Below are 143715 nucleotides of genomic sequence, written 5' to 3'. Positions count from 1 at the left end.
GGGGACCCGGCCTGGCCGCGGGCACCGGCAGCTCGGCGGCGGCGGCGGCGGCGGCGGCGGCGGGGGCGGCTCCCCCCGGGGGCTCCCCGCATCCTGCGGCCGGCGGCAGCGCGGCGGGGCCGCCCCCCCCGGGGGCGCTGCACGGAGCCGCCGCCGCCGCCGCCGCCGGCCCGGGGCTCTTCGGGCTGCCGGTGCCGTCGCTGCTGGGCTCGGTGGCCGGCCGGCTGGCCTCGGCGCCCCTGGCCGTGGCCGGTTCCCTGGCGGGCAACTTGCAGGAACTGTCGGCCCGCTACCTGAGCTCGTCCGCCTTCGAGCCCTACTCCCGGACCAGCAATAAAGAGAGCGCGGAGAAAAAAGCGCTGGACTGACTCCGAGCGACTCGGCCCGTATTTATATTTAGAGTATCTATTTGTGGCGATATTTATGGGACAGGCGGCGGCCCCCTCCCGCCCGACCTTCCTCCCTCCCCTCTTCCCCTTCCTCCCTCGCCACCGCCTTCCAGCCCCGCGGCTCGGCTCGGCTCGGCACGGCTCGGCACGGCACGGCTCGGCACGGCACAGCTTGGCACGGCTCGGCACGGCTCAGTGTGGCACGGCTCGGCAAGGCACGGCTCGGCACGGCACGGCACGGCTCGGCTCAGCTCGGCACGGCTCGGCACGGCTCGGCACGGTTCCCTCCGCGGGCCGGGGCACAGCGAGGGGCGACCCCCCCCCACTCCCCCCCCCCCACCCCGCCTCCCCCGGCTCTCCCTGCCCCGCCGGGCCCGGGGCGCGTCTGTCGGCCCGGGGAGGGGGGTCAGTCTGTCTGTCCGTCTGTCTGTCTGTCTGTCTGTCTGTTCGGCTGCTCTGACACCGGGAGGAAAGGCAGAGCGGACGGGGCGAGCTTTGGCCGGGCTGTCGGGGACCGGCTCCGGCCAATGCCAAGCGAGGGAGAAGGATTTCGGGGAGAGGAAGATGGAGCTGCCAGGTGACGCCCGGTTATTTTTATTTTCCTTTTTTTTTTTTTTCCTTTTTTTTTTTCCTTTTTTTTTTTTCATTTTTCCCAGACTTCAGTGACTCTTAAGCACAAAGGTCGGGGGGCTCCACCTGGGGCCCCGTCCCATACACGCTCGCTGCACTCCGCACCGACATCCTCGCTGCTTGCCCTTCGCACCAGCCAGGAAAACCTCCAGCAACTTTTTTTCTTTTTTTTTTTCGTGACAAATCTTGAATGTGGGAAGGGCCGGAACGGACTGCCTCGAAAATACACGCACGGAGCGGGGAGACAGAAATCAGTGGCTGTAGAGATTTGGGATCAAACTCTCTCCCTTCGAGAAATCACAGCGTCCCTTTTTGTATTCCCACGGGTCAGTCCTGCCGACCTGGTCTGCAAAAGCAAAGCTGCAGATAAATAGTGGAAGTCGCGACTCGATTTGCTTCCACATCTGTTGCGATGGTAATTTTTTTTTCCTATTTGATTTTTTTTTTCCCAAATAATTTCAATGCGCATCTAAATCAAAAAAATCGTTAGCCTTTCTTCCTCCTTAAAAAAACCCTCTCGTATATCGCTCACACTTCAATTAAAACGAACGTAAAATATACGAAGCATATCTTTTCTTGTTATTTTTGTACTTTAAAATACACCTATGTAACAATTTTTTTTCTTCTTCTTCATGATCCTTACTGCTGTCTTCTCCACAGACAAATGTATTTCATCTTATAGTATTCCGGATTATTTCTTGTTCAATTTCAGTACTTGAATTTGCCAGAAAAGGGATGCTGTACTTAGCTAGTTACTCGGGAAAATTATTTCTTTGCTTTGGTTTTAAGTTTCTTTCCTTTCTTTAAACTTTAACACATGGCGTTTACAAACTGTACAAATACGTGCCACCAAACTGTAACCAAAAAAAAAATTACAAAAAGTGGAATGGTTGCTGTAGTATATAGAATTAATTATAGACCAGAACTGGACAGAAAGAGCTGGACAGAAAGAAAATAGTAATTTTATTGTAAATTATTTACGTCTGAAGTTTCTAGGCAACTAGTCGGAAAAATAATGAATGAATCGAGCGCTGAGCCCTTGCTACTAACTTTTGTTCTGAATGTTTTGGATATTTGGATGTTTTGTATTTATGTGGTGAGAGTGAAATATATTATATCTATATGACGACGGAATTAGGTGTATTTTCGTCTTATATTTGGAGCACCCAACTTACCTTCACCTAATACTTGCGCTGCCAAAAAAAAAAAATCCTATTCCTCCATAATAGTCCTAATTTTAATTTTTTATTTAAATTTATTCATTTTTTTGTTGTTGTTAAATTTTTATGTTTTGTAGTGGGTGGCTGTGAGGTCTGTCTCACGGGGCGGGAGCTCCTCTCCTTGCCCTGAGCAGCCGGGGTGGTTCGGGGCACCACGCTCCCCCGAGCCCTGGCATCCCCGGCTCCCACCCAGTGCCCGGGGTGCCCCCAGCCCCATCCCCGGACCCCATCCCCTCTCGGGGAGCTGAGGGGGTGCCTGGCGGGGCAGGGGCTGGGCCTGGTGCGGACCAAGGACCCCGCAGTGTGCGTGTGCCGGCGTGTGGGGATCCCCACGCGTACGTGCACATCTCTGGGTGGGCAGAAAGGGGTTGTATGGGGTTTATCGCAGCCATTGCTCCCAGCCCCCTTGGCAGCCCTGCCCCGAGACTCCCATGCAGGGCAGCCGGAATGGGGCAGAAACCACGTTTTTCAGAGCCCCCCCCCCACAGGCCCTGGCTCTTGCAGGGCCACTGTGAGGCGTCAAACTGCGGCCACCCCGCACCAGTACCACCCCACAGCACCCCATACCATCAGCCCTGCCTGGTCCTGGGCTCTGCTGGGCACCCAGCCCACACTGGGCGCATGTACTGCTCAGGGAGAAGAGGGAATGGTGTGTGGTGATGGTGATTTTTTTGTTATTACTTACTTTTTGTTTTTTGAAATGTGTTGAAATGATTTGGGGACGGAAAGGCAATGTGGGCGAAGGAGGGTTTCACAGGTGACATTTGAAGAGGTGACATAGAAACTGATGGTCAAGGCTGAAAAAGTTTGGGGAGGGGAAGCAGTGTTAAAAAGAGCTGAGTGTGACAGCACGGACCTGCCCGGGGGAGATGATAGTTTTTGGTCTCTGCTTTGCCTGCATGGGCTGCGTGGCCCCAGACAAAGAGAGGAGCCCTGGCTCAGGCTGTCCGTGCCAAGGAGGTGATCCCCGACCTTCCCGGGCTCCTCTGCCATGAATTTACCTCGCCTCGCAGGGACCTCTCTGCTGCTGAGACAGGGCCACTTTGTCACCCAAATCTGGGGTCACACCACATCACAGAGCTGCCTTGTGTGCCTCCACCCAAAAAGAGAATTTCTCTGCTATTTTATTTTTTTAGCTGGAGGCAGTGGGGTGTTTCATGTCTCCTCACGTATGTACTGTGAGGCCCTTTCTCCTGGCCTGAGGTCCCTGGGCTGGAACCACGTTCAGTGAAAGCCCTTTGCTCCTCACCTAAAGCAATTTAAGCCAGTGTCCAGCTAAATTGTCCACACAAACAGTAAAGCAGCAATTTTACTTATTTTACAGCTCTGCAGTAAACACATGAAGAGTAAATATTTATATGATTACCACTATTATTAATTATTTCTAAATATTTCTGAATAAATGCATGCCTCTAGGTGCAATGGGGACTTGTCTAAGCATCCAAGTAAAGGAACAGTTGAAGACTTTTTTTTTCCCTTGTCCTTTTTTTTTTTTTTTTTTTTTCTGTCTCCTTCAAGTCTCACCTCTCCCAGCTTCCTCCTGGAGGCTGCCTTCAGCTGGAAGCAGAGCAAATGCCTCTCCACCCCATCAGGGAGGGAAGCAATTTGAAGCTTCCCGCACCTCCCTGGGCTTCCTGGGTGCCCGAATACCCTCTGTGCAGCAGGAAAAACTGAAACACGTTGGTCTGATTTCTGTAAAACGAGGGTGGGAATGCCACCTGTGGCTGCTGTTGCACAGAACGAATTAAAAACCATGCACACACACATCCCCGCGTGCAGGACGTCTGCATCAAAAGCCTGCTGACAAGCGGTAGTCCCATTTCTTTTTTTGCCAGCCGCACCAAAGCTGTCCCGAACCTGGGTGCTTGTGGTTATTGATATGTTGAATTTCGTGCTTCTGGAGCAACAAACACAAGCCACCTTCCTGAAACTACCTGCTGCTGAAGGGCTGTGTTGCGTCTCGTGCAGTACCTCTATTTGTGCCCATCACCGCAGCGTCTGAGCTCAAACTGGGGGATACTGGGCTCGTGCAGAGGGAGCACAAGTGCGCGTGAGTTGTGGGGGGGTATATTTAGCAGGAAAGCAAGTAAACAAAATATAAACCTATCCCCAGTGTGATTTTTTTAAAGGAAATCATAAAAAGTACTTCTGCGGCCGGCAGACTTCATCAAACTTTCCTTTAACAGCAGCCGCACTTGGGACTTAGGGTGGTGAAGCAGTAACAAAGACAAAGGACTATTTCAATTCATTCAGCTGCACCCGAGGAATATTTTCACAGGTACCTGGACACCAGGCCTGGTCCTGTGGCTCTCAGGAAGGCAAAACTCCCAGGATCAGCTCCGGAGCACCCACGGAGAACACAAAACAATGTTAGCCAAGTCCATGTAGGGAAAAGAGGAATTAGTCTATTTAGAGGATTTTTTCAAAAGCATTTGCCCACCCACTTAACATAGGCCCTGCTTTATTTGCTGCTCCTCCGTATCCCTCATGCCAGGGATTAGTGCAGCCTCTGGCCACTTTGTCTCCATTTGCAACCCTGTCGTCAGCCCGAGATACATGACCTTGTGACATGTAAAAAAGCACACAAGGTCCCTGATTAACTTCAGAGTATTTTATTTCTTTAGAGAAAAGAAAAACACTTCAAAAGAATAACTCTTGAACAGAATCAAGTCACAGTCACTGGCAAGTGTTTAACAAAATTACCGGGGAAGCTGAAGTGAAATCTATCGATGTAATGCTGTCGATGCAGCAGCCATACTACGAACCGTGACCCTGCATCGTAGCCGTGGTCCAGAGGGCTGCCAACAAGAACCATTTCTGATGCATATGTAAGAACTCTGTAATAAGTACTTTATTCCCCACATTATTTTTTTTTGTAATAATTACTCAGAAACTTAAGCACAGTGTTTATTACCCTTCTATACGTTGCTCTTAGTATCAATGTTTTTCTTCCTATCAGTATGAATGACTCATTCTAATTCGAATGTTAACTCTTAACAATTTCTAGTGGCAGTGAGTTGCACAGTCAATCATAAAGAGAACAAAATATATTACATTTTGCATATCCATCTTCTATTTTTTATCACCATGACTAGCTCCATGTTCTGTCATTAAAAGCAGGCGAAACAGATGTTCACAAGCTACCTTCTGAAACCACTTCCTTTTTAATTCTCTTTTAATGTTACCTCTTCTTAGTCTCCTTTCTACATGAACAATCAGAATCCTTTCAACTTCTTTTCATACACAGTTCTTGCAAACTGCACTTAATATAACTGTTTGCCGAGAGGGGCTGCCTTTTCTTTCTTATTCTCCCCGTGGAAAAAAAAAAAAAAAAAGTGATAAATTCCCAGAGCCTTTTTCTCCAACTATCTGCAGCCCATTCTTCTGTTTGATCCCCCTGCTGTGAGCAAAGATGAAAACATCACACCAGTAAGGACTCACCCAGAACACAAACCTGGGCCTGGCACATGGTGTTATGGCCAACAGAAGAGGACCGGATCGCAGGCCTCATCTTCAGTGTTGCCAGAGCCTGGGTGAATCAAATGGGATTTCTATCTTTCTCCTGAAGCAGCTACTCGAGGAACCAAGTGTAGCAGAGGAGGAATAACGCAGCCCAGCCTAAACAATGTGGAGCCATAGGGTTTGTTGCGAAACAGGGTACGTTTATCCCATAGCAATGTCTTGCTGAAACGCATCATGGAAAATGCATGAAAAACAGACCGTGAGATTGTCTGAAAACCAATGTGAAACTGATTTTAAATTTATCCCACCCACTCCCCCTCCCCCCGAAAAGAAAAGAAAAGAAAAGAAAAGAAAAGAAAAGAAAAGAAAAGAAAAGAAAAGAAAAGAAAAGAAAAGAAAAGAAAAGAAAAGAAAAGAAAAGAAAAGAAAAGAAAAGAAAAGAAAAGAAAAGAAAAGAAAAGAAAAGAAAATGAATGCTAACACAAATTTGAATATTTTCTAAGGTGGGTATTCCTTACATATTCAGTAATTCTCTTTCAGTTTCTATTGGCCTGTTTGCACATGGTGACCCCTGTGAATCTGTAGAACGTTTTGCAAGGAAAACCTCATGGTGTTCCTGTTTTGTTTTGTTTGTTCGTTTTAATCTTTCTTTTTTTTGTTGTTGTTGTTTGTTTTTGTTTTGTTCCCCCCCCCGTAAATTCCTCTCCTTAGTTGTTTTGTTTGTTTGTTTGTTTGTTTTGTCTTAATTTAGAGCACAGAAAAAGCAGAAATATAGAAAGAAACTCATGCATGTCAGGGGTTGGAGCTTCAGGGATTCAGACTGGACATTGGGAAGGAAGCCAGCTAGAACAGACAAAGCTGAGGAAGGTTAATGAGATCACATCCAGGAAAAGGTTGAAGATAGCCATACAGCAAGTCAAATGAAAGAAGCCCTCAGCCTGCAAACAAAAATGCTGTCAGAGAGAGAAGGGGAAGGACAAAATTGCTTGTGTACAGAAGAATAGAAGGATGTCCTCGTGGCTTAGACCCTAGCCTGAAATTAAGGACAGGAGACCAGCCCTTGTTTCTATCAGATTTTCTGTCTAACCCTAAGGTCATTGTCAGCTATTGGTCAGCTACTTTCTTGCTGTCTTTCCTGTGGAACAGGAATACCGATACTCATTTAAACATATGTAGAAGGTAGTATCAATGTGCATTACTTCAATGAAGGTGAGGCACTGTGACCAAAAATTTAACAGCCACCATAGTCAGTTCCTATTCATTGCTTGCCATCATTCCCTGACACTAGCCCTGATCTTTCTTCCTTCTTCTTTTCCAGCTCAGTCTCCATAATTTAAAGCCTCCAAAGTGTGCCTACTACTAGATGGTCATAATCTCCTTGAGGCCTTTAAAGAATTTCATGAACCTAATCCTAAATGGAAATCAGAAGTAAGTAGGAGAAGAAATTGTGTCTTTCCATAAAGAGCTAAGGAGGGATAAACAGGCAATCCTAGGCATTCTGAGTGCACACTCCGAGATAATCTCTATACTTCTCTGGACACAGCATTGTGAACATCTTCAAGATCAGCTGATTACTGAGATGAATTAGTAAATAAGAACCCATTTCATCAGGTGTTGAGGAGGACTTTAATTGTGCTCAAGCTCCAAATGTGAAACTTCATACCATGGCCACAGCTGTTAAAACAACAGAGTCTTATGGAAACAGTCTTGGATTACTGGCCCCATGGAGTGAAACATTTTTAATGAAAAGGGATTATGCTTATTATTTCTTAGTGCCTTGTGTCTTCTTAGACATTCTGATTGTATTATTTTTATTTACTGAGAGAACTGATATTCACTCCCACTTAAATGTGGTTTTGTGCATATATAATACTTTCTTCCTTGGCATAGTTCTGATATTGTCTTACAGAAAATAGTGTGAGATAAATGAATTAGTTGTTCTTTATTAAGTCGAAGATCCCAAGAAACTCGAGGTGTTTATTTCCCTCCCACTTGCCAATTCTGCTATTGATTTACTCGATGAAAGCAGATCCCTTGTCACATAGAATTTAAATAGTGTTTTGTGAGCAGATGATCTCCACAAATAATATGGATACTTCAGTCTTAGTACAGGCCCTTTATGTTCTGGATAACTTTTCTTTTTCAAGTGCATCAAGAGAGCCAATAGGGGAAAAATCCAGGGAAATTATTTAAACTTTTAAGCATGAAATTTATCTCTTGCTAAGAGAAAGCACCAGACATAAACTATATTTTCAGCTCATACCTTAGGCTGTATTACATTTCTAATATGAGATCCTGAAGTTTTTATCCAGAATCATGGTAGCCAGATTTACCAGCAAAAGTTCTCCAGGGAAACTTCTTGTACTGTTTACATGGATCTTCACAGAAACAAAGTCTAAGATCTATACATAAAAGAAGAAATATCTATATGGCTACCTCATCAGGCAATGGAAACTTTCCTATGGCACATCTCTTAAATGTCTAAGAAGCATGTACATCACTAACAACAAACATGTCAAAGCTATTTGAGCAGGCCAGATTAATGGGAAAAAGATGAAACTAAACGAATATAGTATTTGCTATAAATCTACTTCAAAAAACAAGTAAAGAAGAAATATTTTCATTCTAATGGAAGATGCCGAAATTCTGTTCTTCAGAATACGTCCCCAGAAATTTCTGTGAACAGGAGTTCTGACTATGCAGTTACCTTTTGTGAGCTCTGGGGGACAGTGAACACTGCCTCTGTGATAGGATGGTGTTACTGTCTCAAAACTTTTTCATGCTGAGCCAAACCTTGCATCCATGTGGACATAATTAGTATGAAACCTAAGGTTTGAGCTTTATCTCTGTCTTGTCATCTGTTGGACAGCCTGTCCCATGAATCTAAGTGGGGAAAACGTAATGCAGTCCTTCAGAGCGCCAGCTCAGCCAATGAGCACAGAAGGCATGATGCTTTCAGATGAAGGCTATTGTCTTTTTCTACAAGAGTGCCCTGAGCATCGGTGATGCTACAAAAATAAATAAATAGCAATATCAGTAATATTCCCAGGATGCCTTTGTGTATGCTCGGAGAGAAACCTGCTCCCATGCAGTGTAGCAAGCCCAGTCATGCCTGGGAAGCTGCTGAGGGTCCTCACGTTGTCTTTCTCCATAAGGAGCCCAACGAAGGCACAGACTTAGCCGCGGCTGAGTGCATGCCCACAACCTGCCATCTCCACCGAGCACCATTGCAAGAAGTGTGCCAATGAAGCACACCCTCCTGTTTCCATGCAGGGAGACAGCAGAGCCCCATGCCCTGCATCTCCAGTAGCTCCCATGTTCCCTGCATCCCCAGCAGCCCCACATCTCCCGCATCTCCGCATCCTGGAGCTCAGCACCGCGGACAGCGGCGGCCCCAATGCCCGGCTCTGGCTGAGCCCGGCAGGCACTGGGCACAGTCCTGGCCCCCGGCCACCGGCCAGAGCAGGCTCATGCCCTCGGCATCGCTCACAACAGGCCTCTGAGAGCTCTGGGCATGCGAGGTCTTTAATTAGAAGTGTTCGTAGCCCTTTCCAAATCTACAGTTGTTGCACGTCTGGGAATCTTCCACTGGGAGGTTATCACGTGTTGGTGGAGCCCGCGGGACCAGGACATGCAGGTCTTGACTGGCGTTCACCGAGCCCCAGTTCCAACACTGTGCCCATTTGCATTCCCTGTACACTCTGCTCCCACACTTGTTTAGTTTATGCTGTAAGATTTGCAGGTATAAACTCTCTCCTGCTATGCATTTGCATAATTAGGCCAGTCAGTAAGCAGTGCTTTAATATGAATAGCAATAATGCACAGCTTTTCAACACCTGAACATATAGTAAATACCGAAAACTCTACAGCCAGAAGTTCAAGCCCTTCAATGAACTGTAATGCTAGTTTATATTAAAACCAAGATAAATGATAATTTTCTACCTGTTTGTTTGGTCTCACGGCCTAGAGAGCAGATACAACCCTTAACAGATGCTTATGCATACAGCACCACTATAAAATACCACTGTATTAACAACAACAAAAAAAAGGTTTACAGAATTCATCTCTTTGAGAGCTTCGTTTACTCTCTGGCTGTATTTATATGCTTTATGCTTTTGCTAAGAAGAATCCTTGAAACAGCCCAAACTTCATAGGTAATTGGTATGCTTCTGCAGGTAACACAGAAGGCAAGATGGAAAATTGCATTGACAAATTAGCTTTTCAATGTGCATTTGTGCCAGCCAAAACAGTGACAATCCCAAGAGCAGAACAAATCCAGGGCAGACAGTTAACAGTAAAGGAACAAATGCACAAAGCGAGTTATCTCCTGAAAGCTGCATCAGCATGGAGGGGTCCCTGAGGAAATATTTCTGCCTATTTACATAACTTCCAAAAGTATATAGATGGGAAATACTGGCTTTTTCAGATCAGGATCTTGAGATGGCTCTAGTGCAGTAAACTTTCGTGGAAAGCAGAGTATTTTTTACCTTGGGTACTCTAAACTTTATTGCTTAAGATTTAACAGCAAAGTCAACAAAACCTTTAGCTAGGATTTTCTTGACATTTCATAAAGAATTATTACATGTTCCATTGTAAAGGATGTGGAAGGGTCTGTAGCATTAGAGGCAATATGTCACAGATACCAAAAGAAAGAGAAAACATAACTCAGCTTATGCAAAATAAAATTCTTATATGTGATCTGCTTCCTGTTTATCAGATTCAGATTAACAAAGTGAGGGACTCCGTACTTGCAGGGTTTGATTGGGCAGGCAGTGGTGGTCAGCACAGCATGGGATTACCCAATAGTGTGTGGGTTAATATCAAATCTTCTAGCTACAGGCAACCTTTTCTTGAATACCAACCAAATGAGAATGCTGCCTTTTAATACATCTTGCAATAGGCTAGCAAGTAATAATTTTAGTCTTGATTAATGTAAGAGTTTATCTGCTGGAGAATACCTAAAGCAATTTTCTAGAACCACTGCACTGCAAAACAGTGTAGGACTTTAATTCATCTTTTTCTGTAGGTAGAACTGTTTATTAATTATGGACTAATTTCTCTCTGCATTCAGGATTATTTCTGGTCCAGAATTCAATGGGATTCAGAAGGTATGCATTGCTGTGCTTTAATCCAAATAATAATTTTGAGAGAGAGAGACGAAACTTCGTTTCTGGAGCAAAGTATTCTATAACTTACTAATTGTAGGTCAACTGAAACACTGGACACTGTCTAAAATAGGATGCTCACTAGATGATCAGTAGTTACTATAGCTTGGTCTATGCTATGTAACAAATACACAGCTCCACGTGCATCTGCACACAGTGTGCTTTGAGGGAAAGAGACAACAGCACAGTCAGCACCATTTTTTTCATGGGTCATGTTGGGACAAAGTAAAAAAGAGTCATCGGTGAAATTTTCCAAAATGTTGTAGAAAAAAGAAATATTCTTACTGGCAGAATATAACTCATCAGCCTTATATGGCTAGCCATTTTTTACAGGAGAGTAAAATTTTAAAAAGAGAAGTTTGGAAATCTCTCAGTGGAGAACTTTTAGCTTGTATTGTAGAGATGCATTAGAGAAAGCCGAAGGGAAAGCAAACAATTTCAAAGCCTTGGAGTACAAATTACCATTTAGCTGGTACTTAATACTGGAGCATGATCCTGTAGCCCCATTTACCACGAATTCTTGCTGACTGTATTTGGCAGCATAAGGCCTTGGGGGTCAAGGTGCTCAGTTTCCAGTTTTGCCCTTTCGGTCTCAGAAGTAAGGAAGTATTTCAAACCTTGTGCTTCAAAAAGAATTTAAGAAATGCACAAGAGAGCCAACTTTTAAATGAACTGGAAAGATTTTATGAGGACAGAAGATCAACAAGTGACCAGGACTCCAACTGTGAAAGAAAATGTGAGAAACAGGCACCTCTTCTAGTGTGAAATTGGTCTAATTCTTGGGGCCTTTAGAGTGGCAGTATCAAACAACTGGCCAATATCGTGTACACTTTCCACCATCCACATGGCATCAACTCCATTACCACATTCTGTGAAGCAGTCAAATTTGCCACAGGTTTGTTTAACCCCTCATTTGAAAGTGGGATGGAAATTTCTTCCCTCACTGAGGACTGAATGTGCTTTTCCTAACATACCTGGGAAGCCAGTCTTAACACACAGCTCTGTCTTACACAAAAACAACTCTCCAGAAGCAAAATAAAACAAACAACAACAAAAAGCAACCCGCAACCTTATATATCCAGGAGCCATATGAAGCAAGGATACAGGTGTACCTGATCCCTGGGCTGTGGGTGAAACTGATTTTAGGGGGCTGCAGGACGGGCATGTGGTGTGTAAGCCTCCTGAGTACAGCAGTGTCTTGAAAGAAGAAGCACCAGCCTAGACAAAGGTCCAAGGTAATTATAAGTTGCTGATCATTGATACAGGGCTAGCAAAAAGGGGGAAGACTGGCACAGTGCCTTTTATATTTAGACACAAGGTGTATTCATTTACAAGAACTGATAATGCCTTCCGATAATTTGGGAGTCTTCTAGGTGTAATTAATGAAACTGACTAGAACTTTGATAAACCCAGATGTGATCTATGGTTCACAGGTCTACTGCGTGCTTTTGTCCTGTGTTTTTCTCTGCACCGTCACCTGGAGGAATAGGTGTCACTGGGTCTGGTTGCTGGCTCTGTCATCATTTTCATTCTGTGCTTGCACTGTTAGAACTCCAAATCCACCACCATGACTCTATGGTAGCAAAAAATGCAGCATGCATTTCCTCATCCCCTGAGAGGCAACCCTTGTTAGCCCCACCGCCTTCACTGTTTTATTGACAGCATGCAGAAGTAGCCTTGCAGTGTGAGTATGCATGTGTGCCTGTGTGAGTGATTATGTCTCTCTCTGGTGGGCAAGCCAGGTAAAACTGCTTTATAGTAAACGTGCAAACAGAGAGACAGAACTGTGAGATTCCTTAAACCACCGACCTGATCCCCTTAACAACACAAATTCATATCAGATCCTGGCTCACAAAGCAGTATTGATCATCCTTCTAAAGGCAGGAATCTCCGCAACGATATTATTGAAGGAAGGAGGAACATTTTGTTGAGAAGCTGTATTTCAAGCAAAATAACCCTCCAAAGCGCATTCACTTTCAAATCAGTAACATGCAAGTACAGCTAACTCACAAAACAGCAGCCAGTTATGTACGCAGATTTCAATGAGGCTTTTACAAGAAACAATGGCTCTGTTTTTAAGGGTGGTTGCCCTGTTGAAGTGCATTTCTCTGAATGGATACAATGCTGTAGTGCTGAATGGATTCAATGGTGCTGTCTCAAACATGTCCAGGAGTGTCTAGAAGTGGGTGGAGGTAGAAAGAGCTGGTGGGACCCTTCTTGGGGTTGACTCAGGCAGTCTCCTCCAATCCTTTCTTTGCTCTGGCAGGGGCCGAGGTTTTCTTTCCCTTTCCCTCCACAACAAGCTTCCTTCTCTGCGTGCATATTCCCCGTCTGGAAATAATAGAATGAAATTTAAAAAATGTGGGCTTAAAAAATTCAGGCATAACTCCGCACAAATGAGGTGTCTGGGTAGCAGAAGAATCTCCAAAGAGAAGTGAGTAATATCTTGGCACCTTGGCTATTCGAAACTGGTAAGGAAAAAATACATACACAGATAGAATATAATGTAGGAATCAATCCTGCCTTGGCCTCTGTAAGGAAAACAAGTGACCTTAATGATCTATTCTCTCTCTAGAGCACTCACACAGAAAGCCGTGCTCGTTCCAATTCAGCTGTGTGCCCAGCACACAGCACAATGGACCTCACTCCTCGGGAAGCTCTAAGTGCCACTGCAATACAAATAAACAAGTTCTGCACAAGATGGTGAGGGCACCAGCAGCCTACAAAAAGCAGCTCTTGGGGCCACACGAAGACTGGGAGTGGGGGGTTGTGCAGCAGCGGCGCTACTCAAGGAAATTCACTTCCCTCACTGAAGAATACACTTCAGTTCAAAATGCATGCCTCCTTTTTGCCTTTATCAAATTTCACATGCACATTCCTATGTGTGTCAAAATCACAACATAATGGCTGCAAGCTTATAGGTGACGCCACCGAACAATGCCATAAAATATAAGAGATGAGGCAGAAATATATAAATAGCTGCAGGCCATGATCTGCTCTCACTGTTTGTGTGCAGCTATTAATACTAATAGGAGTTAAGTGTGCAGAATAAAGTGACTGCTATCGTCCCTTAGCTCTGCCAGCAGTTCTTAAGTACTGCAGCGGTCCAGCATAGCTTCTCCGTGCTATGCAGAGCTGTGTCAGCCAGAATGCACAAGCTACAGCTGGACCCCAGGAAATAATACACTCCTTCTGGTCTTGCCTTATGTAGGGTGTTTTTGAGGTTCCTGCCTCCAGTCTGACCAGGATCAACTGTAACTTCTAACCAGTAAGAATAATAATAGTATCTTGGGGTGCTTAAGCCTTTTCCAGGCTAGTGATTCTTTGGCGTAACTTGTAAATGAGATTGTAAATGGTGTTAGAATTGCAATTGGGTATCCTGCAAAACGGCCTTGCAATTTTCCAGCTAAGAAAGCCACAGTCAATGTATGTGGCAGACCTGGCAGGCCTATGTACCACCCATCCCATGGCTGTTTTTTTCTGTGTTCAACATCGTCCATTATCCTCCAGGTTCTGAGGAGGGACGTACAGACCCTGCAGCAACAGACCTAGTCTGCTCCCGAGGCAGCACAGGAGATTACTTGTGACCTACCAAACATCCTGTGAAATAAGCAGCACAGACAGCTGGAGGAGCCACCTTCCTTCTCATTGTCTTTTCACCAACATCTCGTCTTCTCCGGATGTAGGGGAAAGTGGTGGCTGGAGCTGCTGGTGGGAGGCCTGCCCCTGGCTGCTCTGCTCCAGCAGGGCCGTGCGGTGCAGGGCTGCGTGCTGAAGGCGAGGCTCTCCTTGCTGCAGGTGCTGGGCAGCCTCTGCTAGGCTGGGACGAGGCTGCTGGACACTTGCAGTGCTGGCGGGACACGGCAGGCAGCTTGTGCAGCAGCACAGCACGAGCTTCCCAAAGGAACTCCTGGTCTGTGTTTGGGATGACATTTGAGGGCTGAGGTGTGAGGGGTCCTGAGTGCTTCAAAAGATGGGCAAGTCACTCGATGCTGGGGAGGATGGTGAACAAAAAATGTATAAAATAGGGAAATAGGGTGGTGTATTTGCTGATGCTGTTGGGTATGTTTGTTTATTTGGTTTTGGTAGCATGTATTTAAAGAAAGCTGCTGGATAGCTCTCAGGGTGTATCACTCTCCTCTTTGCTATCTTTTAAAATTCGGGCAGCCTGGTGGCACAGGGAAGCTGGTCAGCCAACCTCCCCTTCTCGCTACTTCTTTGTTCTTAGTCCACATTTTCCAAACCATGTTCTGATGTGTTTTCAAATTCACTTTTAACTACAGCACACCTAACCTCCTGCCCCGCTCCCACTGTTAGCAGGGGAAGGTTTCTATTAACTTCAACATGCATTGAACCAGGCCTTCGAGGGGAAGTTACCGTGTGAGCTGCTCAAAGCTTTTTTTTCTTCTGGAAGGGTTAAACGCATACACACGTGCCCACACACACCCCAAAAAAGCCTCCTTCTCTCTGCATACTCCCCCTTAGGAGACACCACCCTTGGGCGCCGCCTCCAGCACCGCAGGCACACAGCTTGGGCACAGGGTGAGGCTGCCCTGCTCCCCCTTGCCAGCACCACGCCGTACTGCTCAGCCCCACACAGCCACAGCCCTCACGCCCTTACAGACCCCAGACGCAAAAGCAGACACTGTTGGGGGCCTGGGACACAATTCACGTATCATCCTTGGGGGATTTCAGCACCCATGCAGGAGGGGCACGCTAAGGCGAGGCAGTTGCTGCAAAATGAAAACTACAGTCAGAGCTGTGAGGTAAATTTGCTTCTAATCCACGATTTAAAGGGAGTGGTTTCTCCCCCTTGCCCCTACCGCGATGCCCACTACGCAGGCTGGGTACTTAGACTTGGCTCTAGGAGCAGGAGCTGAAGCTTACTGTGCCTTTTGAAAGAAAATATTGGAGGGCCTGTTATATCTCTTTATTAATAGGTTTTGACTAATCCTCTATTCATTGATGTCCATTATGAGATTATACGGCTAAAATTAAGTTAGTACATACAGTATGTCTACAATGAATTCAATAATTGTGTGTTTCTAAAGGAAAAAATGGTTCAATAATTATGGTTGAGACCAGCAACTGGCATCACAGTCTTTGTTGACGGAGGAATATTGCTAAAGTGGGGCAGCTTTTCTTTGCCTTTACACGTTAAACCCCAAAACTGAGGTGGTTCTGCTCACTTGGAAGAAATGTTAAAAAGTGTTAATAGTGTGCACAGGGCACAAACATGCATTTTGAGGAGGAATCAAAAGCCCCAAGCTGGCATCAGCGAGAAATCTGGTGGCAGGAGCTATTCTCCGAGGAGAAGAGATTTATTAGCAGTTACATTTGTGGTTTATTTCTGTCAATAGGATTTGTATTATGGGAAAATATGTCACATGGTCTAAATCCTTTTTGAAATGACTGTATAAGTGAAAAACTAAATAGCTAAATAGCTTTCCCCCCCCCGCCCCAACGCAACTAATTATATGTATTTTTAAGAGGTCTTTTAAGTGCACATATTTGCTTTAGACTCTGGCTATATCTCATAGCTTCATAGGCTGGCTTCTGCAGAACTTAGCTCCAAGATGAGCCAACCCCGTGACATAATTAAACAGAGAGGGAGGATGTCGTTAATTACTCAGTCCCCAAACCTCAGCAAGCCAGACTTTGAAGCACCAGAGGCGCTGCTGGGATCTTGGCACCTCACTTCTGTTTTAGGGTATTGTATCCATGGAAAGTGCCATGGAGAGCAGCTCCATAGGTCCCCATCTTCCTCATGTCTTGTCTGTTTACATGGGACCTCTTTGAGACAAGGGTTTTGTTATTTGAGAATTGTCTGCTGCAGTTGTGCCCGAATGTTGTACCTGTTGTCACCAACAAAACCAACCTGCGTGACTTGTTTCCAGGAGGTTTCCTGAATCTGACACCCTCTGAAAGGATTATATCATCCACGATCTGTGGTCCAAATTGTGAATATCAAGTTTTATATGTTTATGTGATGCCGAACTAGCTAAGGCACTGCTTTGTATTAACCACAGTTTATTTTAAATCTGGTGCTTATTATGACCAGGCTTGGATGATACAGACGGCTTCTATGCTTAAAACATGAGAAGACAAAAATAGCATACCTAGAGAGCTCTTCCTGCCTGACTACTACGTACATGGACACAGTCAGGTTACAGGTGCCCACATGAGGAGCTTCCAAGAGATGCAGAAGCTCAGCGTAAAAATAAAAAATAAAAAACAGCCAAGTACAGAAGGTAAGTCATGCTTCCAAGAAAAGTCAATGCTTTACGTTTCAAATGGCTACATACCGTGCTGAGCAGATGAATTTGAAGAACTTTGCAGGACACTTGCTTCTAACTGAAACTGTTTTTATTTCTCCTGAAATTTCTCCCTTGTTTTTGGCAGTTTCACGGTGTTACAGCTGCTCTTGCCCTGCTGGCTGTCCCTGCTCGCCCAACTTTGCTGCTTGCAGGCTGCATTACCCCTGGGGAGGCTGGTGGACCAGATCTCAGGCATGGTCACGTCTGCAGTCCTTAGCTCCTATTGACTCAGCCAGACCTCTACTGAGCTAAGGGCTGCAGAACCTGGCCTACCCGCACAGGTAATACCTGTGTTTCAAAGGGGAATCATCGGAGGAGCAGCTCCAAGGAGCAGAACAAAGCAACAGTGAGAACCCCCATCCCTGCACCCTCTGTCTTGATAGTGAGTGAAACCCTGCCCTCAGCAAAGTCTGAGAGATTATTGCCTCTGACTTACAGAAGCAGGCATTTCACATTTTAAATGGATTTGATATGATCTTTGCAGACTCCTGAAAGAGCTACAATGCTATCACAAATGATTTCCCTCTCTGAATATGATATATTGAGCTGACTCATGCCACTCACATTAGCTGTATTGCTTTTTAAATCCAGGCTTTCCATCTACTCTGGTCCCTAGCATGTGCACCAGGCCTAGACGGATCTTGATTTTATTTTCTGTTGCTCCTCTTTTTGTCCTCGCATTTACTAGTAGAAACTGGTAACCTCTGGAGCAATGGATGACCACTACAGTGCTCCCAGACTTCAAGCTGGTGGCTCTGAGGAAGCACCACCTACATTTTTCTCATTTAAGTTCCCCCATGTACCCTTTTGCTTTAATTTTTGGTTTTGTGGTGGCAATAGATAAGAGGCAGAGCACCCCAGGCTGGCTAAAGAAACCCTTACAGAGAGAAAGCCTCCCTGGAAAAGCAGGTGAAGCCCTTCACTCCCAAACCCCCGCAGCATCTGAGCAGCCAGCGAGCTCCCTGCCAGCCACGGAACAGCAAGGGGGGAAGGAGAGGAGTGCAGTGGGGCAGGCAGCCAGCTGGGTCTTACAGCCATAAAGTTTCAGACAGTGATTTTTTTTGGCGGAATTGCTTTAAATATTTTTTATTCTTGTCCTGCCGGTCCAAAATCTGGAGCAATGCCAAGCCTCGTGGGTAGCTGGTGCCCTCAGTTCTCTTCTTTCGTACACTGGCACTTGCCCGATGAGAGTTTGCACTGTGTAACTGTAAGAGTGAACACTAAATCCCTTGCTATTTGCAGTCTACGGATTGACATTCACGCAAGACATTCACCTAACCATTCTGAATAGCAAACCAATTTGAAAAAAAAAAAAGGAAGAAAATTCTTTCTCTCATATACCCATGAAAAGAAAAAGAGATAAAGTCCTTGAATACATTACTGGCTATAAATCAGCCCAGCCTTCATAATCATGCACAGAGACAGAGCAGAGGAGAACAAACACAAATGATGTGTGTCTGTTTGCAGAAAACTAACCTGGTGGAGTAACAGAAAAACAACTAGGAAAAAATCCATTATGAAAATATTTTTCATTCTGTCAGCTTTTGCCTTTGTCAGACAAGAAGTAAAAAGGCAGGAGAGCATGATATTAAGATGCCACTACCTAATAATTTCTTGATAATTGCCCTTCAAGAGCAAATGACAATGAAATGAGTAAGGTAGAGCTTTCACCCACTCTATCCTGATTTAGGCAGTCTGCTTTGGTACACACTTCCTTTGAGTAAACAGTACCTATAGTTATACAGGATCTATTCTCCCATTGATGTACCAGGGATTTATGTAGGTGAGTCCCATTAATGCTAATGGAAGTTATGTGTGTAATTCCCCTTTTTCAGCAATGAGAGAATAGACCTTTATGTTTCTAAAGTAATTACAGCCTTAGCTCTGGCCAGGCTGTTCTCCCCACCCTCCCCCCTTTGATAACTTCTTTGCTTCCCTCCCCAGCATTGACTCTGGGAGAAAAAAAAAGGGATAAATTCCTCCATTCAGAAAGGAAAATTGGAGAAATAGCTGAAAGGTGAAACAAATGTAACTAGATCCACTCATTGTGTGGAGGAAATGCAAATACAGGAAGCCAAGCTACATCCCCTAGGTTTGCTGTGCTTTTGGGGACAGAAGTAGATTCAATTTCCTTAAATTGTGCATTCACTGCATATTCACTATTTTCTGGGCATTAAAGTTATTTAGAGAGAATAAGCTGGTTTTCTTGGGGGTGAGATGGGGACTTGGGCACTTTATTCTTGATCTGTTTTAGAAAAACGTCACCTCTTGATATTTTTGCAGAAAAAAAAAAAGTAAAGAGTAAACTGAATGGAGATTTTTGAGAACGAATTAGTTGTTTCACAGAAACCACTGTCATTATCTGAGTCTGAGATGGGGGACAGCACACCCCATCTGAGAGCTTAAACAGTCTGGAGTTTCATGACACCTCCTTTACTGGGGGGTTTGATGCCAGCAGGTTTCACTGTACATACAGTCAGACTCCTAAGTTTTAAATATGATGTTTTTCCATTCCTGATTTCATGACAGATTATCTCTGAAAGTCGTGTGCTAGTCCTTTTATTAAATCTCTCTATCTTTAAAGCGCAGGTACTAATATTTTCCCTTCAGAGTAGATAGATGGGAAGTCAATCTCATTGATATATAGGGGGTGTGCAGAGAACAGCTATATTATTTATCTGTTTAGTCACTCTAGACACATCTGTCAAGAAAACCACAGGAGTTACACTTTGCATCCTTTTGGACAGACCAGGTTGGCTCTGCAGCTCCAGCACTGGCTGTTTTGTTATTGCAGCGCTGTCTCGAGGAACCTCACAAGAAAAAGGGAGCATCCCAGGTCCTGGCATGCCTGACAAAGGAGGTGGCAAGGCTGGCAGAAGACCCTTGAAGATCTGAGCTTGCTGCTCCTGGGCTCTTGGTGGCAGGGAGGGACATGGGAAGGGCACCTCTGTGCCTTTCTTCCCTCTGCCGTAGCAGATCGCACCACATGCACCACGAGCCCTCCTCCCCAGCCACAGCACAGCCACCTAGATTTTGGGTCGCTGACATGTACAAGAAGGGACGAGGACATTTCAGCACCCTGGCAATGTGCTGCCCTCCTCTGCTCTGGTCTGCCCGTGCCTCGCTGCCACAGCTGCATGCAGAGCCAGCAGCACTTGGGAGCTGCTTTGGGCAGGTGTGAGTGTGGCTGATGTTTTCACTTACCTGCCAGAAAAGCCAAAAAATGTAAGTTCAAAGGCAGAAACATATCTTTAGAAATTCATGGAGGCTACATATCACACAACACAAAGTGTAGTGGTACAGCCACAGGGGCAAGGAATGGCACACACTGCCTCCGCTGCTTTATTTCATTTAAATTCTTCATCATTTTTGTAGCTGCAACAGAAATCAACAGGCACAGACAGGACCCAGCAGGATTGTGCCCCCATTTAGGAATCCTATTTTACTAATCTGCCATAAAAAGGAGCTGTATACTCCTGCGGGTCTTTGCCACCTGGCAGGGCTAACAGCAAATACCCAACAGCTTCCTACAGGCTAACCCCGAGTTTAATACCCCTCCTGCCACATCAAGAGAAGAAAGGAAGAGTGGGTGGAAACTTTTTTTAAGTATCAAATCAGTCAGAATGCTGATTTATTTTCTTAAAAGCTCGCTGGAGATTAACCCCTGTGACATTTACAACACACATAGATTAACTGGATTGAAATACCACTGGAGCTGTGACTGTGAGGGGGAGCAGAGGGAAATGACTGGAATGGGGAGAAAAAACAAGTTCAACATATGCACTCACCTCCCCGAGTGGTGTTCAGAGGCCACTTCTCTCCCTGTTATTTTTTAGTGCAGTAGCAGTGAGGGGAAATCACGGCTTCACATATCTCAGGCTGGTACCAGTCCACAAGCCTCGTCTGAAAGCTCATCCCTTAAGCAGCCTGAGGAAAAACAAGAACTGGTGCTCTGGAGCAGTTATTTTTCACTTGTGTTGAAAAGAAAAACTACTAATACGACTTTGTTTTTCCTTTTCCTATTTATCCAGCCTGTTTCTCAGGGAAAGCCCTCGCTTTGCAGTAAACTTCTCCTGCTCTGGATCCTGTGCAACTCAAGAACCCCGCAAGGTCCATGGGAGGCACAGGTGGGGTCACAGCAACGTTTCTTGCTTTGTCCATTCACTCTCTTCTGCTGAAACATGGTGTGACTTCAGGCCTGGTTTGTAACAAGAACTTTTTATGTTGGAATGCCTCAAATATGCCACCCTTTCCAAGGGCAGACCCCCACTTGTAGACAGCTCCCTGCGCACACCTCAGGGCAGGCACGTGGAAGCACACTGCCGCCTGCCAAAATCCTGCTCCCAGAGCCACTCTGAATTCCTTCTTCTTGCCTTTGTTTGTACAGCTAAAAAGTAAATTAAAATAGAAATAAACCCACAAAGCATTCAATGTCATTACAATATACTGTGGTCCTGCGCTGTTCCTAGTATATATATATCTTACCTCAACATTTTTAAGCTGCTGGCACAGAAGGTGCCAAGCCAAAGACAGAGCCACTTGTCTTATGACAGCAGTGGATCAGTTGTTCATTTTGAAAATGATAACCACACAAGACCACACAAGATAACCACATTTGCTATAGTTTCTTTATTTGGGGTTAAAAAACACTCATTTTTCAAAATACAAGCATGGAAAATGCTGGCAATTCTAGCTGCAGACCTTCCAACAGCAAAGATGTTTTAGGAGATGAACGAGATAAAGCATCAAATTTTGCTGTTTTGTCCAAATGGGTACGTGGCATTTCTCCAGCATGTTGCATTCTTAGGGCTGGTTTGTTTCGTAGACAGTAATCATGCGACTGTTGTGTCTTTTACCTTCCTACAAGTCCTTTTCCTCTGAGCAGCCAGTCTCTGCTGGTTAAGGGATCTGTCATTTTATATGCCTCGGGTTTTTTTCTTGCATTGCAAACACTCATGAAAAAGTACATCTGAGTAGTTGTTCTTTGGTGAAAGAATTGCTACTGTAGTTTCTTTTCTGTGTACATTGATGTTCTGTGGAAGCTTTTATTACCGGGTTTTTACATTTAACACCTTGAAACACTTCCATGAAAAGAGTCTCCTAAGTGTTTTGCCCTTGCCTAGAGCAGTGTCCAATGAAAAAAATTCATTACGAACAGATGCAGAGATGAAAATATACCAAATGTATTCTGTCTAAAATCTTGCATTCAGCGCGATTATAATAATACACACACTTTATATCTTTCTACTTTATCAGCCTGTGGGAGGCAAACTCCTTTGACCTATGAAGTTGATCTGTGAACTGTGTCAAAAAATTCAAAACCTCACGGTTGAGGTTTGTGCATTCTATTAGCATAATTTACCACCCAAGCTGTAAATGTACACTTTGTACAATGGCATGCTGAACAGATAGCATTTTACAACGTCCTAAGGGGGAGTGTTTATATCTAACATTTCTTGTGCGCGTTTGATTATAAGTTTACCATAATAGCTGCCTTTTTCCCCCCCCCTTTTTCATTCCTCCCCCCACCCCCCACCCCAGCTGCTCTGGAAGTGCCTAATAGAAATGTCCTCTCTACTTCATGCCCTGGCTGCTTATTTGTGCCACGGAAAGGGCGAGCAGAACACGCCGGGAAGTGTGCTTCGGCCTGGCCTTATCCTGCTCCTGCGGGTGGTGGGGGCAGCAGTGTCGGGCCCTTGGGTTGCATTTGGGTCTCTCCCCCAATGTTCTCGGCCTTACAGGACACAGTCCGTGCTTCCCAGGCCCTACAGGACACAGTCCGTGCATCCCCGGCCCTACAGGCCCTACAGGACGCAGCCCATGCATCGCCGGCCCTACAGGACGCAGTCTGTTAGCAACCACAACGTGGAAGAGGAATCCGAACCTGGGCCTGACGCAGGCCGCAGCTTTTTGTGTGGAAGGGGCGTTTGCAGAGCTTGCTTCACCACTACCACAGCTTTGTACGGCCGGCTCTGAACCGGGAGGATGATGTGTGCCGTCCCCCCTCTGCCACAACCCTCCGGCTACACCCTCCCTTTTTTTAATTCCTGAAATTAAAATGTGTTGGAATGCTCAGTGCCGCTTTTCACTCTCTTTTGAATGGGCCCTTTAGTTTTTCACACCAAGGTGTCCTTTGGGGTGCCAGGTCAGGCTACCAAAACAGCTTCTAGGAGGGGATTAGGACCAATTAACATCTTTGTACACAAAAGCCACTGGCAGCTGAACAGGCGGCCTGGTGGCCTGCTCGGGAGCTGCATTTTAAACAGGGGCCTTCTGTACTTGAGCTCAAGTGGGAAGAGGCGGAGAAAGTTTTTATTTATAATTGAAAATGCTGCTCCTGGATAAAGTCTAATGAAAGGCAGAGTGGTGTTCAAAAGTATCTAACAAATACCATTTGAATATTGGCCTTTATTGTATAATTTCCATCAAGGATAGCGTAACAATATAGTCATTTCTCCTACATATTGAGATGGAGTGATTTTTCTCATAGAGGAAAACAGCTTCATCCGCACGTTGCATCGGCCCTTCTGGTTTTCATTTCTTGTTTTAAATTCAGCTATACATTAAAGGATGGCTGTTCAGGAGTCATACACATCCATAAATTTTGGTGCTTTCTGGAGGGAATTCTGCCACTCATACACCTGATCCACCAAAGCTCAAGCCTACAGGAAAAAAAGCGTGAATTTAAGTACGTGCATTGGGATGGAGGGGGAGGGAGACCTACAAGGGAATCGCTGTGTTTTACACAAGTAAATTTGCATTTACACTCCTCGGGTTCATGCAAAGGGGGAAAAAAAATAAAGGGCTCCACGTCCAAACTGTTGAATTAAGCCAAGCCAGATCCTCAGTAGAGGTAATGGACTTTGCAGTTTGGCCCCGGGTTTTTGCACCTGACTTAATATCTGTACTCGTGCCCCGCTTTGTTTTCAGTGCCTATCACTTCTAAATCATCACTCTTGCAATCTGATCAGGCATTAAAGCAAGGGAAAGGGAAAGAAATATATGGTGTGTGAATTACTATTGTACGAAACCCAGTAATTTACAAAGGCTTGTAAGTGGGAGTTTTGTGAATTCTAAGCGATACTATGTTATAAAGATTGTAATGAGACTGATTTCTGTATTTTGAGGATGAGTCTTTTTCGAATACAATATTTGTAATCACCACATAAACATCTCTCCTCCCCCTTTCATAATAGTAATAACAGTGCAGTTTCGCATATTTTTATCTCTTGGAATGAAAAGTCATTTCTAGAAGTTTTTTTAACCATGTGTTTGGTAGGAAAAAGACTCGTGATAGGAAATAATAGCATGAATGTAGCAAGTCCTCCAGGCAATCTGGTACCAATATCCTGACTGATATGATTCCTCTGGAAGGATGGTGCACATAAGTTTCTGTGAAACTAAATGAAAGCAAATAAGACAGCGACTAAGAGCCCAGTCTGTATTGGCTTAGCTGAACTGATGTATGTGAAGGATGGGGTCTGTCAGTAGAGCACTGGACGTCATTTGTTACAGTGTTTATTCACTCATTTTTGGTACGTAGCTAAAATATGGATTTCTCTCTTGGTTGACGTGAATAGAAAAACCCTAATCACGATCATTTTCAACCTCCCAGTTCATACAAATAATGAGAGATTCCACTTAGTGTGGCGTTCTGCAGCAAACATTAATACACTCTATGTGTGGCTTTGCCCCGTCCTACCCCCTCTTTAGTTTCAGATACTGTATTGTATTTCTTCCGACATGTTGATTCTACCTAATGTTAAATGGTAATTGGCAGTAGTATAGGTGGGGAGAGAAACATTGTTATATTTTGTTCATTTTTCACACTTCAGCAGTTATCCCTTTCTCTCCCTGGCTGTACGCTTATTAGTGTATGAAATGCAGGTGTGTGGGAAATGGCAAGCACACATTGACAGGTTATTTTGTTGGCCACTGCCTAATTAGTAGCATAGTGGATGCACCCTGCTAAGCTTTAGTGTGGTGCAGTAGAGCTGGTCTGTTCTAATTTCCTCACAGCTTTGATATTCAGCAAGAGATTGACGGTTAGCACAAAGAGCCAAAGCGCGACGGAGGCCTGCAGAAACAATGGCCCTTCTTGCTTGTAGACACCACAGATGTGAGAGAAAGCTGACTAAAAACAATTGGCCGACACTGTCTAATTGTCTCCAATGTCAGCATCATTAATGTTTTCCCATGTAAAAAGTAAAAGGCCAAGGTTGTATCCTCCCTTTATTTTGAGTCACATGATTATGTAACTTACTGAGATTCAGATTAAGTGTTAATTGTATTTGTGCAATAAAGAAACTGAAGCTACCTTGAATTTAATGAATATGTACTTAATTAATTTTGACAGCCTTTATCTTTATTACCTATTGAATAATCACAATCAGAATTAATAACATTTATAGGCAATTAAAATTACAGCCTATTTAATGATAATATATGTTTACATCTTTTGCTGAGATACAAATTATGAATACTTATTAGCAAAGAAGTTGTTTCCCTGCCAGGAGGGTTTCTTGTCTGTGTTAACAGCAACAAACAACAATAATCAGTTCAATGTGTAATAGTGCCTTTCACATCAGACAATCTCCCAAAGCGCTACACAAGGGCACATGAGAAAAGGCTTCGCAGATAAAGGTAATCACTAAATGGCAAAAATTGTAGTGTGCCTGGAACAAATGCTTCAAAATTACACACAATAAGACAAGTCCGACAATATTTTAGCAGTTTTAAAGCTTTATTTCCTCACAGGAAAAAAAAAAAAAAAAAAAGAGTAAAAAATATGAAAGGTCCATCAAGGGTGCAACATCAAATTCCTTGCTGACCCAGTAACACCTGATCAGAGTTTCAGCAGCCAGAATGGCTCTGCCGTTATCACCGTGCCTTCCTAGGCTGGCAGTAACTAGCAAGTTTTTTGGCCCCAGAATTTTATGTAGAAAGCCTAGTTCGCCGGTACGGTGGAGTGAGAACGAACACACCAATGGTTTCACCAGTGCCTGCAGGAGTAGAGAGTATGATGGGAAAAACAGTAACACACACAAATAAGGGTGCTTCGGAACTGTGAATTCTCTCTGCCACCAGCAAAGGACAGTAGGATCTCTGCAAATTAAAAGAAAAAGGATATGGAAAGGATCAGGCCTGGGTTTTGAAGGGTATAACTAAAACCATCCAGTGCATCAGAGACAACCACGTGGTGCATAAGCCCACGCTGCATACAGCCGCACACACTTACTGTGTTAGCCTGCATGAGTCTCTTCACTCTTTGAATGTTTATTTGCGTCTCTCCCATTCAGAAAACGGCAAGTTGCACTATAACCACACAGCCACTGTCCTCAGAGACACGCACAACATGCCAGACTCCATTATGTGTGTGTTCGTCCCAGTCAGTAGGAGGCCAAGGTGTCTAACAGCTCAGGACGGCCACCGCTGATGAAAGAGGTGATGGTGGCCTTCCAGGTGAACTCACTGCTGCTGCTGCATGGCCTTGGCCAGCCTCACAAGGTTACCAGCAACAGAAGGAATACGGAGAGCTCCCAGAAGGCAGCATGTTTGGTGACACCATGCAGTTGGCTCCTCGGGCATCATCCCAGCAGTCTTCGCACTCCCAAACAGTCCCACAGGCCCCCACCCCTCAGCACTGTAGCACAACTCATCATCCTGGTTAATGCTAATTAAAAAATAATAATTGTCTAGTGAGCTGCAACACAGCCCGCATGTTATTTCAGATATTTAAAAAGTTGTAAAGGAACTCTGAAATTACAATTTCCATCTAAGGCCACAGCATGCCTAGGAGATGCCCAGAGCCACCTCCAGTGAGGTGCAAATTTGGCCTATCAAGAGGGAATGGGCCCTAAGCAGCAAGTCTGAGTCCCTTGTCCTCAGGGATGCTGATATCCCCCTGGACCTCTTTTAGCAGTATAGATACAGCCTCTGTAACAAATTCTCAAGGGGCAATCATTAGAAGCCATCAACAACTACCTAACCTGTCTTAGAAAAGCGCGTAACTGTATACCTCCAAAACACTGCCCTGTTCAGTTTGTGAAGAGAATGAAACAAAAAATCTGAAAAGGGGAAAAAAAAATAAAAAGGAGCAAGTAGTGTGAAGTAGAGAGTTCAAAGGAAAAGGCAGATAGGCTGCTCTAGAAGTGGGTCTCTGAAAGCTGTCAGGGCCACGCTGATCTCAGGTGGTTGCCTGCCTGGGCTGATGAGCATCGGGCTCCTGGGCTGGGACCCGAGCTGTTCCAGCAGAGGCCACCTGGCAATTAGCGGGGAAGCAAGATCTTTCCCTGGCTCCTAGCTACACCTGTGGTTACTCTGCTGAGTGCCATGACTGTATTTAAAGCAGCCCCACAGAGGGGCCTATTTTCATTTGGTTTGTCTTAGCTTGGTTTGAGTGTCTCCCTGCTTGGTGTCCTGTGGTTTTAGCTGGTTTCTCCCTCCCTTTGTGTCACTGGTGGGTGCATCTTGGTCTCAGATTTTATCTTAACTATTGGGATGGCTTATGGCACCGGAGTCTTTTCTATGTTGCAGTTTATCTCAAATAAGTGACTTTGTATAAAAAATACTAGCTTTCTGCTACTGACTGCTGTGAATCCTTGCAGAAGTAAACTGCAGGGCATCTGGAGAGCGAGCTCTAGAAAGGATTATAGTGAGCCCCTGGGTGTGGGGAATGGGAAGGCCTCTTTCCTCTGAGCAGAGGTCCTAAGCAGGCAGTGCCTTTCTGGAAACTAAGCATGAAGGTAAAAGAGAGGGCCTGTACTTCATGCCATGGTGATCCTAATAGCACACAGATGTTTACACCCAAGTATTTGAGTCAAGCTTAGAGCACCTCCTGCCAGGCACTTGCCAGTCATGGTGCCTATGAGGAGTGAATGGAAGGAGGTGTACTTGAGCTGTGTTTTCCTGCTAAGGAAGGAACAGATTGTGTGCTGGGAAGGAGGAGGGGAGTGTGACAAGTGAGCAAAGGGCTAGAAGATGCTTGGTGAACAGGGAGCCTACGATTCAGAGAGACTAAAAGCTTTGCTTGCTCATCCTATCAAAATGAGAATGGAAAAGGAGGAATTATTGCTCTTCACAAGTATGCATGGAAAAGAGCCTCAAGGGAAAAAAGCTGCTTAAACTATAAGGTGAGGCTGGTGTGATGAATAGCTTGTTAGATGCCTTCTAACCACTGGCTTAGTATCTGTGTAGCCTTGCAATCAGGGTAAGAATAAGCAGTATCTACCTGGTCCTTAAAAGGAAGCTTGAGAAGTGTATGAAAGGCATGGTGTGAGATGATGCATAGGGCTGAACAGGGCATCCTGGATGTCGTCTTTTAGCTCAGCCTCCCTGTGCAGCAGGTGATCAGGCCAGAGGGGCTGTGTACAAAGAGCTTTGGTGGGAGAAAAAGGAGTTTTCTGCCTGTCCTGACTTGAGAAGCTGAGCTGTTAAAGTGGAGTGGTAAATGGTGAAGTAAACTTGGAATGGCAAAAATTAACTGAACTAATTCAGATCTCTGAAGAAATACACGCTAATGTTCACGAGGTTTATGTAGATCACTTAAGGGCTTTTTACCAACCATTTAAAAATGAGTTGTATGCCTGACTCCCAGGTAAGATTTCTGTTAATTTGCCTCCTGTGCGGAAAGAGGTCAATATATGACCAGTTACTGCTGGGCATTGACAGAAAACAAAGCAAACAGTGCATTGCTTTATAATAGCTATGGCGTATGAAATCATTATGCTAACTTATAAAATCAATTGGTGCCTATATATTGTTTTGCTGTTTGTTAAGCTCTGAAGTGTATACACAGTAGTTACACAGCATTGAATGCCTGCTGCAATCTCTTGTATTCATGTGAGAGATCCCATCCTTTAATGCTGTAATTCATCAACTTTGTTACACTTGAGACTTTGGCTTTTCTTTTTGATCAAGAATAAGGAGGAGAATTACTCATCCTTTCTGCAGTGGTGTGCTCTTGCATTGGCTTCTCTCACCTCAGAAATGCATACTTAGTTGTATCTAAGATAATTGGGAGCTCAAAAACATTACTTCAATTTGGGCTGAATATTTACCTTTTCTGCACTGTAAACAGGTGCAAGGAGACTGAACTACTTGCATGCCTACTCAGAAAGTGCAAAATAGGAACAGATGCCGCTTGTATCAGAAAGCGACCTGGGAGGCCAGAGGTATGTCAGACTTCTGATGGAATGACAGCCAAAGGTAAGACCTTGCAGGCTCTTCTAGAGCTGATTATTTCCAGGGATTTTATTTGCTGTTGTAAATGTCCTGGGGCTCAGGTTTAACCATGTCATTAATTTTTGGTTGCTGGTTGTATGACTGCTTTTCTAACTTGCCCAGTGGTGCAATATACTGCAGACTGAGCATACCTGCAAGCGGTCCAGAGGAACTGAGAAAGTGCCCTTGCATCAGTAAATAAATGATAATACAAGACTCAAATACAATACAAATCTGGAAGCAATGATGCAGGCTTTTAAAAATGTGGGTCCCTCCTTTCTCAGATACCACTTCCTCTGAAGCCATTCTTCCTGTAATTGTGGTTTGCATTAACAAATGAGTCTTCAGGTGTCTTTTCCTCACTTAGTTTACCCTTTGCATGAAATTAAAGGTCTCTGAAACTTCTAGGGAATTTTCTTTTCCTTATCGTGGCAGAGTAAACAATGTGCTACTGAATGAGTTGTTCAAAGTGAAGCTCTGTCATTATAAACTGCCCTTTGCATGCCTCGGAGCTCTAGTGGTTGCACAACACGCCCCAATATAGCTATACTTGACAACAAAATGATGGAATGTGAGCACTTGTCCAAAAAAAAAAAAGGCAGCCATACCAAAAATCACAGGTTTTGTCTGAATTGTACATCACTGGGAAAAAGCTTCCTCTTGCTGCAAGATTTGAAGAAGTCTTTAAGTGGCAGTGCCTTCACCACCTAAACTTCTGATGTTGCTATAGGATACAGGATTCCTTTGCCCCAACGGGAGCTTCTGCACCTAGTAAGTCCCAACTTGCTCTTGCAAAATGGTTAGGGTTTTGCCTCTAGAAATTACACTGCATTTCCTGCCAAAAGTGCAGACTATCTAGGTTTCAAAAGCCAATCCTCTGCAAGTACTCTCCTTACCTTTTTTCAGTGCCTATTTTATGTTTTCTTAGTGTTCTGAGTATTCACCTGAATGCATTTTGTTTATATTAATAAAAGGCAGCTTAAATGGTCGTGTTTCATCCATTGCTATGGTACCCATCAGAGATCAATAAATGAAGCAAATCTTACTAGAAATAAGGAGGCCAAGGAAAGAAGTGTAGGTGAGTTTTATGGTATCATTCACTCAGATAATGTTAGTCTGCAGTAATGTAGGCAAGAACAACAGTATTGACTTGTAATCCATTATGAACCAAGGTGTTAGCTTTGTTACAAGGTCTTGTTTTCATTTTTAAGACTTCCCAGTGGCTTTTAGTACTTTACATCTTCATTAAGGATTTTAAAAGCAAAGATCTTTGCTTACATTTAAAATACTTTCCTAGTGCTGTGATGAAGCACAGTCACTTGCTAATGGATTTCTGAATGCCATTTTCATTATAATATTTTTATAAGACCCCTCTCTTCTTCTATTATTACATTTGCTTTTGTAAAATGGTTGAGACTGCTCATCATGTACTTTAGGTCCTTTAAATATGGTCCTTTAAATATTGTTCCTGTTTACCATTATGGGAGAGAGTTGGTGTTTTATTTATATAAGAATAAAACCATAATCCAGTTTGTATTTGGCAGCTAAGTGTGTTTATGCAGCACCTACATTTATTCCCAGGGCAGATAATAGGCTGTCCTCCTTCAGTATGAATCAGTCATGCAGTTAACTTTGAACTCTATACACAGAATATTGGCTGAAGCATTAGTCAATGCAGTCTTCATACTTGTAAGTGTCCGGGGATTCCATAATGACATAAAAGTAAACTTGGCTGCATAGGATAAGTGGTGTTATTTAGGGGAGATGAAGCATCGACAGCTTGACCATCTCAAGCTTGACTGTAGTGTTTGAGTGAAGGTGAATGAAATGCTGCAGTCTTGGCTGTGTATGAGCACCTGCTGATGGCAGAGGAGGCACACAACAATCTTAGACAAGGTAATCTGGGGTCTCTCCCTGTTCCTAGGAGGGCAGTCTGGGGGCTTTTGTACAGAAACTGCCCTTTATTAATACCCCTTAGATTACCCCTTAAATCACTTAAATTCTCTCCTGAACTGTATCATAACAAAGTGGAAAGGCAATTGTTCTCATTATAATACTAGCATTTCAATAGCACTGTCACTATCATCTACTACAGTTATCTTGGTTATTTTCATTTAGTGGGAGGTAGAGCTGATTTTTGTTCCCTGGCTATAGTTCTCCAAGTTAACAGCCATAGAGATGCACTTGTATCTTGAATAAGAATAATCTAAAATGTATGTGGTTCCTGGCTCCCCAGGATACTGAGCAACTCTATGAAACAATGATGAAGAATGACTGTTGTAAATATCAGTGATCTTGAGTTAAGATAGAGAATTTTATTGCAGAGCTTTTATGATGTATTTTTACTAGTGTTTTTCAGTTACTCCTGCCCCGGTATGTCAATAAGCTGACTTAGTGTCTCTGGATTTGCTCCAATGGGTAGAAGTCAAGGAAAAAAAAGAAATTCTTGGGCTAGATGAGAGTTATACTCTGCCTTAATGCATCTTTTAACTGATCTGTCAGAAACATTTCAGACCTATTAATCCTGAGAAATCTTCTTTCAGTGCATCCCTGTGATTCATGCTGATAGCTCTCCTCTCTTGGAGCAATGATAACAATGGTTTATAGAATTCCTGCATAGTTAAAAGCAGATGCTACCCTGAGGAGGGTGATGAATCCCACATGTTGAATGTGCCAAAGCAAGGACAAAAGGCCCAGAGCCTTGAGCCCAAGGGCTGCTGATAGGCAACAGGAGACAGAAAAACAGCATCAGAGGCTGTCTAATGACAGTACTGGTAGCGCTTCCTTTCTACCGGTTTCTATTTGCATTATCTATTGAAGCTGACTCTTTTGGAGGTGGATGAGGGTGGAGAGGTTTAATTGGTATCTACCATCTCCAGACATTTTTGTGGCAGCTAGGATGATGAGAGCAGGGTTTAGCTAGAGCTGGATAGGTGCCACTGTAACACCAGTGACTGGTTACTGAACGCAGCCCCGAGCGATTCCACGTGGGGAATCCCTGTCCCAGCTCCAAAGGGTGGGCATCATGACCAGAGTAACCCTGGAGCATGAAGGTGGCTGGAAGATACTGCACCAGTCATGGCTTTGATCTGCTGAGCAGCTGAAAGAAGTGAAGAGGGCAGAAAGGCAGGGGGAGACAAAGTACACACTCTAAGGCTGATTCTTAATCTGCTGTTTAATATTGCCCGGCTTGTTGAACTCATTCCTACTGTGACCTGATCAGACCTTCTGTTTGTTAGATTTTCCCCCCCCATCAGATCCATTTCTGTCCAACTCGTACTGCTTGAACATTTGTAGGTATCTCCACCTTGATGCGGTCCCACTGAGGCAGGTGACTCTGTGCTAGACATCAGAGCCAGAGAGCGCTGGATACTTTGAAGATATTTTTCTCCTGTACTCTTGATGAGAGGGTGATTTTCTGATGTTTGGCAAAAGCCAGTTGGTTCTGAACCTGGAATTAAGGCTAAACATGTTTTGAGAGCATACCTAGATATTAACTGTACAGACTAGACACGAAGGCCATGAAGTATTAGAAGCAGGAGAACAAGGAAATTTATATTTATTGAAAGTGTGGCTGGCTTTTAGTAACTTAGGGTGTATGGGAATGTGTTTTGGTGTGATGGCATGAGATGAACATTCAAATACCAAAGTGTTCATCTTTACATTGCCAGCCCAGACTGGGTCCAGGTTTATTTGCTAGTGTAAATAGCAAAATTCTAGAAAGGCTGAAAGGCATCAGCATCTGTCCGTGCTGCGGACTTGTATATACGAGTTGAGGGTGGAATAGAATTTGTAGTGTTTTTTGAGTACAGTCCATGTTTAGCAGAAAAAGTAAGGATAGGGACTGGCTCACCATCAGTGTGTGTCAAGGACTTTATCAGGTCCGGCTGGGCTTCAGACTTCTTACTGACAGAGCCTGCAGGGAGGGGAGCTCTGAGAGCAGCGGCGGCAGCCCTCCAGGACAGGCAGTGCCTCTCACCTCAGCACGCTGCCTTTGTTCCCAGCCTCTTCCTGCCAGCAGGCTTGACTGGAGGATCTGCCCTTACTTCCACAAAATACAGCTAGTTCCTCTCTGTGAGTCGAGTGCTGCTTTGATGGGGCAGAACACGCTGTTCGCACCAGCTAGTCAAGCTGGACTGTGTCCCGCACAGTACACAAACGCCTGTTTTTTACCAACCACACCAGAATGCCTTCTGTACCGGTTTAACAAATGCATGCTAGTTAGACATCATTCCTGATGGAAGTAAAACATAAAAGTATTCTTTTTGCCAAGTGTTTGTTCCAAAGAAATCTGCTGTTCGCTAAAGACTGCCTGTCCTTGGCTGTTCTGCCTCCAGACAGGCGCGTGCGGGGGTGCGCTCATGTTTGCTGGGAGCAGCAGCAGCAGGGTTTTTTGTAAAAGCTGTTGTGGCTGTAGGTCAGTTCATCTGGTGTTGGACCCCAGGATGTGTCAGTGATATTCTCACGGAAGGGAAATGCTAGGCCTGTTCCACCAGCTCGCTTGCAGAGCTCCTGGAGCTGGACCAGGATGGTGGTGCGCAGCCCGTGCGGACGGATGCTCTGCGGCCTGACTGCAGTGACAGCAGGGAGGGAAGCAGCTCTGCATCTCCCCCGCTCAAACTTGCAGCTGTAACCCTGCCACAAGGCAGGAATGCGTGTTGCACCAGCCCAGGCTAACAGAGGGGTTAATGCCCAATTGGCTGTGCTCCCCCTTCGCTTCCTTTTTCCTGCACCTGCCACTGCAAATTCCTGCTCCCCCGAGGAACTGCCAAGATTAGATCCTTTGTTAAGGGCTGCTCAGACCCAAATCTTTCATTTGCAATGCGGAGCACCTAACTTGGGCTCCTTGAAAGGGCAGCAATTTTGTGTTTGTCTTAGAATACCACCTAGAGGCCTTAGCTGACTTCGGGTGGATAAATGCTCAGTTTTTTCCAGAAATTGCCATCTTTAGGGTTTTTCTCTAACTGGATGCTCCAGAAATGAAAGCTGTGGGAAAGCTCATCACACAGGATTTTTGTTTCCTCCTGGCAGGGACCAGAAGAGCTTTGCCAGTGTTACTGAGCTGTGCAAACCCCTCACAGCAGGGACTGCTGTTTTGCAGGGACAACTTTGCAGATGTGCATTATTACATCAAACATAAGAGGGAATGTGGCCATTACCCCATGCTCTGGTTGCCTTTCCTGGATGGTTTGGAGTTGAAGGGAATGCAAGCTACTTGACTACTGAGTCTGAGGGTGTCTCATAGAAATATCTAAAAGTCCAAATGGAAAATGAAAACGTGCTGAAGCTGTGGATCAGCATGTGCAGAAGAGCATGGAGCACCATTCCTGAGAGTAGTCCTACAGGGTAGCCAGCAGTGAGAAATGGGTCTCTTTCCTACTGTAAGCAGCGTCCTACTGCTTAGCTGATGCTGTGGTCTTGGTGCTCAGAGGTAGCTCTGTAACATCAGGGCCCTGTGGCACCATGCTCGGGCTCAAGTGGCTCTTGTAGGATTGAGATCCCCTTGGTATTTCTTCCCGATGTGTTAGGAAGCTGGATGGGTTTTCTGTAAGTAGCCAGGTGGTGCTTTCTTATTCTAGCTGGGATTGCTTAGCTGGCATGCTTTGTTCTGAAAAGTGCAAAAAATAAATTGTAACACCTGATGTACTCAGTCTTCTTTTTAATTCACATGTGCAACTGCTTGCTGCTATGAGGATGGATGTTTTTAACTTGTACCATAAACCCATGCTTAAAGTTAGACTTTACCTCCCTGTATTCCTGAAAAAATGTACATTCAGTGTAGAAAATGGAACTATATTGTCAGCGAACAATATAAAGGGTCTTAGATAATGCAAACAGTAACCTTATTTAAAAAATAAATAAAATAATTGTCTTTAATAGCATGTTTCCTTAACTACCTCTTATGAGCTTCGGTATTTAACTGTATCTTCCATTTCCTGCAACAAGATGGGCAGGGTTGCTATTAATCATGGCAGAGGAAGGAATAAGGCATGTCCCACAGGGAAAATTGTGGTCATGTAACAAAGGCTGTGTCCTCAAGTGTACAGATAAGGTAAGACAAGCCAGGCTTGCTGTGACAACAAACTTGCAAGCACTTCAGAGTTGGGTAATGCTTGAGGTTATATTTCTGGATGTTATTTCTAAAGTTTTTAGCATGTTAAAACCTAGAGGAAGGACAGGGAGACAGGAATAGTAAAGCCAAACTGCGGCCAAGGCATCTCCTGGACACCACAGGCATCCCTGACTAGTGTTTAAGAGCAAGGGTGAGATGCTAGAGCTTCTCAACCAGGGGATGATTTCTTTTTCTTAAGGTATCCAAAATACGTGGCAATATAAACACTGAAATAATCCCAAAATATGGCTTCAAGCAGAAACTTGTCACTAAAATCTTGAGTCTTAATCATTGTATTTTTGGCAATGCTATAAGCAAAGACGTACTAGCCCTTACAATGACATGTACCTGGCGTTAGGAGACCTGCTTTTCATTTAGTCTGAAAGCATTTACAGCATGTACAGAAAAATGTATGGGAAACAAAACCTTTATGTAAACATGGTGCTGTGTCTTTACAGGGAGAGTATACATATATATTAATTTTTCTAAGGCCCTGTTAATTGGCAGTCCCTGAGGTTAGCCTTCTGTAAAGGTTTGCTGGTATACACCGCCCACTAACCAAACCTTTTTCAGTGTCTATAGCCCTTGGCATTACCTATGAGATCATTCACTGAATGGTTTAAAGATTGTTTTTTGTCAGTGTTCAGAGACACTTAGCACAGCACATCGGTGTCACCACCTTTGGATCTAGGCCTTAAAAGAAAACAGCCATGGAAAGAAATGCTGTCTCTTCAGCTTCTTTATTTGAAGAATAACATTTTTAAGATCAAAGCTAAGCTATCTTGTGTGAGCTCCTCTACAGAATTTCAGCTCAGGAATGCAAAACCAGTGTGATTATTATTTAGCATCTCAGCTGGACTTCTGCACGTCGTCTTTAAGTGGCTTTTACTGCAGAATAGGCTGATCTCCTGCACTGGCTGCCTTTCTCTAACGTTTCGTTGAACACTTCTGTACGAAGCCAGCGATGATTCAGAGTTTAACACTTGGCCCTTTGCCTACGGATGTGCAGCGGCAGCACGAGCGATGGGGAGGATGGCGATGGAAACAGCAGCCTGAAGGAGCCACCGTGGGAATCGCGCGCGGGGCAGCGCAGCGCATCCTGCGGCACGCTGCCTGCCATCGCCTGCCTGCCAGCGGGAGCGCGATGCCAAGTGCACGGGGACACGCACAGGGGGCACTGCTCGGATTTCTGATCCCACCAGCATGTTCACTCTTTTTTTTCCCCAGATTTGGACTATGGGCTTGGAAATACTGCTTGGGTTGTGCTTTGTGTGTGCATTTTCTCTAAGTGTTTTCATCTTATCAGGAATTGCTTTGCATAGACAATGTAATTTACATATCCGTCTTCCTTCAGGAACAGAAGGAGAAAATAATAGAATAAGGGATGGGGCAGTTGTTTTGGCTCCTAGTGCCAAGTGTAAGTGCCTACCATAGCAATGGGAAGTAAGTTTTATTATTTCCTCTTTAGTACATAATCAACAAGGGCAAGTGTTGCAGTTTTGCATACAAGACAGCGTGGGGAGCTGGTGCAAGTAGGAGGTGGAGACAGGTGATGGTGTTGGAAAGTTCTGCTGCAAGTATTGAGCTAGGAGCTCAAAGTAGCTCAAGCCCTACTTTATAACAGTTTTCCCATCCCTGCAGATCAGGGATGTGGATCAGAGGCCACAGCTGCAGGTCAGAATGAGACAGTCGAGTCAGAAGTATCCAGCACAAATCAGATCACGAGCATCCCATTCTGAATTTCTCAGCTGAACGCTTTGGGGGAATGATGCAAGATGGCTACGCTGAAAGCGGCAGTAGCACTGCAAGCTGTTCCTCTGAACAAAACAGCAGAATTTCTCTGTTCCTTTCTACCTTTCATCCTTGGGAATAGTGTTGTCAGTGAAACCTTTGGTTTATTAATGCTCATCTTTAAATTGCTTTTTGTCTTTCAGTTATCTTCCAGTTATTGCCACCTCACATTGTAGGCGGTGTTCACGGGAACTTTTTTCAGGGAGAGGAAAATGGTTAACTACTTGTTTGCCTTTCAATTGTCTCTTGATTTTAATAAGACATGAAAGGCAAAAATCTGAGACATCTGTTGTTTCTTTCAGACATTTCCACAGAGACATTAGATAGCATTTCAAGCACTCAGCTGACAAAATTCACCTTGAGAGAACACTGATTTATCAGATTGCTGCATTCCACTTCTGTATGATGTAGTGTTTTTTCTGAGGCTTCCTTCATTTTTGCACTAGAACAATGTTTTCATGCAACTTGATAGTATTTTATTATATACGATGAAACATATACTTTATATGCAGTACATGAAGGAAGTTAGTTAAAAAGTGCAATTAATCCCCCAAATCTTCTGATCAGCTCTAGAGATGTGGCTGTAGCATGATTTGCCATCGGCTTTACTAAGCTGTAGTGTAGGATCAGTGTACAAAGTGAATGCACTGGTGGAGTGAGATCATGCTACACACTGCTTCTGGTGAAAGAAATAGCATGTGGTGTCATCCAAGCAATATGGCAACTTCACTTCCTTAAGATGGGGTAAATAAAGTCATTTTAAAGTCAATATTGTAGTCAATATTTCAGTAAAAAATGAACATTTTTTTCCTCTCTCCTGACCAGCCCTTTACAAACTTCTTGGAATTTCTAATGCAAGCGAATGGGTTTGATTCATTGCACAATTTCTCTGTTCACTGTATTGCCAGTAACAGTGCTTGAGGATACTGGGGGAGCTGCCCTGTGGTATGGCACATCCGCAAAGTAAAAACTTGCAAAGGATGCTGGATTTTGTATGTGATAATGAACAGCTGGGTAAGTGGCAGAATTTGTCTGTTACCTTATGGAAGTAAACTTCTTTATTCCTTGGTCCCCTTACTTCTGCTTTGTTGAAGGACTTCCAGAAATGATAGTTAACCTCGTGAGAACCCTTGTGTCAACTTTGAGCATTGTCTCTGGCCCTAAATTCTTACAAAGTACCTAAATTTTTGCTGTCATGAGTTAACAGAGCTCTACAGCATACATTAATGCCATGGTGATTTTTATCAGCAAAATACCTGGCATAATTATCTTAGCAGAGCGAGTGTGGTCAAGTGGTGTAATGTAATCCAACACTACCTAAAGAATGCATGTGACAGCTTTGTTTTGCAAGAAGGGAGGAGAAGGGCTTGTTGGAAGGAGAGCTCAAATGCTCTTTAATTCAAGGAACTAGCATCTGACCCTAATTATGTAGTGAAAACAGAGGTAGTGCAAGCACCAGAAAGTGGACAAGTCTGCAACAGGAACAAAAGCATCAACTGCTGTTGAGGTCTTTGCAAAGATCCTCTGAGAGGGGGAGAGAGGGAGACAAAGTGGCTCCAGTTGCACATAAATACTTGATGGAAAGTGTGCTGAGGAACAGGGCATTGGGTTATTTCTCATAAGATGTAAAATTGCTTAATATAAGTGAAATGAATTGCCCTTCATGCAGAAATTAATTATGAAGGTAACTTTACAGAGTAGGGTAATAAGGGTGTAAGCAAAATAACGCTGGCATTGAATTTAAAAGCTGTGCATAATGAGTGGTTTATTAACATGTCTATGATCATCAGTACCAGGAGACCTTGACTGTTGTACAGTAACATACTTAAGTTTCTAACTAATTTTATTTCGTTTGACCCGATGCTAGTTGTTTTTTCAAAGAACAAGATAGCACTATCATCTTCAGGAGTAACTTACTCCTTGTAACTTTTTATTCATTGACACTTGGTTAGATTTCAGTGGGTTCCTTCCCTAGGATTTCTCCCATGGAAAACACTTGTGCACACTGAAATCTAAGTCTATTCTTGTTCCATAATTAAATGATGAGCACAGAGATACTTGGCTAAGATTACATGGCTAAGATTTTATTTTTTTTCCACCCAAGCTGTTAGATTATTCCTTCTTCCTAGGGGAAAAAAAAAGGTAGCTTCTTTACTATTGTCATTTATCATGATCACACAGCCTGTCAGGTAACATACTGTAACTGTTTAGGAGGATCAGAGTAGGGACTATTGGGAGTAAATGCTGTTAAACTATGTGCAGGTGAGCTATATGCAGCCCAGATACTTGTTAACAGGCAATTATTTCCAGACAGCTGCTAAGACTGTGTGGTGTAACTTCTTTTGTACCAGGGAACATCAGATTCTCCTTCAAGCCAGTATGTTCACATGAAGCCTCACCTTCTCATGTCTCCTCTTTGCAAAGCACCATGGAAGAGACAGCACTGCTATGTTCCTGATGCAGCCCAGGAAACCATTAACCTCCTTTGTGGCAAGGGCACTTTGCTCGCTTCGGTTTACCTTGGTGTCCACCGTGATCCCCAGGTCCTTCTCTGCAGAGCTGCTTTCCAGCTGGGTGCCCCCAGCATGTGCTGGGGCCTGGGGTTGTTCCTCCCCAGTGGCAGGGCCTCGCGCTTCCTCTTGCTGAACTTTGTGAGGTTCCTGTCATCTCCCCAGCCTGTCCATGTCCCTCTGGAAGGTCACACGCCTCTCTGCTGTATCAGCCACTCTCCTCGGTCCTGTGTCATCTGCAGACCTGCTGAGGGTGCACTCTGCCCCACCATCCAGGCCATTAATGAAGATATTAATCAGGACAGGGGCCAGTACTGGCCCCTGGCTACATGGTTGGTTACTGGCCTCCGACTAGACTTTGTGTCACTGATCACCACCCTCCAGGCATGGCCATTCAGCTGCTTTTCCATCCACCTCGTGCATGCCCACCCAGCCCGTACTTGAGAACTGTGAGAACCTCATACTTCTCTGTGAGGACCAAGAGAGTGTTTAGAAACTCTCATCAGCATCCTTAACACAGAGTTGTCAGGCCGGTTTGAATAAAACCGGGGACATTTTATATTAAAGGGATTGTTAAAATTAGATTTACAATGGTAGGAGAGCTAACACATTGCAGAGTCTTTTATATGTCAAAAAGAAAGTTTAACATTTATCAATCAATATTGAGTGTGAAATGTTTCATATGAAGCCACGTGAAACAGATTTGGGAACTGTCAGAGGGGCGACCAGCTTGGACTACAGAGCTGTTACTGGCAGAGCTGTCAGAGGTTTTTGTTTCTGTTTTCAGTGACTCTGGTCACTGGTGTAACATCCATGGCAAAAAGACATCTTGCAGCTGCTTTAGAGAAGTGACATGTTGCCGAAGCCAGGGACCCATTCCTTCCCCTAAACTGGATTACACAGCCTGGAGCAACCACAGTAACTTAGTTTCTAAGACGACTGCACCACTACAGGACAAAATGTTTCTTGCCACCACATTCCTGTACAAACCCTCTTAATCTCTGTTCTAGTGGCCCATTTTATTCAGAGCTACAGAATAAACCAGGAAAACTCCAAAGGAACAAAAATGAGTCCCTGCAATAAATAACTATTGGAGGTTAGCACAGCCTCCACAGTGTGATACTGGTGAAACTGGTTCCCACATCTCAGGACCCAGCTTCATTTTTCTGGCTTTCCAAGAGCGTGGTATTTGTTCCTGCCAGACTGGAAGCAAATGAGCTCTCTTGTTTTGCTGGTAGGAACACAGTGAATCACTTCTGAGCTATTTGCTGTCTCTAAATGTGTCCTCGCATGTGTTGGCAGGTGTTCAGCACTCAGTGGGAGAACCTTGCCACCTGTCTGTCCTCGTAGATAAAGGGAGCACCTATTTCAACCAAATTATACGAGGTGAGCATCCGTAAAGTAGGGTGTACTGCTCTGAAGGGTGGGTTGCTATAATTCACCTCGTTAGATTTTATAGTTGTAAATTTAATATGTGGGGTTGTTAATTACAGCATAATTAAAGCATTTTAAAATGCCATGCTAAAAATTTAATCTTCTTCTGATTTATCCTCCAATCACTTAATGCCTTTTTGTGCAGATAGATGTATTTGCCATCCTAGAAGGGAGTAACTAGGAAAGATCATGCCAGTGTCTCTAATCAAATGGTTAAGTTTTTCAAATGAATCCATATTATGTGTGTTCTTTTTTTAATCATACTTATACTCTGGTTTGAATGTGTGTTGATTAGTCAGTTGTCATCTTAGGGAAACAAGAAGTGCTTATATTTACCCAGATATATTATGTTAGTCATTATTCAACACTGATTGGTTTGATGGAAAAATATACATTACTTCAGCAGATAATCTGCTTAGTCTTATTCATAGTGTCAATTATATACTCAAATAGCTATTGCAATTTCAATTTTTATGGAGTTTATTAACAGTTGTTTATCCGTGCAGTGATTACGTAGTTCATATTTCCTTCCTCCCCCTCCCCTCCAAATTATGTCTGCTCTGAAAGTGCTAAACATGTGGCTGTAGTCGTGCCCTGAGGGTAAGTGCAGCCTGTAGCTGCAACCCTTTCCACAAGGCAGCTCTCCTCAATAGTAGGATGACAAATCCTCAAGAATTCCTTAAGGCTTTGCAGGGATGGATGGATGTCACTGCTTCAGAAGAGAATGCCCTTCTCTCTCAGCCACGGCAGGTCCGCTGCTCCATTCTTTGCCATTCGTTGTTGAAGATGCTAGGGATATGTGGGTAAGATCGTCTTCATGTCCATTAAACTTGTTGTCCAGATGAGGAACAGGAATAACCACATTCTAGCATGGATAATAAGGACAGTAAATTTGATGGTAGTACCTATTTGGTAAGGTACCACACTCTGTTCCTGCATGTGCAGTTATGTACAGTGTTCTGATAAACAGCTAATTCAGGAGAAAAAAAATCTGTAAGGATGAATAGATAGGGTTCATAATCTGCACTCTCTGGATGATTCCAGATCAAAACCACTCATTCACAAGGCAGGTGTTTCCAATGCCCTTCACTCAAAATTCTATGAATTGAGGAGATTTTATGTCAATAAGTGAATAATCACTAGCATTTGCTTCAGTTTGTCATTCTGTGAAATTTTCAACTTGCAAAGTCTGGCTGTGTGAACACTCATGAAAGTCCCATCCAAGGACTTTGGACTTGCACAAAACGTGTTTTTAATCATAAAAAAAATCAAAAACATTAACCAAGCCAATTATTAGTAAGATTCCGCACAGGTACAACAGTCTGAGGTACACATTCGTGTTGGGAGCTGTTTGTTTTTCTGAGCTCCAAGCATTAGTGAAAACTATAGAAGGTGCCCAACATCTCACTAAGATCTATCCCAAAGAAAGACAAAAACTTAAGCCTTTCAGTACTTTTCTTTACCTTCCAGTGTCTATATTTTTATCCTATTTATACAGTTGCTGACTATTGAGGATAACATGCAGATTCTTACCCATTGCAGCTTTGTGATCTTTGTTACTTGATTTTTCTCTTACTTTTTGATACGGCTCCAACTGTGTGATTCCCTTCATGCTGCTTGCTTTGAATAGCTTTTCTTACTCACCTCAGCATCTGTTCTTGTAGGTATTGCAAAGGAAGGCCTCGGAGCAGTGCGTAGAGGGGAAGCAATGATTCCTTTGGGTTTTGTCTGTTTTAGCAGCTTCTTAAAACAGTGAACATCATTCGTGTTCCATCCTGTGCACTGGTTATTTCACTGCTGGTAGGTTTTAATGCATATGGATGTTATTTTATAAAAATCTCTTGCAAGAACTGAAGCCACCCTAATAGTGAGTATTGTTTACTGGCAAATCCTGAAAATTTTCTTTTTGTTCCTCTTAGCATTTGTTCATATTTAGAGTGTTTGTTTGTGGTGATACTGGAAGCCTCTGGTAACAGAAGTGCAGGAAAGCAGTATAAGTTGTAACAAGTAAACAAACACTTGTATTGTTTGCACACAACTTAAACAGATGGGGAGCAGCCCTGATGAAAGGATATGCACGTGTATAGCATATTAAATATCATCGATAGGAGCAAGTCAGTAAAAAGCTGCAGTTAGCAATGTGAACCTCTGGAAAAATTCCAAAAGTTGATGAGCAAATACCTCCTGAAATATCAAAACCTGGTAGAAGCAGGAAGAAATGAAGGAGCAATGGAAGTCCCAAACTGCCTTGTGATCAGGAGAGTGAGGGGAAAAAAAGAAACTGGGAATAACATTAAAAGTTTCAAATGTACCTAGCTCTTTGGCACTGTCCCTCCTGGTCTCGTAGGTCTGAACATAAGACCCGCTCTGTTCTCTTGTCAACAGGCACAGGGACAGGCTTGTGGCCAGTCTGTTATGGAAGGGGCTGAGCCTGAGAAGGAAGCCAGGCAGCAGTGGTGGGCTGGGTGGTGGGCAGGGGAAGGGCAGTGGCCAAGCTCTGCTGCTTCTCACTACAAGAAGGACATTGAGGCCCTGGAGCACGTCCTGGGCTCGAAGGGCCTGGAACACAATTCCTGTGGGGAGCGGCTGAGGGAACTGGGGTTGTTTAGTCAGGAGAAGAGGAGGCTCAGGGCAGACCTCATTGCTCTCTACAGGTACATGAAAGGAAGGTGTGGGGAGCTGGGAATTGGCCTCTTCTCACAGGTAACTAGTGATAGGACTAGAGAGAATGGCCTCAGGTTGCACCAGGGGAGGTTCAGGTTGGAATTGAGGAGACATTTCTTCTCAGAACGAGCAGTCAGGCATTGGGACAGGTTGCCCAGGGAGGTGGTGGCGTCACCGTCCCTGGGGGCGTTTAAGGAAAGGTTGGACGTGGTGCTTGGGGACATGGTTTAGTGGGTGACATTGGTAGTAGGGTGATGGTTGGACCAGATGATCTTGGAGGCCAACCTTTATGATTCTATGCCAAGAAGGTAATGCCTGGAGCTGCTGCCCCCACTGCTCTTGCTTAGGGATGCTGCCCCAGAAGACGCACCTAGGTTGGGACTGTGTTTGTCGGTGCCTCTCTGTGACAGGAGCTGAGCCATGGCTGTACCCAATCCCAAGTTGGGGAGCCCACATAGACCTGGGCATGGCCCAGGGAGCAGCAGGTGCAAGGAATAAAGCTGTCCTGCTGCAAGGGGAACAGCAACAAAGGGCTTTGAACAAATGTCAGTCTTATTTCCAATAAAGCTTATAAACATCATCTGTGAATAACAGGGGGTGGGAGCAGAGATCTGTGAAGACTGAATCATCCCCTCAGAACACAGACTTTGCAAACCCTTCTGAATATATGGCTTGGATTACCATGTTGAAAGATTCAGCAGGTATTGTCATTGAGCTCTAGTTTTCTCTCCCATCCCTCTTGTAGCTTAGTCAAAGTCCCTCACCAGTTCCTGTGTATACGTGAACCTGCCTTGAAATATGGGATTGCTTATAAAGCACTGGAAGGACTGCAGGGGAGGTCTTTTATGAGGTTAGCCTTGGTGTGGATGATGGGAGCTGGAGGCAGAGCAGTGACATTTGCTCTCAGTCCCATCACCCACAGAGGCAGTCAGAACGACAAAGCCCCACGGGCCTTATAAACCTGTTAGAAGCTTCTGAAGATTTCACCTTCTCCCTCACTTGTAGCCTATTCCAGTGCTTTCACTAACAGAACCTTTTTTAATACCCAGCCCCTCTTGTCTCCACTCTTACAATTTAAACCTTGCACTAATTATCAGTTCTCCAATCCAATGGTTATTGAGGACAGTTTATTAACAACTTTATGATAGTCTTTAACTATTATTATATATTATTATTCTTTCCCTCAATTTTCTCTACAGCAAATAATCTCCCCAAATACACCCTTTTTTCTTGCAGACACTCCCCAGCTGGCCTGTGTTTCAATTAGAAGTGTGTTGTTAGAAGCTAGCATGCTTTCTCTCTGATGTCCCACCAGACCTAAGCACAATAGGAAGAAACCACGGTGTCTTAAGTATGTATTCGTCCAGTATTTCTCTTTTATTTACAGACACATATTGACTTAATTTACTCTTAACTTCCCCAAACAATGCACTCATTTTTACTCATCCCTGTATAGAAAAGTATATGTATAGAACAGTGTAGAATTGTGTAGAATAGTATAGAGTTGTGTAAAATGATACCCAGCTAAAATCATTGCTCCACTTGGACAAGATCTGAGTGTTAATCCCACTTCCTGAAGTGCTTCTAAACTTCACTGTTTTTTTAAAAAATTTCCTACCAAGTAGCACATGTGATTCTCAAAACTTTGCACAGTCTGTGACAAAACTACAAAAATAATATAAAAATATGGTGACTCCATCTGAATTTTCATCTCCAAAAGGATGTGGATATACTTGATGTCATCCATTGACTTGGATTTTCCAGCAGAAAGTGACTCAGTCCTCAATTTTTCCCCCAGTACTGGTGCTGCCTGTGAACTGGACAAGTTTTCAAACACATTTAGACTTAGCTTTCCAGTTTAACAATGCAGAAATAATATTCTTGAAATGCTGTGACTGAAAACTGGCTATTTATGTTCAAAGTACAATGTTGCTTCTCTTTCTCTGCTACAGGAAGCAATAATTACCTAATCCCTATTTAAACATTGTGAAATCCCATGTTGGATGCTTGAAGTGCCTGCGCAAACTTTTATGATCTTAATGGTTTACAGCATCAGCTATCAGATCACAATGTAGGCATTATTACACAGAACAGTATAGGCATTACAGACTCTTATTTAAAGTAACTTGGAAACAATGAACTGAATTCATAATCGGGGGAAATGCTACTGGAGGTGTTAAGTCCTTGTAGAGCACAAGGTCCATTAGCAAGTACAACAAGTACATTAGCAAATTTAGTATGAGTTCATTTCTCTGCTGTCTGCTAACCTGAAAAAGTTAGCTTGAGAAGCAAGCCTATTTGACAATGCTTGATGAATTATTAGTTAATACCTTTGAGGAACAATGTTAGAGTGGCATCCCTCCTACTATTGCAACCAAAAGGGTCTGCAACAAGGACACACTTGCTTTAAATGCTTACTGTAACTTGATGTAGGTCCAAATGAATAACAGCAATAAGAACAATGCTCAAGCTGCAATATTGAAGTTATGGGTGGGAAGTCTTTTGACCCATAATACTTTAACTTGAATAAATAAATAAAATAATGGAAGAATTGGCTTACTGTCTCTGTGAATATCAAAGAGATTTTATGCCTTTCTGGCAGCTCACAACAGACAGAACATTGTTGCAAGATGAAGATGTCCGGTGTCTTGGCACAGTAAGCAACCCTACAATGATTATTTTGCAAATCCTGCTACGGCGCTGTATAAAAGAAATTGGTCTGGGAATGGAGGGGATGATATCAGCAAAGGGAAGGGGAGTTGGAATGAAACCTGTGGCTGAAGGGAAGCCAACAGCCGGCGCAAGAAAGGATGCTAAACATGAAAACACTGGCAAAACTGCTCTGACTTAAAGTGGGGGCTATTCAAAACCGAGGTCAGCCCAGAACTCCGAAGACTTGAATAGGACCTCTGTGTTCTTCAAAATGGAGGCATTTACTGATGTGTGACTTTACTTGTAGTTTTTATGTTCAGCTTCTGGTCGCAGACACAGAATGTAGTTGAGTCTTTTCCACTAGGCTGAAAAGCCCTCAAGTACCAATGATTTTTTCCTCTGAAATTAACATAATCAAATAATTTGTTTCATTTTTGCTCAATTAAAAAGACCAGGAGTTTGCAGTCTCTCGTTGCAAAGCCCTCTCCTCAAACCTTGGATTGCTTTTTTCTTTTGCTTTCTCTGTAAATGACTCTACCACCTTTTGAAGAACTGGATACAGTATCATTATTTTGGTCTTGTCAATGTCACAGAACAATTTTTTTTCTGGTTGAAAGCGAACATCCAGTTCTGCTGCTGCAGCACCTTACCGGCAGCATGTATGTAATTACTTGCAAGCTTTGCCTCCCACGACCTCTGCAGAGCCTTTGTTTTCCAAGGTAATTTCCCATTCTTTGCGTATGACTCTCTTTAGGAGCATGGATTTATAATTTCACTTTTGTGTAGTTAAACGTGTTTTGTGCTGACTAGTTCAAAACAAGCTGACTAGCTTCTGAACTTTCCACATGCCTTACCTGAGCATAGCACCCTTTGAGACACTGGTACAGCTCACATGGCTCTCTGTGCTCCTTTCCGGGATGTTACACATGCTATTAACCAGCCTAGGACAGATAACGCTGTAAAACATCAATACAAAGTCTCTTCATGTTTTAAAGGTTTATTAGGTCACGAAGACTAGAGTATACTGTCAGGGAAGGAGGAGGCAGGAGGACTGAGCAACAATTTGTAGTGAGGTCTTCTTCCCTTCCTTCACAGATGTTTCTAACTAATGCTGCCATGTCTGTGATGTGCAGATTTCTGACAGCCATGGTGATCTATGGGTTTTGCCAAGGGAGATGGATGAGCTGTGCCTTTCCCATGCTTAAAGAGTAAATACGCAGAATGTTGTTCAGTTCACCACTACTGTGGGCCACAACTTCGGTGTGACTGGCAGAGTTCTTGGAGACTGAGATCTACTTCAAATTCACTCTAGCGTTGTGCACTGTAAATGGGGTGTAGCACAGCATTTGGCTAGTTAACATCAAAAGCAGTAACTTTATTTCAAACTTGTGGCTTTTGAGTTTCTGAAGTTCAACAGAAAATGGGCAGAACCAAATTCTGCAGTGTAGCTACGGTGTGTTTTTGATATCAGCCTTCAGATGGGCTGGGTAGGGTGACTCTTTCAATGCAGAGCTCATTGCTGGATCTTTTCTTTTTTGAACTGGAGAACAGCAGGCAGAACTTCAGATGAATGAGGCAAAGGTGGTTTCTGTCAAAGCCCTCTGCCCTCATGTTGTCCAAAAGTTTTGGTCATGTTGGCCTGCAGTTGCTTCCCTAAACCCCTTGGAAACAGTAATGTAACAGTGTGTTGGTTGGTTGGTTTTTTATCTTGTTCATTTTCAATGTACCAATGCTAAGCTCAAAGAGTAGTTTTACACTCCCACCACTCCTTTGGGTGGCACGTCAATCCAAGTAGAAGGCTGTTCTACACAAACTTTACTGAAAGGGTTGATAGGCATTGGAATAGGCTGCCCAGGGTAGTGGTTGAGTCACCATCCCTGGAGGTCTTTAAAAGACAGTTAGATGTAGAGCTTAGCGATATGGTTTAGTGGAGGACTTCTTAGTGTTAGGTCAGAGGTTGGACTGGGTGATCTTGGAGGTCTCTTCCAACCTAGATGACTCTGTGATCCTTTGAAAGTGTGCAAAAGCGCTCATCAAAAGCCCCACAGCTGGGCTGTAGGATGGCACACAGCTGCTTCCCTTCTGGCTGGCCGTGGTCACCCTTCCAGTCAGGACAAGGCCAACGCGACCAGCAGGTCCATCTCCTCTGCCCCGTGCCGTGTGGGGGGGGTTCCCTCCTACCCCTCCATACCATCCAGACCCCACTGCCTGTCCTGCCTTCCCAAGGCTCCCACCGTCCCCTCAAAACCCCTGTTACCCCCCCCCTCAGCGCCGCCAACCCCTCGGGGACCCCCGGCGCCCGCGTGTCCGGGCCGGGGGGAGCCGTGGGGCGGCGGGGAGCCGGCCGGGCGGTGCCGGGCGGTGCCGGGCGGTGCCGGGGCCCGGCAGCGATCGGTGCCGCCGCCGCCCCCCGCACATGCTCACTGGGGCGCCGCGGGAGTCTGGGCATGTGCAGAGCCGGCCGGGCCGGGCCGCTCGCCGAGCCCGCCCCGGGGCTGCGGCCGCCGCCCGGGGAAGGCGCCAGGTGCGAGCGGCGCTAGGTGCGGCGGAGCGGAGCCGGGCGGGATGAACAGCTCGGACGAGGAGAAGCAGCTGGAGCTGCTGGCCAGCCTCAAGGAGCGAGGTAAGGGCCGGGCCGGGCCGGGCTCTGGGCCGGGGAGCTCGCCCCCGGCTGGCGCTGAGGGCAGCGGCTGCGCCCCCCGGTACCGCCCCGGGCTGAGGGCGGCCGGCGGGGGACGGGGCGCGGCCTGGGGGCGGCTCCCGCCAGGGCTCCGCTCGTTTCTAGGCCCTTGCAGGGGAAAAAAACAAAAAGCCTGAATAACGCGAGAGAGCTGGGGATGGAACGAGGGAGCTGGGGGTTAAATGAGGGAGCTGACACGCTGTGGGTGACCCCCCCCCGGAGGTGCCTCGCCTGCCCGCACCTGCGCTGCTTTCCACCTGCTCAGGGTGGGCACCGAAGCGATGGGGGCGTAGGGTGAGGGGCTCCCTGCATGGGCCAGGGCTGCTGTTAACCCGGGTTTTAACACCTCATGGCCTGCCTGGCTGTCAGGCTGGTAACCCCTGGGTGACACCGATGAGCCCAGGTGTCTGCACCCTCACACGCAGCTCCCTGGGAGACCACCTCAGCAGCAGGGCTGGCCGGCTTCGAGAGGTGAAAGTCCAGCTGCACCGAGGGCTTCCTCTGGAGGGTTACCTTCATGGGAAGCTCCTTGCTGTGTCTGAACTTTGTGTCCATCTGCGCCTGTTGTGTGTCAGGGCCTGTCACACCAACCCATCAAGCACCTCCCGTTCCAGTCCTCATCGCTGTGCAAACTTCCCGGTGGTAGCTCAGGGCCAGCCCTGGTACGCCGCGAGTTTCTGCAGAGCCCTTGTAGCTCCAGTGTAAATGAACGAACGCGTTTGTCTTGGGCTGGTCGGTTCCCCGTGTGAGTCACTATCCGGCAGAGAAGTCCAGTGCTTCGGCCTTATGGATGGTCGGCTCCACGAGTGTGGTGTTTGGTTAGAAAACTAAAACATTGTAATATTTTGTATTCTGTAAGAAAGGGTGTGGAAAAGAGCTTGGATACTCAGAAGGTAGCCCATTTTTCTACCTCCCCTGGTCAGTCTATGTCCAAACCAAGCTGGTCTGGAACAGTTTCTACCTTGTCTGATTAAACAGGAGCTTCTCTTGACCAAACTTCAGGTGGATATCTGTGATCACTGGCCTTGGCATTTGGTTTTTTTTGCTTGTTCCCGTACACTCAGTATTGGAAACTCACAATTATTGGCTTCCCCAGATAGATTCTGCCTTTCAAGGATTACAGGTGGTTTAAAACTCATGGTCGTATTTATACCGTGAGACCAAAAAATAAGGCTAAAAAGCTGTTTTTTTCCTGACAGACTGCATCCTTCCAGTACTGTTGGTTCCAGAAGAGCTGTCTGTGCCAAAACGACAGTTGTTAAAATGACAATAATCAGTTGCTAACAAGGCAGGTTTGGGTTACTCTTCAGAGAAATCCTAGCTTCTTGAAATTGGTTAGAATCTTCTTGTTGACTTAGTGGGACTGGGGTTTCGGTTTTGAAATCTGAAAGTCTTCTGCTCTGGTAGACTGAGTCACCACTGATGTGTAAAGAAAGTTTATGAGACTCCAAGAGTAAGTTCAAAGGAAAGATGCTGTAACTCGAGCACTGGCTGTCCTAGATCCTCTTAAGCTATTGAAACAGAAACTAACAGGCAGATCCTGACCTGTAAGGCTCTGTTCTTGATGGATGTTCCCCAAAATTAGGAGTGTTAGTAATTTGTTGTGAGACTAGCAAGTGTTTTTGTAATTGTATGGCTGCCTAGAATTTTCCCTCTGTTCCACTTTCAGGTATAGATAATATTACTCTGAAAGTAAGTGCAAATGATGGAAGGATCTGCAGTCCCTGAACGCCTGGGGTGCTGGGTGTACATTTTGTTCAGGAGTCCTGTATTTATAGCATTTAAAGTGTTGCATGGCTTCAGCTTACTGTAACATTCTGGCCTGTTGTCAGGTTTCTGGATAACGCCTGTTGATTTGAAGGAGTTTGAAGACATTCATTCCATTGCCCTTGTTCAGGTTCTCTTTCAGGATGTGTTTTCCTAGTCTTGAGAAACAACCTGGCACGTAACGCCGGGTAACCGAACGGGCTGGGAGGCGATGCGAAAGGCAGAGGAGAAGGCAGCAGCCCGTACGTGGCTGATGGCTGTAACGTTTCTACTGCTGCTTATCCTTTTCTCAAGCAAGGTCAGCAGATCGCACCTGAGGCAGGTGTTTCACGGCAGCCACGCAATTGTCAGTGGCAGCTGTGACACTGACTGGTGTCTGGGCAAATCCACTTGGCTGCTGGGCAGGGCTCTGAGCAGCGGCAAGGACGCCGAGGCTGTCTGTGAGCGTGATGTGCTTGTCTTTCACCCACGCCGAATTTTCCAAGTCCTGCATATTAGAGTTGGATATCTGACACTGCTCCTTCTTCAGCTTGCTCTGTTACCGAGTCTGAGGTGAGCATCGTGGAGAAACATGATCTCTGTGTTGATAGTTCGGACTTACAGAACTAAAACTCAAACAATACTTTAAATAGCTTTGAGATGGCTTGATTAGATAAAGCAGATCTGCTGTAAACATTAGTGTTACCTAAAGGTACTCTCAGTGATATCTCCAGCAGGGCACGTTTCCATTTAACTGGCCCGTATAATCCCTATGGGTGAGACTCAAATTGAAAACCAAATGCTTCTGGAAACAAAATGAGGTGGGCAAAACCTTGCCTTACCAATGGATCGGTGTAGGACCCAGCAAACCAGCCTAGCAGCTGCCCCAACCGTGATCGATTTGCAGCATGGAAGATTGCCTTGTTTGTCTGTGGTTTGATTGGCACTGCCGGAACTTTGCTCTTAAAGAAATGCCTTCAGCTGCGGTCACATCTTCGTTTGGATGAAAACAGCAGCCAGCAACCACAACATCTGGAGTTACACTCTACATAAAACTACACCTGCCACTATCACAGTCAAATTTCTGGCGACTTTGCTAGATTACTGTAGTTAACTGGTGTTAACTAGTTACTACTGTTAACTACACAGATACTAAACATGATTTTCTACACCTATTTTAAAGGTCTTATCGTACTTTGTGTTTGTTGACTTTTTTGATGAAGTGTGATGATTTCCTGTCTCTAACCCCACACGTTGTACCTATGGTTTTTTGGTTTTTAGATCTGCTCATTCTCTTTAAAAAACAAAAAAGTGCCAGAAACTTTGAATATGCCTTCTAAAGGACAGACCACCAGTCTGGCACAAACATCGCAGGGTATCACTTTTACAGCATGTGATATTGACAAGCTCTTAATGCAATTTGACAAACTTGTTCTTTGCGGCAGAGGAGTAACTTTTATGGCCAGGGGAATTTCTTTATTCAGGGTAGGATATCCTGTTGGCTGCTCTGTTCTCTTCTGTAGTCACCTGCTCTGCAGATTTTATTCCACATACCTGTGTGTGCCTTTGTACACAGTAGCCGTCATTCCCCACCAAAACCCTTCCTGCTTGAACGCTTTCTTCATCTGTTAAGAGTGTACAAGCGTTTCCCACTTCAGTTGCTTGTGTGTAACCCTGCCTGGTTTTCAGAAACTTGTGAAGGCAAATCTTTCCATATGAGCTGATTAGGCTTTATCAGCCTGTAGTATGTTTAATTTCCCTTTCTGGCATACAGGGAGCCGTAGGACTGCAGGATACAAATTTGGAGTCTCAGTAAAAAAAAAACAAAAACCTTTGTACATAGTTGTACAGATTTGAGTAAAATTAAAGCATGTGGGAACATGGATGCAGTATCTGACTTAGTCTTCATTTGTAATGCTTGCCTTTGTATACTTACATGTGATTTTTCTTTTAAGGAACTGCTTGGTATCTGAACATTACAGCTTGCACGTGGCTAGTGCCACCAATGCCACGCTGCATCCTGCTGGGTTTACCTGGGTTTAGCAGAAGGGATCTTTGCAGAAGATCTTTGTGCATAAAATGGGGAACAATGGAAAAATCCAGTGCTTTTGACCTTTATTTTCACTCCTGGCAGCAGTTCCCAGGCCTTGCGCACGCTTTGCTCGTCAGCAGGTCGTTGCTTTTTGAGAGAGGGTTTGTGCAGCAGGTTTGGCCCCACTCCCTGTTTTCCAAGTGCCAAGTTTTGGGAGTGCGGCAGGAGCCACACCGACGAAGCTTCTGGTGTCGTCCTGCTACAGGGGTCCTTCTCTCTTTAGGGACCCGTCCGAAGCTGCCAAAGGCCAGGTGTGAATTCCCTTCTCCCAGCGAAGTGACTCCATTAGGATAGCTCAGCTCACCCAGGGCACTGCAGGCTTTGGCTCCTGCCTGTGCCCGCACAGACATGCCTGCCTGCAGTCCAGGGAGCAGCGAGGGAATGCCCTGCTTTTTTGGACAGCTATGCTTGCTTGTTGATCAAGTGAGGCTGAGATGCTGAATCTGAGGTTGGATTATGTGCTGATTTGACACGGAAGGGACCTCAATCTGCTTGAAGACTGCCCTGGTTTACAATATAAAAGCTAAAGTATAGGAATGCAGCATTGCTAAGGTTTTTCTTCTTCCTGTTTTTTAATATGCAGCTTTAGAAGGGAGGTTGATTAACTTTTTTATTATAAAAAGAGTGGGAAGTCTGACCATCTTGCTCTGTATACATGAAGTTGTCTTTTCTGGTTGTTTGTTAGGAGTTATAGTCATTACATACTTCTCCCCTTGTGACCTTGTTCTAGTAATAAGTGCTTTTTAGCATAGTAAGTATCCAATATAAAAACATCTAATTGAGATAATACCTATCATCTGTTGGCAAGTCCAGGTTCGGGAGACAGGCTGACAACTAAAAATCGGAAGACTAAGATATAATTAAAGGAGCCGTGGTACACAGAGCTACCTGCTTAATTGAGTACCGACGAAGTCTGCTGATGGGTGCTTCCAGGACAGCCCGTCCTGGCCAGGGAGCAGTTGGTGAGCGAGCAAGGACGTGTTAAGGAGGAGCAGGCTGTGTTTGCCCATGCTTTGGCTAGTTTAAAATAAGAACAAGGTTGGCTGCGAGTATGTTTTGGGTGGGTTAAGAGCTGTAGCCCAAAATATTCTGTTCTCCTCTTCCCAAATATTTTGTTTCCTTAGTCTTGAAATCAACTCGTAGCGTTGCCCTCCGCCTGCATGAAGATAGTCTGAAGCAAAGAAGTGTCATTGGGACCCTGCTGAATTATTTCCGTAAGACCGCTGTGTATCAGGAATAATTCTGTTCAGGATAAACTGAAGTCAGTGTCAGAGAATGGCAGTATCTCAAGGTATCTGATGCATATTTGGTATGCTTCTTCAGGGTTCACTGGAGACTAGTGGCTACAAAATAGGATTTTTACTGTCAGTATGTGTTACAGTGAAGATTTTTCAAGAAAATGATGCATAGTTGTTCTGGAATTTTAGTAGCACCTTTGGTAAAGCATCTTCACTTGTTTGTTTCACTCACCACTAATCTTTATTCTAGGGTAATTTAAGTATAGCATAATCTGAATGAGTCAAGAGGAGATGTAAGAAGTTTTCAGATGCCATTATCAGGTGTGCTGTGTGAAAGCCTCCACAGATTAGGGAGAAATTCCTGGCTCTCAGAGGAGGGTTAGGCAAGTCCTTGCACAACAGGGTATGTGGTTTGTCAGTCTGTCAAAATGGGGATACCACCTCTGGTCTGCCAAAGAGGTTTTCAAGGCTAAATGATCTATTTGAAATTGGCAACGTATAAAGTGATGCCTGGTTGCTGCTGGTGTTGGCTTTAGAGTGAAGAGATCGTTACCACCTTTGTGCAGGTTAGTGCTTCACTGAACCTTACCCAGGCTCTTGACTTTTATTTGAGGTGGTCTCAAAACTTCATTGTACATAAAACACTGGAAAAGCTTTCTATAAAACCACTATAAAAAAACAACAACAACAACAACAAAAAAAACACCTCTAATATTTAAAAAATAAGCATAACAAATCCACCAGCTTTTCATTTGCCCTTCATAATTTCAAAGTTCTCTTCTGCCTTTGTGGAGAAGCTGATATACAGCAGAAAAAGTGTGTGGTCATGTTTAAATTATTAGCTCAGTTTCCAGGCCTGGTAAAAACAGCAGTTTCTTCACTAGTGTTTAATAAACCAATCCTGAAAATCCCAAAGGTGGGATCTGTATGGAAGCATCATCCAGAAGTTGCTTCCCATGACGAAAGATGTTAAATAAGGTACTGGAACCTTCCTGCTTGCTAGCTGTATTGAAGGAAAAGATCATTGTTAATGACAGTAAGGGGTGGCCATGGTAAAAAGACACCACAGAAGGCTGCAGCACAAGCCTGGCGTGAAGCACCTGATGATTTTGTGGTTTTATGCCTTGACAAATGTGTCGTGCGTTACCATCTGCAGTACGAGAGGGAAGGGCTTCCTCAACCATGGCATTCAGATCCCCATCACGCGGAGGTGAGCTGTTCCACGGGGTGCCAGGGCGTTGTGTAAGTTCATCTCGTGCTGTGCTTTGCGGTAACTTGTTCTCGTGCCTGAAGGGCTTATGGCTTCAGAGTTGTTGGTTTGTGGAGCGCGTGGGGAGAGCTGTCAAGGGTGGGACAAGGCTGCGTTTGCATTTTTCAGTCGTTCGCAAAGCGGTGCGTGGCAAGTAGCAGTTTGCCTTAAGAAAGGCACGCAAGCACCGACAGCTTTCAAGTTCAAAGAGGCTGTATCTGGGGATACCAGTGGCACCCTTTTCTTGCCTCTCGGTGCCAGGTGCTGGAAATCTCTGCCTTCCTTTTCCTAAGAGGACCACAGAAATGGCTTAGCAGGGGGATGGTGATCAAGAGGCATGGCTTTTACACTCCTGTGCGAGAAGTAGGTCTTGTTTCACTTTACGTGCCCTTTCTTGCACAATCCTAGCCAAGGAGCTACAGCTGCCTCTGAATCCCAGATTCCTCGTACCTCACTCCTGCACCTCTAAAATGAAGTAACCTTGGAGAAAAGAAGGGCACTTTGATTATTATTTAAAAAAATAATGAAATAATTGATGTATTTCTGTGCTGGTGATGAGAGTAATAGACATGGCTAAGACAAACAGAGCAGCAGTGTCTTGGTCCTAGCTTTCAGAAGTGAGTTGTATTAATTTTGTTTCAACAGATTTTGAAACACTGGGGATAGAGGAGAACAGTAGTGCAAAGTGGAACCTTATTTCTAAGAGCTGCTTGTTTGAAAGTTTGGATATTTAAGCTAGAAGGGAGTAGCAGGTTTTCAAGTGGCTAATCCACCAGACTCTGCATGTTGATGCCTTCAGATATAGGGGAAGGTGTGAAGCTTAAGAGAAATATCCAACATCTCTGTCAGCTGAAAACTATATATTCCAACCCTTTATCCATTTGTAATTAAGATGGCTTAAAATAACACTGGTATAGTAGTGTAGCTTTTGCTTATATCCAAGAAAAAATGTGAAGGGTGCTTAGGTTCTTTATAGTAACAATAAAATCTCTATGGCCTTGAAGGCCAAACAGTCCGTACGGGACACGCTGAAAGAACGATAGGATCGGGATCCTGTGGCAATGAAGGTGTGTAGAAGGTATACATAAATAAGGCATGAAGGTAGTAGAATGAGTGGTTTACTGTATATTTTTGTGTGCCCTTTTTAACCTGGAAGCTTATTTGGTAGCCGATTAACTGTTTCTGCGTGTTACTTACTGGTTTGAAACAACAGACCTCCACATCCTGGAGGTTGATCCCTTCCCTGCTGATCCCTGCAGCTGAGTTCTTGTGTGATCTTGGGTAAATCATGCAGTCTTTTCATGTCTCCATTGTGGGGTGCAAAAGAAAAACGTATAAGGTGCCTAGCTACTCTGGAGGTACGCAGGTGTATGTATGCATAACAGCGCTGCACCAGCCATGCTTTCTAGCATTGATCTGTAACCTGAGCCAGTGCGGGCTTAAGCTGGTGTCTGCAAGGCAGTGCATTCACCTTGTAATTTCTGAACTCAATCAATAAGATTGTTTAACTCTCCATTGATCAAAAATTGATTGTTTTGGGAGCCACCATCTTTTTCAGACACTTTCCAATTACTTCAATTCTAAAAGGATATCCTGTTCATCCAGGGGCTGTTAATGAAGTTTATGACTCATGCTATTTAAGAAGTCTGTGTAGATAGCCAGAAGAGTTTCAAAGTGAATGAAATAGCTAATCTGAGTAAAAGAGAGACTGCAGTGTTAACCTTTTTTTTTCTTTATTTTTCTTCTATAGCTATTGGCGAATATGAAGAGCTTAGAGCAGAAAATAAGAAAACGAAAGAGGAGGTTTGTATCCAAGGATTATTTCTCTAATACTAAAGTGCTACATATCAGAACACTTTATTGATGGAGAGAGGTTGTCCTCTGCTTTTGTGAGCTCAACTGATTATTTCCAACAGAGTCACTGATCAGTACTTCTTGTTTTAGGTAATAATGTAAGTAACTCCCAGCAGCTGTTCCAGATGTTCTACTCCAGAAACGTTGCTATAACTGTGTGTATGTATATTTAGATGACTGCTGCTATAGCTGGTTTGTGTGTGGTTACAGTGTCAGCATGGAACAACTCGAGTGTTTAGATATTCTTAGGACAACTTGTTTCCCTTAGCTCTAAACAATGTTTTGTAACAACTTGATCTGCACACTGGAACTGACTGAAAACAGAATAGAACAACCCCTGCCCTTGCTCAGCCCCTCTAAAAATTCAGAGTGTAGGAATATGATTCCTGAAGATACTCAGTCCTCTCTCTCCACAAAATGCCTTTTGATAGGAGAGGAAGATGTCTTATCTCAGTCTGCACAGCAGTACTGCAGCATAAAACAGATTTGCAGTGTATCACATATCCTTTTGTGAAATATGTATGCCTGTCTAACTTGAAAAGAGACTTTGAATGTATGGACTGAACTTCATATGTTACTGCAGGCTTTATTTTTTAAAGTGCGTAAGTCCTGTAGTACAAAAATAATGTCCACTTTCTAGGTTGTCTATTGTAATTACGATAAGCTGTCTTCCTAGTAGGGAAATAAGTAAGCACATTCAGCCAGGTCTCTCTTCTCACCCAGGACTCTTGATCATTGAAGACACTTCTTTTCTGTGAGGAAACCAGCAAGAAGAGAGAACTTGGAGAGAGGCTTGATGGCAGTGTTGTGCTGTGTAAACCATTGTCAACGTGCAAAAGGGTTTTAGCAGATACCTGCCAAAAGAAACTGTGGCCAGTGGAAGTCTCTTATCAGTTCTGGATAGTGAGGAGGGCAGTGGCAGTTCTGCTCCTCTGTACTGCAAACAGAAATTTCCCCTTTCTGCAGTATCAGTGAGCTGAAGATGGAAGCTGTATGTTAATTTTCAAATCTTTATTAGCTGCCAGGGCATGTAGGTTTAGTCTTGCTTTTTGTCAAGTCATTTCTGAAGGGGTCATTTTAGCCTGCTTGTTTTAAATGTTGCAGTTCAAGGCTGTAACCTTGTCCTTCAACTATTTTCTCATTATTAAAGAAAACTTGAAGCTTATCTTCACATTTGAGCAATCGTTATGCCTACATCCACTGAGCTCAGCATATTCTGCTTCACTCCCTCTTACCTACTGACTTTCTTGTGTCTTCTGCTGTGCTTGTCACTGCATTCCCATTCTCCTGTCCTGTACCAGACCCTCAGATATCCCAGGAAACCTGTCCTCAATGTTCACTACCTGGAAAACTGTGGCAGTTAACTTCCTAGTGCTCAGGAGAAAAGGAGGGTGAAACTGAGGCAGACCACAAGCCCATCTGTAAGGGCTGTAAGATCGTGTAGAGTAACCTCCCCAGAGAGCTCTCCCGGCCTCCAAATCATTTGTAGCCCAGGGACTTGTTGAGCTGTCTGTGTTCTCTGTGTGTCTCCCCTCGAGCCCACGTTGATGGCTTGACTTCCACCACATGTGAGGAGTTCCACAGCTGGACTGCCTGCTGCATGGAGAAGGAGCTCTCCAGCTTTGTCCTGAAACTTACTCCTGCTACACCCACATTGGTGTTTCTTCAGCAAAGCTTTCTTTATGTTGGGGAAAGGGCAGGGATTGTTGAGGAGGGTTTCGTTGAACTTCATTTGTATTTACAAAATTTTTTTCAGAGGCAATTGAAATGAAAAGATTTGCTGCCAAAATCAAGATGAAATGTTCTGAGCTTACTACTTGCATTCTGCTTTTCTTTCTTCCTTACTCCTCTTTTTCACAAGATTTCTTTCTTATAACTGCTTCTCTGTAGTCACTCCCGCGGGTTTCTTTGGAAACCTGGTATGACGTTTTTCAAAATACTTGCACAACAGTTGGGCATCCTCCAGCACCGAGCACGTGCTGAACTCATTTGCCCAACTAGAAGATGGGGAGGGTGAGAACCTCCATCCTGCAGGTTGGTGAGCTTATGTAAGCAGTTCTGCTTAATGGTTTAAGTGCTTGGACTCAAGTGGTTAAGTGGGAGGCCCTGAGTGCATTTCTTCTGCATGAAAAGAATCCACCGATACAGAGTTCATGGTTATGTTTACTTACAGCGCTAATACTGGCAGAAACTATTGGAGGGCTGGGTAATCCTGAAAGCTCGTTAACACCTCTGTAACTTTATATCTTAGTTTATGCTTTGTAGGGTTAAACCTGATCTGGAGGAATTATAGCACAGGCTACCTCTGTCTGTGGATCTTGGAAGTTGTGAGTAAATTCCAGTACAATTTCTGCCATTGTCAGTCAGTATGAGTGTAAACTCCCTCTGTATCCATTAGGGACACAATTGCATTGATAGGAGGAAGGTAAGATAATTTTTTAAGGCAGATTTGTAGATGATTTGTGGAAAGTACCATGGAGTTAGATAATAGTCTGTGTGTATATGCTTTTGACACACTCAGTGGAATTTTTTTCTAAGTCACCAGGCCACCTGTGTGGCTCTGGAAGCTGAGCTATGTCCGTTTAATTAATGGAACAATGATCCTACTTTATATTAGAAACAAGGAACTAAGCGCCTTGCAGGCAGCTAACTTAAAATCACATGTAATTTTAATTTTTGAAAATTTTTGAAACTGTGTGCTTTTTATTCTTTTTTTTTTTTTTTCAAAATTGGAAAGTCAATTGATTTTTACATATGCTACTTTGCTCAAAACGCTATCACTTAAGAGGATGCTACTAACGTTGAAAATTCAGGAGCAAAAAATCAGATCTTTGATCCACAGTGTCTCTTCCCCATTCCCTTTTTTTAAATTGCTGGTTTGGAGAGCTCTGGTGGGGTCTTTGACAAAACTAGCCCAGGCATTTTTTTATTAGTATTTTTAAGTACTTAAAAAAAAAAAAAAAGGGGGGGAAAATGACACTGGCAGATTACTTCTCTTAGGTCACCCTTTGAATCCCTTTGAGTTAGTAACCAACTAAGCATGTGTAATAGTTCACAAAAAGAAATAAATAGGTAACTAGTGCTCAGTTGCACACACGTGTAGTTAATATGCAGTTCTGACGTATTCAGAGTCAGATCATGAATAAATATTTGACTACTTGCTAATCAGACAGAAATGACTCTGAACACTGGTTTTGACAGTGTTTTGTCATCCTGCCAGTAGGAGAAAAAAAAAAAGCAAGACAGCTTTCCCAAACAGTAGGTGTAATACTGTATCTCTGATAGATCATTCATGGTGTTTGCTCTGTTAAAGCACACATACAGAGTGGATTATATGTTTTGTCACCAAATGGGAACAGAGAAGGGATTCTGCCTCAATGACATGCTCATTCTTTCAAGGAGCATAGCAAATGTCATAGGATACTTGTGCACGCTGTGCCAAACTCATAATTTTAGAGCAAGCATTAAATCTGCATAAATTTTACAATTTGTGTAAAAGGGACAGAATGTATCTTGTGTTGCTTAGCAATGGCTTAATTGACGATATGGCTACCATGTGAACTTCTTGCATTTTAATATCTGGGCTGAACAGTCTCCTCCTTGTTTTTGCCCTTTGAAGGCCCTTTTCTGAAGTCAGTAGGACCTCATGTACAAAGTAGTTGGCAAAATAGAAGACTGTTAGATGAGAATAGACAAGAAACCCACTAATTGTCTCCCTGAAATCAGTGGCAGAGGGTCATCAGGTGGGTGGGAGCGGGTGTGCAGATCTGTGTACCCGCAGCCTTCCAGTTGCATTGCATTCATTCATTGCATGGCTGCATTCGCTGACTACCCGACATCGTCGTGTGGTATCAGGATCCCGTGCTGGCATGGAGCTCTCTTGGTATTGTGCTAGCTCCAAGTACACGCCGAGTCCATTTACTGCCATCACCTTGCTGTATAGGCAGTATTTGGTGTGAACACCCATACTTGACACGTAGATGATTTGTTTCTAAGTAGTCAGCATGTTAGTTGGTTCTCTCCATTAGAGCTGAAAGTATTGCCTCATATTGTGTGCCTAAAGGCAAAAATCTCTAATGGAGCTGGTCTGGCAAAGCTCCTGAAATTGGTTCTTTAAAGATGAAGAATCATAAGGAATTAGTTGCAAAATGAATTTTGGAAACTGAACTGTGACTTGTTTCTGAAAGTACAAATGCGATGACTTTTCATTACCAAGTAATGAACATTGACTCCTGCAGCTAGCTCAGGACTGAAATGTCTGTTGTCTATTACCCTTGGTTTTTATTGGGATAATGATGCTATAAATATTAGATTAAAAAGATTGGAAGTAAAATGATATAAAAGCTTATTTTGCTCTGCAGAGAAGCCAGAACTCTTAACGGATTAAAACCAGAACAAATGACTGACAGTCTGGGAGTAGTCTACTGTTTTTTTCCATTTGAGGGTACTCTTGAGTTTGGAGCTATCAGTTACTACTGACAAGGAGATAAATGCTTGAAAACTGTTTCTCTCCAACAATTCATGCACTTGAATGTGAAAAGTGAACAGTGTATTTTACAGGAGTATAACACCACTCTTCTAACATTTAGAGTGAGTTATATGCTGGTTAATTAACAGTTCTGTTGTATATGCCTCAGACTGCTTTTTTGACATGAGGTGGCTGTGAATTTTTACAGCTCCTGTGCTTTGTTGAGAGCAGCTAGCATACCTAAATTTGATATCTGTAAATACCTCATGATTTCAAGCGAAGATCTAGTTCTTTGAAGGGGAGATCGTGTTCATTATTATTAATCTTAATTATTTTATATGAACAGTTTACATAATTTCAAGTTTTAAACAGTGCAGGAAGTTAAAGACAATTTCAACTTCTCCTAATTTTTAGCAAAATTGGAGATCAACAAATTTTTGTTTTTGCAGGACCGTGTAATGGCCCTGCTTGAACAGGTCTGATTGCAAGACAAAAGACAAAGTGCTTTCCATTGATCATTTCAGCAAGGGCAACAATCTCCCATTCTCTTTTTCTTCCTGCTCTTTCATTCTGAAGCACGGTAGCAGCAAAGGGAAAATATTCAGAAAGCTGCAACTGGGAGCAGGAATTGCTCTGCTGAGCCCCAAACCTGCAGACCCTGATTGTGCAGAGAAACGTGTAGCTATCCGCAGAATAGTCGGCTTGTCGTGGTCCAAATGGAGCTCTCTGCAAATAGCACTCAAGGTGAAGTGGAACAGGTCATTTAACTTCCCCTTTCTCTGCGCAGGGAAAGCTGCTACACCTTACAGCACGTTACTGGAGGATTTCAAAAGGAGTTTCTTCTACTACTGGGATAGGGAGCGTACTGCGTCCTGTCCATCAGGGTTTCCGTCAGTAGGGAAGTATCTTGTTGATTTACGCAGGCAACAGATTAAATCTTTAAAATGCTATTCTTAAAATGCTATTTTTCTTTTCCTAACTGAGCATTAAAAGCACTTTCTCACTTGATGTGCAGCGGGCTGTAAGCTTGCAGAGCACAGAGAAGTCCGTGGGTGAAGTATGCCAGGGTGGTACAGTGTCTCTGTTGTAAAATGTGAAGAGGCAGCAGCAGCGGCTCACACTGCTCCCCCTTTGCAGTGCAGCTGTGCTCTGCAGGAACAGTCAGAAACACTTCCTTTCTGGGTCTTTTACTGCCTTCTGTTCTTAGACTGTGCTTCTACCGGTAAGGTAAGACACATTTCTGCTGAGGAAGCTGGGAGGGAGGGCAGCAAGCAGCAAGATTCATGCACGATTTCCCTTCCCCACTTTTCCTGTGCAGGACAACCATAACTGCTTCTTTATTAACAACCCACAGTGTCAGATGAAACAGCGAGTCCTCGTCCGGCACTGCTTGCTCCTTCTGCAGCTCTTCCTTGTTTCACAGACCTTCCTTCCTGCTCAGCCGCTGTCCCTCGTCTCGTCACCCCAGTGCCACAAGAGGAGAGCTTGCTTGCAGCTCCTGCTGCTCTCAGACGGCCGTCGGCAGCGGCTTCCAGTGCCGGCGTGGAGGTTACTCCTGTGGCAACACCGCTGGCATCCTCCCCCTGATCCTTCTTTGGGCCTCATCCAAAGTTCCTTGGGGCTGATAGAAGGGCTCTCTTGAATTTGGCTGCCCTTGAATCGCGCTGTCTCCCTTCTTGTTACTTAACAGCAGGCTCCTTTCCCAGCCAGCTCAAAGTGGGTCCTCATGTGGAAAAAGTGAAAATCGAGCAAAATCATTTCGGCTTTCTTCTTTTCCCAATTCTGTTCCAGTGATTGGCATCCTTGTAATTGCAGGAGTAGTTGCGCTGTGAGGAACTCAGTCACACAGATCTCTTCCAGAAGTTAATTTTTGATCTTGAACGTGCACAGCCGCATGTGAGGAAGAATGCCCGGTGCACCATGAGCGTGAAACACGTTATGTGCCAGTCATACTTCCCCTTGGGTCATGGGGTTTTCACAGTGCGGTTAATCACTGACTGTGGCTCTTGTGAAGTTTACTCACTTCTCTGGAATCTTTCATTTGCTTATAAGTGGGGTTTTATTAGAAAAGTCTATTTAATGTCTGTTTTGTTCCTTGAAGAAACCTTTTTGTCATAAGATCAGTGGCTGCAACCCTATGTAGTGTTAGCATTAACCTGAAAATTAATAAAACTGAGGTGGTGAGAAATCATCAAGGTATGAAAAAGAGTATCCTTCCCTTCTCAAGGGTTACTCTTTGCTCACAGTGTTAGGAAACTGAGAGGGGTGTCCCTGTTATTGGTCTGGGGTATTTTTTTGCACGTGGTAGGTATGGAAATGTATAGCATTGGCTAAATCTATTTGTGTTAAAGAAACTAGACTTAAAGCATATTCATGACATGCAAAATATTACTTTTTCTGTTGCGTGGTACATGGATGACTGTTTATAGCAGTCTGGGATAAATGTAGCTTTTCTAAAATATTTCCAGAGTAGCTTGGAATTGGAGCCTAAAATCAAGTCTAACTTGTCATTTTTGTTGAGAAATACTCTGAGTAACAACTTTTTTATTTAGAGCTCCCACCAATCCTATATGACTGAAAGCAAAAATGATGCTTTGATAGGCTTCTGTACATTATTGTTCAGCAGCTGATCTTTGATTTTCACATGTTGTGGCTGACTGCTAATTAAAATAACTGGTGTTTCAGTGTTTCACTTCAGTTTTCTCTTTTCCTAGTGTGACAAAATCAAACAAGAACGAGATGAGGCTGTCAAGAAACTGGAGGAGTTCCAGAAAAGTAAGTTGATATGTTAGTGGAAGTTTGTTTCTATAGACTTACGAATATAGATCTGCAAACTATAAAGCAGTGTTAAGAATGCCGAGAGCGAGGTCCGCTTGCTGTTTCTCCTTCAAAGCCTCGTTTGAAGCAGTTAATCCGGTAAGATTTTGGTCATCGTCAGACTGACTGGTGTCACAGCACTTACAGGTTGACCCAGGTGGCCATTCGTAAGGTGCAGAGTGGTGAAAAAAACAGTGGTACAAACGTGGCTCTAACTCACCAGGGTTCTGCAAGTGACATTGGGAATAATATGTGCTTGGATTGAGGAGGATTTGACCCTACTGCTGAAACTGCTGCTGCTGAGGATAATATTTTTATCATGAAGACAGAAAAATTACTTTAAGCATAGACATACCATTAAAGGTTTTTAGGCTGCACTGATGTCCCTTGATAACTTTTCGGGCAAGTTCCGTCTTGTCTGGGCTGTGAGAATGTCAATATTCAGTTTTACACTTTTATGGTAATGGTTCTATTGAAACTGTACGGTGTCTGGAAGCAACAAAGCACATCTAATGGGAGTGGAAGTATTCTAGTGGAATAGCTCCTTAGAAGAGACAATTACAATAGGATTGTGGTCTGTTATGTCTGGTTTGTGCCAGTACGGTGAACTGCACGATGAAGCATTAGAAATGTGGATGAAGTTAATGCAGGATAAGGAAATCACATGGTCTATACTTTTGTGTGTGTTAATAGAGGAATTTGCTCACTTCTATTTTATAATTGTTCATATGATACAATTATGGAAAATAGTGTAAGATCAACAGGAATCATCTACTGCCTTAAATGATCTTAGATAACTATTCTGTGAGGCAAGAATGTTCTCTAAGAAGTCTAATTCCTCTGGAAAAAATTGCAGCCTGTTTTGTTTTTGTTATGATAAAGGAATACCAGAGTGTGGCAGAAAATGTCAAGTAGTTAAGACTTAAAATTTGAAGTAATATTTGATGTTGTAAAATTTTATAGGTTTCTTTTATCTTCCTTTCACACTTTTAAAGGACATACCTTGTAAACATAGTGATAAAATGCCAGGAATATTAGGATTTTAAGGCAATAATAGAGCCCATTATTTGAACGACAATATAAAAGGCAATTATATTGATGAAGAGCTACATCGGCTTTGTGTCTGTGAATAAACTTGGCCTGTACTCAGCTTCTATTTGTTCTCCTGGCATAAACACATATTGTGTGTGATTCCAGTTTAATGGGGCCCCGTTTGTATGCCAAGCAGCTGCATTTTAGGCCCTATTGCGTGATTTCATAGCTCTCTGAAAATTGGTTCTATTGAGCACAAGAGGTAGAAGGTGGTGGTGGGGGGGAAAGCTTCAACACACAATCATTTCTTTTCAATTGGAGCCAGCAAGGTTGATGACAACATGACCATTGTGTTATAATGATAAGACCACTAAGGATCTGTACCTCTCATCAAGGCTTTCACACAACAGCAGATACAATTTAATTCACTGCTCTGTCAGCAGTGCTGATACCATTATGCCGTCTGTCTCCACAGTTATAATCACTGTCCTCCGAGAAATGCAGTTGAAATGATCTTGAGCAGTCAAAGAAACTCTCAATTAAGGCTGCCACTTCCAATGTGTCAGATTGTGTCTTATGCACTTGGTACAATTTTCACTTCCAATCCTGTTTATTTACAATGTCTACCAGTAATTACGCTTAACATGTCATTTAGTGAGGGTGCCCCTGCCAAGGAGATTGTTGGGTGCTGCAGTACCATTGAGTGGGAGTTTCTCGCAGTCAATGCCATCAGCGGCTTTTAGTCCCTGATGGGATGCAGTAGTAATGTTGATAATGCAAGTATCGTGCTCATCAAGTCATAATTAGATGCCACTCAAATGTGCCACTTGTAATAACAGTGTTGATTCATGTTTTCTCGGTGACTGCAACTACTAATTAGTTAAGTGGTTTTTGGTTGGCCTGCATTTGCTGCGGATTATTATTACCCCTGAAAAAAACTGTCAAGGTTAGAGATGTTTCAGGCCACTTAGTGCTGCTTTATGAATTTTAATATTGACATAATAAGAACTTTGGACAGACTTAGGAAATAATATATTTTTGTATTTAATTTTGAAAGAATTTTTTCCCCTGAGTTAATCATAATTGCAGGTTAATTAAGCTTAAATGAACCAAGAGTAATCTCTAGTTCTACCATGTGAGCCCGATCCTTGTTTCCCAACTTTAGCTGGCTTTGCTTGAGGGCGTTCGATTCCTGTCTGTGAAATGGGAGCAGCGCTGTATCTCCGCTGGTCCCTCATCCCGACTGAAGCACTTCATTGCTCCAAATTCCTAGAGCTAGGTGGAATGAAAGCAGAACCAGTATGGATGTGTATGTGTTACCTGAAGCTTTTCCTCTTCTAGATTAAATGTAGCATCGTGTATGGCATGCTTAGAGCACATAACTTCTCTAAAACCAGAAAAAAAATGAAAATCCAAGACAACCAAAGAAAGGTGGGGTGGTTCTGCTCTTAGAAGACTTTGTGAATACAGTTTGTGGACCAAGATTTCCCAGTTCTCCCCTGCTCTATTTTTTTTTCCTGCTTTAAAGGGGAGTTAGCAGACAGCACTTGAGAGAAGCTCTGGTTTTTGAGCCCCAGGCCTTTGGATCAGACAATTTAAGGAACACCATGAAAACTGCTTATATATTATATACCTTATTTCTTACATGCAGCTACCGATTTCATAGCAAACTCCAATGTGTTGCTGGTTTCCTGTGTCATTAACTATAATGTTAGTTAATGCTGGATAAGCAGCAGTAAAGCTGCATAAATAGACTTTGTCAACAGGCTGCGCTTTCCTATTCAAAAGGCCTGTTTTGTAGTTATTAAGATGATCTCTGGATATATCAGAGGGGGTTAAGTATCTCTCTTCAGTTTTTAGGCAAAAGTCTTAGAAGAAGGCAGAAGGCACATACTATCCAGTGGTATGAAATGGTTAGTTTTTAAACCTTATCTCTATGAAAATGGAAGGAAATACTAGAGAAAGTCCTCCTTATTCCTACTGTATTCTGCCAGCCTTGTTCCTCTTTCAAAGTGGTAAGCTGAAAATGGTCCTTGCTGCTCACTGAACTTCTGACACTGGGCTGAAAGGAACCTGCCATGAAGTGCCTTGCAGAATTAGAGTCCAGCTGTCCTTAGAAATGGGAAATTTGGTTTCCTGCTTTGCCTCAGAACCGCTGTGCATCTTGAAACTTTGTCACGTAGAAGGCTTTCAACACTAGTTAAATACCTACATATTGCTGAAAGTTGAGGAGAATCGCAAGCAAAAATGCACTTGTGCTTTTAAAATTCCTCTAACTTGCATCGTTCTCCTATGTTACTAAATAAGCTTTGTTCTTTAACTTCATGGTCAAGTTCATCCTGTAGGATTGTGAAGGCAGGGTGTGAGACCACAGCGCTCACCTCAGTGCACACTCAAGTGCAAAGAGACCTTAGATAAGCAATTGAGACGCTACAGCTATATGGTAATGTGGAACTTGGGTTGTTCAGCTGAAGTTGTCAAAAGTCATACAGTGCGAGCAGTGTTGAATTTCCATCAGTATTGCGTCCATCAGGGCATACCCCAGCTGCTACAGCAGGCTTCAAAGCTGATAGGGCAGAAAGAGGGGAAGGAGCAGGGCTGTGCTAGTCATTTAAACTGATTCTTTGGAGCACGTGTTGCATGAGGCATCACAAGTATAGAAGCTTCGGTCACTCCTTTCTCTGTTTCCTAGTAAGCCCTAGGTCTGTGCTGTACATCCATCCTGCAGCTTTTCTTCTGCCTTGTGTTCAGCAACTGTGATGATGTTCAAAATACTATTTAAACCCGAGGACTGGAAGGTGAGAATAATATCTTTGTAAACTGAGTTAATCTTGCTGTTTCTGAAGATCAAAACATCAATATTTTTAAAGTTGCATCCATGCCAAATGTTCAGGAGAATTACTACGGCAATCTTAAGGAGCAATCCTAATGATATGACTCCACTTAGGACTACAGCTTAGGACTTTGCCAGTTTAGGACTACAATTTTTCAAGTGTTAATGAAATAAATGTTAATGAAATAATTTTTTCAGGTGTTAATGAAATAAATGAAGATGGCCAGGGAGGCTTCTGTTGGCCTTCTACTTCCTTAAGTTTTTGTTCCATTCTCCAGTTCCATCTCTAAGGCTGCAGGCACGGCTTCAGAGAGTTGCTTAAAGCAATCATCCAAATATTCAGTGTTCAAAGCAATTTGTCTGTACAGATGTTCTAATTATGTACTTCGCAGTGTTTGAAATTTTTACATAGAAGGTTAACAGAAAAAGATGTAATATTTCTGATCATGGGATGCATGTGTCAAATGCAGGAAAACACTGACTAATGTTTAAATTCTCCTCCTAGTTTCTCACATGGTTATTGAGGAAGTAAACTGTATTCAGAATCATCTTGAAATTGAGAAGACGTGCCGTGAAAGTGCTGAGGCTTTGGCTTCTAAGGTGAGAACTACGGTGATTCCGTTTCATCTGATTTCCTTTTTTTTTTTTTTTTGTTAAAACTTGATATTGTGTGCATGTCCCATATATGTTTTTGCATAATCTTGTAGATCTGTGAAATTGTTTTGAAGTGGCAAAAACTGTAAGTCATATGGGAGATGCGAAATACAGTTCCTGCCCTTGGGGGGGAAAAATACCCATTTTAATTTAATTTCTATTTTGGAACAGTAAGTCATGGACCATCTTGCTGATATCTAGTTTTTATATGCATTTAGGTTAAATGGAAAACAAGTTTTAGAACTGTCCTGCGTGAGATATAAAACAATAATGAGCATTTCAGTGTCTAAATCAAATGGAAAAAGTCAACCACTGCATTACATTTCAGGTGATTGTTTATGAAAGCAAAGCAAGGGCAGGGGAAAGGTGACCTCCGCTGCTCTGTTGATTGCGTCTAGTCTGATGAATTTAGCAAGTGTGTAATTTTCTATATTCCATCTCATCAGAAGTGCATTATTATTAAAGAATGTTTTTATCTCTGTGTTATATATTTTTGGTTGTGTAAAATGCATCTGAGCCACTTCATCAGAAAATGGATTACAGCAATTTTGAACCAAATTTCATTAGCAATGCTGACTGCCTTCTCCCTCCCCCCACTCCCCATCCCCTGCCCGAAGTACATCTTTAGATATGGTAAAAATCACACCAGCAAGAAATCACTTTAATTTAGATGCATTAGCAATGTACTTTCTGGAGGTATTTACTTAATTGTTTGCATAATGACACTATATTAGAATTCGTAAGATAGACAATCAGCATCTAAGTAAGAAAATGAATGTATTTATGTAACTTTTCTTCTTCTCTGCACTTTTTCTGTAATGGAGGTCCAGGGGCAGTTCCAAGACTGGCTTTATCCCCTAGTGGTGCTTTGCCAAAGTGGATTTGTTTGTTGCCATAAACCATGTAAGGTTCCCCACACCACCCTGCCCACTTGCTCCGTTTTGTTCTTTGGGAATGAGGTGAAGTTCTTGAATGAACCTCCTGTAGTTAGGGGGCTGAGGAAAGAATCAAAGATGATTGCTCAGGCAAGAGTTCAGGGCAAGCCTAACCGTTCAGTATGTGTTTTATTTCAATGCGAAAGCTGGACTTGTGAACTACACGTTGACCTGGATATGTTGCATGTCATTAGTGGAAAATTGAACCTCATTCTTAGAGCTGAATGCAGATAATGCTTGGCCGGTGGGTGGGCAGACACCCCAACACCCACCTCACCACTCCTGAGATTATGCTGAGCCTGCTGAGACGTGGGGTGTCTATATGCAGAGCAGCGAAAGAAATTTGGAGAGTGAACATTTGCAGCAATCCCCATTGTTTGTTTTTTCCTGGTGCTTTGGTCCAGATGGAAATACACTATAAAACCTCTTCTGTATCAACCACCAACCAGGCATGTGCTTAAGCATCCACCCTGGAGTGGTTTCTGGCTTGTGGTCTGACGCACAAGGAATTGGTGTGTGGTATAGCTTTCATTTTACATATCTTGACTTTACGGTAGTAACTCCTGAGAATTGAAAATAATCTGAAATAATTTTATAGTAATTTTGTCCACATTGGAAGTGTAATTGTAGTGTGTATTATTTGTAGTTCATAAGCAAAAAAAGCTGATTTTCTGTGACCAGTTGATACAGCTGGCAAAATCAGACGAGCTTTCAGGAGCACAGTCCCTTTGTTCAGATCATTCAGTTAGGGCTCTTGTTGATACTGGTACATGCTGAAGGGTTCAGAGCTGAAGCAGCTATCAAAAAGGCAGCATAGCATTAAATAAACTTGATAGTTGATTTGATTTAAATCTATACAGGGTACTTATTAGTCAAAAGTACCAGAGAGGAATATGTCTTCCCTGATGGAAGGAGGGCATAGTTGAAGTATCATGTTGAATTCAAACCTTTTCAGAGGAGAAAGAGGGGAAGTTTCCCATCTTTAGACCATTTTAATGTTGAATGGAACATTTAAGCAAATGTCACTTTGTCTTGCTCTTTGTTTGCTAGCACTTTCAAATAAGGGTGAAAAAAGCTATTTTTTTCCTTGCACAGCAGCATAAAGATAGACTAACTAGCTTCTTACTGTTTGCACTTCTGAACTTTCAGCTGAACAAAGAAAACAAGACCTTGAAAAGAATTAGTATGCTTTATATGGCAAAACTGGGCCCGGAAATTATCACTGAAGAGATTAACATTGATGAGGAAGATCCAGCCCCAGATACAGAAGCCAACTCTGGATCATGCAATTCTGTGCGTTGTCAACAGCAAATAAAAGGTAAGCATTGTTGCTGAGCCTACAACACCAGAGCCGGCGTGCTCTAAAGGATGGCTGCATTGGCCTGAGACTAGAGATCCATCTGGCTCTGTGTCAGGCTTCTCAGAGTGGACATCAAAGGATTTCCAGGGAGGACTGTAAGGACATGGTAGGCCTGTAGTGATAATGCATAATGTATATGATGGATATATGTCCTGCTAAGTAAATTACAGGAAAATGGGATCTACGCAGCCAAGAGAGCTCAACGTTACTGAGTTGGTAAAAGAAACGTTTCTTTAGGTCCGTAACGAAGTGAAAGGTAAGCGGAAGGACAAGGTCACCTCGGTATTTACTTCAATTGTAGTGTCACTATTTCAAAGATTGTAAAGCAGGACTCTCCATTGATATTGCCATTGTGTACCTTTGTATACACAAACTTTGTTCATATTCCAGAGTTCCTGCCAAACAAGCAAATTAGAAAGGGACTGTTGTACCAGGGAAAACAGCAAAGCTTGGGAACATGGAAGTACACTGCTATGAGAAGTCTGTGCAATATGCAGAAATTTCTCGGTTCTTTTTGATAGGCTATTTGTGTTTTATTAGTAGAAAATTTGCCTTTCTTTCTAGTCTAACCTCACAGTGAAGTTATTGTGATTTTGTATATATCTTGCTATATCACAGTGTCCAGAAAAGGGGAATGCACACATTCTTCATTCTGATACAGAGAGAGATTAAATGGTTTCACTTAAACAAGCAAAAACATTCATTTTTTTAATAATAAGTTACAGTAGCAAACACCGTGCAAGTACAAATGTCTTGAACTCAACCTGACCTTGTTGATTGTTGTCCGTTTGAATGTTGTAGCCTCAGTGAAGCAGTACAAAGTATCACTGAAAAAAAAAAACAAAACAAACACTAGTATTTTAAAAATGTTTAAAAAACTAAAACAGTAAACCTCACAGAACACCCAAGAAATAAGATGTCGTATACCTTTTTATAATAAACAATTTTACGTACTCCAGGTGTAGGGAAGGAGGCAGAGAATGGTGTGACCCACGTCATGCAACCCATCCGAATCTCAAATAAGATTCTGGAGTTCCTCCTGTCTTTTAATGGAGAAAGATGTCAAGGATACTGTTAGAAGGGGCAGAGATTCTGGCTGCAGGTCAAAGGACAACGTTGTTAGGAACGGTAGCAGGACCAAATGAGAAAAATATTTGAAGAAATGCTCTGCTGTATATGGTCTGTGCCTTGCCGAAGCATTCATTAAAGAATAAATGTGGCAGGAGTTGTAAAGGATTTAGAAATCTTGACTTCTGTTCCTTTCTCCAGCACAATTATTAAATGTTAATGGTCCTACTTTTACAAGTGCTGAGTATTTTAAAAGCATTGGCATCCCATTTGCTAGAGGAAAAGATATTCTGCTCCTGTGCCTGGAGAAAAGTGGGTGTGTGTATGGTAGCAGAGTGATCTGACCACATGTACCAAAAAGCAATATCAGGGCTCTGTCCCCAGACTAAGCCAAACTGCGTGGCATTAGTCTTGAGGGAAAAATCTGGTAGCATCTAGGATTATCTGCGAAGCGTAAGATCACGTGCAATGAAAGAGGTGTTTTCAAATCTCCCCTTGATGCTCTCTGGTGTTACCCAAGTTGGTATGGATATGCTTCCTTCTCTATATGTTGAGGCTGATATATGTACTGTAGTGCCTGACTTAACCCAGTTACCATAAATTTCAGAATCTTTTTTCCATTAATTTCACTGGAAAGCACACATCCGTAAAACAGAAGATTTGGTTCAAGAATCTTCTGGGAGAACAAGAATTTTTCTTTCCTTTACAACGTCTGTGCCATTAATTGAGAGGAAAATAAATTTGAAGCTCCTGAACTGGGAGGGGAGGGGAGGGGAGGAGGAATTGACATTTAGGAGATCTGAAACCAAACAAAATGACATCCAGTATGTTGTCGTCATCTGCAATTGATTAGCAACAATTTTCTTAACTGGTGGCTGGTATTCAATGAACAGCAGTGCTATGAAATACTGGAAGCAGGTGGGGAATGAGAGCACTTACTGAAAGCTAATATATATCAATAAATTCATATTTTGTGGTGTTTTTCTGTTAACCTAAACCTTGATATATTATGTATGCAAACTGATCTCCTGTTAAGAAGTGATTATAATCAAATGGTTTATTCCATTGTGAATTTAATTTATTTCATATTTTGATAATTAAGGAACAAAAATTCTGAGGGGAAAATTACAAGCATTAGCTCTTCCATCAGTAAAGGTTATATTCTGACTCTGTTCACATGTTACAAAGACTAAAAATTGGCAGCTGTTCAGGACAATTTCTTCAGTGGAAACCTCCCAAGTATTAACTGCCTGTTGTTGTGTTTATTTCCCTTGTGACGAGAACTCATGATCCCAAAAGAACTTAAGTACATTATTTTGTTTTAAAGGACGCCTATTAAAAATTGCTTTCTGCTACCTGAGTACCAGAGTTTCTGTGATGTGACAGTCTCCTGAGTAGGGCTGAGGACACTCTGTGGTGACAGGATTGGCCCCGTTATAGCATGAAATGAATCATTCAGAATGCAAATGAAGGTGGCAGTGCTGAACAAGGCACATTACCTCAATAGAGTAAATCTGAAACTGGAGCCTGATGATAGATCTGTTACTTGACACTTCTGCGAAGTTCCTAAATTATTGAGGATGCACCGTGAATGCATCTGATGCTTTGCATACAGTTGTTTTGTACTTGATTGTGCTTGCACTGCTCTGACATTTCTTCTGTTGTTTTCTTCCAAGAATAAAATAAAAATATGTTTTCATTTCCTTCCTCAAACTGCAGAGCTGCGAGATCAAATCATATCTGTTCATGAGGAAAAGAAGACCTTAGCCATTGAACTGGAAAACCTGAGGTGCAAACTTGTAGAAGTAATTGAAGAAGTATGTATTGTACCATGGAAGGCAAGACCACGTTAGCGTGTAGTTGGTACTTTTTGTATCTAATTTTGCTAAAAACACTCAGTTGTGAAGTTAATTGAATACTATCTAATCGAAAGTCCTGCCAGCCTGCCCATATGAGGTACCACTTAGGGCACACATCTAGAAGGGGCCTTCTATGTCAGAGCCCAATCTGCTGCTGTTGCTGGCAGATGATTCTTCATAATCTGTTCTAATGCCCATATTTTCATTATCTCCCCTTCCTGACATCCTCTCACCCATCAGCCTGCAGTACAATTTTTTTTCCCCTTAAACCTATCCAAATGCAAGAAATATTTTTGGAGAATTCGCGGTTTAATCACTGTTGCTACTTCATTGAGCATATCCTTGAGTTTAGCCATTGGCAGTGTACTGTCATGGCAATTAAACCAGCAAATTGGCTTTTTGAGCCAGCAGTTTCATTCCTTCTTGAAAACTGGATAAGCCATGTACTGATGCAAATCAGGACTTAGTGGTTCTTCCTGTCTGTGCAACACTTGCATTCAGAAAGAGACAGCTGACAGCTCTTGAACAATGAACAGAGCCCAGGGAAGGGAAAAAAAAAAAAACAACAAAACAAAACACAAATACAACAAAAAATCCAGCAGCCTGTCTATATTAAAGGCAAGCAGTCAAGGGCAAGCTAGTAACTTTTTAACCAGGTGCTATGGTGCCTCATCCTGAAAGACTCAAAAGATTTTACATTTGTAGCTGTGGCTGGTACGTGCTGTGAGAATGGACCATGGGAGTGCCGTGTGAAGGATTGGTTCATAACCTTTTAATGCTGTCTGTGATAGGGATCTGTAAATTAGGGTGAAAATTCTTCCTATCCCACAGGAAACTAACATCAAGCTAAACCTAAGAAACAAAATTACTGAAAGCGAAATGTTGCTTGCAATGTGTAATGTGTTGTATGCCTTATGCCACTAATTAAAATAGTCTTATTTTTTAATTTGTTCTTTATAATTTTCTAGGTGAATAAAGTGAAAGAAGAAAAGGCTGTTTTGACAACAGAAGTTAATAAGCAGCAAAAACTGTTGGAAAAATGTAACAGAGGTGTGTGGTCTCAGCAGGTTTTGTAAATGTTTGAATATTCTGCAAAGGATATATCAGAGTTTTTATGTTATAGTTCAAAGGACATGTTGCAGAACAGTGACTATAGTCCAGATCTGACACTTGGTCTCATTGCTATAGATGCCGGGTAAACACATGGACTGTTCTAGACTGTTTCTACTCCAGGAAAATGTGCCAGTATAAATAGCAGGTTGAATGGGAGAATAGGAAGACTTTTTGCTCTGTGGCAGAAACAGCAGAATAGGGCAGACACATTCCCACTGCCTGAAATCGTTCTGATTTATTTTCAAGTTGTTCCTCTGCAGTTGTGTTCTACCTGCTTACCCAGGGAGAAAAATAAAGAGCTCTCAAAACTTTTCCAAGGGTTTCTGAAAGTTTTGTTGGGTAAAGGGAACTGCCAAGGCTGCTACTGGATAACTGACACAGAAGAATGAAATGTTTTATTTTTTCTGAAAAAGAACAGCCCCTTGTTTTAAGTTTGCCTGTTATCCAGAAAAGATGAGTTACACAAGGTTAGGTCCTAATGTGCTGGCAACATAAAGCAAGATTTTTTTGTATGCTTGAAATGAGTTACTGAAGTATCTTTTTGATACCTACTGTATTCTGTGTCGATGTGGTGCTGTCTTGGAGCTATGCAATTGATACATACAGTCGGAGTTGGTGAATTTATCTTAAATGTAAGTGTGGTGGTTTCTTTTAACCATCATTTTGAGAGTCAGATGGGCTGGGATGTGTATCCTACTGTTTGGCCTATGCTTACCTTTAAAAATTGTTGTTACACTTGCTTCTAAAGAAGCAAGGAACTTATGTAAGATACTGTTAGAAATCCAATGGCATCACTCTGGACTTACTGTCTTTGGCCAGTAAGAGCTAAAGCTTATTAGGAAAGTACAAGCAGTCAGTGAGACAGAATTTGTATATGATGCTTGATCTGGACTGAGATGTGTTTGGAATAGTTTGGGGAAGCATGTCCCATAGTTAGCTTTAGCCACCCATGTGAGGCTTGCTTTTGTGAGCACAGTTTAAATACAGGCAATGCAAGATTGCACGGCTTTCTTCTTCAGGCCCCTTGAAATCTCTTGCAAAGGGATGTGCCAAACCTCCCTCAAACCAGGTAGGCAAATACAGTTGCCTCCAAAATACCTTGGTAGGTTGAACAAGGCTCTCTTGAGACTTTGATTGCTGTTGCCCAAAGAGGTAAGCAAGATACTATCTGTGGTACCTTCGTGTCTGTTACTGGAGTTTTGAGCTTGAGCTCCACCAGAAGATGCTCTCTCTACCTGTAGTTATTCCTCGACTGGAACAAGTAACTTGATCCTTGACTCATAAGTATCACTCCATACAGATGAAAATGTTATTTATATGTCAGTCTATTCACTAATAAGAGTCAACAACCCTGGAGCAACAGGAGAGGGAAGAGGAGAAAAAGTGAACTTTTATGCCTGCCTGGATTTCCTAGGATAGAGAACCTGTTCCCTTTTCTGGGTAGACTATTCTAGACACCCAGTTGTCACGTACTCTTTATTACATCTCAAAGAGCAGTGATGAGAAATAGTAATTCTGTGAGAGTTATCCAGAAAAAAATATAGATATTGTTTAATTCTCATTTTGCAATTGTAAGCTATAAATATTCTTGTGTTTTTTTTTAAGATGGTAGTAGGTAATATGTAGCCTATGAGCTTTGTAAGAAAGGGGAAGAAAATCACATCCTATTGTAGGCAAAAAACATTCTAAAAGATTTTTCAAGTGTTAAAATACCTGTATGTGCAGATGTGCATGGGGTGATGACATGCATGCACAGGTATAAAGTAGTGTGTATGTACAGTGAGATTTAAAGCAAAACAGATAAATATTGCAGTGTGTGCTGTATGCAGAAACATAAAACTAAGTTATATCTTTGTTCAAGGATTCACGGTACTGGGGAAACACAGCCTATCTGGATAAATCAAGCAGTACTTTCTTCTTATTTGATGGTTTGTTATCCATTCTGCTTCTAATTCTGATTTTCTTTCATTCTTGTGAACAGTGTCTGTGCTGGCCGTGGAGGAATATGAAGAGCTTCATGTAAACTTTGAACTGGAAAAGAACCTACGGAAGAAGGCAGAGTCGTTTGCCCAAGAGGTGAGCAATTAAGTAAAAGGGATCTCTGGCCAAAACCCTACTACTAACATAGTTGACTTGATTTCAGTTCCTCGCTCTCGTAGAAATATTGGCTTTTAATTTCCACGCACTACTTAACTAACACACATACTTCATCTGTGAAATGGATTTACTATTTCAACAGAATTTATAAAGCTTTACAGAATTATCCATGTACTCTTACCTCTGTCTTTTTTTAAATTGCGGCTTTACGTTTATTATGGGCTTAATCAGCTACAACATTTCAGTAGTGATTGGGTCTGGGAAAGATGAGTTGCCTTTCTACTGAGACAATTTAAAGCATTTTGTTTTTCCTGGAAAAAAAAAAAGCGAATTCACAAAAAAAAAAAAGTGCAAAATACAGTATTGTTTGAGGTTTATGCAAGTTTGGCTACTTATTTAAAATGTGTTTTTGAATAACCTATTGCAAAGAACATTCTAGTTGGGGAAAAAAGCACACAACCAACCAACCAACCAAAAAACAAAACAAAAAAACACAAACATTACTTCTGTATGCTAAAAAAGGTATGAACTCCCAAAGAGGAAAAGAGGTGCTGGATAGCATTATGGAATGGTTAGCAATTCCACAGATGAATTCTAGCTGGCGATGCTGTTTGCCTCAGAAAATGCTGCCAAACTCTTTCATTCTGTTGATAGACCAAAGCCTGATAAATTTATAAGGATGTTGTTTTGTTTTGTTTTATTTTCTTCCTCATGCTTTTTCTGTTTGCAGTTTGGGTTTTGAGAGCTCTGTACTTGGGTTATGTTTTCAAGCTTTTCTAACCTGTGCCCTGTGTACAATGTTTTCCTTAGTAAAAGTTGGACTTCCTAAGTAATTGCTTTTTAAGGAACTCTGTTTTTTAAAGAAAGCCATTATCCATCAAAATTACAGGTAATTATTATTGAAATACTGTAAATAAGGAAAATATCTGATTTCAGATTTTGAAACCAGGGCTGCCAGTAAACAGATATTTAGCCTTCAGGAAGTCAACTTTGTCTGTGTAGAGAGCTCTTGTGCTTTCTGTTTTTGCTGCTGCTGTTTTTTTTTTTCTTTTCCTCTCTCTCTTTCACAAAAAGATATTTATTTGATTACTCCTGTACATCTAACTGCATTCAGTCAATGACAGTAAGCAAGGGCATATATTCATTTGGAAACTCTACAGAAAACAGTGAAAGTGTTTATTGTGTTCTGTTAATCGTGTGTGTTGTGCTGGCTATTTGATTTCTTCGAGTATGAATAGAATAATATAACAACATTTTAAACAAAACATTTTGTGGGTTTGAGATAAACTGTATACAAATTAAAAAATCTGGAAGCAAGGGGTGAGGAAGTCAACCAGATGTTGCTTGTGCTCGCTCTCTCTGTCACCGTGTGCTCTCTCTGACTGTGCCATGTACAGAGGTTGAAGAACTTCACGGCAGCTGAGCCAAGGGTACTGCTTCTCTTTCTCCTTATTCCACCTATTGCAGCACTTCCCTGTTCACCCCTTTGTAAGGCCACTGCGGTGACCCTCCAGGAAACACATACCTACAGTCTCCTGCCTGTTGTCAGTATCTCTGCCATGTGTCGAAAATAGAACTGTACTTCAAGCAAAGCTCAAACAGCTGACATATTTTTTTCCCAAGAGGAGAAGAAATGATAGAAGTGAAAATAATTTACTAGTTATTAAAACTAACTCTAATTTGGGCTATGGAGGTGGACGTTGCAGAACACTGTTAGAGTCAATTGATGTGAGAGAAAAATCGCTCAAGAGCAGTGATTTCTGAAATCAGAGACTGTATGTACAATCTCCTCCAGACTCCACTTTTACAGAGCTCTGTGAGATGAAGCCCAAATTCATCTGTGCAGAGCTGGACATCTCCCCTGGCCATGGCTTCAGTGCCATTGGGGCATTTAGATTTTGGTCAAAGGTTCACTGTGGGTTTTTTTTTCAGAAGTAAAAAAGAGACCTGCAAATTTCAGTGAAGTTATTTACAACAGACACGTTTATTAGCAACTAAACGTTTTTAGGCAAAATGTTTGTGTTGTTTAAATATTCATTTGTTTTTTTTGTTTTTTTCAAGACTGTTACTGGTCTGTGCAGGCATTAATTTTTTTAGCAGTTTTTGTTGGCTGTGATGTCTGCAGAACTGCTATTTTCAGAAAATAAATTTCTAAGAATTAAGCACATTCATTTAGCATGCATTATTACAACATCTATTTTACATCTCTTACTGTTGCTTGGCTTTTTCTTCTGAAGTAGGGAACAATGACGTGCTTCTGTTCATTAACCGGCAGTAAAAGATTGTAAAGGTCTTACATCTCTCAGAAATGAGTAATTTGTAATTGCATAGTTAAGTTGGTTTTCAGGTCATAAAAGAATATTATCTGATACTCTGGGCCCAGAATGTTGCCTTTGTTCAGATTCATAACTGCAATATTCAGACAGCTACACATTTTGAAAGATGATATTTAAGGTATTTTTAGTATTTGAATAACAAACCAACAGGCAAATTGGTTAAGTACAATGCCAAAGAAATCCAGGTTATTTGTGAACAAGTACATGTTGTTTTTTTTTTTGCCATTATTTATGGATGTGGAAATATGCATAAATGAAATATGAAAATATGGGCTGCTGTTGTGGCAGATTGACAATGTAGCTCTTCGGCTGAGGCTTTTCATTCCTTGAAGTCCTTCCGGAGTCTGTTAGGACAGTGAGCTTCAGGCCTGCATTAGTCTTCCCTTTGTGTACCTCTTTTCCTTTTGTGTCATGCAATTCAGAAAGATTTTTGGATTCTTTTTTTTTTTTTTTTAAAAAATACAGAAGCGTGTGACTACAAAGCCACTGCTCAGTTGTGGTTGGGGAAATGGCAGTGTTTCAAATTAGTTTAAAAATCTGTGATTGTTGGCCTGGCTTCCCAGTGGAAGGCTTTCACTGGCCTTCTGTTTTCTCTGCCCATACAAAAAGTTTCTTTGAAACACAGATCCTGCTGGATTTTTTGCTTGAGTTGTACAGAAGGCACAGCGGTTTGTTGGGATAAGCCGTGCGATGCTGAGGGAAGGGAGGACTTCGAGCAAAGGGCAACACCCTGGGCTGAGTGCTTCGTGCTTGACTTGCTCGGAGTGCTTTGAGAAAGGAACCGATCCCTGAGTAATGCACATGCCACTGCAGTGCTGTGGCGTAGTCTGTAGAATAGCACATTTTAGCATGTTGCATTAGTTCAGGGTATCTCCAACAGCCTGGATATGGACGTAACATCTACAGAGGGTCTTGTTTGGTGGGGGGCACGTCGACTTTTTCAGGGCTCAGGCATCTGAAGCCTCCCCTGCCAGGGGTGTTGGCCCATGGGTTCAGATCAGCCCCCTGCTCCTCACTGTGGCCTCCTGGGCTGCAGCTGGAGGAGCCCACTAGAGTGGCTGGCTCAGGCTTTTCCAAGGGATGCCCTTTCCATCCTGTGCTTCTGCAAGAGATGAGGATTTGCCCCAGGATGTGAGCAACTGGGAGTGCAGGTGTGACAGAGAACAGAAGGTGAGCGTGTGCAGGAGCAAGTGCAGGCAGGGGGAAAAGACAGGGAGAGGGAGGGAGCAAGTGCACATGGGAGTGAGAGAACACTTGAAAATCAGACCTTTTGATTAAAAAAAAATCAAATACAGCTTTAATTATAGTCATGCTGCTGGCACCACCATAATATATATTTAATTAATCAAAAATGATCCAACTTCAAACATTAGAATTCATGCTCTTTAGAGGTTCTAAAGAAACTGAGTAAATATTGTCAGCCGTGGTGTGGAGAGGGGGAAGGAAAAAGAAAGAGGGTTTGAAGTGAGTCACAATCCATTGTGAAAGGTACAGGAATCTGCATAAAAGAACTAAATAAATAGAGTGTGTAAGGGGCGGGGGCATGGAAAAATCTGTACCTACCTGAATAAAACAGGGTTGTTAACACAGGAATCTTGGCAAGCTTAACTAGAATTCTAGTGTCATGTTTTAAGAGACACTTTAAGATCTCTCAGCTCTTTGTAGAGCAGTTTATAAGCAAACAAAGGAAGGCAGAGAGTATCTTGAAGGCCATCGCAATAATATAGAGGCTAGCCCTGAAAAGCACTCTTCCACAAAGATGAGCAAAATACAATACATTCAGCCAAAGCAAGCCAAAAGGGGTGGAACACAGTGCAAGATGTAAATTGAAAGTCTTAGCAATGTGAAAATCCCAGGAGTTTAACAAAAATAATCTGGCATAAATGGTTTATTAAGCATACAACCTGCCTTGCAACAATATTTTGTAAAGTGAACGGTTTATTACTGTCGTGTGTGCTGGCATGGGGACAACCCCTGCACCTAAAATTCCTTTGGAAGCCTCCCCGAGAAGAGGCAGCATGCTCTCAAAGTTAGTGGTGAGCCCCTGTTTTCTCTTCGCTGCATCTCGGGTAAATAGAAATGGAGTGTTGAGCTGTTAGGTAAAATTTTAGGGTTCCTCTCACTTCTGTGACTAGCACAGGCTTTTTTCAAATCACGCAACTTGGAAAAAATGAAGGGCTTCCCAAGTGTTTATGGTTATCTGTGAAATATTTTGCGGGTTGAGAGGTTGCATTCAAAGGAGCTGTCATCCAGATGGATTGAAAATGAAAGTGAGTCTGTAACGTGCGTTGTTCCATCTTTCCCTGACTTCCCTCCAACTCTCAGCACTTAGGGATGCATGCAAAAAGTAGGCTATGCCTACGTCTGTGTTTGTACTTATCTATAACGCAATAACATCTTTGCATTTCACTTGTTTACCTCAAAATGTCTCTATCCCTTACCTGTGCCAGTTCACAGCTGACATTACTGGGACTGAATCTTCCAGTATTGAATGATAAAAGGTGGCTGTTATTTTATAGGAAAAATTACTGCCCTTCTTCACAGATGTCTGCACTGCTCATGGGGTTGTGTGCTATGAATTTTGTTGTCTCAATGACTTGTGCTAGACATGAGCTCTCAAAGAACTCTTCGTTAGATGCATTTGTGACCTTTTGGGTTAATTTGTGAGGACTTCTGCATTAACGTGCCACATCTGTGAGAGGATACAGCAAACCCAGCACTCCTAGAGAAGTCTGTGCTTACAAGTACTGTGCTCTGTGCATTACCAATAGTTGGACAGAAACTGGTGGCCAAAGATAATTAATTTGCAGTCCAACTGATTGAACTGTAAATCATAGTTAAAGAGACATGGTAAGTGGTTAGTACTTCAATTCACCTAAGCTTGAATGTTACCACTTTTGAAGCATGATGCAACACTAACACGTTTCATCAGGCTTTTTCCCCAGAACAGGCTTGTGAAATGGTAACAGATGTACGTTCTAGGAAACTCTCTCTTTGGTCTTTCTCTCTCTTTGTGTGTCTGTGTCTGTTCAGGCACTTACTCTATCGGGGAAAAAAGTGAAGAGGTTTCCTCCTCTTTCATGTGGTGTGTGATCTATTTCTGAGTATATTAGATGGTGTCTAAATGCTGTAGGACTGTGAGCCTTACAGCTTGTATTTCTACACTTGTACCGTGGCAAAAAGAAAACTGTTAACTATGGGAGATTAGAAGATGAATAAATAAGTAACATAAGTAAAAAAAGAGAATCTTTTTTTCTTTTCCTTCCTTTATTTTGAGCCTTGGGCAGTTGTAGTTCATAAGCAAATAATGGAAGAGTGCTGTAGTTTGACAATCCCTCTTCTATGAAGCAGGCTGTGCAGTAATACTGTGTTTTTTAGGAAGTCACAATGCCGATGAGGATTGTCTTCTCACCTTTGAAATACAAGATCCAAACACCTCTTTGGTGAAAAGCAACTGTTGGGCGTCAAATAGGGTTAACTCACCTACTCCAGTTCCCGCATTCTGAGTAAATTAGTTAGACCTCTTCTTTTCAGCCACAAAACTTGATAATGCTCTGTCTTGTAAAAACAAAATCAGATCTTAACAATAACTATTTTGCATTATCTGGAAAGAGGGGAGTGGCTGTTGGCTGCTGATTACTGCACGTTGCTTATACTTGTGTCCTGTTTCGTGATCAAGGTGGTCAATTTTCTATGGCAGTTTGAAAATCTAGTGTTAGTCTTTAGCACCGCTGAAAATCCCAGTCTATGAAGGTCACAGCGCATTACTAGAAATGCATCACTGTGGTTTCCCATACGTCACATCATTTTTGTTAGCTGTCGGAGCAGTCTTGTCTTTGTCTGACATCTCATGATAGTTACTCTCTATAGAAGCAGATCTGAGGCAAGAATATAAGCACCAGATACAAAACTTTCAGATCAGAGTAATGCCACGTGCACTTAAAGCTAAGCATGTGCTGAAGCAAGTTTTTTGGATTGTATCCCAACTATAGAACCCATTTATTTGGTGTAGCTTTTCTCCTGAGTAGCACTTCAGAAACCTATGAACACACTAAAACACAAAGGCTTTGTAACTCCTCCTGGGCAAATGTCATTGCTTGATATGCGGCATTGAGCCTGAGTGTAGAGAGAGCATTTCTAGGTCAGTGTCCAAACTATGGTTGAGTTTCTTAATGTGTTTTAATGAGATATGTCTGTTTCTCAGCTCTTCCATCAAAAAACACTAGCCATTGTTTCCTGCTGTAAAATTCATATGCAGTGAAGCTTACAGGCCCAGATGTCCTTCATAAAGCAGCACGGTTAAGCAGTCACGAGGTTGAAGTGTGTGCGTATATATTTTTTTCCTGATTAGCCACTGAACTAAAATCCACACCTGGAATTATATTTTGAACCAGAGTACCTCCTGAATTTAGAGCCACATAGTGCCCTGTCAAGCCATAATCTGTCAATCACTCTTTCTCCCACATCACATAAAATCCTGCAGACAGCCTGTTCCTTTGGGGATGTACAAGTGCCTTGAGCCTTCCTCTCTTGGGGACTTACTTCACTTCTGGACACAGGAATATAAGGCTTCAGGGTATCCATATTGCAAAAGACATTGTCTGCTGTAAATTATGGCACATGTAAATGGATGCTTTACCACTCCATGAGGATGATGTGTTGATTCCTCACGAGGGGATGGAGCAGTGCTGCCAGGGATTTGACATGAGGACCAACTGGTCAGTTGACTGATTTTGTTCTCTTTCCTATTTGAGGCTTCCAAGGTTTGACTCTGCCTTGATACATACCTGTCTTGGCAGTGCTAGGTTAAAGGTTGGACCAGATGATCCTAGAGGTCTTTTCCAACCTAAATGACTGTATGATTCTATTGGTACTGTATTTATAGCTGATAATGTTTCCTGTTGATTTTTCTTTCACTTTATGCTGCCCATGATTACGTTGTTATAGCAGTGCTGCGGTACTTGGACATTATTCTTCTCTTTCAAGCTGGAGCTAAGCCAAAAATGTTATTCCATATAGTGAGTACTCGAATGATTTATAGGAACGTAACAACGTATGGATATTGAAGCATTTCCTTTGGCCTCATTTTGCTCCTGGGAGAAGTGGTAGTTGGAAAGCATCCAGTTGTACTCTGAACGTTACTTGAACAAGGATCACAGTTCCCAGGGACCTGACACCAGCAGAGTTGCTTTCTAACTTTTCTTAATGAGGAAGAATTCCTTTGGTAACTCTGCTGTAAACAAAAACCAGCTGCAGCAAACGTTGTGTGGGTAACGGTTAGAGCAGGACTCTGAGAACGAGGTGTGGCCTCATTGAGGTCAAGGGAAGAGCTTTTATTATTTTCAGGATTTCATCCCCCCTCTCTTTCTCCCTCCCCCGGTTTTTGTGCAAACCCCGCCGATGGAACGTAGCCAAGTCCCAGATTTTCTGCACTTCAGAGCTTCCGTTTGTGAACTCGGGGAAAGATGTGCAGCTGGTTTGTGCAACACTTGGAGATTTTTAAAAAGATGATGATAGGTGTAAGTCCTTTGTGGTCTGCCTTTAGTCGCAGTCATGGTTTCAGTAGATTTCCCCAGCACTGACTGATGTTTTTAGCCTTGTTTGGGATACTCTGCAGGTAATTGTCTAGCAGGTGCCAGGGTCGGAACTAATCCATCAATTGGTTAAGTTCCACCTGGTCTAAATAATCCTGTTAGTAGCTTTTTTGTCCTTTCAGCAGTTGCTTTAATTAATATTCAGGGCTGTGCAGGCAGATGGGTTTCTACCCTGCTGAAGCAAGAAGTGACTGTTGTCAATTTTAAATTAGAATTGATTTGAAGGGTCTTTTTTTGTCCCATTTCAAACACACAGAGCAACCTCTCAAAAACTTACGATCGGCTCATCACCAGCTCTCTTTCTGCTTTATCAGCCCTGACCATCTTGTCTATTTTGTCCTTTCCGTTTAGAATATGCTGGTACTTCAAGTTACAGGCGTGTAAGTAACTTCTGGAATGGATGGGACTCCCTACTAGAGATTGGTTCCCACATGTTTGATTGCAAAATTAAGTTAAAAGATATTTGGGATTTTTTTGGTGGTGAAGACCCTTTCACATTTATTGTAAGCAGTGACATATTCACCATATCGTGAAAAAAACTTACAAAGTGAATGGAAAATGCAGGACTTCTTGTGAAAACTTCCCAATGAAAAGGTTTCATGTAGTTCTTCAAGAGAACTTTTTAAATTTCCTTCTAGAAATGCATGTAACGAAGTGAATATGTGTTTTCTACACTTGGTGAAGTATCTGCTGAAGTCATTATATGCGATTTCTTTTTGTTTTGGTAGGTTTCTGCTCCTTCAGGCTGGAGCAACCCTGTTCTGCTGGTCTTAGTGACAGAAACATATGGAAAAATCTGGAATTAAGGCCTCAAAACACTTCTCCAGTTCAAAATAAATAAATAAAATGAATAAAACTCAGGTTTTCATGTTGCTTTGAAAGTTCACTGTAGATAAGCTGTCCAGTTTGCACAGAGGTGGCTTATAGAGAGATGTTGATTCTTTCAGGGTTAAATAACTTTTTGACTGATTTGACAGGAGGCTTTGATACAGCGTTGAGTTCTGTAGTGAGGATTAGAAAACGGGACTTCTGAGGAGTAACTGAAGAAATTGGGGTTATTTAGTCTGGAGAAGAGGAGGCTGAGGGGAAATTCTACGATTACCTGAAAGGAGGTTGCAGCGAGGAAGGTGTCAGTCCCTTTTCTCAGGTGACAAGTGATAGGACACGAGGAAATGGTCTCAGGTTGCACTGGGGGAGGTTAAGATTGGACGGTAGGAAGAATTCCTTCAGAGACCGTGGTCAGGCATTGGAACGGGGCTGCCTGGGGAAGAGGTGGAGTTCCCATCCCTGGAGGGGTTAAGAGGTGCATGGATGTGGCACTAGGGGACATGGATAGTGGTGGGACTTGGTGGGTCCGGTTGATGGCTGGACTTCATGATCTTGAAGGTCTTTTCCAACCTAAAAGGTTCTATGGGTCAGAGGTGCGGTCTAAAGCATGTTGTGTTTTTTTCCAAAGAGCAGTCTATTTTAAGAATTTAAGATGTTAAACAAATAGCAGAGTTGCAATACCAAAGCAAACCCTTACAGGTTGGTGTGGGTAGCTTTGATTCCAACCTTTTAGCCTCTAGTACTAGAGCCTGTGTTCATTGTTTCCTTTTCACTGAATGCTTCCAGTTCTTATGACTTCCCTCATGGCAATGCTTTGCCCGATGAAGTGTTCACTATTGGTTTTATTTGTATATAGACATCGAGTCAACATCAGTTGACTCTTCTTGGCATGCAGGGTCAAGCAGGATACGCTGTGAGTTCAGCGCAGGCAGGGGGCTTCTCATGCTGTACCTACTGTTAGAAAGAGAGTTGCTTTCTAGAAAGACTCAGTTAAAGTGTCTGCAAATCACAGGGCAGAGTGCTCACTTACAAATCTGAGTCAGATGATGTTTCTTTACAATCTGACTATATTTTAAAATCAGCTGGCAGTGCAGTAGCACTGGGCAGGAAGAAACCATTCATCAGCATGTAGTGTCTGTAACTTTGGCTTGTGAATAAGTAGTGTGGGAACCTGGAAAGATCTTATGGAACTTTTGTGTTTCTAATATTTTATTTTAAAACTATCTTCTTGCTTTTGCTGTGCTATAGGACAGTGTTTCAACAGTCCGAGGGAGTCTCTGGCTGTTCTCAGTTCTCCTGCCATAAGTGGCATGCTTTGCTGGCCTGTGCACACTCATCTGCAGTCTCGGCGTGCCCCAGTCCCCATTGCTGCTGTAACAACAGGAACAGGATCCTGTGGAAGCTCTTGTTGCTTGGTGGGCACCCAGAGACAGCAGGATGCAGAATAAATTCACTGAGTAATTTTTGGGGCGGGAAATGGTTGTTGTTTTGTTTTGTTTTGTTTTTCTCCAAGCTCCCAAACATACTGAAAGGAGCAGATCTTAAGGAAACTGCACATGCTGACAGCCTCTGCACCTCTCAGGTGAAGCCTAGAGAGAGGTGTGATATTTGTGTCAGCGTCACGCTTCTAGACGGTTGGATTTTTTTTTCCTAATGTATCCATTCCCTGCATCAAAAATATAACTGGTGAAGAGAAAAGAACACAAGCATTAGAAGTAGAAGGCTGAAATTGATCTGAAATGCCTTTTCCAAGGGTGTCTACACACTGATTACACAAACATGAGCTGAAATTCATTTCCCAAAGACACTTCATCATTCACATACCCAGGTAACAGTACAGTAAGAGGGCTTTATGCCAAGGCTTGCAGATGTGTATGAGATGTCTATGAATTCACAAGCTATTTCTTCCTTCACCCTGAGTTCTTTTAATCTTTCCAGAGCTCCAGAATTGGATTATTCATGTTTCCAGGAAACAAAATTCAGATGTATTTAAATTATTTACGCTGCCAGCATGCAGGTAATAGAGGTGCTGCAGTGCGTTGTTCTGGTTCCTTTCAGTGTGAGCTCAGCTCGTGTAAATTTTATTCTCAGACTCCCTTTCCCCTTCCTTCTCACCATCTTCCCCTCCACCCCTACCATATTAATACAGCATTAACTTCTTCACTTTTTTTCCAGCTGCCTTTTTTTTTCCCCCAAGGATAGCTTTAGACTCTGCTTAACTATTGTTTTTGTTTGGGGGTGGGTTTTGTTTTGGCAGATGTTTATTGAACAAAACAAGATGAAAAGGCAAAGTCAGCTGCTTCTGCAAAACGCTGCTCCTGATCAGCAGCTTTTGAAGGCTTTGGATGACAATGCTAAGCTAACCCATACATTAGAGGAAGAGAGACTTCAACACCAACAAAAGGTAAAACTAGATTACTTTTCATCTAATGCAGAAATCTTTGACAGCCTTCTGAATTTAAGGACTGCTGTGAATTGTCATGGATTTGTGGTTAAGAATTATTTGCTATCTCGCCCCGTGGAAGAGTTTACAGTCTAAAAATTAAACTTCAGAGAAAATAGTGATTCCCTCCTTCTGGGTCACTAGTAAGACATGAGTATAACAATTGAAGGTTTTTCAGCCTGAATGCTCTGGGTTTGGGGAGTATTTTTTTCTGGATGTCTCTAAAGCACAAGCTTAATTATAAGCATTAAGTGAAGTTTCTTGAAGTGGAGAAGAGGTGACAGAACAGGTGATGTAAACTAAGACAATCATAGGTGAGAGGTAAGCAGTTCCTGTTAGCAGTCTGGTCTCTTGCTAAAGAAATTCATTGCATAGAGCAGCCAGACATACTGGAACCAGGGAAAAGCTAGGCTGCAAAATGTCATGATAGGATCTAAAGTGCAAGGATCTAAATAAATATAGCCTTTGAAAATGGATGCCTAGATCAGTCTTTAACCGGGATAAATCGTCACTGCTTCACCAAAAGCCTGAAATTGAGTTTTCACTTAGCTGTGAGGTCCGTTCTTAAATCTCTGGTAATGGAGTGCTAGGAAGAGGTACACCATTCCTGGGCTTTTATGAATGCAACAGTATTAAGACTATGTAATCTCATATGCTTCTGAACTAGTATTTTGGAAGAATAGTTGCCTGTTTATAGAAAACCTCTGTATCTTTGTCTCCTTGAAGTCTAGAGCAAATTGTATGTATTTAAGGAGTTGGGAACGATTGCTGCGCTTCACCTGACTGCTGCCTCTAACGCTGATGTTCCACGCTTCACCCACTGACATCTGCGTGAATTGAGACAAGGGAGTTTAAATAGCCAAGCTATCAGTGGAAGCAGTCAGTAAGAGAACAAAAATGGTAATATTCTCATGCTTCAAATGAAGAAATAGTCCGAAACAAAATTCATGTGTTAAAAACCTCTTAAAAAGAAAAAGGGAAAGGCTTACAGCTGAAGTACTTTGGTCTAAAAGACGTATTTTAGGAAGGAGATGAGAGAATTTAGGGTTAGAATAGAAAATTCTGACGTTTCTCAGAAAAATCTGTCTAGCTCTTATTCAAAATTTGTCCTCTCTCTAGGGGTTGTAGTTCATTCCTATACTGCAACGTCATGTTCTCAGGAATAACTATGCCTAATTTGTTAAAAGGAAGGACAAAACCCACCTTTTATTGTAATTAATGCTGTTGTTTGCCAATTGTAGATCAAAGAATTGGAAGAGAAGCTGGAAAATCAAGCACTGCATAAGGAGATCAGTCGTCTTAAACAGCAGCTAGAACTTTTAGAGGAAGATAAAAAGGAGCTAGAGCTTAAGTGTCAGAGCTCTGAAGAAAAAGCAAGAGACTTAAAGCATACAGGTAACATCACGTAGTAACTTTCGTTTTAGAACTACAATCAGGTGTGTGAGCGGTGCATGTCTAAAAGAATTACACGTTGGATTTGAGACCCAAGAAGCAACAGCTTCTCTAGCTGGGTTCCAAATCTGTGCTTCACACAAGAGTTTCAGCAGTTGCCTTCAACCACAGAACAATCATGTCCAGAATGCATGTGAAAGAATAACCTTGTGAAGTTCAGTAAGGTATAAAAATGCTGTTCTAAGCCTGCCCTCAGTCTTCTTACAACTGGATGTATACATCTGAATGGGTTTCTACGTGAAAGAATCATTCATATTCATCCAAAATGTATCCTCTTTCCTACTTTTAAAAATCAGCAAAATGGAATGAGGAAAATTATTTATTTATTGCTCTGTATTTAAAACTGTTTTTAAGAAGGGCCCCTGGTGTGTGTGCCTCGCTATAAGGAGGGCCTATTTTTTATTTTGGTGTGCCTTTGCTTTTAGCCTTTATTCAGCTTAAGGGCTAAGCAGGTGCTAGTTTACGATAGCTGGTGAGGAAAGCATCTGAACCCCTGTCAGAGAAGGCCAAAACCCCTGTCCTTAGGTAAGACTACATGTATAACCATGCTTTTCTGAAACATATCCTTAAGAGCAGTATTATCTTTTAAGCTTGTTAGCAGTGTTGCTTGGAAGAGCTGTTTTGTGTTGGAGCTTTACATCAGCTAGCCTTAAAAATATGTCTAGGCAGGCCTATGAGTTCTTCTCAGCTGTCTTAGAAAAGATATTGCCCAAAATAGGACTTCCTAGCAACTGAGTGGTTTAGTTTTTTGGTTAATTAGTAGCTTTTTTTTGGTGTAAGACATCAGAATCGCTTTTAGAGTAGATGTGTGAGAATCAGAGAACTCTTATTTTTTTCATTTCTCTTGCACAGTTGATGAACTTCAAAAACGAGTACACCAGTCTGAAAATCCTCCTCCTCCTCCTCCCCCACCTCCGCCTCCTCCTCTTCCTCCTCCGCCTCCTCCTAACCCTATACGGTAAGTGTTTAAATCAAGAGTCAAGCGTTAATGTTCTTTGCTAAAGCAGAATACATCACATGAGCTTGCATGCAAGGAAGAAACGTGTCTTTAAATAAAAAAAGATTTTCTCTGTCTGCCTTGGACTTCATTTCTTCCACTCTGCCAGCAGGACACTCTCCTGTCCCACCTGCTAACAGATTTGCACCCTGACCAATTGTGAACAGTGTCTGCCATCACAAGCCTAATCAATTGTCTAGACTGTGACTTTGGAGGAGAGATACCTGACTCCTAAATTTAGGAGGTTTTTTTTTTCCTGTTCACCTGATAGCTGTAATTATAGACTTGTGAAGTGCTTGTCTGAATCTGCAGGTAAGAATATCCCTTTGAACCAAAGGGTATGTTGGATTATTAGTGTGTGCCCCTTCCTGTCAGATACCAGTGATGAAAATGCAGTTTTCAGTTCCAACAATTGTTTTCAAAACTTAAAAACAAAAACAAACAAACAAAAAAACCACAAAACAACAACAGCAAAAGAAAAAAAAAGAAAAAAAAAACAAAAACACCCCATCATTAAGCAGTTTGGGCAAAATTATCAAAATTAAGACTGAATTTTTTAAAGGACCATAAAAAAGCTGACCAATATGATGTATCAGGCAGTAGGCCCAAATATGTGGAGCCCTAAACAAAATATTTACTACAATGCACTGCTGTAATAGAACGTACGTACAGGAGTCTTGCTAACTGCTGGGTTAAATAATGATTAGTAGGCAGAATTCAACCCTTTGTGCATGGTGCTCTGTTTCTAGAAATCCAGTCTAAACAATTTCTGAACAATTGTGTTCCATCTTTTGCTCCTTTTACCTTCGTTAACTCATTTGATTTGCCTGCTTCTTTCTCACTAATAGAATGAATTAGCTTGGGGGTGGTGGTGGTTTGTTTTTTAAGCTTGGGTCCTTTACTAATTGGGATGGATAGCACTATCCATTTTAAGCGCTGTAGTAGCTAAATCAGAGTATTTCTTTCAAGTACTGTGAAGCTCATGTGAGCAAAGGTTGTTTCAGAACCTAGGCACTGGATGCTTTTTTCCTGGGAGAGAGCTTTGACCCTTTATCTTAGGGAGCTCACTGGGCTCTGTAAGGAGCACTGGGGAGGGATAGGCCCCACTAACACCTTCGTTCTACGTAGGAGCTTATGCTCAGGCTCTAAGATGAATCATTTCCTCGTCTGGACTTTTACGTTTTGACTGTAGTGAAGGGATAATTATTTGACACTGTAAGAAGATTACAAACTTGGAGTTGGTGGGGAGATACTGATCACCATATTTAAGTGTCCTCTGGAGAATAATACTTCACTTCAACATCTACAGCTCTTCCTTCCTTTTTTTATGCTGGAACAGCTTCAGTTTGTCATGTGTCACAATGAGACACTGTCTTTTAATATTCAAATCTGAAGTGTTTTGATTTGTGCCTAATGTCTGTTAAAAAGAAATACATTTCTCTGGTGCGTTTTGATGGGAGGCATTGTGGGGGGTAATTCAGTACGTACATCTGCATTCAGGAACAGTTAAATGAGTCTTTTGTAAGTAGCTGTATAATCAGGTATAAGCAAGCTGTTCGTGTGTCATGTTCAGGGTTCATTCTAGCAGTGTGTAACAGAGGACAGAATGACAATCTGCAGTTTCATTTTCCTCAAAGGTCTCTCATGTCAATGATTCGCAAGAGATCTCACTCCAACACCAATGTGAGCAAGAAGGAGAAACCTCCTCAGCAGGAGTCAGGTATGGCTCATCCTTTCTCGAGTTCTGTGGATTGTTCACTAGATAATACAGACCAAGCTAGTGAAAATGAACTTTGGGTACAGATAGTTGTGCAAAGGCTCGCAATTGTCAACGTAACAATTACTGTCTGTGTCCCAGCATATTCATCTGCCTTGCAGTCCAGAAGTGTGGTTGCAGCCTAGGTATTATGAGCTCTGAGACTGCAGATGGTAACTTTGGCATCGTAGCTTTGGTCATGCAAGCTTCCTTGAGATCCCAAATGAATTTCCATAGCCCTCTTAAGCTATCTGTGCCCCCACAACTGAGCTTGCAGTCAGCATCAAATTTGTTTTTTCCAAACGGGTTTTAGTATGAACAATCTTTGAGGCTGCAGATCAAAAACCTTAGGGGAAGACCTAGCACTTGCTGTAATCATAAAAAAGTTCTTATCTTTCTGCTTCTCGCTGTCATGCTTGTCAGATATGTTGGAACACTGATTTCACTCACTGATGTGGCAGAAACATGTATCTTCCTTCCTTTTTTTTTTTCCTCCCCCCACTGGGGAGAGGGTGGTCATGTTTGTTACAGACTTGCAGAAGGACCTGACGAGGTGAGCACTCAGCTGGGTACGCAGATGTGTTGTGTGAAATGGATGGGGAGAGATTTTGGGTTCAATTTAGGCTCCATGCTGTTGGTATAACTAGCATGACGCCACGCAGCTTGAGTTTCACCCTAGCAATTGCTACTGCCAGTAGCAGTTACACTACAACAGCATTGAGAGGCTCGACTAACGTGTAGTGGACACACTACAGCGTGTAGGTGCAGCCACAGCACGTCCAGTGCTCTGCACGTCCACAGGTTATCTGGAAGAAGCAGAAGAACAAACCTAGCAATCATTAAGCCAAGCACAGGCTATACACTGGACAACACAGGGAAGTTTCCGGCTTAGAATGGCTTCTTTTTTTGTGAGTTCTCCCCTCCAAAGCCTTTCCACAGAGCTAGTTTAAATGCTTCAGTTTTCATCCCTTGATTCATATCTTCTGAAATTACCACTCAAAGCTGACCGCAATGCTAATCCTTTAATAATACTAAAGAACTAAAACAAAACAGTCTTGCACTGAGGTGGCTCTGCATGCCAAGTAACAGCTGAAATTGCATTTTATTGTTGTTAATGGAAGCTGGAAACTTATTAGGTTGAGAACGGGAGTTAAGTACAGATTTATGAGTGATCATGCCTGCCTGAAGAGTCAGAGCTAGTCAGACAAGCGTTGCCAGTTAAATAACCAAGGTTTTCCTCTTTGTTTCTCTCTTCCTTCTGGAACAGCAGGAGTTTGTTTGCATTGAATTGCTTAACTCGTTTGGTGCCACTTAAACAAAGAAGGGGCCTGCAGAAGGGAACCAGGCTGAAATTATAGGTATAGGGTATGACTGTTAAGGAAAAATCGCTGTTAGCAGATGGCAGCAGTGTTGCAAGCACGGCTGGATTATCGGATGGGACCGACAAGCAGGAAGTGGGGGGAAAGGAAGCATTACCACTCCCGTTAGTTAGGTGAGGAAACGAGGAGTGGAGTGGATTTGGGCAGGTTCCTTGGGGAACCTTTGGGAACTGGTTACCAGTCTGAGAGAAATAATGTTGCTGGTCTGGGAAACATGAGAGACGTGACCTTGTACTGAGATCCCTGATGAAGAGTCAATCTTATCTTTCAGTAACAGTTCAATTATGTTGCCTTCGTTTATCAAGTTTCCTTACCTTGAAGCATCCTAGGTGTTTTGATTACACCTCTTTGTTGAGACTGTTGCAAACAGTGATTGCAGGAAATATTATGAAATTTACAATGAGTTCTCAAAACTTTATTCTTTCATTATTAGCAAACTTTAGCAGTTCTGACCTTTCTTCAATCATATATGAACTGCTTCTTCTCCTAATAGAGCTTAATAGTTCTTAAAATAAAAATAAAGAAGGGGAAAGTTATTTGTTGATCTAGTTATTATGTTCACCCCGAGGCTTGTTTTGACCCTTGTTAAGGACTTAGAATGAGTGGTTTCTATCCCGTACCACCAATTAAGCTTTTATATTTGAAACAGCCTGTTTGTGAAATTAAAGTCTGACATTAAATTGGATTACAATACAGAAACTGCATTTTTATGAATCATCAATAGTACTCTGACAAGTGAGAGAGCAAAAGTCTATTTAAAATTCCTGTTATATAAGGTACAATGTTGTAGCTTTGAATAGCATCAACCATATTTCTCCATGTATTCTGTTTAAGTAGTCTTTTTTTTCCTCTTTTCAGTATGTCACATTAAGTGTCTTTTGTTATGTTACCCAGAGGGCTGATAAGTTAACAGGCATTGGTTAGGTTCATCACGCAGCCTCTAGTTCCACCTGAGTACTTTGCAGGCCTGATACAGAATCTCTTGAAAATCAGACAGTTTAAGTTTTGCCCTTTAACTCAATATTATTAAATGTGTGGTTTTAGTTTGGTCAAAGATGTTGACATAGCATTTCAGCAAAGTTCTTAAGCCCATGTGAAATACAAGCAATGTGGTGGCCCTGTAACGGGCTGCCTGTAGGCCCTGTTGGGCAGGATCAGCTTGTCCTATGTTAATGAAGCTGTGGAAATGGCTCCTGAGCCGCAACGAACGCAATCAGTGGCAGTGGGGCCATATTCTGTAGTCCTTGGTACTTCAGCCTATGGCACTGAGCTTTCGCAGTTCCCACACAGTTAGTGGAGTTAGGGCATCCCTTGAGTTTTTGGGGATCTGGGCCCTGCTTCTGTCCAGACCACGTGCAGACTCTGCTCTTTGGCATCTGAGAAGTCCCCAGCTGCATCCTCACCATGCGTACACTGCCCTTTTATCCTTGAAGAGATTGCAATGGTTTAGCTGATAGAAAATATCCCAAATAGCCCTGAATCCAGTAACTAGAATTCCTGATAACTAGAGGTAAGATGGCTGGCTTCTGCCATCACACAGAAAATGGGAACGCCTTTTAGGTGTATATAGTGTAAGTTAGCCCCTCGTTGTGGGGAACACTGAGGGTAAGACAGAGAGAGGTCTTTTAAGGAAGACCCTGTGAACAAACTACTTATTCAGAGAAAAATAAGGTTATATATTTATGCTTATCATTTATGTTTTTAATAAAATTGAGCAAAAAGCATTGATTTGGATAGTGCATGAGCACCATACATGCAGGCAGGAAGGACTGCTGCAGGTAAATGCCAGCTCATCACTGAAACTAATGCATGATTATGGTGACTGGCTGTGTCTGGCAAACAAGCTGTCAACGAGGCTATCTGTTTAACATGTTTTTTGTTTCTTTTTTTTTCTTTCTAATATTCCTCTGTAGTTCATATTTGGAATGTGATATGCTCTTTGATTTTGGAACAGGTGAAGAAGTAACAGATCTGAAGAGACAAGCTGTTGAAGAAATGATGGACAGAATTAAAAAGGGAGTTCATCTGAGACCAGTCAACCAGTCAAGCAGACCTAAAACAAAGGTTTGGAATAAATTGCAAAGCAATGCTATTAACTGAGCATAGTAATTTATACTGAAAACAAATCAGATTTTCTACAAAGCATACAAAAGAATACATTTGCCTTGCTTTCCTCTTTTGCTCTGCTTGATTTTGAATAAAACAAATTAGGGCAGCATATATCTGAAGGAAAAAAAAGTGAGACCAACAGTACATAAGTAGAAGCCCAGTTTCTTTGACACAGAAAGGAACTGAAAGCAAACCTATTGTAAACAAATGGCTGCAGAGAAAGAAAAAGCACAGAGGGAATAACTGAATTGGTTAAAGGGAAAGATCAAGAAGTATACTGTATTTAGCAATATTTTTATGCAGCACTCCTAGCCATATTCATGCACTGATGCTATACAATACTGCTTGCTGTCTTCATAGAAGTATAATCTTTCTTTACGTGTGGGCTGGGATTTACCATGTTAATTGTTGAGCTGAGGCTCTTCTCTTCCACTATATAAGCAAATAGCTTGAATGTTAGCCACAGACTTGTGAGAGGGCAGAGCACGGGAAGGTGATACAATTGCATGCCTGTGCAGTAGATCCTTGTGCAAAGTCTGCCACGGTCCGTTTCAGCTGGGCCAGATCAGTAAGCACGTGTTTTTTTAACATATGTTTGTTATGTTTGTTTACAGCCAGAGACACCAAAGCCTTCTGAAAGTGCAATGAAAGAATTAAAAGGGATTCTGGTAAGAAAACGTGCAATTTATATTTCAGTGTTTTCTTCACTTTGAGCTGACAGACCTGCCGTGCAAAATAGCTAAGTATTTGAAAGCTCTGCATTAGTATTTTGGTTTGAAGCTGCAGTTCTCTAGTGAATCCCCTGAACATCCCCCACTTTTGACTTTGGTCCTACTGAAAAAATGGTTTTTGTCTTGTTAAGAGTTTAATTTGGAGAAAACTAACTTGTTAACTCAGCTCCAGGTTTGTACGTTCCTGCCGCTAGGGGGGCTGTTATGTTCTGCACCTGCCATAGGACCTTTGGAAACTTTCCAAGTACTCACAGTAGGGATACTTAGGGAGGGAAAGGCACCTGCATAAATGTAGTCCAAAGTAACGCCCCTGGACTGCACAGGTAGTAGATGGAGGGTTCTCATCAAATTTCTTGTTAGCATAGACATAGCTTAAATGGAACAAGAGCTCTATAGTCTGTCTGTATTTGTATGCAGAAGAAACAGATTCTGAATAGCTCTCCAAATACCTGTTTGTCAGTAAACAGAGACGTTATAAGGCTTGTATTTGGTCCTGCTCAAGTAATGTGCTTAAGCTGGCTGTTGTTCTGTCCTTAACTCGTACATTGCATTGCTTATTTAACTGGTCGCTTCTTGTGCACAAGTGCTAACATTGTATGAAACAGTCAGAAGTAGCCATAGTTCTTGCTCCCTGATTTTTGTAATCCCAAAGCTTTTAAAGCTGAAGTGCAACTTTGGTGTGTCAAGTGAAATTTTGCCTTTGTAATGTGAAATACTGTAAAATTCTGCCTATATCAAAGCAAAACACTTCAAATCCGCTCCACAGCAGGTAGGACTGTTTATCTGATCATCCATTATAGCACCTAAATATCCTTTTTAAAAATTAACTTCAGTATTTTTTGGGATGATGCAAGATACAGCAAAGGAGTACAGCAAAGGGAGTAGCCACTGCGATGATAATAACTAACAGTGATTCTAAATCGTGAGTGTGGGACCAAGGACGTGTTAAACTGACTGTTCTCCAGTCATGTGAAAGCAGCAGAAGAAGGGAAGAAACGATCTAGAGAGCTACCAGACCTTAATGCCACGCTGTAATTAGAGGGACACATAATTAAACGTGGAGGTAAATAGAAAAGGAATAAAATGTGACGTGGAGATTGTTTTAAAAGGAACTCCATAAGTATATCCATGGTTTGCTATGGTGTGCTATTTGGACCTGTGTGGACTCAACAGCCCCGCTGAAGGTCCTTTCGTTTCCTAATAGCTGTTTTATTTCTTTGACACTGTACCACTGACATCAGGGGAGACTTGATTATGTGCTTCAGAGGAAGCAGAAAGAGACCTACAGTCACTGTACTTCTGTGTCTAGCTTGCTGCTTGTGAGCCCTTTAGGATTTTTGCAATATAAGACATACTATATAAAATCCAGTTCCAGTCTGTTCTTGAGACCAGTCATTATGCACAGTCAGACAACAAACATGGGGGTGGGATGTGATGGAGTAAACGTTTGTTGTTACTATGCTAATTATGCATTTCATGTAGACCTCCATATAATTGTTACAAACAAAACATTTATGTTCTGTAAATTGCAGAGTTGGAGCAACTCGGTTGCTCAAGTTGCTTTCAGATATGTATGTTTGCACAGATAGGGAGCACACTGCTCCTTAATAACGCACCTCCTCAGCTAAGTTTCCACCCAGTATACGGAAATAGGCCCAATTTTATGCCAGATCAGCTAGATTATAGGATATAGTAATGTTGCAGTTACATCTAGTACATGATGACTTTTTCAGATGTGTGTGCACCCAAGCACAACACAAAAATGTACTCAAGTGCAAAACATGCTGGAACAGTGAAATATGTGGCTTTTTGCTAATAGAGGCAATGGACAGTGTTTTAAGATCTTTTAAGGGGGAGGAAGGTGGTAGTTCTCTGCAAACACTGAAGTTTGTTCATTGGTTATCCACGGCATCTTTAAGCCTTGTATCAACCCTCTAAGGTAGGTAAGCGTGGTTAATCCATAGATAGGGAAAGCCCAGATAAGGGGAGGAACGGTAGCCAGGGCCCCGATGTTGTGCTAAAGGGAGAGCTTTGCACTCTAATTTAGAGGTGCAGTTGTTTTCCCAAAGTTTAAAAGGTTCTCACGTTGGGCATATGGGGTGTTTGGCAGGGCTCAATATATACTCAGAGAGCTTTTCATGCCTATTTCCTGCCATAGGAAACACTGAACAAATCCACTAGTTCCCGAAGCTTGAAGTCCCTTGAGACAGACAGCGGTGAAACAGAGCTAGAACGAGTTCTGCGACGCCGGAAAGTGACTACTGACCAGGACAGTGGCGGTAAGTGGCTTGACTGCTTCAGAGGCCTCTTCCTACCCCTGCATTAAGTGACTCTTGAAGCTTTACTTTCTCTTCCAGACCATTGCCGTTTCAGCCATTACAGAGAGCCCTGCCTACTTCTACATTGACTCACGTCCCCATTATGCCTCTTGCTTTTCATCCCCATTTTCTCCAAGAGATGCCTCTGTCAGGATTTTCTGTGTATGCAGCCACATACACACAGATGCCTCTGTCCTGACGGAGCTCTGACAGTGTTACTGGAGCATTACTAGCCTGAGCTTCCTGTGAAAATGTTCTGGAAAGTAATGGTAACCAGAGCAATGGGGTTAGGACTGCTGTTTTGAATTAACCTCCTCTGCAGAGCAAGGGCTCTGCAGTTTTTAAGATATCCGTATCACCATCTCTAAGAAACTGTTGATGTTCTGCATGGTTAGAAAGGCCGTCTGTGCAAGTGTAAGTCCATGCCATCGTCCGTGCAGATGTGGCTGGTTTTAATGTCAGTGAATAGTTTTAGCTCGGACTTTGTAGGTAGCCAGTTCACTGATTACTCATTAGTATAAGAACATATCTTTTGTAAGTGGGCTACCTCTCACCCCAGCTGCACTTCAGGCTGGGAGAGCACTGATGATTAGTGACTTGGTAGTGCTGTGTTGACAGCAGGACTTAGAGCCACGGAAAGCAGGGGGATCGAGTGCACAACTGTGTCAATACAGCAGGCTGCGACAGTGGAACAAGAAAGGCTTAATTTTAAGGCTGAGAGAAGAGAAGCTGCAGATAGGGTGTTTTGATGCTCTTAAAAAATCTGTTTTGATTTCTGCAGGTGACTTGAATACTGTTCTTCTTACCTGTTGTTTCTAGAGCAATCAACAGAAGCATTAAACTTTCTTTGGGTTTTAGGTCCCACTGGAATCCTGGCCACATCAGAATCAAAATCTGAGCCTGTGCTAGGTTCAGAAGCCAGTGCTGCACAAACGGTGTTGAACAAGAAAGATCTGGAGACAGAATTCAGTACCAAAGTATCGGATTCAGGTCCTGTTTCTAACCAGCTTAAAGGTGTCGCAGGTTCCAAGGCTACGTTACAGTAAGTAGCATATGATTTTCTAGGTATATTTCAGTACCAGATCTGTTTAGCTGATGTGTTCTGAAAGTGAGTTTACATCAATTTTGGTTAATAGGATAAATGTACTATCTATAGCTGTTTATCAGTGACTCCTCAAATAACTCACAGTCTCACTTAGGAGATGAATTCTATGTACGAAAGCTCTTTTCCTGTAGAATCTGTGAACATTGCTCGTAAAAAAGTTCATCTTCTCTGCCACAAGAAAAGAAAGAGGGATAGCAAAGTTGAAGGTATTTTCCATATCCTGAAGAGAAGAGGGAAATTATATAATTAACTCTTGATCCAAGAAAAAAAAAGTTCTTGAGCACAGTTTTTTCAAAACCAGAATCATTTAAGTCATATTGGTCTCTATGCAGCTGTGCAGTTTCTGTTGGATCAAAATGAATGCAGACTATTACTCCTAAATCTCAAGATAAAGATTATTCAGAGAAAAAAAAAAGCAGTTAGTACAGTATTTGCACAGACAATGTCACAACAGATCGAAGATCCAAGGTGCCAGTTAAGCATCAAAGAGTTAAACCTGCTTCAGAAGTATTTATTTCAGATGGATCTGGTGGAGAATTGGCTTGCTTTGTAACAATACCAAGCTGCTTTTGAAATGAGGCTGTGTGCTTGCTTCAGTTCCAGGATGTCTGTCAGTTTGTCACTTCAAGAGAAGGAAAGAGATGAGACAGACCAGCAGCATATTGTAATCTTGGCTAATTAAACCTCTGTTTTCCTGTTCTATCAGTTAAAAAATGCCACCAGTATCAATTCTAGCAAGTCTCCATTACGTAGTTCAAAGGAGTAAGTCACGACGAATGAGCTGGAAATTCAGTTCACATCTATTTTTATGAACTGATATTTACTTCACTCTGAAGTACCTTTATGATTTAATTTTGAATGGATAGAGCCCAATTTCCTTCCTATGCCCTGCAGTCTTACTTAATTCACACTGAGTTTTAAAAGCAGAATGCTTTTTCCAATCATACGTATTTTCCCCTTTTATTTCATTAAAGTATCTTTAGAAGAAAGATGATCTTCATTTTAATTTAATCAGAAAGAAGGTTTGTTCAACAGGTAATTTGACAGGAATGATGCCATTGCATTTTCTTGAACTGCCAGAAAGGTTCACCCTGACAGAAAGGTGAGGTGGGTCCTGAAAATACTGCTTGTAGTTTGTGGATTTTGACGATTTTGAACAGATAACCTTAATCAGAAAACACAGCAGCTCCTACCATCTTTAGTCTACCTTTTATTCCACCAAACTAAGTGCAAATTGCATTTACAAGAAAGGAAATGAAATAATTGCAGGCCCCAAGGTCTTGCAGAATGTGTGGTGAATTGACAGTGAAAAGGATCTTGTGTTGACAGTCACAGTTGTTATGTGTTATAAAAGCATATGTGAAGCTCAATTTCTTTCTCAGCTTGCGTATTCAGTGACATCCTAAAAGACGCGTTTCACTTTAATTTATCTGTTTAAAGCATTAAAACAAATGTGAAGGGCCAGATTTCGCAGTGCTGAAGGGCTTCTTTGCACCACGTCACTGGTGTAAACCTGCTTAATTGGAAAGGTTCATCACTGAGGATGGTTTTCCAATGAGAGAAGGTGCTGGGGCTCTCATATGCATCTGCTGGGCTAGCAGGGAGGAGTGGAAATAGCCAAGATGCTTCACACCGTGTTGCAGTGCAATTACTTTTCTTTTTCTCCTGGGTACTGTTTGTAGCAGAGGTTAGTAGGGGCTGCCTCCCGACTCCAGGGTGCGTAGTGCTGTGTTGAAACGTGGCTCGTTTGAAGCAGCCATCAGAAGGAAGTTCGTTTGTCTAACACGTCTGACAACTTAGAGTTCTAATTAGGCAGCTTTCTAGACTGGGGCATCTGTGCAAGCAGTTCAGGTTGGATCAGCAGTGCAGTTCTGAAGCAAATCTCCCTGTTGTCCTATTTGTTACGCTTTCATTTGTGTTCTGGAGTGGTTTCAGTGCACAAACCAGATCCCTGGATTCACTGGTTGGGAAAACAGTTCTTCTTGCGCCACGCTATTCCCCAAAGTTGCCTGTGTTAACGAAGCAGTGTGCAGCTTTCAGCAGATACCCGTAGTGACAAAGGCGTAGCAAGGATTTGTTGTGGAACTTCTCCTTATTCATACCGAGGTGAAACAATGCGGCTGTCTCATCATTTGCAATTCCTTGAAGTCTGACAAAGGTGGGACCTCCTTCCGCTGTTCTCAGCAGCTGAACAAACCGTTACAGCACAGCAGAGGAGTGCACGTCTCACAGTTACCAGGGGGCTCTTCCAGTGCAGTATTTACTCTTTTTTCTTCAGCAAGATGTTAACGTACAGCTTCTTATACAAAACCTTATAGGTAGTCATGCATGAGATATTTCTATTTGCTACACTGTCCGTTTACTAAGCCTTGTAATCTGAAGGAGTAACACAGATTGTTAAATGCTAACAGCCCTGTTCATCTTTATTCACTTTGAGTTACAGCTAAGCACACCTGTCCTCCTGGAGAAGGAAGGGCACGTGTTTGAAAAAGACACGGCCTTGAAAATAAGTCTGTGAACAATACTCAGAAGTCAGCTCATTGAGTAAAACCCTGGTGTGCCCCCCAGGTCAGTGGCAACCTAACCTAAACAGCAGTGTGAGAGCGGAATTTGGTCTGTGGCTGAAGCAGGACGCCCCACACAGAGCGGTTCTTGGAGGGGTGAAGTGCTCGCAAGGCACCCGCCAGCCGCTGAAGTTAGTTGCCGAAGGGAGGGGTTGTGGAAAAAAGCTGTAACGTGAACAAGTGGAGGCGGATTCGGAAATTTCTGGGTAACAAAACTGATGGATGACACTTGGGCCACAGAAGTTAATTCAGAAGAAAAACGTAGGGTTGGACCACAAGGCTGTGCGTTACTTCGGTACAGGCCATCGCTAGAAGAAAGGCCTGCAGCCACACGCAGCTGACTTGGAATGTCTGCAGTTTAGCTCAGGTGGTGGCGAGGGGGAAGACACAAACAATGTGTGTCCTATCGGGAAATTGAGGCCTTACCTCCGTATTCAGGTAACTTCCTCTACAAATCTCTTCCCAAATGTTTAACCCAGCGTGAGTGTAATTCTGTGACAATTGCTGAGAAGAGCAAGGTGACAATTTAGCTCCCTCGGGAGCACAGGGAGCTCCCGTGACTCCCCGCGGTGTGCAGACACAGAAGGGAAAGGTGTGTCTGGCTCTGCCCCTAGGTGGTTGTTTTTTTTCTGTTCCTCCCCCCCCGAATTTTGTAAACATTTTGTTTCTGGGCACCAGAGATCTCCGTTAACAGAGGGAACCACAGAGAGGGCTAGTCTTAATCTCATGATTTTATACAATTAAAGGATTTGTCCTCCTCCTCCTCCTGGCTGTAATCTTAGTAGCCCTGAACCACCTACCAGCTCAGCGGGAAGCAGCTCAGCCCCAGCTAGGCAGAACTACAAAGGTTTTCCAGGGCAGCTTGAGCATGGGCAATTTAGTTTGAACAACACAGGAAGAAAACAATGGGATGTTCTGGAAGTTTGGGATCTCCTTGGTTTTAAGAGCTGTAAAAGCTCCCGTCACACACGTTTCTTAGACTGTACTCTCCGTGTGCTCCAACTCTCAGCGCAGGCAGAAGCTCTTCAAGATTCATTACGGAAATTAATTTGCCAATGTTTTTGAGCATTTTCCAAAAAGTACCTAAAATAGGAACAATTGCCCCTGACTTGATCTGCCATACTAAAGATCTACAGGCACATTCTGTTCACTGCTGTGTTGACCACTTCTACTCAGCTGGGTTTAGCAGAGGCATTCCTGAAATGGAGAAAGTTCCTTGTGCTTCCTTCATAAATACCCAGCATTATACCCTGTCGTAGGAGGGAACCAACAGGCTTGTTCACTAGTGTCATGGTTTGTGTCCCCTGCAACTTGCATTTGACAAATGGATGGATTTTGTTGTTGTTTCTCTAAGACTTTTCAGGCTTGTAATGGGTGTATTCCTTACCATTGTTTGGTTTTAGCCTTTGGGCCTCTCGCATTCCGTTGCTATGTTAAAAATCCTGAAGTATTTAATAAACACATATTTAGCTTTTATTCTCAGTGCAAGTTTTTGAGGAGGACAAAACCAACTGCTGGTGTCTGGCAGGCTCCTGGGGTGGCGGTGGGGTGAGCAGAGTCTGGAGCGGTGCCCTGTGGTGCTGCACCAGGTCAGAGGCTGGTGGAGATGAGCGTTTCCACTTTTCCTTGTAGTAAGTGTAAGTGCTTTGTTGCACGAGTGGTGTTTGTCTTCAGCTATGGGGATCTTGTAGGAAAACAGGAACGGTGGGGTCAAGGCGGGCGGCACTTAGCCAGGTAACAAGCTGTGGTTGGCACGTAGCCCTGGTTTTTAAGCTTTATTGAAGATGCAGCTGGTGGTGAGCAAGTGACAAATTAACTTAATGCCTCGAATCTCATCTTTTGGGCAGGGAGGAACAGCTCTGGTTGCGTTTTATTTGGGGTTTAAAAGCAGCTTGGCTTTGAAGAGAGATTACAGGTATTTCAGTAGGGACCTTGCTGAAAGGCAGAGTACTGATTTGACGGCATGCTAATGTTGGCTTTTCTATCCGAAATTACCTCATGCTAGCCTAGGTTCCAGGCAGAGTACCAACCTTCAGTTCCACGTGCTTAACGGTGTACTTGCAAAACCAGTCTTTGCTGAAAAGGATTTTTGCCACTATTTTCTATATATGGTGTATAAAACAGATTTTCCTACAGTGTTTTCTTTGAATGGTTTCCTTTAGCCTTGGATGAGACTTCATTCAAAAAATGTTGGTGAAACTTACATGAAGTTCTGGTTTCTGATGGAAATACGTTCAATGATTTCATGAATAGAGCACCAAGCAAGGTTAAATAATACTAAGGTTATAATATTAACCCGAGAAAACAAAGGAAATCCAGGTCTCAGTTGACAATCCAATCCTTAGTTTGTCCTTTTGTTCTCCTGCTATAAATTATTTACAAAAGGCACAGTAGCACGAGTTCACAGGTAGCCCGTCGGTCGTAACCCTTTATTTTTATATCTTCTGTAACTGTATGAATGGAAAATAATGCTTTTGATACTCTTACATCACAAGCAGTCCTTGTCAAAGCTGCATGGGACTCTGCATATCCTATACAGTTGATCTCAAATGCATTTATTATCCAAATCTGGATTTCACAGTACAGAATTTTGTCATCATTGTTTGTAAGCCTGCATATATTTTTATGTATGAATGAGTACCATAGAACCAGGGTCTCAGTTTCTGGCTTAAATCTATAACTGGACAAGTAACAGGAGTACTGATAACAACGTTAACAATCTTAATGAGGGAAGAGTTTTGTATAGAGCTCGATAGAGCTACCTTGGCTGGACAAATTTGTAATTGTTCAGCACTGTGGCTAACTCCATCTATACTAATTGCTTTTGCAAGCTTTATTTGTAGCAGCAAAAACAGGTTTTTTTTGAAAGAGGGCTCCAAAATTATGTTCATTCTTGCACTGAAACTTTATTATGCCTGCATTCTGCTCTTGACAACTATAGAAAAGGAGCTATGAATACCTGATAAATAGGGTTAATAATTTTAACAATACCTCAGCTCTGACAGGAGCACTGTCAGGCTGGTGCTGCAACAGTGTAAAGGATTTGAAGAAGGGAATGCTGGTACAACCAAGTCTGAATAGTAATTCTTATTTTTATGCTTGAAACGCTGATTTAATCACTGGTTTTCTCCATTAAACTACTTTATATCGACATCTTTCATTTTTCTGTCCTTTGAAGGTGGTAAATATGATTGCCGTTTTATCCATTTTTGTTATAACTGAAACAGACTTCAGAGCGCTTGGCTGTGCATCAGTTGTTGGAATGCTGCCATACACTAATGCAGACTCCCCACTGTGAGCCCAGTGAAGAATTATACTTTGATTCACCAGATTGTATTAAATAGTCCAGCTGTTGGGATTTGAAAGATAGTTACCTCCAAAGTGAAATAAAAATGAACTTGGCATTTATGGCTTTGACCATTTTTATAGTGTTGGGCAATCAGCTTTTCAGAGGTAGCACTTTTTAAAATAACCCTCTTCTGGTTACACTGCTTTAAAAAGTTTAATTTGCTGTAACATTCAAAATACTCCACCTTGTATTTTCCGGAATGATTGGCAACTTTTGCATAAAATAAGCATTATTTGCCGTATGAAATCACTAGCTTCTGATGATAATCAAATGAGCCTGAAACTGTATCTATTAGCGCCAATTTCTGAATTAATTAACTTATACCAAAGTTCTAATGTTAAGAGACAATTCTTGTAATTAAAGCTTGAACGTGGAATTTCATTTGATACATCCAGTACATCTCAGCAGCAAACTGAGTAAATTCTTTCTGAAATGGAAAGTGCAGCGACTGTGGTTTCTGTGATCATTTACGTATTTTTAACCCGTACATTTTCTCTCTCCCACTCAGGTAGAGAGAGCCAGCACACTCTCAACCCCATGCTCCAGTTGTTGAGTGGGGTGACCTCTCTTCTCTTTGTCGTTTTCTCTAGGACAAAGACTGTCACAATAAAGGGCAGTTCACAGCAGATGGATCCACTAGATGAATTTCTTTCTTTGGCCTCCAGTTGATTCTACTTTTTCCTTTCAAGAGTGTTATCTTAGCAGTATGGAAGGCCATTCCTTATGAGTAAGCATGAAAAATAATAATTAAACAAAAAAAAAACCCTCTGAACTACTAAATACGGTTGCATTCAGCAACTCTTCAGTTCGGCTTCCCATGAGAGCTGAACCACGTGCCCGTGTAGGACCTGTCTACGCTAAGGTTTCTGCACCGCTCCATTTTGGTGGCTGTAGCCGCGTCAGTGCAGACGTCTGTCCTGTACCCGTACCACAGCGTAAGGCCCTACCTATCTGAAGAGGTGCTGAGTGTGCAGGTGTCACTGCCCTGTGGAGCATCTCCAAGCACGTCGGGTTACGTGCCCACAGGTATATAGGGCCAACGTGCCCTGAAACCATGAGGAAGGGCAAGTGTAAGCCCACGCGTGTAAGCTGTCTGCCTGCCCGAATGGCAAGGTGGGTCCTGCGGGCAGCCTGCAGGTGGCGTGGGGAACACCCTGGCTTGTGACACCTTCATTCAGGTCAGGCTTTGCCTGTTTGCCTTGCTTTGCGTTGGTCTATTCTAGCTAATCTAAGGGTTTACCTGCACATTTTCAACACTAGTACAAAGCTTTTGAATATAAACAAATGCTTTTTGTGTTCATGCCAGCCTCAACAAATAACCCTGGTGCCTCTGACCTTTCCTTCCTCGCTCAGAGGGCTTTTCCTCTGCAAGAACTTGTGCTGCAAGCAATCGAGACACAGCCCCGTTCTGAAGTAGGCAACGTAGGTCTAAAGCCCCTCTGTATTTCAGCAAATCCAGTGGTGAATTTTCAGAAATGGTTTGCACTCACTCCCAGTGAGACCACTGGCAGCCTGTTGGTGCTGAGCTGCAGCAGAAAATCTGGTTGTGCTGCCTCTAGCTCCCTGTCATGCAGTAGGGTGCAGGCTAGTGAGCGCCTGTGCAAGCTGCTCGGGGATGCAGGCGTGGAGAAGAAGCCGTGTTCTTCCAGGCTGCAGGACCAGTACCTCTAGGTGACAGAAACTGGTAGCATTTTCGCTGGGTGCAGCTGCTGTGTTGGACATGGGCAACCTAAATGCAGCTCTGAGATGAGCAGAGTGAAAAGAAATTCTTAACATTATCTTTAAAATTACTCTTTCATAGTCTAAGTTTGTTTCTATTGTTAAATATCTTACAGGGCTAGCTTAATTGATTCAGGAAATGTGAATGTTGCATTTTGTGCACTGCTACCTGTATGTAGGGGCTGTAATGTGTAATAGATTTATTATCCGTTCACTAGGCTAGTGGACCAATTCTGGTCACATACGCTACTAATAATAGAAATGCTTTTCTGTATATTTATATTGTTTCTCCTAAATACGTGAATTGCTATCTGTATTCATGTATTTATTCTTTTTCCTTTAGATCACCTAGTCATATGGAATCCACAAGAAAAGCTTCTAGTAGTGAAAAAGGGACAGAATCCATTGTAGTTTTAGATCCTGTTGCCACCGGTGGGGATCGGATGTCTGAAAACACACCGCATCAGAACAAAACAAAAGAAGAAAAAAGCAAGCCACTACCTAAAGAAACTAACGTAGAGAAAATGAAAGAGATAGACGACAGTTCTAACTGTTGAAACCTGTTCTGAAAAAGGCCGTAACTTTGGGGAATCATTATCTGGACATGTAAATTGCTTAGGTGTGTTACTAGGGGCTACAGTCTGTGCTCCAAAGTTTTCAGTAATGCAGGTTGAAATGGTCTTTCGTATGCAGCTTTGTTACAAGCATTAGTGTTAAACAACTATGTATCGCTCAAACTCCCTTTCCCATTTTAGTTTTGCAGGTATGGTTAATGTTTTCTTAGATATTGACCGTTACCTTCCTTTTTCTTAAAACTGTGTTTGAAAAAGGCTTTTTTAATTATTCTTTTATTGAGAAGATCCTTCGTTAAAGGACCATTCCAAAGCCTGCCGGAAGCCCCTTGCATCCCTCTTGAATTGGTCAGGCTTTGGGTTAGACCTTACGAAGGTGATTACACTCACCTCAGCTTTAGTACAGGGGTATTATTAAAAAAAAACAAAAACAAACAGGTTTTAGACACATTGCTTTAAGAATACTTTGATACCTACCTAAAACAAGGTCTTGTAGGTCTCCTTTCTGCCTTCTCCACAGAGGCCACTTTGATGAAATTGAAAGCACAAGCATAACACTTCTGTTTCAGTTTCCCCAGTAGAGAGCTAGCCCACAGACTGAAAAGCAGAGGCAGTGCGGCATGTCTCTTTGGTACCAAGACTTCTGGTAACAACAGCCAACGGCAGAAGTTTGTGGATAGAGACCGGTGCTCTTATTTGGATTAGCACTTCTTCAAAGGAGGATTTATCTCCTGTTTTTCTTTTTTTTTTGATTTTTTTTTTTTGTTTTAGTCTGATGTAGCAGTTTGGTACTGATGCAGCTGGAATCTGCATGTGCTGCTGCAAAAAGTTATCCTAGGCTCCCATGAGTATGGACTTTGGAATCAACATTTTTGAGAACTCCCAGGTAAAACCCAGTAACATTAATACAGACGCCTTTGCTTTGAACCTAGTACGGAGCGCTGGCATTAAGATCTTCATTTGGTAACACTCTAGATTTCTGCTAGATTTCTGTATTTGGTAGCACAAATTCCACTTTCCCTCAGCCCTTATTCCCTATGAAGACAGTGAGATAGGTACCTAACTGATCTGCTGCACTGCCAGTTCACTTGCCATTGTAGTTTCTTTTTAAATCCAACGTGGTATCGCATTCTTTTATAATGAACAAACAAATGTAATCAGGGATTTACCTAAGGAAGATCGGTGTAACTGAAAATTGGGTGGTCACGTACCTGAATGCACTTGGGTTATTTTTTATTTAATGAATTGAAACATTGATAGTATTGAAGGATGAATGTTCTGAGTTTGTTAGTTTGGCTCTGCATGCAGTTGTCTGGTGCTTTTCCTGAAAATAAAATGATAGTAACGAATGTGGTAGTTTCACATCTTTTCTGGTGTTTTTGCATGTTTGCTAAGAAAAATCTTGGATTTGATCTAATTACTGAATATGTTTAATTCCTAAACTTAGGGAAATTTGTCTCCTTATTTGATACCTTGCTTTCTGGAGGGCAGCGGTGGTTTTGGTGGTTAATTTTTCACTTACGTATCTGTTACATTGAATTTTAAATGCAACATTTTATATATGTATTTTTCCTCAAATTACTACTGCTGTATTATATGTTAAAATTTTCAAATTATTCAAAACCAGAAGTTTCAAAAAATTCTTTTAAACTATTTGTTACCTACGATATAAATTATTTATTTATCTTTTCACTGTTGCTTATTAAAAAGACTACTGACAAGTTTCCCAGACCTTGTGAAGTTGACTTGTTATTCCCTGCCTCAGACTGAAGCAGGCTTCCTATTGATGCAAATTACAGCTTTGTGCCCTACATTTGGGGTTTGCACTGATGCACTTGTATTGATAGCTAGCTAGAACTGGAGCAAAATTTCCCTTGTAGGCTAGATCTAAGAGCAGCATTGAGGTTGTGCGGGGGGGTGGGGAGGGGCTGGAGCAGCAAAACAGTCAAGGCCTTTGTTTTTTGTAAAATGTGTTTTTTTTACTGTTTGTCAATAGCTTACTCTTTGTGTGGAGAGAGATCTCTACTTTCTCAAAACAAACATTTAGTTTTGAAGTTAACACAGAAGTATTTGTTTGGTCAACTTGTAAATACAGCACAGAATTTTGCAGTATTTTCAAACTGTAGTCACTGTTCAGTTATCTTGGTTTCAGCTGGAAGTAATGGTCTCCTGGGAAAAGAAGCTAATATTTGAATGCTTAAAATTTTTAGCTGAAGTACTTGAAAATAAATTGATTGAGTAGCAGCCAATATATGAGTTCCTTACCAAAATTAATTTTCAGAAATTTACCCAAAAGTTAATTTGGGGGGCAACCTAGGTTAGTGTGTTGTTATTTGGGAGATGTGCAGGCAAACTGTGAACCTGCAGGGCTGGCTGAGAGAGCTGTGGAGGCAACGAATCCTGCGCTGGGGGAGGAATTACATCAGACAGTTCTTTTTCTGGCTGTGTTTCTTCAGCAAAATCAGTAAACTCAAAATTTGCTTCAAACCCTGTAACAAAAGAGAAAAAAGAAGCCTGTTCTTACGTTTGCTGAAATTTAGTTTCTTGAAATGTTCTCTGATGCACTCAGAATTTTTTTTTTAGAAAAAAAACTTCCACACGATGCTTACACAAGTCTCTAAACACCATTAGAAGTCTGGGCCTAAGAAATAAGGGAGCAGCACTGCTGCACTTTGCAGGAAGAGGACATAGTGCAGGCCAGGTTGGATGGGGCTCTGGGCAACCTGGCCTAGTGGAAGGCAGAGGGTTGGAACCAGATGGTCTTTAAGGTTGCTTCCAACCCAAACCATTCTATGATTCGCTACAGCCTGAGCCGGGTATTTATTGTGGTCCCTTCTTCGCTAATCATCTCACCTTGCTGTTTTCCACCTTGGCTCTTGCTGCCCCCCTTTTTATTTTTATTTATTTATTTATTTTTTTTTTTAACATCCTTCTTCCTCTGCACCTCCTGCAAAGGTTCCCATCGGCTGTCTGTGTCTGCGTGGCAGCAGGCAGAGCTGAGGGCTCCTGTTGTTGTGGTGCTCCCGGGCCCAGCTGCAGGCCTGCTTCACTCAGTCCTGGGGGGACTCCTGATGGGTCAATGTCACCTCCCAGCTACGCACCACTTACAGAGTCCTCTACTGCTCAGCTCTCCAGTGTATTTTGTAGCTCGCAGCCCAGCCAAATGAAGAGTTTGGTATGCGGCTCAGACATGCCATCTCAATATTTCCCTGCTGTTGATTTAGTTACTGGATTTTATTTCTGCCAAATGATTAACGGTCTCAGGAATTGATGCTATTTCATTTTATGAGATATAGTTTTAAATATTTGTCAAACTCGAGCTCTTTTGTTTAGACTACCTCCATTTGAATAGGGAATATATTAATATTGTTGAGGCAGTTCAAGGTCACAGTTGTTTATAATGATATGTCTTGCTTTTGAAAACATTCTGTGAAACTCATCCAAATGAATTTTTCTGTTTTTTTATAATGACTATAAATGAGCAAATGGGAGATTTCCAAAATTCGTAATACTTTTCAGTATTTTATAAAAAATACTTTGTTATATAATGTTTGCATGTGAAATGCGGATATGCTACTCACAGAACACAAAATGATGAGAAACAAGATCAAATGACTTAATTCTCCTTCGTTTTTCTTTTACTTAGCCATAATAAATTTGTGCAAACCCTTTCCTTCATTTCTTCCCCTCCTTCCCCTCAAGCCTGTATCCTTTTATTCTGTCTTCATTGATACCTGAGCAAGGGAGAAGTGGCTCTAATGACCAGTTAAGTATTTAACAGCATAGAAAATGGTGTATAAAGAATATGCAGATCATGAAATGCAGACAGATGCATACAAGTGGCTAAGGCTGAATGTGCATCCTCAACTTGGATTTTTCTTGGGTTTTATTTCGTGCTTACCCATGCAACTGTAGCTTTCCAAACACATTTTGCGGGACGTGGAACACAAAGGGGTTGTGAAATGACATTTTGTTAGCAATATATGTTTAGGGGCTTGAGGGAGGTGGGGTATTTGCCCTAAAATTCCATTTTGGCAGCTTTTTGGAGTTATATGCGTGGTTTTTGTTTCGTTCCTTTTGCATCGTGGGCTTCAAGACTCCTACCAATTAATTCTGGAAAAAGGCTTAATGTAGGCTACTCCTCAAGAAGGAGTCTATTTTAACATTCAGTAAACAGATAATCCATTAGGACAACAATATACATTGTGGCAAGTGCTATCCTAGGTTTTTTTTGTCAGCGCTTATTTATAGTCTTTTGATTTCGCTTTCCTCCTGTGGTGCAGTTTCAATCATTCTCCCTCCAATCTTTGTTCTCGTATTCATTGCAAGCTGAAAACAAAGTAAGAAAGAAGCTCATACGTAGCGTTCTATTCTTGGCCAGTTCTTCCTCTATAGCAAGAAGGCGGTTGTATTTGGTCACCCTTTCTCCACGGGAAAGACCTCCCAACTTGATAAACCTGGCACCCAGTCCAACAGCCTTAAAACAAGAAAGTGCGTATTTTAAAACTATATGGTTTGGGAAGTGATGTCATTTGTAATTATTATACACGGTATCCTACTTCTAACTTAACAATCTTATCTTTTTACAAATAATAAATGTCCTTGATGAAAGACTTGCTGGATACAAACAATAATTTTCACTGGCATACAATAGGAAATTTTATTTGTAAATGTAGCTTTAATACAAAAGACTAAATATTATCACTGTTAAATTTTTTTAGATATAGTATTATTACCATTCAGAAATGTTTTAACTCACTTTTTTTTATAAACTAATGCAACCAAATAGATTCTATGCACTTTTGAATATACTCCCTGATTTGGCAAATTTACTGTGTGTTCTCTTCAGACTCAATTAGCTCTCTGTGGGGGGACAAAAGCAACTCTAGAAAAAGCCCATTTCGTAAAATGTTGTTTCTTTCTCACACAGAAACAGGCTTTCTCCTAAAAAAAAATAGTTCATGTTAAAAGCAGTATTTTGGCAATTCTGCAATTGAACAGCTTTCAATACTTACCAGATCCACAAGGCTATCATCAGAAGATTCTCCATCTGGACTTCCTAATATGGTAATATGTCTTTGACCTATATATAACAGAAGTGTAAAACCTTCATTAGTATATATTTTATAAATTCGACACATAAATTGGACTTCTTTTTTTTTTCCTCCCCCCTTTGGGCATTTTGTGGTTAAATGCAAACAGGAGTAAAACCAATGAAACCCATCTCATAAAAATGTAGACTATATTAGTTTGCTACCACTATGGCATTAACAGTACATTTTGTTTTATTTTCAGCATGGATAAGGGAATATCTAACATGCTATCCTACATCTTATCTCTAGCTGATGTTTCTGGTAACGTATTCTACAAGCCAGGAGGCTGTTCTATTTATTTTAAATATGCTCTTTACTATAGTAATGATTTTTCTTCACTATACGTTTACCCTCATGACTGCATGAAATGTTTAGATTGCTATTTACTCGCTTTGATATAGTTATTTTGAGCTTTTTGAAGGAATAAGGAGAAGGAAATTATAAAATTGGATACATTAAATTTGTCCATCTATTCCTTGGCTATAAAGGTAAATAAAAAAAAAAAAAAAAAAAAAACTACAAAGAGAAATCTTACATATGAAACTGCACAAGTACTGTTACCACAAAGGCTCAATAATATGTAGTCAATAATCTATGTAAACTGCAGTTTTAAACATTTTGGACTTGTTTGGGTTTCTTAGTTATTAATGCTAATATTAGTCAAAATTCAGATTATTGTTATTCAGATCATTTGTTTTATTTAAATTCTATTATCTAGCTGTACAACACTTATCTGCAGTGTCAAAGGGCATCCACATTCAAAACATCCACAATATATTAACTTGCTATAGTTGAAGCCTGCGTCCTGTTTTAAGCTCGCGAACACAGATTTGTGAATCAAAACATGAATTTTAGTTTCTTCTGACAAACGCTTTCTAAATTTGAAGTGGTGATTATTAAATAAAAATATGTAATATTTATGGATGTAGCAACACTATTTATTGACTTGTAGGGTTTGAAAGCAAGCATTTTAACTCCTCTACTCACCGTCCAGAAGTCCAGTAAATTCTATGAGGTCTGATACTTTGGTTTGATTAATATATTTTAGGACAACACCACTGCACATCGGTACGTTCATGCTCTGGTCTATTTTAAGTTTGGAAATATTTGTGGCAGCATCTTCAGCAATCAGGTAACATTTGGAACCAAGAGCACAACAAATGTTATTCCATTGTTGTCTGTCCTGCATAAACAATCAAGTAAATATCTGCAGTTTAAAACAACAAAATGAATGCAAATCCTAATTGAGCTAAAAATTAAAAAATAAAATACAAAATTAGTTTGGCTTTAATGCTAAAGATACTCTCCACTATAAGCATATATTTTATATTTTAAATCTGTCAACCAAACAAAAATAAAATACAGGAATTTTGTTTGAATTTTAAGATTTTGCTGGAAAACAAATCTTCTAATCTGGAATTAATCAAAGCTAGTTGCACACAGGCACAGTTTTAAATATTTCAAATTATTTGTATGAGTTTGCTATTTTAATCACCTTTCCTGAATTGTATTTATTTTTTCATGGACTATAAAATAATTTTCCATTGTTTTATTTAAAGGTCTCATTATTGTGATAATATGTGAAGTGTCATAATCTTTATTTGAATATAAAATAAGGAAACAGGAGGCAGCCATAGGCTCAGTGACAGATATGAGGAGAGGATGATCAGACCTGCAGGGAACAGCTAAATACAACACTCTCTTTCTAGCAAAGCTCCATTTTTTAGGAGCTTTGTTTCTTGATTTTAATGCACCGAGATTTAAAGAGAAATAGAGGATAAAAATAAGTAAATAATTTGAAATAAGAAATTTACAAATTATTTTTTCTTTATGTCCACAGCATGCAAAGTTCTCATATTAAAAACATTAATTTTCTAGTTAATAATTCTGATAGGGATAATTCTTGGTGTGTGGATCACAGAAATTTGTACCTATATACTTGCAATCTGTATGAAAGTCCATTCTTATGAAGCTTTCAAGCCCATATGTAACAGAAAATGAAGTTTTTGATGCATGGACAAATGCTTAAATTTAAGCACTAAAGTGGTCTGCTGTCTGGAATTGCTGAACTGGTACCAGGGCTAATCCTCAAGGACCTAATTATCTGTGGCAAGGATGTAGCTTAGGTAAACTGCAGATTTCTGAGGAGGGGAGGAGGAGAGGCGTTTTCCTTAACAGTACTCTATTTCAAACTTTACTTCACTATCTGTTGCAATTCTTCTGCAGATTTTCCTAGTGCAACTATATTTTTTCATAAGAATTTTCAAGAAAGTTTGCAGCCCTGGTAGGAGTGGGGAATAATCTGGTGTTTTGGAATATAGAAGTCAGTTTGAAACAGTGCAGGGAAGCAAGGCTACCTAGAGTAAGGTAATAACATACACCGATATTTGAAAAATAAGCTTTTAAAGTTTCAGCTAAAAACTAGATTTTGCAGATCATCTGTTTCAGAATTAGTGATTCAGGCACTTGGCAGATTCATAAAGACACCTTGGTTCCCCCTTCATTCATACTCATCATGTTATTTTTTTTGTAAGAAAAACAAAAGTCATGTATTTTATGTTTAAAAAAAAAAAAGGTGTACAATTCCACAGCAAGAATAAGTTTTTATTAAGTTGTGCAGCTGTAGAATCTAGGTCACAATTGTAGCTTCTGCTTCAATTACATTTTTATCTTTTTGTGTAATATATGGAAGCTGAATTGTATGCATAAATGCTTATATTTGAGGTTGTGCAATTTCTTTCATCTATCAATAACCTGGTAACATGCTTAAGAGTATTCTACTTTATTGTTTTAATCTGTTGCCAACACTTGATTAACCCCTCGAACTTTGATCACAGTGATAAAATACACTTTTAAAATTCTGCTGGCAATGGTGCCAGTTACAGGTTTGTTCTGGCTTCGGGTATAAATCTCAATTGTAAAGAATAGCTGTGATGTGAATTTTTTTCAGTTGTTCTAAGAAACATATAACCATGTCCAAATTTTTAGTTTCTCCTGTTTAATGTAATAACATTTATATATTACTTGAATTTTGTAATTTGATTTTACAATACAATTTTAATTATTTACTTAAATAAGAAGGAAAATGTAATAAAAAGGACTGTGGTTTAGCAAGCAGAATCAGATAAAAAAAAAAGCATTTTCCTGTTATTCCTTAAAATATTTGTACTATCCATATTCTGTTCGTGCCAAGATTATTTTCTATCAGGAATTAGGTCAAACATATAGAAAAATGTTGTTGCCAATTACAGATATGCAAATGAATTATTACCTACCCTTTTTTATACTGGTATTTCTGTACTTAAACACTCTAAAAACAGAAGCTTCATATTTTGTATGTTTTGTAAAAATGTGAAAAATTCACTGGTCTCACATAAACTATCTTACCTCTTTCCTTAAGGGATCTACTAATGCAATAATAGAAGGAAATTTATTAATCAGTTCCACATACACGTCAACCATTTCATCAGGACTTTTGAATGTTCCAGTAAGTATTTCATATTTTCCTTTAACCTAGTAAAGTAAAAAGTGTAAAAGATAAGAGTGGTAATACTTCAAAAAACAGATTAGTAATGTAAGCTTGCAGGTCTTGTAACACTAGTGTCTCCATGAAGGCAGTGCATTGTGTGTTCTTCAATAAGCGCATATTCACTTGTCTACTTTATTCTATGTCTGTGTGCACATTGTTACAGAAATATTTGCTTACAGTAACAGTACGTTGCAGTGGTCTCATGCCAAAGGTATCATTCCCGAAACAAGGGAGATCTCTTCCAGCACTTTCTAGGCAATGCTGACAGTTTTACACAACTTTGTCATAAAATTGGCAGTACTTGATATTTTTATTATATCTTGTATGAGAAATCTTTGTGTTTAAAAAAAAAAAGTTAATTCTTATTTCTCATTTTCATTAAAAATATTGCTGTGAGAATGGAACATACCCTCAGTACTCAAAAATAAGACAATACCTTTCCTTGCTTCTTTGTCCTCTCAGAGAAAAAAAAAAAAGTTTTCAACTAGTCTAACCATTATGGGAAGTATAAGCTGCAACATATGAGGATGATTAAGGGTCACTGGCACTGTCAAATTGTGCCAGAAAAAACACTGCTTTACTGACTTTAACAGTACAATAACAAAGTTACAGAATTGCTGATAATTATTACTGATAATTCATTCATTAAGATTTCAATCATTCTGAAATAGGATTAAGACATCATAAACTGTCAGGAGAGCAACACTGTTTCACAAAATATACTACTAGTAGAAGATTTGCTGATACAGTACACCTAAACATGCAAAATCTCACGAAATACTAAACCAAATAGAATAGCAAGTTTCTTTTTCTGCTTAAAAAAAAAAGGAAAAAAAAAAGATTGATCTTGGAAATAGGGGCAAGAACACGAGGACTTCAGCTGGAGATAAATACACTTTATCTTAAAAAAAAAAATCTTGAAAAATTAATAAACAGAGAAAAGGAATAAAGCTGGCTGATGCAGGCAGGCTTACGTCACTCGAATGTAAAGGTTAAATCATGAAAGTAACAGATTTTTGCAGGCAGGACACAAGGCATAACGGGGGGTTGCCTTGGTCCACTGAGCCTTATTCCAGGCAAGGTGCATCAGTATGCTGGTACAGCTGCAGAGGAGGAATGCGTGTCAGCGTTCTCACAGCTCCCACTGCACTGGGCGACTGGAAGGAGGTCAGCATGGCTTGTCTCCTTGCTCTTACAATCCAGTAATGTATCTGCTACGTTTGCAGGACTGATTCAAAGACAATTTATAAATGCTGAGACAAAACTTTTGGTTTGCTTGTGGAAAACAGATTTGGAAGCTTCTAAGTGAGTTTGCAATACAATAGTAAATTGTTAACAAATAACTATTTCTTTAAAATAAAACAACAAAACATATACTGAAAATAACTTACGTAATCCATTAATTCATGAGCAGCACAATTTATTGCTAAATACATGTCTGTTCCTAGCTCCAGACCTATGTTGTTGCAAGCTGTTTGCATTAGGAGTAGAGGTTGTTCTAGATTATCCCATGCTGTTATTAGGCAGCCTAAGTGTGATACTCTTTTTAAGGGTGGTGGCTGGAAATAAAACAAAAATAATCTATTTATTTACACATAAATAATACTTACATATGTATTCACTGTCAGTACAACCTGCCTTCAGTCATCAAAATATAAATCTGTTCTCACAAATTGCATTAGGAACTTTAAGGACAATTCTCTATGAATGAGGGGTTACCAAGCGCTAATAGATAGAAAACAAATCATCCTTGGAACTGTGTCTAGTCATGTAGTTCCCATTTTTATATGGCCAGTACTGGTTTACAAAATCATTTTCAAGGCACACCTAACAATCACCGAATTGTCATGGATACTGTGGAAAAGCTTCTGGTGCTATGGAGCATCCCTTTACCACAGAAATATATTCTCCAGTTTTAAACTGCTTTTACTCATTCATCCTCAATGACAACTTTGATATTGCCTTTCTAGGATGCTCAAGAAATACTGGAATGTTCCAAGTATTCTGGAAGGAACAAATTTCATAGAGGGGAAATACCTCTAGCACAGCAGTATTGAGTTGTCTGCCTCGAGAACAGTATTCCTGTAAAAAGCCATGATCAGATTTGCATTGAGCAAATGTTTCATGTGTTCTGTATTTTTTTTTTCTCTGCAAGTTTTCAAACACTGATTTTGACTGTGAAAGTCTGTGGATTTGGGATTATAAAGAATAACACCAAGTTGCCCAGAAAGCAACAGGGTAAAATCCTGTGTTTGTCTGGAGAAGTCATTCGGAAGGCACCAGTTTTGACAAGAGCTAGAGAACTAAGTAGAGTGGACAGAACAGAGACCTTCATATGAATGTTCCTTCATATAAAAAAATGTAGAAAGAAACCTCTGGTCAGATTGGTATGAAATCATTCTGTAGCAATCTGCAAGAAGGGAGAAAGAATCTATTTGACTTGGAGCACTACGTTGCTGCAATAGACAGTAATAGATGGTGTACTCTTCCTGCATTTAACGTGACATAGCACTTAAGTTTGCTTTTTTATGTGATTTGTCCCCATATGATGCACCTTGTTGCATTCTATTAAAAGCACTGTTTATCTTTACAAAACATTTTTCCACAGTCTTGACTTCTATAACCTAAACAACTGCTTTCTAGCATTAAATATTTAAACAAGCAAAAGGCCCATAGGTGATCAAACAAACCAACAAAACAAAGAAAAAGATTTAAGATATGACAACTATTTTTAAATGTGCTTTTAAAAAATATATTTAAACATTTCATATATGATAGGGCTGCACCATAAATGCTCAAAACATCAGTTATTCAATTGTTTCAGCCTCAAAATAAGTCTGACTAAAATGAAGTTTTCGCTATTATAAAGAAAAGCCTAGGAAACTTTAGTAACCAGTCCTTCATTCTAGGACACCAACATACTGAAAAAAAAAGGTGCAAATTCTTGTTTAAATGATTTCTTTCACCGCCTATTTTGTCATTTGTCCTTTTTTTCCTCAAAAAAAAAAATAAAATCAAATTAGCATGATGTTTTTATCACTTTAAAATTCAGTCCCACTTCTATCTCCTTCAGTTTTCTCCTATTGAAATAAATTCTTTTTTTCAGAGAATCTAATGCATCGCTTTCTTAGGTTTACCTTAAGAATTACTTTAGCTTGCTACTGCAGTACACAGAGAGATAAGAATGTGGAAATTAACCACCAGAAAAATAGTGGCCAGCTGATTAGCGATGACAGATTTTGTGTGGTTTAAGCGACAAAACTGTTTGAAAACTTCTGCTCATCCTGTCTTGTATACTCCACAAACGCAGCAGTTCTTACCTGATAATATTTTAATTAGCTCAGAAAGGAAAGCAAAACCAACATGACATTTCCGTCTATTTTTTTGAAAACTCATCAATAAATTACAGATTTTAACGTAAACAAACAACAATAAAAACAACAACAAAGATCATTTGAATCAGATAAAATAATGCCCTGCCACTACTGCAAGTGCTGCCCTTCAGCTACTTGTTCCTATCTGCCATTATCGATAACCTCACACAGGAACTGGAAACTTAATGTAGCATGACTAAGATGGGAGTTGTTTCCAGAGGTAGCAAAGAGCACAATATGCAAGTCTTACAGGTAATAGTTTCGGGCTTACAAGAACAAAGGGCATGTATTCTGCTGGTGCTACAGGCCCACATTTGGATGACTTAACAAGGTAAGAAAAATGTCTAGGTTCCAGAAGAATTCCCTTTCTGTTAATGTTCTACAAGAAGGCAAGGTATAGTCAGAGGCATCTAAATTACCATGTAAAATATGGCCATTTGGAGTATTTAAAAGTCTTGCCTTGACCTTCCCAAAGTGGTAATGTAGATTAATGTTTCATTTCTTAAGAACATTTTGGTTCCCTGCTGTTGTTAATACCTTGTTGAAGGCTTAAAATGAAAATCTCTTTTCTTACCGGAGCTTTCTTCCCTGTATTAGGTGCTTTGCCTTTCTTATTGTCTGCTAGTTGAGGACCGGGCTGTTGGGAAGGTAGGAAGAAAGAAACAATGAAAAAATGCCATGGAAAAGCCCCAAAATTACAAAGAGATATCAGATTTTAAAAAATCTCTATTTTTTAGACCAAAAGTCTAAATTTTGGTCTAAAGAGATTGCAAGTATTTAATTTAGGATATAGCATTTAAGACAAAGAAACTATAAGCAACTACCTGGTTTTATTTTGTGGTGGTAATTCATTTCAAGTGCTTATTTCTATACTGGCATTACCGTAACCATCATCTGTTTTTCAAAATATTCCCGCCTACCTATCAGTAATACCAGGGTTCCAGCAAATGAAAATCTAGACTCTGTACTAGGAGAAATCTAACAACCTCACTTTGCAAAAAGCATATACAAGTACCAAGCTTGGTATTATACTGCAATAATAATAATACCTTGACAAAGATATGTTACGTGTGTGTGAGCCTTAGCAGGATCAGAACCATACGTTCACTCTGATACCATTCTGAACCTTTCCTGGTTCAAATAATGAAAGTCTTCCTATGCCTAGAACAATGCTTTATTCTATCTTCATTAATTTAATATCACTAAATGGCCAATGTTTTATTCATCTGTCAGAGAAACAAATCTTCTATTCTGTGCCATAAGACTAAATGTGATAACGTGCTAAATGTTCTATGTTTAAGCTTAAACAGACAATAGTAGTAGAAATGTCAAATGGAGTACATCACATTAACACATTTTTATTGTACCACTTTGCCTGCAGGCTCCAACAGTCTCATCACTTCTTTCTGTACATCCAGAACTCTTTCTATGCCCTGAAATGAAACAACGGTATTCTTCAAAAGAAAGATAAATTATTTCATTCTAGCAGCTTAAATCAGAAAAGAGGGCACACTTCTAAATGCAGACCTGTATATAAAGTCTTAAAAAACAAAACGAAACAACAACTCTTATAGACTTCCATAACAGTATCTCCCACCCACAAGTGCAGTCCAGTGTCCAATGATAACGGGTTAGTAGCAGTGGAATGAACAGAATTATTTGATTATGCTGCTGAATAAAAAAGTGAGAAGTGGTCTCTTGGCCAAAAAGAAGTAAACAATATCCTGGTCTACCTAATATCTGACAAGTGAAAAGATCTTAATCACTGTCCACGATTGTGATTTCTCTAAGAGTTCCTAACTGAAAACTCTGACAACATTTCCAGAAAGCAGGAAAAGAATCGCTGTCTTCGTTTTTTACATTGGGGAATGGAGGAACGCTCCAGCTAAACGAATCCACTGCTTTTAACACAAGGCTGTTTTTCCTTTTCCACTGAGTTAGGAAAAGTTTAATGCTAACTTTGTAAATCACAGTTCACGTTTTCTTAAACTGTGCCAGTAAAGGCAAACTGAAGGGGGCAGAAGTCAGTTACAGCTGACAACATGTCAACACAGGAGGACCTGCTACGCTTACTGCACTGCAGCAAGCAGCTTGCTACTTTCCCATGAGCACTAGGAGGCATTAAGTCTTTGAGAGGTACAAAATTGGTAACCTTATTAAGAGCTCTTGGTGACAATTCTAAAAATCTAAAGGAAAAGGAAAAAGAAAGAGAATCGAGCTCAGCTATTTGTTCAGGTCACCAGCATACAAAGTAGAAATCACAGCCCTAACGTAGGCATCTTGTGCAGATACATTCTTTAATGCAACACATGGCTAAACAAAAAGAGGGTGTTGACCCAGTCTGTCTCATCCATCCTTCTTGCCCCTTGAATAGATTTTGTTCTGCTTTGTATTCCTGTCTATCTTCACAATTTCATTTTTAAAGAAATTTTTTCCCAAAGATTTTAAGCTCTGCTGTGAATTTGTTGAGTTTTTTTGTTTTGTATGCACTGCAGATCAACTCATACTATTTATAATCGACTAATAAAAAATCACATTTTAAAAAAGACTAGTCTGTTATTGTTGTATAACAGAATTCTTTTACAGAGTCTTCAGTGCACCGCTTTTTCCTGTATACTAACACATGCATTTTAAACTTAAAATCTTTCTGTATCTTCATTTAAATCTTCATCTGTTTACTACTTTTAATGTTCCTTGTGTTAGAACTCTGCACTAACATTCGTTAAAACTTTGACCTTGTGAATAAACAAAAAATGAAAAATATAGATTCTAAGGACTGTATTGAAAAGATCTATATACTCACATACATATATAGTTTGTGAAATTTATGGAATGTACATTAATATTTATTAAAAAAAACACTAAAACAACAAAACAGTACCTGCTTGAGTGATAACTGAGCTGGTGGTATGAGCATAACTTCTTTCAGTAATTGCAGTTTTGCAGGTGAAAATTTTTCACAGTTCAACAGAGTAATCATTGGACGTGGCAGAGTCATTTCTTTAGGTGAATCCTGTAATTGGGAGTACCGTGTGAAAAAAGTGTTAAAAAACAGAATCATTTATATATATATATAAATGTTTATTTTAGTTATGGCACAGGGCCAGTTCAAAGCCTATTACAGGCAACTGTCTTATGGGTGTATTTTATGAGGTATATTTAATCCTACTTTCGCGAGGGACTCCTGACTTCAGAATTCTAGAATTGTGGTAACTAGAATAAAACAAACAAAATGACAAAAGTCCCACGTACCTGATTATATTTCAGCAGTGCTATATGTAAGTACAATGGGATATGATTAATAGTGGCACCAGCCTTAGCTACAGCAAGTGATGTTCCCCCAATAGCTAAGCTGCCACAAAGCACTGGCTCAATGGGTTCTGCAGGCGGGATTGTTCTCTCTGTACTCGACATCTTCTTCCCTGTGAGACAGAGAGTAGCAGCTAAACATTTTATTGGTTTAAAACATGTACTTATGTACCATGGTTGTGCAAGTAAATAAAAAGTCACGTTTTGGCAGTGTAGTCAATATATAACAGAAGAGTCAGTTCATTTTTTTCCTTAAACTTGTCATTTGCTTTATACGAAATGATGTTACAAGTAAGTAAAGTATCTGTCCTCACTCTGCTTTCAAATGTGATTCAAATCTCCTTTAGAGCTCTTTCAGCCACTGAAGTCTATGTTTATATGCAGTAATGTCATACCATTTTTCAGGTTCTTTTCATCAACATGTTTTCAGTAGTCTTTATTGGCCTCCTTATATGCTCAGCTTTTGCATAAACATCTTGGAATATTACATTATAAGCTGACTGGAAGTACGCATACTTGATTTCTTCTAATAATGAGCGTGAAAAAAATTTAGGCCTATTACAGTTGAGTTTTCCATAAAGAGAACAGATCAGGTCTTTTAAATATTCCATACACGTAGTCTTGTTTAATTTTCAAAAGAGCTTACTTCCCTTTCAGATACGGTAGCATAACTTTCGTCAAAATGCTTGAAACCCAGCAGTTCCCACTACTGTACTTGTTACCTACACTTCTTACCAGTAAGCACCTATGTGAAGTAAGATGTCTGATTCTCAAAATTCATATGCATTGGGTACTTTTTTGTAAATCTGACCAGCTACTTTGGTTCCTAATAGGAGTGACATACACATGTTAATTTGCTGTGGAAGTTTTCAATAAAATATAAATGCTGCGGGATACAACTCTGCTAGGCAATAAAATATGCCTAAGGACCTTAAGCGGATATGCAGATTACACCATACATCATTCACATACTGCACGTAACTTCCGTACCTCTTACATTGAGGATAAAGAGCTACACACACAGTACACTGGTAACCTAGTGCTGAGCAACTCCAGTAAACTGCTCTGTCTTCCAGAGCTTCCTTCCACTACACTACTTTTTAACCTGCAAAAATGGCAACATGGATGCTACCTCTGAAAGCACCTGCTGCTGGAAGTTGCCATCTGTTACTGCTCTCCTGTCACAACAAGAAGCCACAATCATTGACTCCTAATACTCAGATATTGGTTCCAGCAATAGTATTGCAGTCAATGTCACAAATACAAAGAAATTAAAATGAATGAAAACAAGTAATATAAGTATCAGTAGAACCTTAACTAAGCACACAATATACAGCATGATGATATCTAGATGGACCTGACAGCTTCTGATGTTTTGTTTCAGGTGAAAGGCGAACTTAGAGTACACATATAGAACATATTAATTGGGAGGTCTTACTAGTATTTTATGAGAGTTCAAACTAAATTGGTAAGTAGATGATAATTTGCCAAAATTTTATGCCATTCAAATAAATGACAACAGGAAGATCTTTTTTTTTCTGAGGATAATGCATACATGGAGGTAACATAGCATGCTTTTTTCTTTTTTTTTGGCTATATATAGTAATCCTGTTTCTCTACTCTTGCACCATATTTTTCTTCAGTAGCATTGCCTACTTACTTCTTTTTTTCACTTTGTATTTCCTGTCTTTCCCATGTCATCCCCTTCCTTTTTTCTTTTTCACTTTTCACCTTTATTTCCTCCTTTTGTCAGTGTTAGCCACAACTTTCCCTTCCTCCCTTCCCCTTTCCGTTCTTTTCAACTTCTATCTTCATTCTATTTCCATTTTCCTTTTCAGTTCTATGATTCTTTTCTTTCCTTATCATTTTCATTTTTATTCTTCATTTGCATCCTCCTCCATTCTTATTCCTCACTCTGAAGAGTAATAACCTCCTGTCTAAGACAACTGTAAAACAAAGGCAGAAACTCTGTTCAACAAATGCAAGCGAATGATGAGAAAACTGTGTGTTTCCCTCTCTCATTTCTGAAGGAGAAACTGCTGTGAGCAGAAAGAAGATTTAGGACAGAGTAACTGAAGACCTGAACATGTGACACTACTCTTTAGTGTCCACAGAAGTATTTTAGCATCTTTATCAATATCGGTATTACAGGTCTTACAGAAAATATTAAAAGGAAATAAACTAAAACCTGGTTTTGCTGCTTTTTTTCCCCCAGATAGTGCCACTGCTGATGGAGCACAGGAAAGAGGGGCTGCTGCTTCTTCTTCTTCCTTTTGAATTTCTTTTTTTTCTTCTACCTTTTTTCTAAAGTATTCACTGAGAGAAAAGGCATAAAGATTATTGGTTCAAAATAGTGGTAGGCATGTGAAAAGTAGACACACTATACTTGCTAAAGATGCTGGGAGATGGATTAAGAGGATCTGTTTGAGTTTCTGCCATGGTCTCCTTGTGTGAAGCTGAGTAAGTCAATAAATGACTGTCTTTTGGTAGTTACCTGCATCACTGGGTAATGAAAAAAAAGAACCCATAAGCAGGTATAACAAATGTTAGTGTGAAGGACAAATTTGCATTGCATGGGTAGTAACAGACAGTAATCCTGTCATAACTTTATGACATATAACAATTTAGCCTAAATTGCTAATCCAGGATGTAAGTTGTACGCTGTCATCTGCGTGGTTGCAAACTCTGAGTGGCTGCATTTCAACTACATGCATGAAATGGAAATTGCATACATGGTCACACAGACACCCAATTCAGACAAATGGAGCACATAAGCTACGTAAGGTAACATTAAGTAATGTATTAGTCTTATTTAGATTCACTTTAGATGGAAGAATTTCTTTCAAAATGAGTCCTCATTCTCTTGAGAAAGATTTCCAGCTAATCCATTTGGAAGGCAATTAGGTCTGTTTGCCACAGTTTGTGTTAAGTGTGGCAACCCAACAGCTACCCCTCCAGGAAAGCATCACTGCATTCAGCCAGGCAGCTGACAGAAACACTTCCAACTACAGACAGAACAGGATGGCATGCCGCACTACTGCTTCCTGGGTGAAGGAGGCCATAACATCGCCAGGTGGTTTCTCTAAGGCTAGTACAGGTACATTCAGATACATTTGATGTTTTTACCGCAGGGCTTTTTTTCTTATAAACAAAAATATTTCTTTGTAATGGAAAAATACAGCCATTCATTTTCACTTGAGATTCTCCTATGAAATATTTGCATGAAACAATACATATGACTGTTTACTAGAAAAACTTTGTTTCCAAGAAAGAGTAGAATACCAGCTAAAAGCAATTAATTACTCCAAATAAAAATCCCTTAGGAGTACCCTGCCCAGAAAAAACACTCTGATAGATCCTGAAAACACTATCTATCTACCTATCTGTTCTGTGGATCTAGCTCAGTGCAGAAAACATAACACAAAGGCCTTCCATACCACTTTTTTTTCTGCAGTGCAATGAACAGAACAAGCAGAATTGCAATCGGAAGAAGCTCCCGCCCTGGATTAAACTGGCACCGAATGAGTTTCTTACACTCATTAACATGTTCAAGCATTTTTTCTCAGGCTCCTAGTTTCCCCCCCCCCCCCCAAAAAATCTAATTCCTATAAATTTTATTAAATAAGGCTAATTTTCATATCATAATTATGAAGAAGCAGGAAATAATATACTTTAATATATCTTAAATGCACTTCATATTCTAAAAATATACAAAAATATTAGAAGCATTATTGTATATGTTTTTCATTTACATATAAATTAACAGTATTTTAAATGCAGTAACTTGTTTTGCAGTAACATAAAAGAGTAGAAAACACATGCAAGACCTACCCAAGCATCTTATCAACTTCACACTGGTCAGTAGGCTTCAAGTCCCTTAACATCATGTTCAGGGATTCATTCACCCATTCCACAGCAGTGGCAACAGTGTCACTTCTTTCTTTCTCATCACCTTCCTTTATTTCAGGTGAAGCATTTTCGGGCACGTGAGAATGAGAAGACATTATAGCAGAACAAATCCTCTGCAAAATAACGTAAAAAGACTTAGAGCACTATTTCATTTCTAATTTGGATATTTGAAAGAATAAGAAGTAGATGTCCTTACCAGCTCTACAAGCACCTATCTGCAGAACTACTGTTTGTTCCACTGAACTGATCTCTTTTCATCCAGCACCTCCTTCCTGGTCTCTTACACGCTGGTACTCACAGACCTTATTCAAGTTTCTCCATCTAAATTATAACTGCTCAGGCAAAAACCTTGTGACAGATCTGCTTTACATATGCCATTTGTTATCAGAACAGAGTTATTTTAAAGATCATACTGTCATTATGACATCTTCTATTGCAGTTGTTGTTAGCTTGTTGTATCATGATTCATCAGCATTTATGTTTAATGCCATCACTCATGATCACTTACTTGTTGTCTTATTTAGGTATTTTAAGCTTATCTTTCTGTACCACAGAAGGATGAACAATACTTACAAAACTCACCCAATCATCTACAGATATCACAGAGCTGCCTGTATTAATAGTATTTACTTTACATACTGTGAATATCTTTGAAATTATATTTAATTTCTTTAAATTGGCTCCTTTTAGGGATCAAGAATGTAATGAGTCATAGTTTAAGTGCAGGTGAAATATATGTTTGACTTAATTATCACCCACATCATCTCAAAGTAAAAGTTCCTTCACCTACACTTTGTTGACACTGTGCTATACTTTTCTTTAACATTGCCACAAAAATAGAAATATAAGGATCTGAAAACAAAAACAAACAAAAAAAAAGTCGATAGTAAATGCACTTACAGGGCTGGACGTGGCTGTAAGGAAAAGCAACACGATACATTGTTAAGACAGACAAAAGTTTAACATAGAAAGATGCTCTGTCACATTACACTCACAAAGTAAACAAGTATTGTCCAAAAAGTATTGTCTAATTCACAGAGCATAAAGTTTTCATAGTTGTTGTCAGTGGCTAACTTTTCATGACTTTTTTTTCATGGCATTTTTTGAGTACATACAACATTATGTACTCAACTGGTGAGTCACGGAGATTCATCTTTTCACTAAAGATGCAAACTAAAACATTCGCTAGGATATGAGTAGAATAGTACATCTCCCTGATACTGTCTTATTAAATAAAATAAATAAAACAGGAAGAAGGAGCTCATACCTTCTCGTAGTTTTTAACTGTACAGTATATTTCCACTTCTAATGTTGGTTTACCAACTCCATCAAGAACTTTTCTTCCAGCTAATTTGCATATTACTGGAGCTTTTGAAAATGTAGAAAAGTAGTTAGCCTTAAATGAAAGAGAAAGAACCCATCATAAGTCAGTTGCAATGCAAAAAGGTTTTTATTCCATTAAACAAATTTAAATTATATCCACCATTGCGCAAATCTATTTTTATGTCCCAATCTTCAACATACTTGTGTTACACTGCACATTTACTTCTACAGCATCTACTTAAGAATCATTCCAGGGAACAGATCCAAATTATATGTAAAGTCCAAAGTCATATCCAGGTTAGATGAACATGTGCTTTATTTTACAAAGCTAGTGATGGGTATCATCAAGTATCTCCTTAGCCCTCCCAGAAAATAGGCATTTGCCCAAAGCTTACTTGGATTTACACTATATAACAAAAACAATCATTGTGCTTGCAATTCATGTGCTACCCATCTTCCCCTGGTGATGGCAAAACACTTGGAGATGGGAAACAGTGAAATGCTTCATTTCCACACACTTTCACATACTATTTTAAGAGTTACACCCTATTTGTATTGCTTGTAGTTGCTGTATCATCACTAACAGATGCTTCATTAGTAGGGCTCCCTACAATATTTTGTCAAGTTGATACCAGATATAAGTGGTGTGAGGCCCACACTCTTTCCAAGAAGAGCTGAAACATGCCCAGTCTCTTTTATTGCAACTGGCCCACGGCATCAGTGTGCTGAGCAGCAGCTTTACTAGGAATGCCCACCAACAGCCTCCCAAGGCAAAGTACTCTCCCTTTGCACTGAGACCAGCAACCAGCATATAACAAAAGGCTGTGATGCTGCACAGAACTATTTGGACCAGCATCATCGTGCCAGTGGCCCCAAGAGGCAAAAATGAAAGAAAATTGCCCGAGGCAGTGGCAAGCCCAGTGTTTAAGTGTACTTTTAGCCACAGAAACCTCGGGCTCCTTTCATCAGTAGCCATTGGGCTTATAAGGGGCACCAGGGCAGGTCACAGCTGGGGCTGCCAGAAGACACCCGAGAAGGCCTATGGGCAGGTGGGTGGCCGCGGGGAACCTCGGCCAAGCCTCCGCCCGCCCAGAGGCAGCAGCAGCACCGCGGCCTCCCTCAGCAGCAGCCGGAGCGGGCGCCTCACGCACTGCGGCCCCCCCGGAGGTACCAAGGCCCCGTAGAGATCTGCGGGGCATAGCGGGAAGAGGGCGTTGAGCGCCTCCTCCACCCGCTGCGGCACTCGGTGGCCCCGGTAATACTCCGCCGCCTCCCGCCGCAGCTCCGCGAGCCGCCCGCCGCCACCACACGGCTCCATCGCAGCGCCCGCCGGCCGTGGCGACAAAATGGCGGCGCCCCCCTTCTCTCGCGAGAGACGAGCGCCGTTGGCCCTGAGGCGGGAAGCGCGGCGCTGAGGGGGGAATGGCGCCGGGCGGGCCCCGGGCCGGGGGGGGAAGGCAGCGCCGTGTGAGGGCGGCAGCGCCCCCGGCGGTCCTGCGGCTGCCTCCGGGCGTCCTGCGGCACCAGCGGGGGTCCTACGGCTGCCCCCGGGGGTCCCGCAGCTGCCCCCCCGGCGACAGGGAGGGGCGGTGTTTGTTTGGTGTCTTTCCTTCGTGCCGCGCTGGCTCTTTCCTCGGAAGCTGGTTATGATCCTCCAAGTCAGAATGCCTGGGGCAGGCGCTCTTTAGTTTTAAAAGTCGCCGAACAACGAAATTGTGTAAGATTATCATCCTGAAAGAGAGACAGATTATGGTTTGTGAAATGTCTAGTGAGGATAACGCTGCAAAATGCCCCAGTAACTCTACTTCTGCATTTAAAAGCCCTTTACTTTCAATGAAAAGAAACGTTTCACAACCTAAATGATCATTTTTAGTCTGCAATTTCCTACAAAAACTTTCACTTTGTTACACTGTTCATTGGTAATTTTGTTGAAGTAACTGAAAATGGAGATACTTAAAAAGCTGTTAGCTGCACACTTCCTCAGCTCTAAAATCAATATGTGTAGACCTTTGCTCATTGTATGTTCACTTCTCTGGGTTGGGCAATAATGAAGAAAAATCCCTACTGAATCATTTTCTTTCCCTTTCACATCCTTCAGAAATAGCACGGTACCTCTCTAGAGAGTTAAACCCTCTTTTTTTTTTTTTTTTTTTTTCCATCTTTTTTAATCCCTTAGCCTTTTCCTCCGAAGAAGTTTTTAAACTGACACTAGCCGTGCCTTAAAGAGGGGAAAGAGAATAAATATCTGGTGAGGTTTCGCTGGCTGAGAGCAGTTCAGTGCGGTGGGCCGCTGCTCCTCAGGGCGCGTTGCTCTTCCTGAGGGGCTTGTGCGGGCTCTCAGCTGGGTGTTATGAGAGGAATGGACTCAGACCGGCATTGCTCTTGCCCACAGCATTCAAGTTTTAATTACATAATTCTTTACGAACGTACTTCTCAAGGTGATGGTGCTTGTTCGGTGCTTCCTGTGCATCATCTTCTAGACCATATGACATGATTTGGCAGAGGTACCTGCTGCTAAATTTCAGTTGCCTTTAACTCACTTTCCCACCTTCCGCCTTTTAAAATGTGTTGTGGAGAAACAGCATTGTTTGTTGCTGTATTGGTATTGATTAATAGTCTGAGAAAAGAAACTTGTCAATTTTCCCTTGCTAGCTTCAGGAAAACAAAGAATCAAAGGAGATTAATACTCACTTTTTAAAATTACCATACACTCTTTTTTTTTTTTTTTTTTTAGTTAACCATTTGAAATGCTAGTAAGGATTCCCCTCCAGATTTATCATTTTAGGTTCACAGTCAACTGAATGTTACGTGAATTATCTGCAGTGTCGTCTAATTTCCATTAACAGTAATAGGAACTGCAAGCATGCAGAAAGAGGATGACTTATCCTCTGATCCTACCTATTATGAAGTATTTAACTGATTAAGGTTAGGGTACTGCAAGCCACTTCATACCATCGGTGAACTCTCTGCAACCCCATTATCTTCATTAGGCTTGTGTGGGTGTAATTAATTGGTGTTTAGTTAACAGTTGTGTTGAATGAAAAGAATTTAGTTCTATTTCTCTTAGTTTTATTGGCCCCATAGTGCTAACAGGCTAAAGTGTAATTAAAAACTCACTAATCAAAGTATATGTAGCGAGCTCCAAGAAACCCACACAGTGGGCAAAAGCATGTGACTGGTGTGGATCTGTCCTTCGAGAAATGAATAGGTGCAAATGATGCCCTGTAGTAGCTCTTTTTAATTTTTGAACAATAAAGATGACTCACTTATATCAGCATGTACATTTAAAAGGTACCAAACCACCAATGTTGTAAGCTTGCTATCATCACTTTCCTAGGGGTGGCCAGTAACACCATGTTCTGTTTATATGTTTATATTCGTGTAATATTTTGGGTGGATGGAGAAATCAGTTTTGTGTTTCTTTCCAGAGAAGCTGTACGTCATTTTTTTTAAAACTGCTTTTGCCTTTGCTCTAACTCCTTTGCCAGGAAATCAGTTATTATCAGCTACTCCTCATGTATGATGCAGTACTGTTTGCATTACTTTTTTCCCAAGTTGCTTTATATCTCACTTGAGTCTTTATGTGTGGTGCCAATCAACATGCTATTGGGCACTCTAAAACCAAGTATACCATGGCGTGCTTACGTGTTGCGTAAAGGGTCTGATTTTTGCCATTCTGAAATGTTGCTCTAAAGACATAAAAGTGCCCCTTAAATCAATTAAGATCATGGTCTCACTGCCATCTGTGTTCTTGTAGGATTTCACAGAAGAGTAATGTGTGCTCATTCCACTGACAGGGTCTTCTTTGAAGTCAAGTCTGAGTACATAAAAACTGCATGACATTTCCAATAAAATCAGGATTGCCTTTTTAGTTTGGCAATACAAATACTCTTACACACGTATATTACTATTTTTGAGGCATTTTAGTTTTTTGAAAAGGCTTTTAAAAATTCTTTTTACACACAAAAATACTTGTGTAGTGGTTTTTTTTTTTTTAATATTTTATGTAGGATAAACATCAGTAACGAAGTTCAATATGGTTTTACGTAAAAGACTAAACCAAAGCTTTCGTCCTAGAATGTGTAACATTTAGATTGGACTTTATGTCTAGATAAAAAATGTACAAGAACTTGGGTAACGTATATAATAAATATTTGGAAATTTCTGATGACTATTAGGTCATGTTTTTTTCTCTAGTGTTGTTAATTTCCAGAATACTCATATAAGTGTTCATTTGCCTTGAGTAATCATTCTCCGCTCCAATGGTTACTTCAAGTTGAGTGGATTTTAATACTAATTTATTTCTAAAGTTTGAGGATTTTTCCTGTGGGTCTGTTCGGCTCACGCTGAGCGAGGGTGAGCCCAGCCTTCTCACAAGAGGCCGCAGAGCTAAAACATGAGAGCTGATAGGCTTTGATTTATCATTCCAATTCTAAAGGTAATTTGGAATGTGAAGTACTTAAGGTCAAGTCTTTCAGCTGATTTTTGAGTTTACAAAAGATTGCCCTCAAATTTCTGTGATGCAGCTGTTCTTATTTTTTTGTTTGTTTGTTTTTCTGTAATGCACCAGTTGTGGAGGAATACTGCGATAGTTTTAGTCTAGAATATCAGGAGTTTATTACATGATTTCTTTGCAGATGCGTTTTGAAGTATCTTTTATGAGCTTTAAAACATTATTGAAGCCTACCTAGTTTCAGGACCTTGACGTGATGGACTATAAGGATCTTTGTCAGGATCATTTCAACAGGATACTCCGAAATGTTAATACGCTTATAAATATATACAGACTTAGAATGTTACCAGGCTTTGTGACATTCATGTTAAATATTTTCTATGACATGAAAATAAGAATGTATTCTCATGCATCAGTTACAATACAGTTTTAAAGATCATGTGGCAAGGTGGCCATAATGCATTTGCAATTTAGACAAACCAACAAGCAAATTCAGAGATGAGCAGGAGGAAGAAAAGCAGGAACATGTACCTAAGTTTTCTAGTTCTGATGCTGGGTTATTGATTCTAGGGAAAAACTTTTATGTAAATCAGTGGAATTTATTCTTTATCATCATCTCTTTTTTATGGTCAGAATGGTTTCCTTGGATGTGCTAGTTTGAACCTGCGGCATAATGGAAATCATAAAAAGCAACATATTAGAAGGAAATTACTCTTTTTTAATTTTCTGGCCCCAGTTTGTTGAAATGAGATACCTCGATGGGAAAAGCTTATTTGATACCTTTTAAAGGTTCTAAGCACTAAAACATCTTTATTTATTTATTTTTTTATTTAAAATCTTTCAATTTCCAAAGAGCATTTCCAACATTTTTTTTTTAAATCTGAATTTATTTTAGTTTCACACTTTGGGCTTTGGGTCTTCCTCTTACCTGTTATATTGGATTAGAAATTCAATAAATTTGGAAATTTGGTCAACCATTTGAGAAGCAGTACTTGCAGTTCCAAGTACAGAAACTTTGGGGATGGTTGGAAGTAATCTGTAGTTTATCTGCTACTGACTATCTGTTACTGATCAAAGGCTTACACGACTAAGAAGTGAAGCTGGATTGGTGCAGATGATCTGTTGATATGTGGGATACGTAAAAAATAAAGTTTGAAACCAGAGTTATTTGGACGTGTGTAACAGTTGAAGTGAATGTTGTGATGAGTGAGAAATAAGGTTAATTGAGTTCTCGATTCATGTAACTTACTCAAAGATTTTAAGAGAAACGTTTCTGTTTCTTTCTAGGAAAAGCAAAGCTGGTAGCAGAGGGATTTAAGGAGTTCAAATAAAAAGGTAATTTTTGCATTACTGTTCAGAATGGGGGCTTTCCTATGTCCTGTGACTTTTTTCTTAAACACATTTTTTGGGACAAACTGAGTATGGAAGAAACGGAAGAATGGCGTTTTTTTTCCCCATGGTATATCTCCTGATTTTTACAACCCTAATCGCTTGGGGCATGTCTTGAACTTTTAACCTTCTTTCCCCAGCACTGATGCTGTGAATAATGGACTCTCCTGCTTGACACATAACTAGATTGCAGTTCAAAGTGGATGTCACAAACACTATTGCACCATCTGGAGCAAAAGCTTGACTATCATTTTGGGATAAGCCCATAAGATTACGTGAATTTATAACTGACTTTATTATTACCATTGCACTAGTTTTGGTATCTGTAATACAAAAATTTTTTGGTAGCAAACTTGCCTCCTGTTGCTGATATTTTTGCACAAAACCCCCAGATTTTCAGGTCTCAGATGAAATCTGATTTTTTTTTCCTATAAACAAGATTTAAATAGTCCCCTTGAGGCTAGAGAAATAGTGTGTGAATTGTGGTACTAAAACTCTCTATTTCCCTCTATTTCCATGATTTCCATTGTTACCTTTAATAGTTTTTTTCATTTCAAAACTTGTTTAGTAAAAAGCGTGAGAGAAATATTGCTCCTACACGTTAAATAAAAAAATAAACTTAGATGTAAACTGAAAACCTTTTTGAGAATATGCCTTCAGAAGAATATGCAATATTCACAGTTCCTTGTAAGATATTCAACCATATGTTTGAATGACATCCTGCTGATACAGTGAAATATACCTTCTTTTGAAGAACAACAGATCTACTGAATTGCATTACTCTTTGAGAGTGTATTCATCCACAAAATACTGTTTTTGCAAATTTAGTGTATTGCTAGAATTATATTAAAACCTAGTTCTTTGGCATGTCTGAAAGCACAGATTTTGAGTGAGCTTGAACATGTCTGACTTTCCTCAAAAGTCAACAAGACTTGTAAATCCATAGCATTTCTTACAGAGTAGCTTGAAGTTAGGTAGATCTGTGAACATGAGGTCAGTCTGGTGGTTTTGAAGTGTTTTGGAAAAGATTGGAGAAATAGTTTGTCGTGGTGCATTTGCACAGGGGGGTTTAGTTCAGATTTCAAATATTACTATTTTCTAAAATTAAGCAGTGGCTGATACGGACATAGAGATAGTGGCTGTTTCTAATGCAAAACCTCCCTTCATTTTCTGCTTCAAGAGTTAATAGTTTTCAAGAATGATACATGGAGAAATGGGGAGGTGCTTTACTTCTGAATGTGACTTCCTTTAGTAAAATATTTTTGATTCAGATTTTTGATTCAATATTTCATATTCCCTAGAGCGGAAAGGAACATCTCTTAAACAAGCTTTCACAAAACATGATCTTTCCTTCTTGAAGCTTTACTGAGACATAAATTACAAAATCACAACTGCTTAGGTTGGAAGGACCTCCTGAGACTGTCTTTTCCAACCATCCTGCTCAAGCAGGGTCAGCCCAGGACTGTGTCCAGTCGAGTTTTGATTATTCAAAGCAGGGAGACTACACAGCCTCTCTGAGCTTCTGTGCTGGTGTTTGACCACCCTCACAACAAAAAACATTTTCTTGTGCTCAGACTGAATGTCCCATTTTTTAATTTGTGCCCATTGCCTCTTGTTGTGTCAGCGGGTGCTAAGGAGGCTGGCTTTCTCCTCTTCATTACCTCCCATCAGGTATTTATACAGATAGATAAATAAGGAGAGAGCCTTCAAGCTGAAAAGTTCAACTTCTACTAATAAGAAGGGTGCACCAGTCCTTTAATCATCTCTGTGCTGAACACACTCCACTAAGTTCTTGCATCAGTTGCACTAATGGAAATTGCATTACCGTGTATTGACATAGCATATTTAGTTATGCTAGTGTACGAAAGTTTATGGCTTGATATTGCATAACTGGAACACTGCTTAAGAATAGAGTTCATTTTCAGGCTCTAGATTACTATCAGGATTTGTATAATTATTAAAAATCATGTGTGTAACCGCCTGAAAATATTACAGACTCATTCGTTGTACCTTTAACTGTGATACAGGACTTCTATTTTCTAGTCTTCGTTTCTTACAAAAAGTTACTGAAAGCAACATGAGGGCAGGAACTGATAGAGAGAATTGTTTGACAGAAAACCCTCTAGAACTGGAGAAAGATATTGCATCTGCAACTGTGCGTTTTGTGAAATGTATCAAGAGCAGTGAAACGGACAGTATGTAAAACACATCAGGCAGAAAGCAATCAGTATACATAATGTGTCCAAACACCCATCATAAAAATCACCACTTTCCACAGCAAAGAAAGAGGGTATATTTGTTGTTAACTGTTGATGTCTCTTGAGCAGGCCGAGAGCAAAACATGCACAACTATTTGTCAGTGTCATGTAATAAATGCTTCTGGTTCCTGACTTTGCCAGTTAATTGGTACTCAGTTACTTGCTCCATTCATGGGGAGGGAAATAGTCCAACACACACAATCTCTGGCAACGCAGGCTGTGTTTCAATGCAGTGAAATTATTTTGAGAAGTGCCTGATGCTAGTATTCTATTTTAAAGTTAAATGAAATCCTAGCAGTTGGGTTATTACAAGCTTAAATCCACAAAGGACTATCAGATCATTTACTCTTGACCTCCTGCGTATACCAAGCACTGTGTTGTTTTTTGCATGTGATCTATAAGATTAAAGGGTTTTAGGTTTTAATTTGAGAATAATTGCTGCCTGCTTGCAGCATAGTATCTTAATAAAGAACATAGCTCTTAATTAACAATTTTGTATGTTTTAATTCTCCTTTATTCTGTGAGCGTAGACTGTAACAGGCAAGGAAATGAGCACAGGAACATCTTTAATTCCCCGGCTACTTGTCAAAAGATAGTAGAGCTTTTCTTTTGTGTTTCCTACTTACACACAGTCATTTTTCAGGACTGCCATGAAGTGTTTGTGAAGCTACTGCACCAGCCTGCCCCGTGATGGGAGTTCATTCAAAGGCCATGTTGTTTCAGGACAAGCATGAGTAGCAATTACCACTTCCAGCTTTCTCTAGAAGTGTGAGTTTTTGTCAAGGGCTCCAGAGTCAGTCTGCTAGCCTAAGCTTCAGACACAAAGGAAGATCAGTTATTCTCAATTTCCTGTGTCACAGTTCTTGATGTTGAAGTTTTAGATAGAAATTCTACTCTCTCTGGCAACTTGTGGGACTGTATATTTGGAAAAAAAAAAAAAGAAAAAAGAAAATGAAGCTGTTGCAATTAGTGACTTTCCAAAAACACTTGCAAAAAGAACAGGAAGAAACTGTATTTCAGACATCTGTTCAACTCTTTACCTCTTTGCTATAAAGCATTGTATCAGCCAACGAAGTAATTCTGAATAAGTTATATAGTGGGCTTTACAAATCACTGGTTAGTTTAATTGGATGCCTGCACTATAATTCGCTCAGCTCATCAGCTGAGTTGTATATAACAAAACCTAACTATAACGTTAGTTCCAATATAGTAGTTCCGTTTTTGAAATGCTTAATGTATAAACCTCCCGTGCATTTTATTCTCTGCTTCATGTAATTAAACTAGTGTGAGTCTGGTTCAATTACATCACAAGATTAGAGCCTGGCTCTTTCCAGGTATCTTCAGTCACATTAATTTGTGTGCTTGTAATCTTGTGATATTGCGTAAAACAACCATCATGTAGCTGCCTATCTTAGAGTTGCTCACCAAAGAATGAAGAATTTGCCTGACTAATTTCAAGGGGATTAAATTCATGGCACTATCCAATAACTGCACCCACTTTTTCATGCCACTCTAAGCTTTCCTTAAGCATCTTCTGTATATAGACAATATTTTAAGAATTAAAAGAAATTGTGTTAGTTTTTTTTTTTAAGAAATGGAATAGGAAATGGGGAAAAGGCAAAAGAGGCAATTAAGTAATATTATCTCCCAAAGGTAAAATTAGTGACGTGAAAATCCAAACTAAATGAGAAAAAATATCCTTATGTGAATTGTGTGTGTTTGTAGTTTAGCTTCTTTAAAAAGTCATGGAAATATAAAATATGCAGAAATAGGTGCCCGCAAAGCACGATCATCCAGGAGAGCTGGCCACAGTAAACTTGCTGTGTATACACACAGATACATCCATATATAGGAGCTGCTTCTTTTTGCCTCCTTGTTCTTGAACTTCACTAAGAGCTTTCAATTGCTCTGACATTTTCAGCCAAAGAAGTAATAGTTGTTGCCGAGCAGTATTCTACAGGCAATTATCTTATCTGATCGTTGGAGCAATCCCCACTAGAAAGGAACCAATACGATCAAGTTAAATCATTACAGGAAGGCAAGAGAAACAGAGGGAGGAACAAACCGAGAAAAAGGGGCTCATCTCATTAATGGGTGCCTGTGCTGCAGGGTTCAGAACAGCAGACAATGAATTTAGCATGTAAGACAAAGCTGTGGAGTTGCCTCCTGTAGCTGTTGACAGGTCTGAATCCTCTCTTCCAGAGCCTATTGTGGCTACAGTGTGAGGCACCTGCAGAACATGTGCCAAAACTAGGCAGGGAGCACGAGCTTTTCGATAAGCTGTCATCTCTCTCTCCCTTCAGCCACCCCTCTGGTTTCCAGCGGGAGAAGAGAAGCCGTACTGGAGAACTAGACTGGAAAACAGTCATGTGATGGGAAAAGGGGTCAGATATAGACACCTTACTGTTACCAACTTTCTGCGCCTTGTACAATTCAGCTTTTTCCACACTTCCTAAAGAGTGTTTATTCCCTGTGCCTAATACTGCTTTTAAGCTAATGACCTCTGAACAACTGCATCGTGGGGATAGGCAAGCCACCATCTGATTATTGTCAGCAAATACATTTTTAATGTTTATGCCTTCCTCTTTCTGCTCTAGAAAGAAAGATACAGATTTTGTTTTCATTAATAGAGTGGTAAGCAATGATTTGAATACTGCCAAAGTTGCCCCTCTTGCTCTTACAGGTGAGTCAAGAGATCATGCCAGGCTTCCTACAGGGATTTCAAGACTTGGTCTTGTGCTTTAAAAATCTATATTTAGAAGTCCGTGTTGGTTTAATGTTTCTAGAGTGGCCTTGAAGCCTACACATACTTGTTTAAGAAGAGAATGATTGCACTTGTTTGTTTATGTTCAGACACAGCAAGAACTTATATGGAATAATCTGTGGATCCTAAAGCATTTACTAAGGAAGGTTTTTTATTCATCCTGGAAAAGGACAGTCCTTATGTGTGTGAGCATATTCATGTATACACCTTGTGCCTGTGTGCATTGGTCGCATCTCCACCAACATTGTGCAGATGTGGGGTACACGTGTACTGGTATAACTTTATTCTGACATTTTGGATACAAACTTTGCTATGTCTCAGTCACAGTACGGGAGATCTGTGGGGTATCTGAGGTACTCTGAGGTATGATCTCCTGGTTATCCCTGTCAGGTGGTATGTAGGAGTGCAGTGCTTCTTCTTTTGTACTCAGGTCAGGGTTGAGGATGGGGACTGGCTTGTTTAGCAAACTGAATATACAGGAGAAAGGTGCATAGCCACGTTTTTTTCCTGGTATGGCATTGACATGGCTTGGAATGCTCAGGGACCAGAACCCTGGAGTATGTCAACACATGAGAAAAGGACAAAGCTGCTATTTCAGTTTCTAATATGTGAAACTGAGAAAGAAGATAACCTTCCAATGGCTGCAAAGTGAGTCTGATGAGTTGGGATTTGAACCAAAATCTTCATCCCAAGTACTTTATTAGAAAGATCTGGTTTATTTTGATCTGATTTAGAAGGTTCAAGTAATAGTCCTTACCACTACAACTGTTTCTGATAACATACGTCTATTACAGACTGAGGGAACAAATTCCAAAACCGGAGGTAATATAGTCCTTATCTGGCCCGAGCAGTCAGCCCCAGTGCTATATTTTGTAGCCTCCATTGGAGGAAGGAGGAGTCTAATGGGTTAAGGGAAATAAAGGATTGTGGCATATTCATGGAAAACGGGCATAAAATATCTGAGGACTGGACATCCTTCCACATCCTGTCTATTTCTTTCTTCGAAAGTGTGTGTATGATTATTTCATTTTCTTGTGCCCCTTATCCCCAAAAAAATGTGCCAGGATTTTGGTCAAGAATTCATGTATTATGGAAGCTCTTCCATTAAAGAACCTGCAGAAAAAAATTAAATACTAATAAACTCTCTCAAGGCTGCATATTCATCTGTATGAATAAATAACTTTCCACATACAGATTGCTGCCAGTGGTGGCTCAGTTAAGGTAGGTCATTAATATGCCTGAGTGGTAATTTTTGATAATGTTTTATCAAATATAAAATGCAGTAATTTAAAGAAATGATAAGGAAAGAAGAGGACAGCATATTCCTAGACATTCATCCTTTTATTTTGCTGTAGCTTTTGACAGCTCCAGCAAAGTGTTGCAAATTTACTGGATAGGTACCTATATTGTTATATGTAGCAGAAAAGAGCAAATATACAAGGAATGTACTTAGAGCAATCAGATGAATATGTGATTGTGCGTCTCTTTATTGCGGTATGGGTTATGCATCCTTTCCCTTTCAGATGTCCCTTTAGGCACGTTGCAGGTAAGGTCGCATTTAGTTGTTTGTTCACTCCCCAACACACTCCCCAAAAGGCAAGAGTTTGTGCCTGATTGTTTAAGACCTTCCCCGTGCTTTGAACATGTCTAGTTCCCTTGGAAAAACATTCTCTGCATCCCCATCCCCCTTTAGAGAAAACAAGTGAACTATTCATGCAAAAAAGTGTGTGTGTGGTTGGGAGAGTGGGGGGGCGTGCAATGCCACCGACAAACCCTATTGAAATGCACTGGCTGTTCATTTACATTCACACTTTTTTTAATAAAAATGTTAACTAATGATGTTAAATGCTTTGCCAAAGGTCCTGGCGGGTCAGTTGCCGAAGTGCCATTTCTGCCTAATTAGGGCTCTTGTGGCAGCCCAGGGGCCTCCTGATGCAGTGGGTGACAAGCCGGGAGCTGACAGCTTCAATCGGCTCCAACAGGAAGGTTGGGCTGGTCATGTTTTCTAACTCAGCCAGGTGTTAGCTGAATGTAGGGGGGGTCTTGGCCAGACCTGGGCATTCGTTTGATCTTCCCTTCTTTCTCTTGCTCTATTTTGAGCTCTTCCCTTTGCCTGTCCCGTCTTGTGTCAAGGTCAAGAATGAGCTTGACTAAATCAGCAATTTCATTTATCTCTGAGAGATCATTAGCAGCCCTTCTCCCTCCCCTCCCCACATAAACCTTAGGCACTGGTGCAGAAACAGCACTGGTTCCATAAACCAGGCACTGAGCAGTCCAAATGTAGAAAGACATACGGAGGAATAAATGCAGATCCTTCCACAAATAAAATCCTTTCTACTTCTCTGTTGCAAACCTCTTCTTTATTATTAACACATATTAACGTTTTCCATCAAAACACCCTAATAACCCTAAAAATGTGAAATGTTTCAGAAAAAAAAGCCTAGAAGATATTTAAAATCCTATTTTGTCACTGCTGTATTAACAGCAGTGTTTTGTTAAAAACAATAACAAAAAACAGAATATAAAGGTTTCCCTTTGACCTCACCTGTTTCTTAGCAGCACCATGACCATCTTCACATGTGGCCACATGCTTTTGATAGTTGGCCAGTCCTAGGTGTCTTGACATCTGGCAACTGTAAAATCAGGTCGTCAGCATATTGGGGAATTGGCTTTTTTAATGGGTATCTTCACTTGGTTAATCAATAGCGCTTAGACTTCAGCTGAGTTATGCTAGTTTATGTTAACTGAGAAAATAGCCCTTTATTTCGAAAGCATAAACACACTGCTGATGATGGTATAAATGACTCAGGATTTTAAAATGCTTTACCAAGTAATAGCACAGTGTTTATATATTTGTATATAGAGACAGGATGAACCTAATATTGAGTTGATGTTCTGTTTTTCAGATCTTATTACTATATTTCAGACTTTTTCAGACTTCTCAGTTTAAGCAGATGAATTGAGCTAGTCCCTACTTATATAAAAGTCACTACATGCAGGAATTTCTTTGGTTTCTATGGAATGAAACCACTGCTGAGGAAAAAAGGTAGCACCTGGATGGTAACAGCCAACTGGTTAATAACACTCAATGATATTAAGGACAGGAAACAATAAGAGAATTTATATCACTTGATGGCTGTAGTCATAATGTAATGATAGTTTTGCTTGTTTAAACAGGAAGACTATAACAGGAAGGAATTGCATCCTTTCTTGTTAATGATGTAAAACTTTATTTATTTATTTTTTCTTTGCCCTTATCTCTGATCCAAAAGTCAAAGGCAACTCAAAGAAATTCAGCTCTGGAGAAAACAAATACCTTTCTGTTTTATTTAGCAAAATTGTAGCTACGAAACAGTATAAAATTGGACCTGACAGCTGACAAGCAGTTATGCTTTATGA

General features: G+C 41.4%; 3 protein-coding genes and 2 long non-coding RNA genes across 15 annotated transcripts in view; 4 read left to right on the top strand and 1 right to left on the bottom strand.

The window, feature by feature from the left end:
* Positions 1 to 706, top strand: part of VAX1 (ventral anterior homeobox 1) — a 4444-nt gene extending 3738 nt beyond the window's left edge. The window contains exon 3 of the mRNA XM_083844750.1: positions 1 to 706. This exon is cut by the window's left edge and continues 199 nt beyond it. Within this exon, the coding sequence (XP_083700876.1) occupies positions 1 to 368 (368 nt within the window). The 3' untranslated portion in view covers positions 369 to 706.
* A 26808-nt stretch (positions 707 to 27514) lies between these two features.
* Positions 27515 to 46507, top strand: LOC310902509. Of its 4 annotated transcripts, XR_014586745.1 has the most exons (5): positions 27515 to 27642; positions 29263 to 29390; positions 41121 to 41204; positions 45153 to 45267; positions 45869 to 46507. It is a non-coding gene; the product is annotated as an uncharacterized lncRNA (long non-coding RNA). The 4 variants fall into 4 exon arrangements; XR_014586746.1 differs by lacking the exons at positions 41121 to 41204; positions 45153 to 45267; positions 45869 to 46507 and adding an exon at positions 38217 to 38323; XR_014586747.1 differs by lacking the exons at positions 41121 to 41204; positions 45153 to 45267; positions 45869 to 46507 and adding an exon at positions 36476 to 37517.
* A 2482-nt stretch (positions 46508 to 48989) lies between these two features.
* SHTN1 (shootin 1) lies at positions 48990 to 110644 on the top strand. Of its 2 annotated transcripts, XM_083844143.1 has the most exons (17): positions 48990 to 49191; positions 57324 to 57376; positions 64610 to 64670; positions 69083 to 69177; positions 71316 to 71484; positions 74314 to 74411; positions 75422 to 75503; positions 77548 to 77642; positions 88679 to 88825; positions 90106 to 90259; positions 91169 to 91274; positions 92951 to 93033; positions 96403 to 96512; positions 97172 to 97225; positions 99447 to 99567; positions 100465 to 100648; positions 108687 to 110644. In XM_083844143.1, the coding sequence occupies exons 1-17, from the start codon at positions 49134 to 49136 to the stop codon at positions 108898 to 108900; spliced, it is 1884 nt and encodes a 627-aa protein (XP_083700269.1). In that variant the 5' UTR covers positions 48990 to 49133; the 3' UTR covers positions 108901 to 110644. The 2 variants fall into 2 exon arrangements, with proteins under 2 accessions (XP_083700269.1, XP_083700268.1); XM_083844142.1 differs by lacking the exons at positions 48990 to 49191; positions 57324 to 57376 and adding an exon at positions 62717 to 63122.
* ENO4 (enolase 4) lies at positions 109647 to 132308 on the bottom strand. Of its 7 annotated transcripts, XM_083844145.1 has the most exons (15): positions 132144 to 132305; positions 130624 to 131183; positions 129397 to 129525; positions 128052 to 128242; positions 126409 to 126536; positions 124164 to 124333; positions 123793 to 123930; positions 122279 to 122344; positions 121486 to 121548; positions 118929 to 119096; positions 117396 to 117521; positions 114996 to 115191; positions 113931 to 113998; positions 113275 to 113392; positions 109647 to 111404 (listed from the first exon to the last, which is right to left on the bottom strand). In XM_083844145.1, exons 2-15 carry the CDS (start codon positions 130768 to 130770, stop codon positions 111229 to 111231), a joined length of 1884 nt encoding a protein of 627 aa, XP_083700271.1. In that variant the 5' UTR covers positions 130771 to 131183; positions 132144 to 132305; the 3' UTR covers positions 109647 to 111228. The 7 variants fall into 7 exon arrangements, with proteins under 7 accessions (XP_083700271.1, XP_083700272.1, XP_083700270.1 ...); XM_083844146.1 differs by having other exon boundaries at positions 123793 to 123924; positions 130624 to 132308; XM_083844144.1 differs by having other exon boundaries at positions 130624 to 132306.
* On the top strand, positions 130490 to 139226 carry LOC310902512. Its single transcript, XR_014586751.1, has 3 exons — positions 130490 to 130619; positions 135193 to 135240; positions 138196 to 139226. It is a non-coding gene; the product is annotated as an uncharacterized lncRNA (long non-coding RNA).
* The last annotated feature ends 4489 nt before the right edge of the window (positions 139227 to 143715 follow it).

The sequence above is a fragment of the Anser anser genome (assembly GCF_964211835.1).
Source record: "Anser anser genome assembly, chromosome: 7".
Taxonomy (NCBI): Eukaryota; Metazoa; Chordata; class Aves; order Anseriformes; family Anatidae; genus Anser; species Anser anser.
This window is presented reverse-complemented; position numbering and strand designations above follow the sequence as displayed.

Bases quoted from the DNA above. Each gene is read 5' to 3' on its own strand.
- SHTN1 (XM_083844142.1), top strand. From the start codon at position 62,955: ATGCCAGGGTGGTACAGTGTCTCTGTTGTAAAATGTGAAGAGGCAGCA. The intron at 75,504-77,547 runs GTGTGTGGTCTC...TCTTGTGAACAG, and splicing joins GTTGGAAAAATGTAACAGAG to TGTCTGTGCTGGCCGTGGAG. The intron at 77,643-88,678 runs GTGAGCAATTAA...TTGTTTTGGCAG, and splicing joins CAGAGTCGTTTGCCCAAGAG to ATGTTTATTGAACAAAACAA.
- ENO4 (XM_083844144.1), bottom strand. From the start codon at position 130,770: ATGGAGCCGTGTGGTGGCGGCGGGCGGCTCGCGGAGCTGCGGCGGGAG. The intron at 119,097-121,485 runs GTAAGAAAAGAG...TTTTATTTCCAG, and splicing joins ATACAGGGAAGAAAGCTCCG to CCACCACCCTTAAAAAGAGT. The intron at 115,192-117,395 runs GTAAGATAGTTT...TTGTTTATGCAG, and splicing joins TAGATCCCTTAAGGAAAGAG to GACAGACAACAATGGAATAA.